Source organism: Boleophthalmus pectinirostris, unplaced genomic scaffold (assembly GCF_026225935.1).
Source record: "Boleophthalmus pectinirostris isolate CB_2022bp ecotype Guang Dong unplaced genomic scaffold, ASM2622593v1 HiC_scaffold_23, whole genome shotgun sequence".
Lineage (NCBI taxonomy): Eukaryota > Metazoa > Chordata > Actinopteri > Gobiiformes > Gobiidae > Boleophthalmus > Boleophthalmus pectinirostris.
In genome coordinates, this window is record NW_026571207.1 from 25534623 (window position 1) to 25678801 (window position 144179).

Here is a 144179-nt window from a genome sequence, read left to right on the forward strand (position 1 = left end):
GTCTTGCACAATGATGGCGTAGGTAAGATATTACCCTATTATCCCATTAAGGCTGGTACCTCCCAATCTGCAACGCTCATACCCAGACAGCTCGTCTCCTGCACCATTTTGCTGCTGTGGGCAGAGGCGTATGCGCGATGCCGCACTACCCTCTGCTGGGGGCGCCACAGGCAGGCTCTCCTCACTCCTCCTCTGTAATATACAGACATTTCTCTGTCTGTCACTGATGACATTGTACGACTGCTGTGTTTAAATTAGAGCTGCACTGATACAAGAATATAAATGAACCAAATCCCCACAGACTCAGAATCTTACCATTCACTGACAGAAATGTTGAAGCACTGTAGCTGTTACAAAAGCTCCATTGATATAAGCTAAAAGTGATAATGACCCGAGACAGTCCCACCACTAACCTGCATGTGGCGCTACAGTGAGAAGAGCACAACTTCACAGCTGCTTGACTCACACAGACACACAACACATTATGTAATGCAATTATGCAGCAGCATTAATAGCAGCCAATTGTACGGGCAACCAGCCAGCTGCAAAGGCTTTATATAACTTTATATAACTGCCAAAATCTGACAAATAAAAGACAAATGAGCACCTTTCCTGTAAGACGCACACACATGTACACACACACCAGCACATCTGCACTGGAGCCATAAGTCCTCATTGGGCCGGTGTGGTCATCAGATCGAGACACTTTAACAAATGGCCCAAACATAACAGTAATATTACTTCCAGTATGCGACATTGTTAATCTGTATAGCTTGGCTTACATTCAGCTTCTAGTTCAATCATTGGTGAAAGTGCTCTCACAAAGATTCATTGAATTAACTTGCATGCATAAAGAAGATGGAGACTAGCCGGGAGCACTGGCTATGTACAATTAGCATAATGCCTTTAATTTTAGTACATCCTTTATTATACCCAATGGAAACTTCGATCAGCAGACGAAAGACAAGCTCACACTACATATATAATGTATCGAGTAGATAAAAGAGCTCTAAAACAAATATGTTCACAATTGTTATATAGATTAGCATGTGTTAATCTCTTTGCTGGTGGATCCTCAGGAGATGGGAAAGGTCACTGCTCCAGTCCTTATGGCAAATACAGAGTAATGTGTTTGAGTATGTGACTAATACAGCGCCTATATATATATATATATATATATATATATATATATATATATATATATATATATATATATATATATATATATGCCACTAGGCTAGAAAAGAGCTAGGATTGTTAGTTTGTCTTATTATTTATTTATCTGGGACCATGTACAAATTCAATAACAACAATCTTACGAAAGAAAAGATTATTTGTACCAGGTTTTGCTACATGTCAATATTAAAGGCCCCGTATTACACCCATATTATTTTCTGATCTGTTATAATGTTGTTTCCTCATCAAAAACATACTTGGAGTTGTGTTTTGTTTCATTCACACAAACCCTGCATATTTTTTCTCTCAAATAGAAAACACCTTGTGATATCATGTGGTAATACAGAAAGTGCTCCACTGTGTTTTTATACTCCATACAACTTCACTAGAATAATTTGTATCATTTCATCCCTGGAACTGTCAATCTAAACAAAAGATAAAAAGTAGCTGTTAACTTGAAAGCTACCACTTCATCACAAGGTGGAACAACATCTTGATCTTTGTAGACTAATAATGTAGGATTACTCAAATATGTGTGGATGAAACAAAACACAACTCCAGCTAACAGCATTATAAGATGTTTTAAAGCTCACAATAATCCATTTAATATAATACAGGACCTTTAACTTAGCTCATTATTAACATTATCTCTGTGAAATGTGGGAGAATGGCCACTAATATTCTTAATAACATCTGCATTATACCACAGGAGCTCATTGCGATTCATGGCTCGTGACACTGAACTGTTTATCTAGATTCAACAACACAAGGAGCTAAGAATAGTCAAGGTGACGACAGCCAGCTGTGCCTGTAACACCACTCCGTCTACTGTAAGTGTCATTCCCGTGCAAATATTTCACTGTGGCATGCATTAAACCGTATCGATTCATGTGTGTGCGCTTCTTGATGTGCTCTGCGTTGCTGCTGAATAGCAATCGCAAGCCCTATAGAGGAGAAGAGCGGTCTGTGCTGCCCCCTGGAGGTCTAAAGCATAATTATATAAAATAAACAGTGATTCTCAACCCTGCGGCAGCTCACCCCTCCTCTTCTGTTTTCCCTCTTAGCCAAGAAGACTCAATAATTTTAATGCAGTAAATGTCCCTCAATGCTGTTGTGATTGTTTTCAAGACAGAAATTATGGGCCAAAAATAATACCTGAATATTAACTGGCAGACATTATTTCGACGCCACAAGGAAATGACTTGCAATCCAAACAGCAATAAATTTCACAGTAGCACAGGCACAGCCTATGTCAAGACTTTATAACTCAGATTGATTGAAATTACATAACTCAAGGCAAAGACTGACAGACTCTGCTCCAAGGACCTGTAAAGTAAACACATTGTGCTATATTTTGGATCATAGAGAGGCATAGATAGATAACGACTACAAAAGGTACAGCCAGACCAGAAATCTCACCTCTTTGGTAGAGCTTGGGAGCAGTATTTCGCATTTTTGTCCCCTGAGAATATAATGCATGGTGAATCATTTTTATTTTTGGCTCAGTAAACCTCCTCTTGGGCAGATCTGACTATGGATTTGACAACTGAACAACTACTACTTGAATCTTCCACTACCCATTGAACACATTTTGAGGTGCATTGTGTAACTTTTCTGGTAGAGAGTCCATCAAATGCTTTTCTCCATGGGAATGTTATTGCTTTTTTTGGAATGTTTCACAGTATGGCATTAAATTTTTTTATCTTCATGGAAACCAAACCATGCCTGTTTTTCTAGGTATTTTTGAGCTATAAATCAACCTGTAATTGAATAAATGTAAAGGTGTTTAATGTCCTACTGTGGAACATTCCAGGCAGAGCAATGATATCTCCATAGGAACAAGCAAGTGATGGAGCCTAACCTGAAAAGTTACACAATGCATCTTTAATTGAGGTCGAGCGGAAAGGATTATTCAATTTCCGTGATTTTGTTTTGTATAATATGCTGTCTAGGACTGTCTGAGCCCACGTGCGGCGCAGTAAATGTAGTGTACTGAACGGATCCTTGTTAAATGGATTGGAAAAGGGAGTCCATGGAGGCTGAACCCGGACCTTTATTAGCTGCAAACAGTGAGCAGCTTTAATTCAAATCAGGCAAACCTGCTGAGAGCCGCGTTTACAAAGTGCTGTTCATTAAAACACTGTTAAGTGGAATTAGCCTCATAGATTTTAACTTGCAAAAGCTGCATAAACTTTAGCAATTAAAAGTCACACATTAGAATTTTAATTTAATAAGGAGTAAAACATGAAAAATTTTATAATTATCTTCCTTGACAGCACTCTGCAAAGGTATTTATATCCTATTAATTCATAAAACATTTATTGGAGTTGTAACAAGGTACCTGAATACAAATAAATTGGGATCTCCATCAAAGGATACTATAATGTTATCCATACAAGTCAATTACAGTTTAACAGGCAGACTTGACACATTATGTCTCTCACACCAATGTAGAGCCATGAATATTCACTTGATAATATTCTAAAATGATTGAGAACAAGTTAGCAGTATTTCAGCTGTATTCAGCTTCTTTGTAAATCAAGTAGGTACATTTTATATAATTAGGTTTCTACTTTTTATATGACCTCCGGCCATGTGGTGGCTGTGCTGGTTAGATTCACTTCAGTCATTATCATAGACTGTAAATATGAGTGGACATAGCTAACGCACTAGCTGCCGCGTGCCAAATAGGAAGTGCACCACGAGGCTCTTCCAGCTCCTTCTGACTCTGACTCCAATTGACTTACATTAGGATCTTGTCGCCCCTCTCTCTGTAACTACTGCTGTGAGCCTCGTCATTTTTGTCTTAAAATGTTCATATTAATCCTCTCTACATGATCCAGAATTTTTTTCTTGCTATTTAGTCCATCAAAAAAATCCTAATCATAACATAGAGCCTCACTCCAGATTCGCTCCTGTAACCGTTAGCTTCGCGAGCCTCATTTGAGCGGCGCTGAACACTATGGGTGACATCACACTTCCTTAGTCCACTTCTTTTATACAGTCTATGGTCATTATTAGCTTGTTATGGGCATTAATGTTAGCATCAGCATCATTGCCATGTACCATGCACATGCATAAACATGTACAGCAAAAACATTTGTAGGAGAAAATTTGTCACTCTACCAGCATTAAAAGGAAATTATGAAATTTTTAGAATAAATAAAATTATAATTTAATTGTGTTTAATTATAATCACATATTATATATTTTTCAAAAAAATAAAAACAGCTTTATTTATTATTATTATTATCATTATTATTATTATTATTATTATTACATTAATTATTTGGAAATGTTTAATTTGTTGGCTTTCTGAGTCAGTTTCAATAATTGATTTATACTGACAAATTTACTGATCCCACTCAGTGCCAATTTTTACATGGGCACCAAACGCCTGGACTTTTCTTACTAAAAACAATGTTAAATTTTTTCTCCTCCAGATTTTGGTGTGACAATCTCATGTGGTTTTTACCATTCATTGGTGTCCCAGAAGGAACCTGCAAAGTTTGAAAGGCAATTTTCTTTTTTAGTTTTGTATTTTTTGTCAGGCAGAATTGAAAGGGTTGTGCTTGACTCTAATGTACTTATTTCTACAAAAGCTTAATGTAGACCTATTTTGCTACTGTTGTTACTTCCATACCATATATCTACCATATACTTATGATCTATAGTATTCAATGTGTCATTATTTTATATTATTTTACAATTGCAATATTGATTTAAAACAACATAGAAGTTATTCTGATGACCCCTTATCTGTATAGAAAGAGCAATGATCCTGTATGGGGGCAGGGAGAAACAATGCAATAGTATCTTGAGTGCAAGATTAGTCAAACATGTATTGCCCAACCATGCTTGAATCACTCTAATTACAACTTTGTTTAGGTTAAGTAAATGATAAGAGGAAACAAGTATAGCACAAGATAAGAGTATTGGTTACAAAATGAAATGTTATTTTATTGTTAATATTATTGAAATGTTTTAGTCAGCACTAAAGTTATGGGTTGAATCTGGTAGGCCTGGTACTCTGAATGCCACATATTTAATTAGAAGGTTCTTGTGTGTGAGTTTATTAAAATTTCACCTGTTTCTGTTTCAACCATTAAAGTGAAAATTAAATAATTGACTACATTTTTGCAGTTTCTATGTGTGAAATTTTACTTTTCCATCACCTTGGCAACAGATAAGAATCCTTGGCAGCAGAGAAGTGCGCACTCTTCACTTGGTGTGGGAGGAAGATCGTCCATTCGACAGGAGGACATTAGATCTCTTCATCTTTCTATCTTACTTTTAATTGCTGAAATATGTGTCCCTTACCTTCTTCCTGTCAATCGTTAATTAAGTCCTGTTGGCATGTCTGAGCTAATTAGCAGTGCACAGCCTGTACAGTGACAGCCTGGATGTGTCCATTGAGAAGCCTTTGATTTTATGGCTTCGTGCTTCCTGTGTGAATGCGGAGAATTAACAGGGCTGAAGACAGATCCATCTCCAGAGCGTTTTTCACTGACGCCGCACACTGATCAGACTAACGAGCACACATCTAGTTAGAGGTACTTAAAGTCACGATGCTGCCACTGTTTCAGCACAGGGAAGGATTCTGACAATGAGCTCTGTCCTCTATACTGCATCTGCCCTTTGTGTCCATTTGTGACTTAAATTAACTGTATGTAGCATGTGCTTTTACAGTTTTAGGAAAGGTACTACAATCCCAAACAGGTTGCTCATGCCTTAACCTTCATATAAATTTCTGAGTTTTTTTTTTTCATTTACTTCATATGGACATGATTGACTGCAGGCGCTGGAGTTTACAATCCTTTTAGCTTTAAACTCATGTGAGGCTCATTCTGCTTTTTGATTGGATCATGAGAACCAAAGCACAACATTGTAACATTAACAACTTTGCCCTGCCCAGTGTTAGAATCAATTGGCATTATAGTTATCAGTAAGAGCTATACTTGATTTACCATATCTGAGGACACAGTTAGGCCATGTTTATGAAATTTAAAATCAAACTCATACATACAGTCAGAGCACCAGGTCCCAAATATGTTCATGTACATATCACAGTTTTTGTTATTGTTTTTTGAATTTTGTTGTATCTGGCTCAAACAAACAAACAAATAAATAAATAAATAAATACAGTCCCTCTAACATTTGCTCATTAGCACATGCAAACGGCAACACTTTCTTCTTTTTGTTCTGTCTTGAGACTTGATAATCCTTCATATTAAGGAATTAAAGGAATTGATAATAAAGAAATTAAAATCTAAAACATTGTAATGAAAAAAAGGGCTTTGAGTTAATTTGAATAAGTTGCATTTTGTAATGATACACGTCCAATGTACCTGTGCAGTGGTCAGTACATATTATTGCATAATACATACTGAAGTACGTGTTTTACTCTATACTACACACTCCGAAAATCAAAGTTCAACACATTTGCAATATATTTATTTGGCCACCAGAGAGCAGTCGCCACTAGCAAGTAAAGCCATGAGTCATGGGTCTGATAAAGTACAAAAATGCATTTACAGTGTGGCTCAGACCAGAGGGCTTTAACAGACATCTGGATCTGGTTACGTAACATTTCTCTAATGCTCCCATTCAGAAAAAAAAAAAAAAAAAAAAAAAAAACTAAACAAAAAACTGCTCTTCTTTGTTGCATAAAATACGACAGTCGCTTCAGGACCGTGGACAGAGGACATGAGTATTTCAGGACCGTGGACAGCGACTCCCGCGTTGCACCGCGCAGCTTTTCCTTCACAATGGTCAATATTTTCATCTCTTCAACAACACACTATGAAGCAAAGCAACACAGTAATTTCCATTCATGAACCATGCTCAGGCAGCGTGAAGGCAAGATGAATATGAACACATGTGAATGTAGGGCTGTAGTGTGACTGGTTCGCTGTGTAGCCACCGGCTGTGCAGTCATGCTTACTAGGTCCAGAGAAGACACGACACAAATCAAGGAACCAGCTTTCTGGGATTTCCTCACACTGGGGCGGGGGAGCAGGGGGGGTGGCAGGGGGGAGAGGAGGATTTCGCCCTCGTTCACAGGGATGACGTCTGCCCACGCACGTCAGACGAAGGGGCATCAAAGAGCAGCACTTAACCCCTCTCTCCCTGGCTACAGAGCAGGGAAAAAATGGGAAGCGTGCGGGATGTGGAACCGGGGACATTAGCACGTGATCAGTTGGATATAGCTCTCTCAGAAAGGCTTCAATAGCTGAAAATGGTCGATACTGGGCCCGAGGGGAATCGTGATCGACGCTAGACAGTATTCTCCTCTCTGATTGGAGGAGAGTTCACGTACGTTGCAGCAGTAAAAAAAAAATGAATTTAATGTCTAAGCTCTGACTTAACGTCCAGACAAAGCAACAGTCACATGGAGTATAACCGGTTAACTGGATGACGGTGCACGGCCTTTAAATAAACCACGTCAAAGATAAACGAATTATGGATGCATTAGGGGCAAATAGCGACACAGCAAATCCCCCCCTTTAGCTTAGCACCCCACTAGCCCACTACGTCACAGCGGAAGTAGCGCTACGTTGGCACGGCTCGGCGCGGGTTGTGCCAGTGTTGGTTCACTTAACAGGATGAGCACATTAGGGGCATTTAACTAATTAGAGCAGGTAAAAATAGAGACACGGAGTCATGCAGAATTGTATTTACTTGTTTTGTTGCCTGTTTGCATTAAAAATTTTATATATATAGCCTTAATTTAAAAAAAAAAAAACATATTTTATTCTGTACCCAACACACAAACACGAAAGAAATGAAATGATATGTTGTTTGTATGTTGTTGTTTAGCTCGTTTGTGCAGCACGGTGGGGTGACAGAATAATAAGATTAGGCTGAGGACGTAAGCTACACTCCAAACCCAGTGATCAGCAGTTGTACTACTGTTTGTGTTTACATTACTGTAGGCCACTGTGCACAGTTAACTCTGGAGCAGGTCATTTGTGGTGTATCAGAAGAATCATTTAACAATATACAGCCCTACCCCCTACACCTTTTCTATATAATAATGATGACCAAAAAGGTTAAATCCTACTAGCACTATTATTTGTGTTATGTGGCTTTCTATAACCACAAAGTCCAGAGTTTGGTACAGTCTTTAAAGTGTCTTTTGTTTAGAGAGTGCTGTGAAAGTTGATTGTTCATCAAGTCGAGTAATGTAAATATGATGCACTAAACTGAAAATAAAACAATAAATGATTTTCTTTAGGATGGAATCTGATCATTTTCATTGATAATTTCTCAGTTGTACTGTAAATGTGCCAAATGATTTCAGCTTCCTGTATAGGTGACATTTTGAGCACTTTTCACACTTAAAAATATATATTCTGAAGAGATTATGATGACTTTTCACTGTTATACTTTCCACAATTCAAAATATAGCCTACGCCTATATTTAGTTTAAAACTGTCAAACTCGTGGAAACATTGTTCAGACGCATGATTGAACCTTTTTCAAAAGAGCCATTAACTTCAGACTCAGCGTCAGAGAGAACATTTATAAAATGTATGTACGCGCAGGATAGTTATGACCAGATATTTTATGGATGATATACAGTGTCTGGCATGTCAGTCTACTGTAGTACACTCTGTTAAGCGTTCTACTGTTAGTTAAGTTACAACACCAGCATACCAGCATTTTTATCTTAAAACAAAATGATGTAGTGGCTCTTTAAAGCTATATTTTGACCACGCTTGTCCCTGTTGACATCTGGGCTGATCAATAGCAGAGACAGCCGGTGAAGGAGAGCGGGAGGGCGGGGTGGATGGAGAGGAGAGAGGGAGGGACGTGATAGTCTGCACCGCACTGTGAAGGGGGCCGTCCCTGTTTGAGATCAGCCCGAACAAGGCCCGTGCACTTATTATCTCAAGATATCTTCAATTTTGACCAGAGTTTGAACCTTCCCGTGCACATCGACCATAGAGGGGCAAGTCGAAGGCTATTTGTAAATAGGTAAGTGTTTTCCTGTTGTATTATAATTATGCATTTTTGTATAAATTTCACGCAAATAGAGGTCACCACCATTTCAGGAACGTGCCTAAGCTTCGATGAAAAGCTGTGCACCTTGCTTCCACGTTGTGTCTACACCACAATGTGTAAAGTGATCGAAAAACAGCTCTAATGGACAATATTGCTTTCACATTATTCACACGAGAGGGTCAAAAACTACAGTGCCAACGGTTCTAGCGTGAGAAGGCGCGACGCGTAAAGTGTAGAGTGTATGTAGCGATTAAAGGCTTGACCTGCTGCTTTTACGATGGCACCGTAAAAGGGATTCGAACTGTCAATCTACAACTGTGTGGTATTTTTTCTCTTCTAGGGAGTCGCTTTGCGTGAGTCTTCCATCACCATCTCCCTATAGCCTCATATTAAAACCATGGCGCGCGTGCATATCAGATTGGATCGTGCTTATACCCACCCTTCCCCCAGCAGCAGCAGCAGCGTAATGTACTATATGTGCCCACACTGTCCCTGCTATCACAAAACGGGCCTTGCGCTTTTCACTGTCCCCTCGGTCCTCCCGTCATCCCTCCGCCGCGGCCTAGAGTAACGTTACATCGTCGCAATAATTAATGAGCTCGTTCACAATTAACCATTTCATTGAAATCTTTGCACCGCTGAATATTTCATGCTTTGACTGGGACGTGAAAAGGGGGCTGGTATGCTTGAGTGAACACAGGGTTTTACTACTGCCTTATTGGACTGCAGCTGTCAGGGATAGCCACAGGAGGCGGTGCTGTATTTTACGCACCACAATGTAATACAATAGACTCGAATCAATATGGATCTCAAATGTACTCTGCTGTGAAGATGACCACCTCAAGTTGTAATAAAAGAGGGACACGTTGTTGAATATGGTGAGTAGATAACTGCAATCATAACACGTGACAAGAGATTGGAATGGCAGTAGGTACCAACATACAGTATTACATCCATGAATGCCACTACGCCCAAAAACTTGATTTCTTTGCGAGAAAAAAAATCTGTTAATATTTTTACGTTTTCATTTTTTTTTTACTTCATGCAGGATCAATGAAAAAGCAGGACATTTACTGAAAAAGTGGGATGAAGGACAGGGGCTGTAATGGGTACAGGACAGCCAAAAGAGGGACAGGTGGTCACCTCTAGTTGCTATTGATTTACAAATGTTATTTCTGTAAGTGGATTTCAGATGACAAAGGACGCTGCGATGGAGAGTGACATATCCTGTGTTCATTTCAGTGATTCGGCCAAGATGGATGTGTTTATGAAGGGTATGTCTAAAGCTAAAGAGGGGCTCGCTGTGGCCGCTGAGAAAACCAAGGAAGGAGTCGCAGTGGCAGCCGAAAAGACTAAAGAGGGAGTCATGTTTGTAGGTAAGACCATTCTCAGCTGTTTTACATTATTTGACCTGCGCATAGAGGTGACCTATATTGACAAAAAAGATCATTTTTTTGTATGATCTCAATAGCAGTTGGTGGTTTTCAGATTCACACAAATGGCACAGGGCACAGTTTCCCCTATTAATTACACTGTACTTTGCAATAAAAGGTAAACAGTTAAAAGGTATAATGTCACTTTATAGTAGTGATTAAACCCACTGCCTTCCTGTATTGCTACAAAAACCACCATCATCAATTTTTAACAATGAATCTGGGGTCTTCTAAACAAACTTGTTGAGGTTAAAGTAGCGCACAATGCATGAATGGACAACAAAGTTAACCACGAAATGTCGCTTTTTTACTCTTTTTATGTAAAATTGCACTAGATATTTCTGGTAATTTTAGTTTTAATTATAGATGATACTCCATAGTCTAGTTCAGATTCAGAACAACAATTGCAATGTTATCTATTTTTCCCTGTATGGCCACACCTCTACATGCACAGCACACTCCATCGTGCCAGTGATTTATGCGGCACACAGCAAATGAGCCCACTGATGATTAAATGAACAGAAGGTCTGCATCTTCTCAAATAAATTACTTTCAATATTATCATTAGTGGCTTGTACCAAACCAACAGTTCTATAGAGATATGACCGCATTCGTACTGCAATATTAGATTGATCACAACATACATAGAATTCGCTTTTAGTGACGCACACGCCGTTTCTTTGAAAAGGAGAAAACTGTGATTCAATTGACCCCCAGCCAGGCATTGTCATATAATCAATACCTGTACTTTTACAAATGAGCTAAAAATAACAGCATTTTAAATTGATCTCATTCAACCCTCTTTAATTAAAATCTGTGGCATTATTATTTCTGCTTATAACATGGTGTTTAGTGTATTTCTCTTCAACCTCATGGACAGAAGATAGTGTACATGGCGAGAGGGAGCAGATTGTAAAACAGTCACCTCCTGCAGATCAAACCAAGCAAAAGACCTCAGAATATCGTCTGCAACACGCTGGTCTAGAGATTGGCACAGATTAACACAACATAGGCACAGGCGAAGGGTGGCATAGGTATTATGAAATCAATCCAAAATGTCCAAATCAAGGTGCTGTGATTTAACTGTATAAAGCACATGGCCAAATGGGAATCATAAAGTTGTGTCAGTACTGGTCATTTTTTACAAATTTTACAAGGTAGGAAATATACTATACTTTAATTTTATTCATTTGTAAAGATTGTCAGGTCAATTGTTATGAACCTCCTCAAAAACATGCCTGGAATTGTGTTTTGTTTCATTCACACGTTTGACTAATCTTTTATTGTTAATCTGTCTATATGTCCAAAGCTCAAAATGCTCCGTTCCAGCTTGTGATGTTATGAAGCAGTAGTTTGAAGATGTATGGAGTTTAAAAACACAGTGGAGCACTTCCTGTATTACCACATTACATCACAAGGTGGAACAGAATGATTTCTGTTTGAGGGAAGAACTCGACCTAAATATGCAGGATTTGTGTGTGAATGAAACATAAGACAACTCCAGGTATGTTTGTGGTGAGGAAACAACATTAAGACATAGATGTGATTGTGATTGCATTGACTTGAATGTTACACAGTATGGAATTAAATTTATCTAACTAATATTTTCTAATTACATGTATTTTTATTGGCTAAAATACCTTCTTTCTTAATGTGACTGACGGCATCACCTGCTTGCCCTTTGGAACACAACAATTGAGACAAGCTCTACCTGAAAAAGTTATTATTAAAAATATGAAATTTTGTTTTATGTCTAGATAATTTTTCTTTTTGTCAGAAATGAATATATGTCACGATAACAAATTTTTAAGCATATATTGGTACAGAGAAATATTGCAATAAAAGATCATATTGAAACTACTTTATGCTACTGTTTAGGATTAAAATATTATAAACCCTTTTTAAATAGACAGAATCATTAAAATCGTGAGCTGCAACAAATAAACAACAGAATGAACCAATACTTAGTTGTAAGAGTGACTTATTCAATCCTCTGCAGCTTAAATCTTATCTTATTACAATTAAAATAACAAAAATCTTCCAATTTTTTTTGTAAAAACGTACCCAGGATAAATTTTAAACCCCAAAATATTTTGTTTAAAGTGAATGATAAGTCAATATGGTGATTATTGTGACAGGCCTAAATGAATACTCAAATAAATCCTGCAAAAATGTATTGTTTCTAAATAAAGATAGCAGATGATTTGCTGGTTGTGATCTTAAATATTGAAAAAAAAAAAAAAAATCCATATATAGGAGTACCTTAAAATTCAAATCCTGTTAGTGTTTTCCATGTACTGTATTGTTAGAAGTTATTAAGAGCCAGTTGTCCTGGGTCTGAAGTGAAGTAGACTGACCCATCTCTATAGTTGTTGAAATACAGCTTATAGACACAGAACGTTGTGTAGTTTTACTGCTACACACGTTAAAGGATATTGATTAAATGCTATTACTCTTAAACTGTGTCTTAATGCTGTGGTTTAATATTTAATCAACTGTGGCCATTACCTGGTCCATTTGGGTATTGCACTTTGAGTATGTGGCATTGTGTGTGTTAAATTATATCTTGGTTTCCGTGCTGGTTCTGCTTGTTATTCTGCATTTGTTGGACTGACAGTGAGGGGAGGGCCAGCGGTGACTCAGGGGCCCCGAGCTGGACAGAGGTCTTGCGAGCTGTTGCATTTTACATGGGAATATATATATGTTTTAGATGTGGCCCTGGATCTGTAGCATATGACTGCTTTTCACTGGGTGTCAGTTGGGCCATACACCTAGGCTCGTCACGATAATTACTGTACCAGTTTATCATTCATTATGTGAAAGATGGAACAATATATATTTGGGGGCTAATTATTTATCATGTGTACAAGGTCTTTGCAACAATCGGGAGAGTTTTGCCATTTTTATGTAATATGATAAGATTTGAGCTGTAAAGGTTTGAGAAAATAACTTATATTAATAACTTCTATGAATAATTATTGTTTAATTCTGCAATTTCTTTGTCGGCTCAGGCTTTTTAAATTATACTGTCTATTTAAAAGTATTATGGGATTATCCTGCTTTGTGGCATAAAGTAGTTCCAATTATATTATATGTGCCAATATATCGTGCTTCAAAATTTGTTATTGTGACCTATCGTGCCTATATATGTCACATCTTCTTAACTATGTGTGCAAATGATCTTGAATGTATCCAGCAATGTCTTCATTATGATGGCAGACACACAAGCTACAGGGGGTGACAGGCCATTGTGATTTTGTCCCAAACCCAACCCAGTATATTGCAAAGACAGCATTTCAGTAAGGGAAATATGTTATTTTAAGTGTGATTTGTTTAGTGTATCTGTATTCATTTGTACACATTTGGTAACTTAAAGGTGCACTATGAAACCTTTTGGGTGGGGGGACCGTCACCTGCTTGTTTCTATGGATATGTCACTGCTCTGCCTGGAATGTTCGACAGTATGACAATAAACAGCTTTACCTTAACATATATTCAATCACAGGTGGGTTTACAGCTCAAATACCTAGAAATACAGGCATTCTGACTGTGAGCGGTTTGACCTCTCCACAGATCTGCCCTGTAACTTGGCCTGGTTTAATCTCCATGAAGAAGAGACAGATTTAATATCATACTGTGAAACATTCCAGGCAATAACATCTCCATGTAGAAAAGCTTTTGCCAGACCCTCCACCTGAAAATATACACAATGCACCTTTAACAAAAAACGTAATAAAGACTAAGTCCTGAACAAGCTAAAGAAATCAACAAGCACAGAATGAATTAGACACAAGTAGGGCTGTAGTCCTTTAGTTGATGAATTTGTCTAAGGAGTCTTCGTGAACCAATTTTTAAAATTTGTCCACTAATTATTTTATTATGATTAAAAAGATTTATGTGTGCAGCAACAGCGAATAGGAGAAAGCATGGAGTCATTTAGCTAGACTTTTGGGAGTGATCGGATAGTTAAACATGTCTTTTCACTTGTAGATATTATTTACTAGTACTTCTATATACCTCATTGTTTGTACACAAGATCCTAATGATTTTGAGAGCTTTTCCCAGCCCCCTTTTAACAGCTTAATCAATGCATGGTGAATGTCTGTAGTCCAAGAATTTCTTTAGTTGACTCCAGAAATAGACAGCGGCTTTGTCCACATGCCCACCAAAATCTGATTATAATCTGATTCTGGACCTTAAAGATAATTTAAATGACACACAAATGGTTATATTTGATGTAAATAATCAGAGGGACCGTGACATTTGAGTGTGCATGAAACCAAAGCCACTAATATTGTCAGCAGTCATTTCCAATAAACATTTTGTAGTGGCAATCAGTAGGGATGCTGATCCCTGATTTTTCAGTGCCAGTACTGAACGATATTCATACTATGTCTTTAAGTATTTGCCGATTTATCTGATATTATCGGATACCAGTGTAGGGACTGAAAATGGCATTTATTTCTCTCAAAATACAATTAACTGATTACAAAATGCATCTGATTGTGTTATGTAACTCTTATGTATCCTACAAGTAACTACTGAACGAATGAATGAATTAAACAAACATTATATGTCCTGGGCCTACATCAGTCAGTAAAGAGTCCAACCAGGATATCGACTGAACAGATTTCATGGAACCGATACCCGATACAGCTATATTTACTGGATCTTCGATAGTGTAAGTACTAATGCATCCCTAGTAATCAGTAGTCTGTGAGTAAGATAAACAGTGAAAATCCCATTTGGTTTTCTAGAAGGAAGTAGTCGGGTTTGTCAGCAGTGAAACAAGATCCAATTAGCCAGCACAACACTTGGCATTGTCTTTGTCACTCACAGCCTGTATTGGACATGCCAGGCTGCTGCCCTTCATATACCCCTGTGTGTGTGAAGGAGAGGAAGGCAGCAATACGTGGATACTGTTGTGGAGCATGGCCTAGAAACGCACTTGGAGGAGGGGCAGGAGTCATCCAATAGGTCTGCGGCCCACCTTTTGACATATGCCACTGCTCCACACTGCACGCCCACCCGCTCAATGAGAGAGACAAAAAACTCAGCCATTTTAGTCTCACGATTAATGGTTTCATTCAAAAGACGAAAAGAAAGGATCAGTCAAAACATTTACTCTGAAAATCAGTGCTGTGAATCACATAATTATAGCAGTGGCTTGAATAGTGTGTAATGTGTAGAATCTGTTATTATATGAAGCTAATGGACTGTCGAAATGTGTACTTGAGTAAAGAACATATTAATTGTAGAAATAAAAAAAAAAAATATATATATATATATATATATATATATATATATATATATATATATATATATATATATATATATTAAATTTATAAAAAATATATATTTTGTGTTATTATTTAATCTTTTATTTAAGATACAGTATAAAGTAATATTTTTTCACTGTGTAGTTAATGAGTTAATTGTAATTCATGTGCGTAATATTTTTATTTACTTGCACTTTTTAGTATATCTCTGACTCAGGGATTGAAATAATATGAAAAAAAATTATAAATAAAAAATCTGTAATCTGAATTTTGGCAATATTGCCTCCACTAAAAATAACATGTTTAATTATAAATGTCATTGTTTTTAACATAAGTTAACATTATTACAGATGTTGGCAATGCAGCTCTATTCAGCATACTATAAATAAACAAGATGATGAAGATATTCAATGATCAAATTAATTTGGGTTCATGTAACTGATGATCACCCACTCCTGTTTGACAGTAATGGCGAGGTGTTAAGAAAGAAGTTGTTTCCTGGATGTAGCTGAAATGAATGGTCTGCATCATCAGGCCTGTTTGTCTCTGTTAATTAAAGGATCAATAAAGCCCTGAGTGATAAATTAGAAGCTGATCTGTGCTGTGTTTAAAACTACTGCCAGATCGAGATGCAACCGACCACAACAAACCTGCGAAGCCTCAAACTGGAGATAAGGTGAAGAAGAGGAGGCTCAAAAGATTTCATTGTTTCAAAAAAGATACAGCGCATGCCATTTTTGTTGTTATGTTGATAGTTTAGTAGGAGCCAGGTACCACTTTATAATAACTACACTTAATAATGATTAAGAATGAATTATGCTTTGTAACTACTTCATTATAGAGGCTAGGATTAGGGTATTGTTTAAAGGTGCTCTGCATAACATTTCTAGTGCAGTGTTCGCCACCTGCTTATCACCATGTGATTCTTATTGCTTTGTGTAGAATGTTCCACAGTATAGATTAAACCTATCTATCATGAGGGTGGAGTGGAGAGTCGTCCCTATTCACAGAATTAATTATTGTATTTTTGAGCAACAGAAACACCCCTAATGAATAAATGCTAGATGGATGTGTTTAATGTCATACCGTGGGACATTCCAGGCAAAGCAATGACATCTCCATGGACCCTTCACCAAAAAAGTTGCACAGTTCACCTTTAATTCTGGTCTGATCTTGGAAGATAATTAGAATTAGGCCTGGGTAATACTGGATGGGAGACCACAGGGAATACCAGGTGCCTTTGTATGAGGTAGCAGTGTCAAGAGTGCATAATGTTGTTGTGTTCTTAAGCAAGACACTTCACCCACCTTATCTATGTGTGAAAGTGGTGTGGGAGTGAGTTATTGTTATTGTTGTGAGTTATTGGTACAGATAAGCAGCCTTTCTTAAAAGTGCATTGTGCAACTTTTCTGGTGGAGGGTATACCACATTTTTGTCTTCTATGAGATGTTATTGCTTTGCTTGTTGTTTTCCACAGTATGATATTAAAAGACTATTGTACTGTTCAGAAATATCTTTAAGAACATGCATTCTTGTGTGAGCAGGCCCGCCTCTCCACTGAACTGATCTGTACCTTGGCCTGCTCACCTCCATGGAGCTAGATTAAGTTTAATGTCGTACTGTGAAACATTCCAGGCTGAATAGTTAAGTACATTATATTGTAGAAAATGATATATAAGCAAATTAAAACATCATACACCGATTGCAAATCTATCTGGAAAACAAGTTGGGGATCATTGAAGGAACCGGCCAGTGGCAACTGACTCCTGGGCTTCACTGATGATGTGTGAAATGAAGTTTAAATGTGCTACATTACAGAAAATTGACTTTTGAGAGCTTTAAGCCATGTTCGAATGTTGTTACCTTCACCAAAAACATATTTAGAGTTGCGTTTTGTATCATTCACACATGTTTGAGTAATCCTATTTTTAGTCTGTCTTCATCTTCAAAGCTCAAAATGCTCTGTTGCTGCTTGTGATGTCATGAAGTGGTAGTTTTCAAGTTAACAGATACCTTTTACCTTTTGTGTAGTAAAGATTGGCAATTCCAGAGCTGAAATTATCCAATTGATTTTAGTGAAAAACACAGTGAAGCATTGTATTACCACATGACGTCACAAGGTGGAACAGTGAAGAGTGTTTTCTGTTTGAGAGAAGAACTAAATATGCAGGGTTTGTGTGTTAAATATGTGTGAATGAAACAAAACATAACTCCAGGTATGTTTGTGAAGAGAAAACATTATAACTGGTCCGGAAATAGCGTAATATATATGTACTGCTGCAGTCTCTCATTTGTATTGCTTCAAAGCTCTTTTCTTTCCCTTGTCTCTACAGGAAGCAAGGCCAAAGACAGCGTGGGCACAGGTGAGTCTAATTGAGCTGAACTGGCGACATTGAAACACCATATCTGTCCAGTCCAAATAGTTCATTAGTTCAACAGTTAGTGGGTGAAAACCATAAAGGCACTGCAGTGGAGGGGTGGGGCCTGGTGCTCGTTATATGTGATAATCAACTGGAAAACTGAAGAAAGCTAAAACCTGACACCACCTAGATGTGGTACTGTAAATCTGTCTTTTGAACCAGTACAGATATAGTTACATGTGGAGAGTACTAGGGATTAAATGGATTTATATGCACAAGTGTTAAAATTAAGGAGTATGGGGTAATCTGTTTTAAGATTTGGGAGTGAGTTTAAGCAGTCTTTTTTGTAAATATATAAATACACCATATCCTAGTATTTTTCTGTTTAAATATTTGTTTTTACCTGAAGTCCCCTGCAGTTTGGGTCAGATCCCCTTTTTAGGAGACAAGTCGACCATCTCTTTAGTCAACCAATAATTTTAGTCGACTACAGCCCGAGTGTATACTGTGTATGTGTATAGTGTGTACAGTGTGTGTGTATGTATAATGTGTGTGTATGTAAAATGTGTGTATATATATAATGTGTGCTTGTTTCCAGTGGCTGAGAAGACCACTGGGGCCATGGGGAACATCGTCGCTGCCACTGGACTGGGGAAGAAGGACGAGTTCCCAACTGACATGAACGTACGTACCACCAACGAGTGTCACATTTATATGATCACAACTTAGTAGGGGTGTCAGAAAATCAAAACACAAAAACTGCTTAAATGGCATGCCTTATCAGTCTCATAAAGATATAAAGTACATCCCCTTTAGATGCAAATGGAGGTTCCCTAAAGTAACAAAATAATAATGTCAGCCTTTTCTTTAAATGCTGAATACTAAATACAAATCTATGGATAACACAAGCATCTCCATATTTTCCTTACAGCTATGTTTCAGTAAGTCAAGAAATTGCACAAAAAGTATGGAGCATACATTGTATAAGAAAAACAGTTCTTAGTGACTAATGACATTAGCTGGTGCTACTAATCAGCTCCAGGTCTTTGTTTTGAAGAGACCTAGTTTTGACAGAGAAAGAGAAAGAGAAAGAGAAAGAGAGAGAGAGAGAGAGAGAGAGAGAGAGAGAGATCAGAGTAGGAGAGGGGAAAAAGGGAGAGAGAAAGAGCTAGCCAAACTCAGGTCTCACTTACAGTTGGCAGAAGGCTGAGGGCTCTGGTCATTAAAGTCTGGACCGGACACGGCTCTGGACAGCAGGGAGACATATGAGCTAATGAATCCTAACACGCACTGCTGTCGTCTCTTCTCTGTAGAAAGAAAGAAATGGTGGAAAGACAGAGACAATAAATGTGATTATGCACTTTTCAGTTGTGATTTAGGGTGTGTTTATATTTCTCCTGGTTGGTTCCTAATTTGATCCCAGTTTAGTCCTCATGGTAGACCTGGTTTGGTCCTGTTCTAGTCCTGGTTTAGTCCAGAATTAGTCCAGGATTAGTTTTACTCCCAATGCTGATGTGTCCTATCTGTGGATTTTATGTCTGGTCTTAAGTTGTCTTGCTTTACCCAATCCAGCTGTGGAGAAGTAGGAAACTCTCTTGTATTGGGTGTGTTTAGTTAGTGTGGGTGATACTGATAAAAGTTAATGATGCATTGCGCAACTTGGGTCCATCACCTGCTTGTCTCCATGTTATTGCTTTGCCTAGAATGTTCTACGGTACAGATTAAACCTAAAACTATAGGCTTCATTACAGATCAGATATGTGGAGAGGCAACCCTATTCACAGAGAGAATTTTTGTATTTTTGAACAATACAGTAGAAACTCTTATAATGAATAAATGCACCTTTAATATCTCTATTTTTGAGCATCCCGATAAGGATATTCAGATGAAATTAACATTTGCAAACAATTGAAGTTATGCCTTGTATTATTTTTGTGAACTGTGGATATCCAGTAGACAAACGTGCAGAATATTCCATGAGCAGTCACTATCAGTCACTACTTTCTAATACAGGACTGAGTTCTGTATCTGTGAACCTCTATAACAAATAGACCAAATTAGCATAACTAAAATTAAACAGACTTATACTTAATAAGTGCGTATGCCTATAGGTCACAGAGGATTGATTGCTGGTTGAGTTTCTGTCCATAGATCTGTCGTCACTCTTTAAGGAGGCCTCATTCACAGGGCGCTTTAATTGACCTCAACAATCTGGCCATGGGACTATCATCTTTCTCTGTCACATGACGTTTCCATTATAGCTCCTCTTTGCTAAACCTATTGACCTTAGAAAATGTCACCACTCTGAACCCCCTGCTCCTTTTCTGCTGTTACGAACTACTGTGATTGGAAATAGAAGAGATTTGTACTGTGCTGTATGTTTTTTAAATGAAAGAATCAAGAAAGAAAAATTAAAGTTACCACAGCAATGTTGAGTTCTCCCACTGTACTGGTCCACAGAAACATAACATTAGATAAGAGAACTAATCATTGTTCCATAAGGACCATTGCAAGAGCAGTATGTGAACAAAAATATGCATTATCAAAAATCATTAACTGTTAAAAGCAGATTTGACTCTAACATAACACAAGTAGAGCAAAAATATGAAGGCTACAACACTATTCGACACAATAATCAATTAATCAGACTTTATTTATAGAGCCCTTTACAGCACTCAAGGTGACCAAAGTGCTTTTCAATAAAATCAATACAATAAAATAAAAATAATAATATGTGGCTATGTTTATGTACAGGGCAGAATAAATAGCAGTAAAGTAGAGTGAAATGTTCCAGTGGTGAATCACATTATGTTACAGTATTGCTCTTGGAGGCGGAGCACACATGCAGGGGCTTGCAGTGTTCATTGTACGGGAAAGAAAAGGAAATACCCCTGGAATCTCTTCTTCACACAGCAAGCCCGGTTAATTTGAGCAGTTGAGTTTTGATCAATGCCAAAAAAGTGATCTCTTTTCCAGTTGGGGATGTTGCTCTCAGTCCAACAATTTCGTTCGATTTACAAAACACAAACAGACCATAGAGCAAAACAAAATCAGGAAGTGTCTCACACTGAGAGACACATGGAGGCTCAGAGTCAAAACAAACGCTGGTGTGGAGATCCATAATGAGAAAAATGGCATGCAATGATGTGAAAGTAGCAGGAGCAGGTCAAAGTCTGATTTAATTATAATCATGCAAAAATATATTATTGTTCCCAGGGGTCCTTGTTGCCAGCCCCAAGTGGTATCTGACATTGGCACCAATACTGAGAAATGTGATGTATCAGCCAATATCCTAGTTTGGCATATAAATTGATGTAATAAGACTATTTACTGGTCATAATTGGCCTAGAAAGTCTCATAATGTTTAAACTTTTTTTATGCAAAGTTGCTCTATAGTTACTTGAGATTAATAACCATTACATTACACATTTGGATTTATGTTATTTTATTTTTGTATAAAGGAAATAAATGCTGTTTTCAGTCGCTGCACTGGTATCAGTTGATATTGGGAACTGACATACTTAAAGCTATAAGTCAAAATCGGTATTGGAACTAAAAAAAGCTCTTGGATTGTGCACCCCTAGTCCTAATAATATGTAGAAAATAGCTATAGAATATTAGTATAATTTATAAACCTTGGTAATTCAACACACTCCAAACTCATACATAGTCCAATGAGATTCATTTGGTCTTCCAATATTCTATGTTATTAGGTTATTTTTTTCAGACCTAGAGTGTTATTTCATACCTGACAGTTTCGACTGCTCACTAGCGTCTTCGTCAGAGTGGTCACGTGATGTTGCTGTGATGTGTCCGGTCAGCTGATTTAAACAGGTTTTGGCGCTGTCTTCCTACCGGTGGAGGCAGGACGACAGCGCCATCTGCAGTCCGACTTCCTCAGGATAGCATCCCAGATGTGTGAGAGTAAAAAAGCCCCCTCATCCCGGTTTACAGTCCTGTGGGCACGTTTCCGTATTTCGATTGCTTCTTTAATCCAGCGGCGATGTTTTCCCAATGTTTGTATGCCCGATCCATACATCGGGGAAACAGGGAGGGCGTTCAGTACACGAAAAAAGGAACAGAGAACAGAATGCAAGAAGGAAACAGCGAAGGCGTGCACACGAGCAACAAAACACAAAGCAGAACAGGAACAACTCAAATCGGCCATTTCTGACCATTGTAAAAGAGAGAACCACGTTATGGATTGGGATGGAGCAGACATCATTGGGACAGAGGAAAACAAAACATCACTCTCACACACCTGGGATGCTGTCCTGAGGAAGTTGGACTGCAGATGGCGCTGTCGTCCTGCCTCCACCGGTAGGAAGACAGCGCCAAAACCTGTTTAAATCAGCTGACCAGACACGTCTCAGCAACATCACGTGACCACTCTGAGGAAGACTCTAGTGAGCAGTCTAAACTGTCAGGTATGAAATAACACTCTAGGTCTGAAAAAAAGAACCTAGTAACATACAAACTCATACATGCCCACTGTACACCCATAGAATGCATAGAATGGCTTATGTCTGACAGTTTGATTAAAATCTTCCTCTTGTTCGTGGCGCTGTGTCTTGATTGTCAACGCGTTGTCAGGAGGTTAACAAGGTCTTGCTGTCAGGGCTGTCAGGGTGTCAGGAGTGGTCTAGACTGGTGCTAAACCCACTGTACTCAGACTGGACCCTCTCCTCTGACTCCCTAATCTAGAATTTCTGAGAGCCTGCAATAATGAGCTTATTCTTTGAGCCATTGAGGTGAAAAAAGTACTCATTCTCATTTTAACATCTGACAACATGTTCTGACAGTTGTACATGACCTCTGACCCTCGCACTAATCAATATGCACTGAAATGCCATATTTATTATCTAAAACTCAAAACTGCAATTTAAATGGTCCCAATTTGCAAAGACCACAATTATACAATTAACAATTTGCTCTGTAAAAAAATAAATAATTAATAATAACCCTGGACTTAAATCTATACAAGCTGTTCTGAAAAGCATAGGGTTCTTGTTTAGTGGTTCAGAGTTCAGTTTTGTAACAAATGTTAAGTGTCCGCTTTGGTCGGGGCCTGTCACCTGCTTGTTTCTATGGATACGTGATTGCTCTGCCTGAAATGTTCCACAGGGAGAAACAGCTCTACCTTACATTTATTCAATTACAATTGGTTTTATTGCTCAAAAATACCTACCATACATTCTAACTGTGAGCGAAATTGCCTCTCCACAGATCTAATCTTTAAATTAGTCTGGTTTGGTCTCCATGAAGATAGAAAGGTTTAATACCATACAGTGAAACATTCCAAGCAGCAATAACGTTTCCCTGGAGAAAAGAATTTGACAGACCACAATGCACCTTTAAAGCAAAACCCCAAATTTAATCTCAACTGCGGTGTTTGTCAGAATTGCTTGTTTGTTTAATTGTTCTTAACATGTTCACATATTTCCCTTGTCTTAATATGTGATAGTTATGTTTTTTGAGAGAAGGCTCCTCTCAGTCTGCTTTGTGGACACTTGAGTGCCCTTCTATTGATGTTGGTGGGCTAACACTACAGAGCCTGTTTCACACATGGGATTATAGACAGTGTCCTGACCTAATTGACTTGATTAGAGCAGTACTTAAAAATAAATGATGACCCACTAGTTTGGTTTCCAGGGCTCACAGCGGCAGGTGCACTCACAAGGAGCTGCTTCTGTCTTTTACATCACACATCATAATGTTGAGACAAGAGTTGTTTTTTTTTTCAGTTTGTGATAACCAATATTAAAAGTGGAACATGTGAACCTCTATAGGCTCACAACACATATACATCAATGCAGGTCTGGCTTCATGCAAAATACAAAAAGTTAAGACTGTAAAGATAATTTCCTAGTTAGGAACCACATAAAAATAAGGGGAACAAAACAGCCCAAAGGCATCTATAGCCTTCAGAAATTGCATACTACCATCGCATGAGAGGAATGAATGATGACAGATTAGCAGCCTGTTAAGCTTGTAAATATGAAATTTAAATACAATCCATTAGTTATACATTATTCTTTATGTGAATATATACTGTAGGGTATATTAAAATGATATTAAAATAAACCATTGTTTTATTGACTTAGTAGTATATAGAGTTTCAGAAACAAATTATAAATAAAATTATAGGTCTTGTGATCATTAGTTATGACATCTGATAAGCCCCAATCCAGCTTTCAAATTTTAATATTATTTTTTCACTGTTGAGCTGTCCACCATTGATCGTCTCTTTCTGTTCCCTGTGTCTTTTTATGTGTTGTGTTTACTGTATGATTGCATTAAAACCCCCTGTATCTGTGTTGCAGCCTGAGGAGTATGGGCAGGAGGCCATGGAGGGCCAGGGGGAGGCCATGCTAGAGCCAGAAGGGGAGACATATGACGAGTCCCAGCAGGTAATCAGCTCTCACGACCAGCTCTGTGTGTACCACTTCTCTGCTACAGCCCCGCTCTTCTTACAGGCCTGTTTGCCCATTACTCTAACTGTAAATACGGTGGTGTACTTTCAAATATATTCCACTGTATTCCTGAAATGTCTGTCTTATACTGGATGTTACAAGGTACAAATATTGTTTAGGAATCACAACACAAAGGACATTTAAAGAGGGGATATATGGCTAAATTAATTTTTCAAGCTTTCCATCATGTTGTAACATTGTTTCCTTAACAAAAACATGCCTGAAGTGGTTTTAGATGCTGTTTGTGCATGTTTCAGTAATTTAGCGAGCTCTCCCGCCCTATTCGAACCCTCCTTTTTGATAGGTGTGAGATTCTGTCCAGTGCTCTGCCCACAAACCTTCCCATGCTCCCACACAACAATTCTCCAGAAATATACAAAAGCATGAAACAAAAGTGTACACATAAACTTGACAAACCTAATGCAATGTTCTGTAGATTAATTCGCGAGAAGCACTCTGAATAAAAGGTAACATGGTGATCTAAATATATTATTATGTGTTAGCACTTAATACCCCATCGAATAATATACACAGATTTGTACTGATTGCTAAAGTTGCTTGTGGTCCAAATATGCAACTAACTAAAGATACACTATGTAACTTTACTGGTGAGTGATCTGCCACCCTCCATGGAAAAAGTACCTTGAACAATATAGGGTCTTCTCTCCACAGATCCGACCTGTAACTTGACATAGTAGGTGTCACTGGCTTGTCATTAAATAAGTATGAGACTTAAGGAGACAAGCAGGTGACCGACCTTATAAAAGAAAAGTTACATAATGCCATTTTTATTTAGTTTTAGAAAAGAAAATATAGAATTAAAATCAACAATTGAAATAGATCAACATGAGGAAAAACAAAATACATTTTTGTTTAGTTTTTCTTATCATTCAGGGCTATATATGGGTACAGGAAACATAATAATTCGATTATATAACTTGATGTCATCCACCTCTACCTTACAGTCTCTTTAAATAGATTTCCAGAAGCCAATAAAGACCCATTCACACACAGTAGCTCCTCATTACTATTCAGTGTTTAATATCTGCATACATCTCAACAGTACTAAACCTCTGGCCTCTGCCTCATCCCACACACATTTACAGTGCTTTGTTCTCCCTGGGAAATAAGATGAGGTCTCCACCAGCCAATCGCCCCATACTGACTATAGTGATAGATGAATATAGCACCACCCACCCCTGCCTGTGCGAACCGGTGTGCGTTTAGTCTCACACAAAAAGTATTTTTAGATTTTGGCTGCAAAGGAAGAGACAGTAACAGTACAGGAAATAGTGGCTTGGAAAGACATCTTAAATAGAATACACTGGTATAAATAACACTTAAGGGTGTTGAAATGTATAGGGGAATGAGTAGTGTGTATTAATATCAATGGCCATATTATGTTGCTATTTGTTTCCATACAGTAGGTTGGGAGGTTAGTTTCAGATGATGTCATAAACTGCGAAGTTGCTCAGATTTTGAAAAAATTGGTGACTTTATGGTTTACCTGTGAAAATTTAACCTGGTTCTAGATCACTCAAAATTGATTCTTGTGAGCATTTAGTAATGCTATAATGCTGTTACCTCATCAAAAATGTAACTGGAGTTGTGTTTTGTTTCATTTACACATGTTTGATTAACTTTTATTATTAGCCTGTCTGCATTTCCAAAACTCAAAATGCTCTGTCCCATCTTGATGTCATGAAGAGGTAGTTTTCAAGTTAACAGCTCCATTTACTTTTAATTCAGTAGAAATGGTCAATTTCAGAAGTGAAATTATCGAAATGATTCTAGTGATGGTGTGTGGAGTTTAGAAGCACTTCCTGTATTACCACATGACATCACAAGGTGGAACAGAGTGTTTTCAGTTTGAGAGAATTACTTAGCCTAAATATTCAGGGTTTGTGTGTTAAACATGTGTGAATGAAACAAAACACAACTCCAGGTATGTTTGTGATGAGGAAAGAACATTATAACATAGATAGGGTAATATGAGCCCTTTTAAAACTCTGTAACTACTAAACCTATGTCCACTTATAACAAACCCTGAGAAGTGTTCAACATTACATCATCAGAGCTGTCTATACAAATGAACTAAGGAGTTTTTAATTTCACAATAGCTTTAAAAAGTGGTGGCATTAATCCATTGTTCAACATATGAACACATTTCAGGGTGCATTCACTCTTGTCTTGACTGGGTCTTGGTTTGAACCCAATTTGAGGCCTTACATAAACTGGGCTGGTTCTGTTCTAGTCCTGGTTTAGTCTTTGTAGAGCAAATGTGAATGTGCTTGCTCGCTCAGTCTGGAGAATTATTTCAAAAACAGTGGATGGCTCCATAAGGACGTATAGACCTCTTCACCTGAAATTATGTCACTGAATTCTAGAAAGCAACCTATTATGAATAGATTTGTATTTAGAGTGCTTGAATCTTATCTAACTAGTTGTATCTCAATACCTCCTGGGACTGGTCTGATCTGTTTCTCTGTAATAATTATAATGTTTCAATCAAAGGTTCTTTTTTGGGTGCACTATATGGTACAGTAGTAATTTAAAATACATTTAGTTTTAATTACAGATTTTTTGCATGCTTTAATATGCTTTATATTTATAAGATATAGGACCTGTTTTAGTCCCAAATTCATTGTAGTTCAATAAAGATGGCATTTGAAAAGTTTGATAGAGACGAAAGATTCATGTAGGATTTCCATATGGGTTGGTTACTAATACAAAAAAACGCGTATTTGTTGTATTTGAAATTACAATTTGACCCTAAAGTGTAATGTTGCCTATAGTAAAACCAGGAATTAGTTCAAAGTTGGTTAAATCTGTATAATATAATAATGTCTAGACAATTTTCAGTGGAGCTTGGTGTGGCTGGTGCCTTCATCCTGGGTCTGTGGATGAATCATTTAAGCAGTTAAGGGACGTAAATTAAAATTTCTTGTTGGCTGTGTGTCCTGCATCCTCCTCCGCAAACCCACTCCCCTCCCCCACTCCTCCTACCCCCTCCCACCATCACCACACCATCCGCGTCTGGATGGGTGTGGCGATGACGCACTGGGCCCAACTGCATCATGGGTAAATGTCAGAATATGGATCTCCAGTGCTGCGGTGAGGGAGAGGAGGCAAAGATGTGTTTTTAAAATGTTGTTTATGATTTAAGTGACTTCTCTTTCCTGGAGGCTCTGCTGGTTTGCATGTTTTCATAGTTCCATAGGTTACATGTTCCGAGGGTGATTGAGGAGGAGGATGCAGGAGCCTGGGAGGATGAGGGAATGTACTCACGACACGTCCTTGAAGCTGTAAAAAAGGGTGTGCTGCCATCTGCTGGACAAACACGATCTGGCACAAGAGATAGTGACATCACCATTATCCAGTGCAGTTAAAGTTGAAATTGTTGCCTAAATAGCTTTCTCACAAATAACAAAGATGCCAATCATTATGTCATCTATGCATCTTTTTTTTTTTTTATATTGTGCCTTTTTATATCCCAGGCAACTAAGCAAATGTTATTAGCCTATATTTTATCACACAGATAGAACCAGGCCAAAGCAACTATTACTGTGTTTTAATATCGTACCATATGCGCTTTTATGGCGCATTGCATAAAATATAATACAATCTTATGGGACTTAATGGGTCGACCCTGCTGTCAATTTTCAATAAAGGCACTTCTGTTATCATCTATAATGTATAATATATGTACTAACAAATTCCATAAGAGGGTAAAGTGGTGGAGAAGCGTGATATTCTTGTTAAATGCATTATAGGTTAAAGGTGCACTACATAACTTCTCTGTTGGATTGTGCGCCACATACTTGGCTCCAGGAAAATGCTATTGCTTTCCGTGTAATGTTCCACTCTCCATGGAGACAAGCAAGAGATGCTAGCAAACCAAATTTCAGGTCACATCTGTGGCGAGGTGACCAATCCATAGTAAGAACGTAATGAAATTCATGCAAGAACATCCCCATCGAGACAAACAGATGGCAGTTGCATAGCACACCTGTTAAATGTTACACCACAATAATCTAACTGATTTAAGTTTGGCAATTGCAAATAAATTTGTGATTTTTCTCTTCAAATACAGATTCTGTTTGGAGTGCACATTTTAAATACTTAACATCTGAGAAAATACTGTTTTATATATATACACTGTTACAATTCAAAACACAATAGAAAAACTATATCATATTCTGAACAATTTTGTCAAGGTTTATTTTCACTTCCAGCTAAAATCCCAAACTAACCATATATATATATTTGTTTTGTTTCCAGGAGAGCCAGGACTACGAACCAGAGGCGTAAAAGCATGACTCCAAGCCACCATCCAACCAGCAGCACAATAATATTTCTAATAATAACAAGGACAAATACTGATACAATTCCAATTACACCCCTGTTGCAAAAAAAGAAAATCTAAAAAGACAAGCATTCCCACTGAAAATGTTCTTCCTTCGAGACAAATCTTTTATTATTATATATTGTAAATGTCATGTTATCAATGTACTGTGTTTGGGTGTAGGTATTTATTGAACTATAGAATGTCCCGCCAGTCTCAGTTCCTTGTTTCCCTCCCAATGAATTGAGACCAGTGCTGGGGCTTGTGACTTTGTATTTGTGTGTATCTGTATTTAGAAGTGTGCAATAGATGTTCATCAGCTTCCAATGGAAAACGTTGGGAGTGTAAAAAATAATTATGTTCGGTTGCAAGCAGTTATGAATACAATAATATCCTCTTATAAGTGTCGACAATGCCTGTTCGTGGATAATTTTGATTTCTTTTGCTTTTCTTTGGAGACCGTTTTTGGAGTAAGATTTTTTTTACATTGTATCTTTCTAGTTGCTTGTGATCATTCCAGTAAATCTGTTAGAAATGGACAAAGTATACATGTTTGTGTGCGTGTGTTGGTGTGAAGGTTTTAAAGTCGATATATTATGTCTTGATCATAATGGTTGTCATATCACTATGTGCTTTAAATTGCAGGACTTGTCCATATAAAGGTTTATGTGTAAAGCCAGACATATGATTCCTCTGTAAATAAAAACTAAAAAGAAAACCACTTTTTGGCTTTTGTTGATATCAACTGACATTCAATTTGAACCATAAATGGTGTATTCTTAAACATCTTAATGTGTGATGGTTAACATTATACAGCTCTGCCACCAAGGAAGTTTTTTTTTTTTTTCCCTGGGCCTGCATTCTTTCTTCTGAGTTGTCTTCTGCTGTGATTGTAGAATTGTAGAATATTTATCAAGCACTTTTATTCTCAAGAGTGGTTTATGTTGTTTGTTTTTTTTATTCACTTAATTGGTAGGATAGTATTGTAGCCACAGCTGCCTTAGGGTAGACTGAAGAAAGGGAGATAGCAAATCTGCAGCATTGGCCCCTACAACCACCATTAATCACATACACTCTAGATTTTTATAAGGCAAGGTGGGTGAAGTGTCTTGTTTAAAGACAAAACTGCAGTATGCACTATGCATTCCCACTTGTCTCCCATCCCATTACTATCCAGGGTCTGGTTAGTACTATCAGCCTATGCTCTGACAGATTGAATACTACCTAAATTATAATATTTCGTTTGCTACAACTCCTAATATTTAACAAACTATGCACTCCTGGTGAAGAGTCCCACACTTTCTGTTCTAAATGTTTTTGGTTGGTCAGTGTTATTTTCCCTTTTCTTTTTGCAGCTCTGTCCTGGTTTGGCTCGCAGAATCTGCTGAGCACGCACTGGGCCCATAGTTGAGATGCCAGTCTGAGGGAGCTGGTTTGTTTGGGTTAATCCTCTGCTCTGTCCCATCCCAAACAGAGAGTATAAAGCTCCACTGTGCTCCATTGGAACAAAACAGACATGGCCTCATTCAAGAAGTCCTTTGAGGGCCTCAAGAGCACCAGCCACTCTGCAGCTAAAGAAGTTACAGACAACACAGGTAATGCAAACAAAAAACTGTGAAATATGCTTTTAAAAATGTGTAGCGGGCTATATAAAGTGCAAAATAATGGTTTTCATCTTTTTCTAATCAGGCTATTAAAAAGTAGTTGTGTGTTCTAATAAGGAATATCTCTACCTGCGTCATTAACAATAAAAATTCCATCTAAAATGCAAGGACAGTTTAAGTCTAATGCAGTAATTGTGCAGTTTAGACAAGCTTTGGTCCATTAATGTTATGGTTAGGGAACAGTATGGCATTACTTCTATGTATGTTATATTAACTGCCCATGTCAAACCAGGAAGTAAAATGATAAACTTTACCACAATTAAAGGGACGATATTACACTATTTTCTGATCTGTTCTGATCTGATAATGTTGTTTCCTCAAAAACATAACATAACAAAGTTCAATGGAGCATTTTGAGCTTTGAAGATCTAGACAGATTAATAATAAAGGGTTACTAAAATTTTTAAAATATAATTATGTTAAGTATCTTTTAGTGAAACCACTGGTCTAACCTGTTACTTGAATGTGTTAAAGTACAAGCTGCTCAAGAGGCAGTGCAGCAGATGGCAGACTCCTCCAAAGAAACAGTGAATGCAGGTACGTCTTTACACTATTATTGGGCTTTCCTTTTATAGATATGCTTGTGATTATTTCTCCCAACTACACATCGCCCAGCTGGGTATTTTTGACTCACTTCACACTGCACTATCTCTGGCCTGATTCATGTAACACAGATTTTGATAAAGCAGCTGTTTTGAATTTGTATTTCATGAGGTGTCACAAATGTACTTCAGATGACATCATAACATTTATACCATCTAAAAATATAGTTAAAAAGCACATTTTATTGTAACATTGTAAGTTCTTAGGTCTGGTCACTATAATAGTAATGATCAGGTTAAGTCACTTAATTAAACCTGAATCATTTTTAAAGTTGCACTGTGTAACTTTTCTGGTGGAGAGTCTGCCACCTGCTGGCCTCCATGGAGATGTTTCTGTTTTGCTTAGATTATTCCATAGTATTGAAATAAACTTGGTAATCACATTGGAGACAGGTTAAAGATCAGATCTATGGAGAAGCAAGCAAGAACATGGTAAGAATGAATGTTTTTAAAGGTATTTTTGAGCTATAAAACACCTGTAACTGAACAAATGCAAGGGAGATATGTGTAATGCCCTACTGTGAAACATTCCATGCAAAGAACTAACATCTTCATGGAGACAAGCAAGTAGAGGACCCTCCACATTAGAAATTACATAATATACCTTTAATGAAGGATTTGTTAATTATGACTATAGTCTTTGTCCATGCTTTATTAGGGCTAATTAACATGTAGGTATCAAATAACATTGATATGATGGCTCATAAAAACACCATGTCACTGAGACATCATGTCACTGAGACATCATGTCATACTTCATCGCCTTTACACTATATATGACTCAGATCAGTTTAATTGAGTTTCACAAAATATTGTTTAGCATTTTGACACATAGCTATAATTGCTTGTTTTAAAACTGAGCTTTAGATTGAATTCCATTAAATCCAGTTGTATTTATCTTATCTTCACTGCAGCTGCCCAGGAGCTGAGCAGGCAGACCCAAGTCTCCATCGGCAAAGCTGCGGATAAGGCCTCTGATAGCATCAAGGACTTTGGCCAGAGTCTGCACACAAAATGATCTGTAACTTAAGAAGAACTAAAAAAAAGAAATGGGTCAGAAATGCATATGGCATCCATGAAAAGTCACTAAACATATTTTAGTACATTCCAGATCCTTAACCTTGTATTTTATTTTTTTAAATAATGTTTTATGTGAATATTTTGTGAAATAAAAGTCTATGGTAGGCTAATACAATGCATTTGATGTGTTTATTTAATTATTTAGGCTAATTAATGTATTTTATTTATCTATGGTGGAGCATATTTGCATATGCTTGCATATTTTAATAGTGAAAACAAAATACAGCTAACATATTTTGAAATGATTTAGGCTCGTGCAAACTGTGCTAGTTTAGAATAAAACTTGAGTCATAACAGCGACATTCCCAGGCTAACGCACGTGACGCAGCGCAGGAGGAGGAGGCCTGAAGGTGCGCTCGTGGGTCCTACCATAGCCCTGAGAAGCACGCGCACACCTCCCACCCTACAGCAAACGGGTTACTATGACAACGCAGCAGCGCGTGCAGATTGGTGGAGAATTTTGAAACGGCACCGAGAAATCCTTGTGCATGAGTGAGTACAATCTGTCCTCTCATCTCCAGTGTCACACATACTGTAAAAACAAGAAAAAGGTTGAGCTGGGGGAAATAAAACAGAAGACACAGTAATTAGCCGAGGGAAAATGGCCGCAGTTTCTCCGGAGTGTAGCTGAGGAGCACGGAGTTGGAAAGAGTGTTGAGCGAGTGTGGGCGGCACAGCGCGGCTTCCTCAGGGTTCCTTCTTCAACTCGACTTTTATGTTCTTAACAGAAGAAAAAACAACATGACGCTCCTATTATACATTGTTTCAAAGAGCACACTATAGATAATAGGTTGTATTATACAAGAAAAAAAAATGCTAACACTGAAATCATAGCAAACCTATGGTGTGGCACATTTGGACTACGTTTTTTTTTTTTTTAGAGGTGTCCTGTTCACTTGCATCTCTATTAAACTTATTTAGGCTATTTAAGCTCCATTAAACCTATTTAGTCTATGGCTATGCTGCATCTGCAATTAGAGTTGCAACTAGAACCCCGGCCTCCTCATGCCACAAATGATCCTACGTCTGTTCCCACTCACTTGCTGAACAGAACTGCTGTAACATAGTGAATGGAATATTTATCAAAGAAGAGCACCAAATATTCTCCAGTCAGTGATATGAGTATTTTACTTTTTATCTGCACCACATTCATTATGAGCCATAGACTTGTATGACTAACTGTAGTCATAGCATCATGATCCTCCACAACACAAACAAAACCATTGTTGATTGAATGACTAAAGCTTCTCTGCACCTGGTCACACTAATATAATAAGACAATGTCATATTTTGATCTTTTTATCATTTGACTCTATAGACAGCGCAGCGATTTACAGGTTTAGTTCTGTGCGTTCAGTCATAGCTGTGTTGCTGTGACTTAATTACTATGATTTAGTGTTGATTAGAGCAGAGAGGAGAGATTTTGTCATTACATTACCACTCACAGCCAGAGCCTGAATGTGGTTTCCCTGGAAACTGGAAATGTGAAGCTTTTCAACAGAGAGAGCCAGAGCTTTGCCTGATATAGATTCTTCTAGAGACAAACCTGTAGCCTCTGCGATCACTTTGTGTCAACACGCTGCTCTGGTGGACACTTGTGGACCATCAATCACTCCGAGTTTTCCCAGTTTTTTCACCTGGATTTGAGCAGGAGCGATGGAGAGACTTCAGACTGACTCGGACTGCTGAGGTACGTCACATCATCAACATATCAACACATCACATTCTAACAAGCTGCTTGGATAATGCTGTCGTACTGTGTTATTATCAAATTCACAAAATGCAGATTCATTTGTGCTTTTGTTCTGTAATGAGCTCAGTCAAAAGTTGATTATAAACAAATGTAGCTATTTTTAGAAGCCACAGTAAAAAATTTCCATCTTTGTAGCAGCTAAGCATAGAATATAGGAACCAACATGATGCATTTGTTGTAAAGGAGTATAAATAAATCATAGACATAAAACCATAATGAGCGTTGCACACTTTCACAGTATTTCAGTAAAAAAAAACAAAAAACTAAAAAAAAAAAAACCTTAAAGATGCACTACGTAACTTTTCTGTTGGAGGATTCACCATCTGCTTATGTCCATGGAGATCTTGTTGTTTTTCTTGAAATGTTCACTAGGAAAAGCATTAAACTATCTTGCATTTATCCAATTACTGGTGTTTTAATGCTTAAAGCAAATGCTCAAAAACATTAATTATTACAGTGACCATGGTTTGCATCCCCACAGATATGACCTAAAACTTGATGGCTTTTCCTTCTTGTTTCCATAGAGATAGGTAAGTTTAATGTTATACTGCGGAACATTCAGGACAAAGCAATAATATTTCACACAGTTACACAGTGTACCTTTAACTTAACTATCATGTCTGAAAATAATGCCAGGATTGTAACTTACTGAAGGTGTAATGTTTTGTTTAAAGGTCCACTATGTCGCTTTTTTGTTTGGGGTCCCTGTTTGTTTCTATGGATATGTCATTGCTTTGCCTGGAATTTTCCACAGTATGACATTATTACATTTAATAAATTACAGGTGGTTTTATAGCTCAAAAATACCTAGAAAAACAGGAATTCTGACTGTGAAAGGGGTTGCCTCTCTACAGATCTGACTTGTAACCTCATCCGATTTGGTCTCCATGATGATAGAAAGGTTTAATGCCTCACTGTGAAATCTTCCAGACAAAGAAATAACATGGACCCTCCAAGAGAAGTTACACAACGTACCTTTTTATAAACTTGAGGTGTAATGTCTTGTTTAAAGTCAGTGTCACACACTTGGTTCAGTTTTTGTGTTTCACCCTATAGGTACTTATCATCCAGTTTAAAGGGGTAGAATGGGCACTCTAAAGGATGACATGAGAGGTGTGAGTGAGGACCAGCTGCTCGGTGAAAAGGCAGAAGATGGAGAGTGTCCAGTAAGCTCAGATGGCACCACTCTGACCGATGCTTCGCAGAACAACACTGGTGTGGAGTCAACAAGACCAGCAAATGAGCCAAAGATGGACTGCAACAATGGTGATTCTTGCATAAAAGCAGATGCAACAGTGACTGCGGAGAAGCAAAGTATCTCTGTGGCTGTGCCGTCTACGCCTGATCCCACAGACCCACGATCACCTGCTCCGTTTGGACAACACCACATGCGCACTCAGGTCTGTCTGTTAAATTATCTGTAAATATCTGTGAAAAAAAAGAAGTATAAGGCATTAAATTGCCTGCTGAAATGTGAACTGCGTAACATTTCTAGTGGAGGGTCTGTCACCCGTCCTTCTCCTTTGAAATGTTATTGCTTTGTCTAGAATGTTCCACAGTATAGATTAAACCTATAATCTATCACAAGGGGGACAAGCACTACGCTTCATTACAGTTCAGATCTTTGTAGAGTCGCCCCTATTCACAGACAGGATGAGTGTATTTTTGAGCAACAGAAACACATGTAATGAATAAATGATAGCTGTAAATGAAAGCTGATAATGTCACACTATGGAATATTCCAGGCAAAGCAATAAAATCTCCATGGAGACAAGTAGGTAGCAGACCCACCACCAGAAAAGTTGTGCAATGCATCTTTGAAATCTTATTTGAAAGACGGAGATACTGATGCTATATGGAACCTTTCTGAGGAGAGATACGCCACCTGTTTGTTTCCAAGGAGATGTTCACTAGCTAGGACCACGCCAACGACAACATAGTGCGAAGTAGTTTATTGATAATGTACAAAGCGAGGCAAAGATGGCTGGGTTGAGACTATGGGTGGGGGCTCCGTCTCAATCTACAATTGGCCCAGCCGGAACGGGACCCCCCTTGTAGGGGTCTTATGACTGAAAGACAAAATAGGGGATGGGAGGGTGGGGTCGAGTTCGCCGAGACAAACTGGGATGATGGGAAAGGCTGCTACATATAGGCTTCTGGGAAATTAGAGGCGTGGTCGAGGTGAGTTGTGGTTCGCCGGTGAGAGGAGAGGGCGGCTGAGGCGTGGTCATGCTCCTGAATCTCAGTTAATCGTATTAACTACATTTATTGCTTTGTCTAGAAAAATGTTTGGCTATCTATCACAAACTGGGCCCATATTATAAAAATTTTTTATCTGTTATAATATTTCCTCATCACAAACATACTTGGAGTTATGTTTTGTTTCATTCACACATGCTTAGCACACAAACCAGGCATATTTAAGCTGAATTCTTCTCTCTAAAACTAAAAACACTCTGTTCCACCTTGTGATGTCATATGGTAATACAGGAAGTTATCCACTGTGTTTTTAAACTCCGTGCAAGTTCACTAGAATCATTTGGATAATTACAGCACTGGAATTGTAGGTCTCTACTGAACAAAAGGTAATCTGAAAACTAGAGCTTCATGGCATCACAAGGTGGAACTGAGCATTTCGAGCTTTGGAGATGTAGACAGTATAATAATGCAGGGTTACTCAGACATGTGAATGAAACAAAACACAACTCTGGTATGTTTTTGATGAGGTAACAACATTATAACATGGTTAAAATCTCACAATAATAAATTTTGCATAATAAAGAACCTTTAAGATATTCAGATATTTTGTTGATCTAGAAGGAACATTTAAAGTAAAGGAGCATTCCATAGTTAGGTCTAATAGTCTAGTAAAATATTCTCTAAGCAGATCTCTCATTTGCAGCATGTCTAAACTTGCTCTGTGTTTGATGGTCCGTAGGTGAGCCTGGAGGTGGTCCAGTGCCATTCCGCTGCCACCAGTCCCATGACTCCTCCAGAGGGTGGTCATAACAGCTCCTTCTTCTTCCCAAGCTCCTTTGGGAGAAATGAAGCTGTGGGAACTGACACTAAAGACGCAGAGCTCCAAGTGGGCCAACAAGTCCAATATAGCTCCGTCGCCACATCTCCTATGACCCCCAAGACACCATTTTTTAGCACATTCCCACCACTTCAGAGCCGGGAATCAGCACAAAAGGAAAGTAAAGATTTGCAGGGTTTCCAGGTTGGTACAGTAAACCCATCTGAGCCAGAGATAAGTGGTGCTTTGAAATCAAGCTCATCTAAAGAGTTAGAGAGTGAAGATTTGGGCTGTGGTGGCGCCCCGATGAGCTCTGCCAGCTGTCCCACTGGCACGGTAATGCATTCAGAGGGTAAGCAGCAGAGAATGGGGAGCATGGATCAAGACATTACAATCCTGGTGACCCAACATGGGAACACAGAAGAGGACGAGAACAAAACCCACTCAAGTGTCCAAGGTCCAGTTGAGACAGAAATGGTGAAATTAGTGGAGGAAGATGAGAACCAGAGTCGAGATGAAGAAGTTGATCAAGAAATGTCAAAAAGCACAATGAAAACACAAGAGGACCCTGTAAAGACTGAACTCAAGTCAAGTCACTCACTGGAAGCACAAGATTCTAAAGACGTGGTTCCAGAGTCCCCTGCACCTTTTGGCTGCCACAATATGAGGACTCAGGTGAGAAGCAGATATTACCATTTTATTTACTGGTTTTGAAAAAATTTATTGGAAATTTGGTGTTCATTGTGCCAAACATTATACCCAAAAGATTAAAAAAAATTAATAATTTGACAAAGAAACTCTAATAATTTGGCGTTCTTTATATTTGGATGTCCAAAACTGGTTCAGTCCAGGCATGGTTGGTCTTATTCTGTCCAAAAGAATGACTTAATTTCCAATAAATTAATAAAAAAGATAGACGTCATTATAAGATGATGCCGTATTCTTTGGTTTCTGCATTTTTTGCTTACTTCTCCTCTTCAAAATAAGCCCTTTCGTCAGTACTGTGGATGTTTTATGGGTGTATGCTCCTCTGTTGTGATTGGTTAATTGTAGAGTCTGAATCACTGGCTAAAACAGCCTCTTTTCTAACGCCATCTGTCTGGCAGGAGTCCTATCTCAGTGACATCATCCCCAAAAGTCTGAGAAGACATTTTTGAAAGCTTAATACATTACCGACATTTGGTTAAAATAAGGCTTTTTTAGCATAAACACATTAACCAAATAAATACACTGTGTAAATTTTGTGATGGAGGGTCCACCACCTACTTGTCTCCATGGAGATTTTATTGCTTTGCCTGAACAAAGCACGTGATGCCACCATAAATTACAGGTCAGATCTGTGAAGAGTGAACCCAGCTCACAGTAAGAATACATGCTTTTTCAAGGTTTTTAGCACCTGCAAAGGATTAAATGCATGAAATTGTTTAGTTTAATACTGTAGAAAACTCTATATGCAAAGCTAGAACAGAAGCAAAGCTACAAATTAGAAATTAGTTTCATTTAAAATATTTAGCTACAAACATCTAATCTTATTTCATGCAATATACATTGACATTTTACGGTACTGTGTGCTCATCATACACCTTCATTTCATGCATACGTCATATTTAAATCTCAAATATGCCCAGCAGAATCTATCTATCTTTCTTCCTTCTATAGCTCATTAGATTTTGTTCTTTGGTTACACCTCTTAATGGCAGTTTGTTTAATTTTGCTCTGTGTTTGGCGGTCTGTAGGTGAGCCTAGAGGTGGTCCAGTGTCACTCTGCTGCCACCAGCCCCATGACTCCTCCAGAGGGGGACCAGGCCTTCTGCTTCCCCTCTGTGTCCGTGTCCACCCACTGTGGAGGAATGAGCACAGACACCAGAGACGCAGAGCTGCAGGTGGGCCAACAAGTGGAGTATCGATCAGTGGCCACAGCCCCCATGACCCCCCGCACTCCTACGGCTACCACCTTTCCTGAGATCATAAAGTGCCCCAGCATCGATGAGAAAATTGTGGAGGAAGAAGAGGAGGAGGACACACCAAAAGAGAAAGATGGAGATGATAAAGAGGAGAAAGAAAGTGAGGAAAGCGAGGGAAGTGAGGGAGGGGACCAAGGAGAGGGAAGTGCTGGAAGTGCTGGAAGTGCTGGAAGTGGGGGAAGTGAGGGAAGTGATGAAAGCGATGGAAGTGATGGAAGTGAGGGTGGGGGAGAGAACCAAACAGAGGAAAGCAAAGAGCAAGTGAACAACAAAGAGGAGAAGTGCGAGGAGCCAGTGCAGGAGGTGAGCTGGGATGAGAAGGGAATGACATGGGAGGTGTACGGGGCTGTGGTGGAGGTGTCTGTCCTGGGATCAGCCATCCAGAAGCACCTGGAGAAACAGGTGAAAAAGCAGAAGAGGCAAACCCTGCCCCCTCCGCCTCCCCTCAACCCCTCTGCCACACCCCTCACCCCCTCTGAGGTGTCGCCCCGGGCAACAGGCTCTGGGAAAGGCCGAGGAAAGAGAGCTGAGAAGACCAATCGTCGTCGTAGGAACCCCTTCAGACAGATGATGGAGAATATCCAACAGCCACACTGCTGCTCCAGAACCCACACCACAGAGTGAAGCACAGTTTCTTACAAACAACAAGTAAAAAAGATAAATTAAATGCAATATGACAATCAAAGTGAAATCTCCACAGGGGAATTAAATGGACCAAAACACAAATATCCAATCCTGCCTCCAAGAAGTTGTATTATTTTTACTTTACAAACACTTTCATGCAATTTGTGTTTTTGAAATCAGGATTATAGTGTACCTGTTGACCAGTGGCAACTCAATACCCTCCCATTATAGGATCCAGTGCTCTTTTTTACTTTTTTTGGAGCTAACAAATGTGTTGAAGGACACTTAATGGCATTGGAACTTCCCAAGTCAGACCTTGTATTTCTTTCGTGGGTGCATTCAGTTTTTTGATATGTTAAATGCTGTTAGTGTGTTCTGTTGCTGTGTCAGTCAATGCTGTGACTTATGGCTATTATTAAGTGAGTGGATGCATAGGTTTCTGTGGGTGATGAGGCAACTCCACAAGCTCTACTACTATGTTTCTGGACCCGCTTATAATAAGTCCATGTCCTTTGCACTATATTGACCATATTTACAAAGAAAGGACTCATCATGTAGTCAATAATGTAGAGACAATTCCACATTTTCTCTATAAAAGTGGAACTATTGAACTGTTTTGAAAAAGCAGCGCACACAGCAGCACATATTCCTGAGAGAGCTTGTGGACGTGAGGTAGAAGTGAGATAAACAAGAACGTAAACCCACTGTGAAGCTGGTTCTGTTTCTATCTGATGATTTTTCACACATGGACAGATGAATGGGTTTGTGGTAGATGAGTACAATTCACCAGTGTTATCGTCTGCTCTTTTCCCTTTTTGCTTTTTTCACTCAAACCATTCAAACGTCCTCGGTCACTTCAGCTGTTTTATTTTTTCTATTGCGCAACAGACAATGTGAAGCCATGGCAACCAGCTTCCTTCTTTTTCCTTGAAGAGCATAACCTGAGGGAAATGCAGCTGAGATACAAAAAAATTTCTCCTTTTGTTTATTCATATGGATTAATGGGTTGTTTATCAGTAGACTTTTCACCTCTGCATTCTGTGTTGTGGATTTTGTGAAAAATAAGCACAATGAAGATGCTTGATGCCACTTATGCTTATTGTAATTTTAAACTCCTCTTGATTGATTTAATAATGTGTGTTAAAACAATAGATTGCCTTTACTTTCTTGTTTGTGTGAGCAGATATGTTACCGTTATAGTTCTGAGGTAGTTTTAAGTGTTTGTATTGTGGCATTACAAACATCCTAAAGTCAAATCATTTGCACAAATGAGTTGTATTCATAGATCTCAGTTGCTGCACTACTTGTTTGTACATCAGTTTATTATTGTGCAGAATGTACACAATTGATTTTTATAGAAATCACATATGCATGAACTTGTACACATAAATTAAAGCAACTGTATTGACACAGATTAGGCCGAAACAGTCAGCTGTTAGATATTTATACATACATGCTCTGTTTTCTATTTTTTTCATTTTTCAAAGTAGCAACACGTTTCAGACATCATTATGTTTCACAAATAAAATAGTTTGTGCAACAATATTTTCTGTTTGCAAGTAAAAATAAATATGTTTTTAGGGAAGGACTACTTCCACTTTGATTGATTTGGAGATTCTGTACAAGTACATTTTACAGAGATTACAGGTTGACATTATGAGATTATGAGATTATGACAAACTATTTCTGGGATGATTTTGGCCAAAATGTACTTTAAAGCAACTCATTCACCTTTTAAAGGCTCTCAGTTTCAACAGTTCAGATGCTGGATGTCAGTTTTTCACTTCAGCATTCCCTATCACAGATCTGTGGTGTCAAATATGGGATTGTCGTCACCAAGAAGAGGGTTGTTGGATCTTATCTTCTGGTCCCGTTGGGCTAAAGCTGCACCCAAGGGCTCAATGTACTTAGGTTCATCATCTTTGTCCTCCTTCTGGGTCTTCTTCTTAAAAAAAAACAGGAGCATTGTTAGACTGTAAAATGTTCACAAAGAAAAGATTTACATTGATTTTATAAAAGTTAATTTACCATAATGGGATTTGTGTCTTTCTCAAACACAGTCGCTACCTCGCTGTTGTCCAGAGAACTCAGACTGAAAAAAGAGAAGTTATAACGTGAAATAGAATAGTTATTATTGGATTAGGGTTACATTTTCAGCATTTAATTTTAATGCTTAAATTGTTTTCATTCAATACATTTTAAATACTACATATTGTCATTAAAAACATAAGAATCAAGATGAGCCATTCGTGCAATATTTGACTCGTAGCTGTGTGTAATGTTATTTATGGAGTGAAGGCCCAGACTTTTGAATAGTAGACATTTAAAAAATTTTCTTCTGCTTACAAGAGGTCACAGGCACTGAAGACTACATACACAACAACTAACTCGTCTACTGGTGATAAGTAGCAGCTAATTTAACAAAACCTCTAAACAATGTAATATATTATGTAATGTTATATGTGGTGCGTGGTGGAGGACATGTCAGACTTTCGGTGACAGATCCTGGAAGCCAAGTGAGCCTGCCTCTGTGAAACGATGACAGATCACCTGATCTAAAACCATCCAGTCAGATTTTACCTGACTTTGTCCACATCACTGTCTTCACCCATGTCCAGTGCAGCGTCAATGTTCAAGTTGAGCACAGGGTTAGCTCTGCAACCAAAAAAAGTGTAAATAATGTCACAAGGAAACAAAATTAACCAGTGTTTTTTACATTGTACGTCTCTCATTCAGCACAATGTATCAATCTGTAACAAACTGTATTGCACTCTAAGCTTAGGTACAATGTTATAGCAATGTAATATCATGTTATACCTAGGCCTGTCACAATAATTTCTATATTGACTTATCATTCAATATATGACAGCTGGAACTATATATTTTGGGCTCAGCATTTATCGCATTGTACATTTTCTTTGCAATAGTGGGCACATTTTTGGCATTTTTATGTAATACGATAAGATTTGAGCTAGAGAGAAGAATAAATAATAACTATTAAATGGCTAATTATTGATTCATTCTGTATTCATATGTTGTAGTGCATACCATTTAATGATACAGTATATTTAAAAATAGGTTCACTGGGGTTATCTTGCTTGTGTCTGTGGCAAAGGATAGTTTCAGTATTAGCATTTATCGCAGTATTTTGCGGTACAAATATATCATGCTTCACAATTTGTTATCGTGACAGGTTTAGTTATAAATGGTTGTTACACAGGGCATTACATTGCACTCAGTGACACATAAGTGTCATTGCAGTCAATTGCAGTCTTGTAAAAATACTTAAACCTGTAATAGCTATTGTTGAGACTTCAGTTATGTAGGACAACTGATTATAATTTCAGATACAGTTGAATCAGGCCATACAGGCTGGTCTTCACCCCTCATGGTTCTCACAATATCATTAATGAAGGTCTGCAGACTAAAATTCTGAACTCTATGACTTGTCAGACATTGAAATCCTGATACTGATGCTAATGTACTAATGTAGAATGAAGCCCTCACCCCTCCATGGTGTACAGGTTGGTGCCTGGAACCACTGGACCTCCTTTTTGGTCAAACATTGCTGAGACAGACTTGGCAGCATTGGCTGCTTTGAGCTTCCTCCCGTAGCTGTTATGAAAAAATACATTATAATCAGATAGGACAAAAAGTAAGCTGTGATTAAAGGTCCTATATTATTCAGAATTTACTCTTGTGAGCTTTAAGCCATGTTATAATGCTGTTACCTCATCAAAAAGATACCTAGAGTTGTGTTTTGTTTCATTCACACATGTCTGAGTAACCCTTTATTATTAGTCTGTCTTACATCTTCAAAGGTGAAAATGTTTTGTTCTAACTTGTGACATCATAAAGCGGTAGTTTTCAAGTTAACAACTACCTTTTATCTTTTGTTCAGGAGACAGGATATTCCAGGGCTGAAATTATCCATGATCTATGACTCTAGTGAAGTTATATGGAGTTTGAAAACACAGTGGTGCGCTGCCTGTATTAGCATACGACATCACAAGTTGAAACTGTGTTTTCTGTTTGAGAGAAGAACTCAAGAACATTCCAGGTATGTTTTTGGTAAGGAAACATCATTAGTGTATTGAAAATATGAAGCCAAAACACAACAATTTTTGTCAAGTTAGTCTTACTTTCTGCGTGTGCACACCAAAGACGTGGTGAGGATAGCAGTCACAACAATGAGACCTGCAACCATCCCATAGAGGACATATAGCCAGGGGTTGACTGTAGTCTTGACTGGGTCCACAGTGCCCTACAAGTGTTTCAGTGGTTTAGACTTTTGCATCAGATCAATAATAAAAGCAGGGGAGTAATACGACTAACAACTTTTCTATTCATTCAATTGCAATAGAAACTAACATACACCATATACACTACTAGTGTTTTTTCTTATTATTTTTACTACTTTCTACATTTTGCTTACATACGAAAGACATCAAATGTATGAAGTAAGCTGTATCGAATTATACAGCAAAGAAAAAAAGTTAAATAGCTCTATGATTTTTTTATTCAAAAAAGGAAAAAAACAAAACAAAAACGAAAGATATTTCTTTGCTACATGATTCTTGCTGATGTTGATGTCTTCCCTACATTTTGTACATATTTTTTTCTACTTTCTACATTTTGTACAGAAGACATTAAATAAATATATGAAGCAAGATATATATAAAAATAGGTGTATATATATATATATATATATATATATATATATATATATATATATATATATATATATATATATATATATATATATATATATATATATATATATATATATATATATATATACACACACACACACACACACACATATATATATATATATATATATATATATATATATATATATATATATATATATATATATATATATATATATATATATACCTATATATGTAATAAAAAACTTTGAATGAGTGTGTCCAAAAAGTATAGTCTTTCTTATGTCTTAAATGCATGTGTTAAATGCTTGTTTTTAATATGGGTCGAGGGTAGCTGAGAAACGCCACTCTGCTTGGGTGATCCTCGTTCTTACATTTAATTAAATAGTGTTAAATAGTATTAAATATTTCAAAGAGATACAAGACCAATTTGTATTATCTGCAGTATCATTATGGGTAACTATAGCAAACATATTCACAGGCCATCATTCATTGGAAAGTACAATTATGTCTTTAGTGCAGCTTGTATAGTTTGTACTCACAACATAGATGAGTCTATACTTTGACAGAATCTGAAAATTCTCAGGCAGAGACAGCGTTTTCTCCACTGTTTTAGGTGGGAGACCTGTCCCATTTGCGTTGATGAAATAGACCTCCATGACAGTGACAGCTGAAGCCCTAAAGGGGAACAGGCCTTGGTTAAGTTACAGCTGCAATATTTTATTTGTTACATAATTTTACAAAAGTTACAAACGAGAACCCTGGCGCCACCATGTGGACTTATCATATAAAGCTAATGTTGGCTGCTCTAATAAATATGCTGTGCAGTTTACAAAAGAGCTCAAAATGTGTTCACAATACCCAGATGTGTTGTGAAAGAAAACGAGGATATCATATTCAATAAGAAATAGTTGCTTAGCTCGAATGATTTTGGAAGTCTCTCTAGCCAGATAAAAGCTAAATGACATGAGGGTCCTGAGCAGTAACACTGTGCCCTCTAGTGGTTAAAAACAAAAGTGAAAAATGGAGGAAACATGTTTGATTTAAAAAGGCACAGTAAGGGAACCCTTTTATGTTTTTTCAGTGCAACTTTGACTATATAACTTTAGGTTATTACATTCTTACTACATATTTTGGTAACAAACAACATGGTAAACAATATGACTTACCTAGCAGTTCTAGAGGTCTCTTCTTTTACTGAAACCACTCGAACAGCAGCTTGAGTAACAGCCATAAGATCTCTGCACATGAGGAAGTACATTTTTACATTATGGAATTGTTGTAAAACCTTCACTGTCTATATAATGCTGCATTGTAGTACCTTTCGATTTCATTTTGTTGTGCCTTAATTTCTGCTTCAGTAGCATTAAAGCGAAGTTTATTCTTGTAGGAATCATCAACAACAAAGATCTGCAAAGTATTACAACAAAATTAGGTTCAATTGCCTCTTTACAAAGACAGATGGCTACCTGAATGACAATGATTAAAGGTACACTATATATCCTTATGAGTCTGCCACGTGCTTGTCTCCATGAAGATGTTATTGCGTTCCATAGAATGTTTTACACTGTAGCATTAAATTGATCTATCTCCATGGAGACAAGCAGGTAGCACCACCAGGTCACGTCAGATCTGTGGAGAGGCAAACCTGCCTGTAGTAATAATGAATGTTTTAAATGTTTTTATTGATTTATTTATATTTAGTTTAAAAGTTAAACTGGAAAGTGTAATGCCATACTGTGGAATATTATGTAACATTGTCTTGTAGACAAGCAGATGAAAGCCTCAGCTATAAAAGTTGCATTGTGCACTTTTAAATCTTTAGAAACAAGTGACTAGAAACTGCTCCCAAAAAGAAAGGATAAAAAGGATAAAGAATTAAAAAAGTGCCTAACCCCAGTACATGTCTTGTTTGAATGATGAATGATACAAATAACACATATATCTCTAGTACTTTTTCCTGTATTAAATATTTATTTAAACATGTACTCACGCCAAGAACACTGGTATTGGTGAGGTCCCCAGTGTCTTTTGCCACAACTGTCACCAAATATTTGCCTTGTAATTGTGTATTCAGCTTCTCAGTTGATCTGTGGAGGGGTAAATTGTTATAGTACATTGAAAAAAAAAAGTAAATGAGTATATAGCCAACTTATTAAAGTCATTCTCACTGAATAATTCCAACATAAAGGTTTTTCTGTTGTGTTGTAATAGCCTCAAACAGCATACTCATGTCCGTAGTTTTATTGTCCAAGTGTACGAACTGGACTTTTGAAACCTGGAACTCAATCTGTCCATTTGCTCCACTATCCCTGTCTGTAGCCTGTAACAAATATAGATAAAAGTAATTAAGACTTTTATAATTACCCGCTCCCATCAATTGGTAAAATTTTTTAAGTGCATATGACAGGTTATAATACCAATTTCAGTAAAACATAGTTAATATCTAAGATTTTTCTAATGTTGGTGAAGTTTATAATTTGATATGGAGCTATATGGCATACATACAGGTAATTCCATAACTATTACCTAGCAACCATAACATTAACATACCTAGCAATAATGTGTAGGGTCAAAACTAAATGGCACAATTCAACTAATCAAAACGAATGACAGCACATATATTTTGTTTAATCAGTGTTAAATGTGTTCCTTGTGTGTAAAATATCCCTTCATTTTTTATGGAGTTTTTAGTGTAGATGGCATAGGTAGAGGTATTCCGCTTTAGAATTCACCACTACTACCTTTATTTATTTATTTATTTTTCCAACTTTTTCCCACAAACTGATGTAAAACTAAAATAAATATTTACCACAGGTACTATGACAATCAACCAAGTAATAATTAAATAAACATGAAAATCTGTCATTTGCACTTTAAATACTGTCAAATTAAATGAATCAGTTCTCAAAGCACAGATTACAAATGAATAATGTACATACGCTGACTTCAGCAACTGATGTCCCCTGGCTTGCAGTTTCAGACAACAAAACTAAAGCACAAAGAAAAATCAGTCATTAATAAAACAAAACAAATTAAAACAAAACAATATATTAACAAATATAATAAATACAAAACAAAATAAAAAATTAATAAAAAACAACACATAGCGCATAACAAGGCAAAACAAAGACTCACCAAATACTGAATTGGAGGACACAAACTCTGGTGTATTGTCATTCATGTCCAAAATATTTATCACCATCTCTCCTAAAAGACATTATATTTGAGCAACACAAAGCTTGGTTGAAACAATAGTACAGAGCTGTGCATTCTCACCTGGCACCAGACTATTGGCCTCTCCCTTCTCTGTATATTCATCCACCACATCAGCCTCCACTATGGCCTGGTCGCACGACTCATAGTCAATTTGAGCATCTGGGTTGATGGTAACAGAACCATTCATCTCCACAACAAACCAGTCACATGGCGTGTATTCCCCACTACACCTGCATTTCACGGATAGTTGTTTATAAATTAAGGAGTGGTTTCCGTCTTTATCCACTGCAGTAAATGTCCCAATAGGCCCTGTTTCCTTGCTGTTTTCCTCGACAGTAACTGGAGGTATCGGTTCAAACGTGGGTCTCTCATCATTCACATCAAGAACAATGACTTCCACCTCAACTGTGGCTTTCTCTTGGCCAAAATCTACTGCCTCGACTACAAGATTGTATGTTTTTTGGCCCTCATAGTCCAGCATGGTGTCCTGGTCCACGTTGATTCTACCGATGTACCCCGGTGCATCTGGGGCAGTGCGGATGGTGAAACTGGCCAGTGCACCTTCGATAATGTTGAAGGAGATGCGATTGAAGTCAGATGTTTGATCATGGTCTTCAGCGTTAACAGAGCCAACAAAAACACCTGTGTGGTAAAAATAAAAAAATCTTGATTATTGATTAATCATGATTGTGTGGTTTAAATGACAATGATGATTTGGTTTTGGAAAATTTAAGACAGACCTTTTTCACTTTCTTTTACACTGAACCTATAGGAGGGCTCCTTAAAAACTGGCTTGTTATCATTGACATCCTGAAGATTATAACACAACACACACACTTGAGCTGAAATACTTAAAAACTGTCAGTCCCTTCTGTTGGTTATAGTACTGGGTGGCCCACCTGCACATTGATGGAGACGTTGACTACAGCGAACAGTGGAGGCTGGCCCTTGTCTGATATCTTTACTTTGAGTTGGATCTCCCCATTCAGACTTGGGTCAATGCTCTCCCGGTCCAGAGGCACTTTGCTGGACAGGACTCCAGTGTCTGCGTTAATGGTAAAGTTCTCACTGAAGGGGCCAGGCTCAATGGTAAAAACAAGCATACTGTTTGGTGTGCCTTGTTCATCTCCATCTGTAGCCTGTGCAAAAGGGGTGTAACAGGAAGCAACGAGTTCTAATGTCATGGTACAAAATGTACTGTGATATTAACAAGATTGTAGAAACGCTACTTTTTCCTAATAAAATGCATTCAAAGGACTTTGTGTTACTAGAGATAGACTGATATGTCAGTCAGCCAATAAATCAAAATGTGAAATTAAAATACAATTAGCTTGTGAATTACCTCAATTTTAACATTTTCCAGTTGTGTTCCATCATACACAGACTCCCGGTAAGGGTTTCTGTTGGGCACGGGTGTCTCATCATTGATATCCGTAACAGTGATTTCGAGGACAGTGTTTCCTGGTTTGCCCTCTGAGTCTAGGGCCTGCAGTGTCACTGAATACAACGCTCTGGATTCACGGTCCAAGAGAGCGCCATTTTTCACAAAGACCCTCCCTGTCTTTGGCTCCACATCGAAGTACTGCTGCCTAAATCACATAGGAGATACATATTAGGAGTATAATTTCAAATGTACTGTAGCTCTAAAGATCTCGTTTCAGTGTCCAATTTCACTTGCCAATAATTGCCAATAATTGTAGAAAATTAATCTAATACAAATTTACAACATTGTGTTAAAGTTTAAACTGGGTTTATTAGATTGGGTCTTGCACCTATGGTACTGCACTTCACATGAAAATTATGCAGTGTTTGATGCTCTAAACATAATTTTGTTGCTTCTCTATGATAATGATATAAAATCTTGAATCTTTATCTATATCATTTCTATTTACTTGTGTCTTGTGTCTTGCTCAACACTGCCCAATTTGTAAAACGTGCTGCTGTGATTCAATAGATAGTATTTTATTATTAAACTTGACTTGAGACCGACTGCTGTTAAATGAGTGAAGGGTGCTTTTAAATTGAGATTAAAATGCATTTAATTTGCATTATTAGTTATTAAAATAGCCTTAAAATGCAATGTAGACATACATGTTTGTTGGTAGAAGTTTATAGGTGATCTTGTCCACGTCCATTAAATCAAGGTCTGTTGCCTGTGGACAGAAAGAAAAAAAATCAATTGAAATCATTTTATCGAAGTACTTATTTATCCTTTAATGAAGTAATTTGGTCTTTTTTCATTAGACCCCTGAGCAGTGAGCACAGGAGATGTTGACAAGTGCTCATAGCTTTTTCTGTTTAAATTCATAGTGAGAGTGAATGTGGTCTCTGTCTGGGCAGGCCATGATTGACTGTGTAATGCTGATAACTCAAAGTAACAGGCAAAAAGGCTCAATTTACAGTTGACAGTCAGAAATATGTGGAAGGAGATGGGGAAAATCAAATACTGCCCACTGTATTTTATTAGAATTTTAAACTAGTAAATAACAAGTAATGAGCTATTGCATTATGTAACATTTTATAACATTTTACAGCTACAATATCCAAAATAAAAATCCATAAACAATTAACATTATAATTTTTTCATTTAAATCCTTTAAACTGACAACTTTGAAGATGAATAATGGCACCACTTTCTGAAGCTATTGTGAAAGCATGAGTTCACTTTTGTTAATTTATGCTGAAGTAATTACAAAGATGTTAACCATGAACCAGGTCCACAAATCTGCAATCTGTTATCAGCAAATTCCACCAAAGCAATTTGACCCAAGCTATATTATGCACAATTGACTCTTTTAAGCTTTAAATCATGTTAGTTATTAGTTATTACCTCATTAAAAACATACCCAGAGTTGTGTTTTGTTTCATTCAGACATGTTTGAATAATCCTGGATTATTAGGCTGTCTACATCCCCAAAGATTAAAATTCTCTGTTCCACCTTGTGGTGTCATGAAGCAGTAGTTTTACCTTTAGTTTAGCAGAGATTGGCAATTACAAGTCTGAAATTATCCAAATGATTCTAGTGAATGTGTATGGAGTTTAAAAACACAGTGGAGTTCTTCCTGTTTTACCACATGACATCACATGGTGAAACTGAGTGTTTTCTGTTTAAAAGAAGCACTCATCTTAAATATAGAGGGTTTGTGTGTTAAACATGTGTGAATGAAGCAAAACACAACTCCAGGTATGTTTCTGATGAAGAAACAACATTACAAGATAGATCAGAAAACAGCAAAAATAATATAATAAAACTATAGGGCTACTAGAATGTTGTGATGCCATGTTAACCTTATATTAAACCATCAACTCACAGTGATGGTGGCTATTGTTGTCCCATCCTCGGCTTGCTCGGGCACTTTGGCGTAGTACGTGTCATTGGCAAATTCGGGGATGTTGTCGTTGATGTCCAGGATGTTGATGGTGACGTCCGCAGTGGCACGATAGGTGGAGTTTCCTTGGTCCACAGCTATAACCTGAAAATGAGGAGAAGACATTTGGTTTGGTAACACTCCATATGAAGAGTTCAGTTGGTAGTTTTCAGATTCTAGTCATGCTTGCAGATGGGGGGCAAGAGACAGTTTTTCTTATTTTTATTTTATTATATTATATTTTCCTATGTTGTACTTTGAAATAACAAAAAGATAAAAGCACAAATGTTGAACCGGATCATTTTTATTACTGACTAGGCCCATGAACTCACTATATTAAAACAAAATATTGCATTTTAACAATATCAATTTTAGCTGTCCCCCATCTGTATCAAATATCACTGGCCTGTAGAATGTTGTGATCTCATCTGAAAATGAGCAGTAGCAAAAACAGCTATCTCCATTTAGAAAAACTGCCCAAAAGTGTTTGTTTGTTTTTTTCTTTTCAGTACCATCTTCTAGATATATTATTAATGACAATAATGTGTAGTAGATTTTATCATGAAGGTGAAATAATATTTTGATAGCAGTAAAATACATTTGGCTTTTGAAAATACTACTATATTAAATTCTACTATATTAAGAGTAAACTACAAGCCTCCAATGACTTTTTTAATTGGCGCTTATCTGTTTTTGCCAATGAACTCTTCATATGGTAAAGGTTAAGATACACTTTAGTGTCCCCATAAGGAAGTGTGTCCTCTGCATTTGACCCACCCTTCATGTCAGTGGTAAAGGCAACCATGATCTTGAGCTAGACTTTGTTAATACTACTGTAATAATAGCTCACTTTAAAAAGACTGATTTATGCTTAGTAACTACTTAATTAATACTCTAACCCCTAAAGTTTTCATTAAGTTGCCTGAATCATTATTATTAAACAAATTGTTCATTATGAAGTTTTTGCTCACTCTTTACTAAGCCTAATATAAAGTGGTACCTTTTGTTTTTATCCTCCAAGAAAGAGCAATATACACAGTTTTGTTTGGGCAGGTTATACAATAAACTAAATACATTTCCAAATAAAACAGAGCAGTGCAAGCAATACTCGTAGAGGTTGGGGGTAAAGAGACTCTTAGGAAGTCAGAGAGACAAACTTTTAAAAAGGTTTTGTATTCTTAAATTTACTGATTTGTCTATGAGCAATTTGGACACAATAACCATATTGCACAGACTCAAAACAAACCTACTAGCCCTTGACTAGAACAGGACAGAACAGGGTCTACTTCAATAAGCTGGGCTCAAACCAGGATCAAACCAGAACATGATTGGACACAGTACTACCAGAATGTTTAGTATAGCATAACTTTGGTACCTTTAAAGATATTTGCTGCATTTTTTCATAGTCCAAGACTTCGGACCTTTTGACAATCAGCTGCACAGTGCTGCTGGAAAATGCCACAGCAGGCTCCACGGAAAACGTGTCTTTATACTCTCCATCCAGGGACAGTTCAGTTTGAGAATTCTGCAAAAGATCAACAATTAATAATAATTATTATCACTTATTATATAGGTAAATTGTGTCCATGTTAACGATAGAATTATCTATATAAGATTCACTGTTTTTGGAACAAATATTCAAACTTATAATCCTCAAAATTTGAACCCTATTCTTATTTGTAACATAGACATTATGGCATAATGACACTTTCCACCTACAGCAATTACACCGTCAGTGTTGAATATGACACCATGTTCTGAAGCTAATACGTAATTTCACTTTTGTTTATTTATGCTAGCTGGGAAGAACATTATTGGTTATTAACAGCACTATCTCAGATATATTGTTTATAAAGATTACACACATGTACATACACAAATGAAAAAAAGATTATATTGGAAGCTGCATTTAGATGAACTTAGTTGGAAACAGAGGGCAAAGTAAATCATATTCTCTCACCTTATCTGCGTCCTTTACAGTCATGTTGATGAAAACAATCCCTAGTGAATTCTCCTTCACCTCTCCGGAGAAGCTGCTTGCAGCAACACACTCGTCTGCACACTTGAAAAATCCCGGACTGTTGTCGTTCACATCAGTGATAGTGATTCGCACTTGGGCGGTGGCAGAGGCTTGGACTCCATGGATGTTTAGGTTACGCTCAGTTGCCTACAGCAGTCATGTGAAAATATAGTGATAATAGCAAGTATGATATTTATGTTACTTTAATATTTAGGGCAGTATTTTTCTGGGGTAGGGTATGCCATCTGCTTGGAGATGTTATTGGTGATGGATAATAAATAAAAAATAATAATAATAATTAAAAAAAATAAAAATATGCTTTACCTTAACAGTCAGTTCCACTATGTCACCAATTACTTCTCGATCTATCTCACTCTTTACAGTAATGAACCCTTTCTGGTCTATAATGAACAATGCGCTTTCTGCAAAGAACAAATAGAAGAAAGTGGGTTATTAATAGACATAAACTATGCAAACTTTTCAGACGGCATAAATCAACTCACCCTCAATGCTGTAAATTATATCATCATTAATCCCTGTGTCCTGGTCAATAGCCGTGACAGCTAACACACTCTGACCCTAATGGATAAACAAACACACATTTTAGTGGGAAACTGAAAATCCTGAAACCATAATAATTTCAACTCACTATAGCTGTATTTTCTGCCACTGATGTCATGTAGGGAGTGCCAATAAACTGAGGATCGAGGTCTGGGACATCCACAACTGTGATTTCGGCAAAGACTGAGGTGTTCTGGTAAATTATCTCATCCCCAAAACATTTCCCTCCACCATCCTGCAAAAGGAAGGCAATGGGTGATTTGATAATTAACTCTGTATTATTGTGAAAATGACAGGGGACAGTCACTGGGTGTATGTATGTTTTTAGTATTAAAATGTAACATGTGATGAGTCTTTCCATCTTACCTTTGCAGTGATTATTAACCGATAGAAAGTGCTGAGGGAGGTGTAATTCAGGTTTTCCTTGAGTATGACATTGCCCAGGTTGTCCACCGTGAACACAGTATCTCCAGAACTAGGAAAAGACTACAAACACACAAAAAAATGTATAATAAATTATAATATTTTTTGTTTTATTTCTAGAAATGAAAGTTACCGCGTTAATGCTGTAACTAACGGTTCCAGCTGGCCCAGTGTCAATGTCCTCGGCCTGTACCTTGAACAGAGTGGTACCAACTGGGGTGTTCTAGAGATTTACGAGAGACAACAACGGCATTAAGGTCAGCAAATGCAATGAGACAAATACATAAATAACTTTTCTTCTCAAAATGCATACTATCAACAATCAGTGCTACATCACAGGAGACAGTGTAAAGTAATGAGAATAGAATGTCCTTAATGTTAGTGGCTCCCTGAGCTACCATCATCCTGAAATCTTACCTCTGAAACTGTCTGTTCATATGAAACCGCCTTAAAGATAGGTTTATTGTCATTTGCATCATTTACTATAATGAATATGCCTTTAGTCCTCTGAAAAAGCACACAAGACACAAGCATTTATTTACAAAGATAAAGCATATATTTGTGAGAAGGTGCTGTGGTGTTCAAGTTCACTCACACTTTGCGAACCGTCTGAAACGCTGGCATCCAGTGACATTACAGATGCTATCTAAAATAATAAAAGATAAAACAGGTCTTTCACACAATTCTATTTAAATGTGTGGTAGGTTTTCAGCTCAAAATATATTTAACAATGCTAACAGATAGATAGATAGTATAGATATTTATGCACTTCTGGTTAATGCCTCTGTAAAAACTGTAAAATTGTCAAAAAGCTTTTCAAATATTGATAATTCTCTTTTTTTTAATCTATATTATCCAACCTCTCTGTCCAGTTTCAGCTTCAAATATACATTCCCAGTGGATGACTCCACATTGAAGTAACTGGCATAAGTCCCACTTATTGAATAAGTCAGTGGATCATTTTCTGGATCACTTGCATTAATTTTAAATGCAAATCCACCTGAAAATAGAAATGTTTTTGGTGTCAAATGAAAGAGGTAATGATTTTTGAGATGCTTTAAAGCTGCACTATGTAATTTTTCAGGTGAGGGGTGAACCAACTGCTTGTATAGCAAAACATAAAGATATTTTTGCTTTACCTGTTCCACAGTATTCACCCACATTCATCTTATCTTTTCTAACTTTTCAAAATGTATTCAATTAGGTGTTTTTTTTGCTTAAAATGCTTAAAGAACATGGATTCTTATGGTGTATAATTCCAGGAAAAGCAATAATAGCTCCATGGCAACAAGGAGGTGGCAGTTCCTTCACCATAAAAGTTATACCTTTAAAGGCATATGTCCATGATACGTACCTTCTGGGACATCCTCACAAACATAGTAACTGTCCGCGTTAATTGTAGGAGCTCCATTTGCTGTGAATGTAAATGTGTTTGTTTATTCTGTTGCTGATTAGTCAGATTAAACAAAAGTTTTTGTTTTTACTCACCATTTGTTAAACTAGACCAGCATAACAACAACAGGCAGACAGAAATCAACGCCATTTCTGCAAAAACAAAAAACAAGTCTATTATAGTTTTCACCATCAGATTATTTTAAGGCCACACCTTATTTTAAGGATTCTGGTCATAGCGTAATTATGTGCTCTACATTGTACTTTCTTACAGAAATTAAATATTGTCTGTGTTTACTAACCAAAGCATAACAGTCTAATAATGTGGCAATTCTGGCATAAAGATACTTTTTAATTAATTAGAATATTATGATACAACAAGTAGGATAGCTTTGAATGTTGTGTGAACGACTTAAACTTGTACTGACTAGACTTTGTATAGACCCAGAGTTGTGTGAATTATAACGTTATTTACTCTTGATTGATTAAAGATACTCTACAGATGCAGGCTAAGATGTTCATCATAATTCATAACTTTCTTTTATTGAAAAGATAGTGTAATGTAAATTTTGACTTTCATTTATTTCTATAATCTCTAAATGTTTGAAAAATGAAAAAGCAGTAGTCAGACTTACCAGAGGACATTCACATTGGAGCTCCTCTCTTCCTGATAGTTGTTTGAGACCTTTGGCTCTTGTTCCTCCAAATGGCAGTTGCAGCTATAGTTGTAAACATCAATCATTAACACATACACGTAAAGCACAAGCAATAAAATCATCATCTAACCCATTCCAATTTGGATTTCAGGTTTATTGCGTGACAAATCAAGTTAACCACATAGATACTCAAATTATTATGAATATTTTCGTTTATCAAAATCTCACCAAAGCAAATACGCTGTCCATACCTCTTCTGACACCTCAGAATGGAACAGCTATTGGCAGAAGCAAACCCAATCGGGTTCAAAATGGTCCTCTCAGGCAGTGAATGAAAGCTTATTTCAGAAACAACTGATTCATGTGTTTCGTTAATGAGCTTGCTCCACTTCCCATGATCCTCTGCTGCTCTCTTCATCTTTATGAAACAAAAAAGCACAGAACAATGGATTTGTCTTTCATTCATGTGAAAAACTCAAGGCCAGTATGGAGTTTAGCATAGCCCAAAATATGAAAAAAAAAATGCAAAAGATGTACTTGCATATAATGACTCCAAGATATTATCCCTACAGGAAAATAACACTAGCCTTAATACAGTGATCACAGTGATGAAGAGTTTTCTGAAAATACATAAGTGCTGAAATTACTTGGGATACTGGAACACTGGGTTGTCTTCAAATGTAGCATCTAGTTTCAATGTGTGTATAAAATAGCTAAATAAGTTAAATTAATTAAAATGATTAATGAAATGCTGAAATGTTCTTTTTATTTCTGGACTACTAGAACATTGAATTGCAGTGACTTATAGAACAGTCATGTGTTGATGCTTTTATGATGCTTGCTTTACATGATAAATTACTTTAGTATAATGAATAATGGAACACTTTGCTTTCGTTGTGACAGCCAGCATTTTTTCATCCTGTGTTATTAAAAAAAAAATAATAATAACTGGGTCAAATAAGATTTTGAAATGACCAAAATGATTATGTTGCTGGCTCAGATTCATTAAGGAGCAGACCTGTGAGCTAATGGCGGAAACAATGTAGTGCCATGAGATAGTTTAAACACTAATCTCTATAAACTTTGGTTTATTACTTACAGCTCTGTCTAAGCAACAGTGTAACAAACACAACACAGGGTGAAGCAATAATCACTGCCAAAGAGATTCCAGTCAAATCAAACCAGGAAATATAAGAAGGAAAAATCAAATGAGGTCAATTGAGGTGTTGTCATTTACCATTATATTGATTAACCAAGGGGGGGCTAGAGCCTTCACCATTGCTGCCCCCACCTTCTCGAATTCTCTCTCCTTTCACATCAGAAACTTTGACTCACCACATTCTTATCAGAAAAAAACAAACAACAAAAAAAAAAAAAAACAACCTAAAACCCTACCTGTTCCACATTTTATACAATGTCCAATAATGCCTATACATGTGCTATATCTGTCACTGTAAAACTTTTCAACCAAAGAAAAGATCTGGCTTTCCACGTACTACCCGAAAGAAACCAGGTCTATAGCAAGACTTTTCCAGGTCTAATCTAGGGCTAAACCAGGTTTAAAAGTAGACCACATCATTTCCACAGTGGAATGATTCATAATATTTGTATCCCATTGAAGAGGTAATGTGTGATCATGTTTGTAAATTACCATATGCCTCAGCACAGAACTTTTTGTCTTTTTATGTGAAATGTATAAAACCATTTTGCCTGAATTATAGTTGGCCTCCTTTGGCTACAACTGTCTCGATAACTGTTCATAGATTTTATTTTCCAAGAGGGAGATGACAAGTCTTTTTACCTGAGGCTGAAGACTATAGGGCGAGGCTTTTTTTTGTTTTGTTATTGAAGTAAGATATTGTTTATGTGTTTGGTCATTCTTGTATTGGTCATGCTCTTCCAGTTTTATGTTGATGAAAACTGTCTAGCCTACATCGGTAGTGGCTGCTAACAAACAAAGCAATGTGATTGACTTTTAGGCAACTCGAGACACATGGTTATATAAGTGGGAGGTCATATAGGGTCCATTCTTTTGAGAGAGCGAAGCTTCATTTGAAATGTGAATACAGTTGCGCATGTTCGGTCCATTACGGTAAAAATGGCAGCTCAGGAAACAGGCGTTCAAGTTAAGATAAAATTACTGAAACGATTAGGATAATAACAAAGATAAATAGGATAATAGTACGATAGTAGCATTATTCAAGCAACAATTTTAGTCTAAGAACACCTAACCCAAATTTACGAAGCGTAATAAGAAAATGGGAACACAAAAATTAATAGCCTAAATAGACTTAATATCCTAATAACTAACAAAAATGTAGCTATTTGTTGGGGCAAACTGGTGATTTTGAGTGTTAAGAGTCAAAGTGAAGTGAGGCATAATGTAATAACGGGGATTTATTACGGTAAAAGTGAAAATTGGACTGTGCGGTCTGGTCTGGAAATACGCAAAAATGGGGGTGTGACGACGAGCCGCAGAAACCCAAAACAAGAGCGCAGCTGGCTTGCTTTGTAGCTAGACCAACATGATCAGGATCGAAGGAGGAATATCTGGGTTTTGTGAACCGTAGAGAGACACGGGACAGCGGCTGGATGTGCGCAGAGCCAGAGGACGCAATATTTAGCACCTTTTTCAGCAGTGGTGAAACCCACGGAATGTACCACTCGCGAACAGCTGACCACAGGATGCCGCACTTAGCCCAACGACATGTGAACATTACAAGAAAAACATTGGGATTTAATGACTGCTTATTAACAATCAGGTAACCGCGCTGCTCCTCTCCTTCTCGCGTTTCTTCTGGTGTTTTGGAGACGCAGAGTTTACGCTTTTGAGGCTAATTTGTAGGTGCTTGTTGTGAGCTGCCATCATCTCAGCCTCCAGCCCCTCCTTGTTTTGCTGCTACCGAGTGATGTTGTAATGTTTACATTGGCTCTTGGTTGCACATCACTGTACTCTCCTTGGGCTCAGTTTGGTGAGGTTTGGATAAATGCAGAAGTCCTCGGCATGAACCACACGCACGCGCAGTATTCATTAGTTTTGTTGCACTAATTGGTTCTGATATGAGGCCTAAAACACTTTTAATATATAGGCCTAATTATTGTAGTGCTATTGCCTTTGTCAGTGAATATAGCTTACACTTTGGCTGAGTAAACGGGGCAGATGGAGCCTTTACTGGTGAAAAAGATGGAGAGGGATGACATGATCATGCGAGGCCAACATTACATAACCGGCTGGTGTCTAGCAGGACACTGTGGCCTCCAATGAGACTTCGAGTACCGTGGACCAATAGCTGGGCTACAGTTAAAGCAGCGGGATGCGCAATAAATGAATGAAGATTGTTTAACCATCCTGAGTTTTGCTGTTACTAGGTTTATGTAGTCTGCTCCCATGCTTCCATTTAGGCCTAGCTACAGTGCCAAAACACACTATAATACAGTACCAAATCACATTATAACTGATGTGAAGATGATGGACTACCTGTTAAAGAAGAGTGTGCGTTTTCTCACTCCAACCACACCACAAATCCTATGGGCCATTCGCTTTAAGACCGTCTAGCCTATAGGCCTAGGCTCTGCAAGGTTAATGAAACCTGTGAAACTTCTTTAAGCAAGGCCATGCTTATGCATTGTCCCAAACTACAGTGAACTCCATTGGGCTGAACTAATTTCTATTCTATCACAAATACACATTTCTTGGTCCGCTAATAAGATAAATGTGTCAATGTAAGTAGGCTATCATTATAAATTATTGTGTTATTTATAATTTGTAGTCAGCAGGATATCCATCTATTTGGAGCTATTGTGGAAATTCGTCTCCGGAGGGAAACTGTACAGTAAATTACATAGTTTTAATTAAATAATCGCCACCTGTAACAGATATGGATAATCTGGATAATCTGCCCGGTTGTATACCTTGTTATTGCTGCAGTTGTGACAGAGTGTCTATCTATCGCCGTTTTATGCATAAGATGGTGTTGGGGAGGAGAGGACGGCGCTTGTTGTTTTGATCCACGGTGTCTGCGCTTGTCTGGCAGTCTGTGGCCGCCTGTGGGCCGTCTGCTGTCTGTGTTTTCTGCGCGGGGATTGGTGCGCTTGGAGCAGGGGGCGAGGCCTTTCCAAAACAATGCGATTCAAGGAACATGCTCGCGCCAATGGATGTTGTTGTCGCTGCCTAATTACTGTCACATTTTACCCCGTTTAACGGCAATTTTAGCTCCTAACCACTCCGCGTAAAACTCATCCAAAATCTCAGCCCATCTCTGGACTAAACCGGTCCCGTATGCAGAAACTCCAGGTATTTGTTAGCAAGTTAGCATTAGCGGGCTGCTAGCACCACCCTCGTCGGGGACATTGTCAAAAACCTCTCGCTGGCAGCAGCATTCGGCTATTGTCAGGTAAGATTGAAAACAGATGATCATGCAAAGTGTTTCTACTCCGCAGTGGAACTGTTTTGGATAAGAAAAAGCACATTCCTGCAAACTAGTGCTATGCCTGCTACTCTTATGCTAGCCATGTTTACCAGAGTCCTGTAGTATATAGGTGTATTTATTGGAAACCACTTGTCTGCTTTATGTATAACTGCTCGTTTGTATGAAAATGAAGGACAGACGTATAAAATGGATTCAACATTGGCTGATAGCAAAGAATTAATGTATCATAGATCACCATAACGTATTTAATCTTTATCTATCTGTGATTTAAACTCTTGTTATTCCAGTTTATTCCAGATATAACAGTGAAATACATGCGTGTATTTTCTTTCCAGACCCGAAGTTTTCCTAATGTGCCGTTTGCAGCTATTGTGAACAAAGCTGTAGCCGTTGGAGCCAGGCTAAAGTTAGCAGCTCTCCTTCAGCCGAGAGGTCGTACATGAAAAGAAGCTAAACGCTGAACCTAATGCTGTGTGAAAAAGACAGTGCTCTGTTCGGTTGTGTTCTGAACACAGAATATGCGGAGAAGCACCTGCAGTCTTGTGTTAGCCACAGTCCCGTTTCTTTGCTGTGTCTTTGTTGTTGCTTTGTCTCTGAGCACATGGCTCTCCATGTTTTTGTTCAGGCGCGCCACAGCGACCTCTATTTGTGCAATGCTTGTCACATGAACGCACTTAATTTGGAAATATATTACATGTTTGCTACCGAAACTTTGTATTTTCATATATAATATCATTATTTTATTGAATTTCTAATATGACAAATTATAGTACTGACACGCTTTGCTAAAAGTCATGAGAATGTTTATACACATGTAAAATGTAAACATTTTTGGAATAAATAATGTAATTACAGTCACTTACATCCTTCCTGGTTATAATACTGAATTCTCCGTTGGTTAAAATACTGAAAATGCAACTTGTGGATTATCTAATCATAAACTCATGTTGACACCGTCACAGCGGTGTGGATAGAATTAAAGTGAATTCTGTTGTGTGAGTTATGTTTTATGTTTGTTTTTACAGGGTGTAGACAATCAGAGGCCACATCCAAGTGCCTCCACTGGACGCTTTCCATTCCCAGAGTGTGACTCGTCTGCACGACGTCACCAATGCGACCATGGGAAGTAGCAGTGAATAGGCTGCCACCAACAGCCCCCTTAAACCCTCGGAGGTTCCTCGCAGAGCCCTGCAACACCCCTGCGCATCTCAGGAGAAGGCAAGTCTGTGTGCATCCTTTACACATGCAAGGTCAACATCAGGGCTGTACAATGATATTAATTTAAGCGTGATTACAATTACCACTTCAGTAAATTAAATGGTATAAAATTGTTAAAATCTGTAATAATATGAGCATTTGTTTTACAAAACCTGGTGTAAAGCCAGCCGTTTAATCTCCTGTGACTTTTAAAACATAAAAAAAACCTTAGTAATAAATGACTGTACTGATTAACTTCACAGTGAATATGTAATTGTTTCAAGAAATTATCATTTCAGTTATGAACCTCAATAAGTTTAAATTTTTTTTCATTCATTATTTTGAGATGCCTTAAATTGAACATAACTCGAACTATGAATGTATGTCAAAAATCATGCCAAAATTTTAAAAATTATTTCTGTATTTTTCTGCAGCCCACCAGTGAGACGCCAGTGGGGCCGTCGAGACAGACCTGTACTGCACACTTCCCTGGTTCAAGATGAGAACTTGCACCATTTGTTTTTCTCTCAGCATCACCACCAACAGGTTTCTTTAGATGAGTCCAGACAATACAGCCATACCAGCACACCGCCACGCATGCTTCACCCTGCGGCCCACCTGCCCCAGCAGAGCCCCATCATGGTGGATCTACACGAACAGGTAATGTGCACAGCGCTTCATGCTACAGATTAAGGCTACCAAGTACCCAAGTTTTTTTTTCCTCATAATTACTACATTCTTTTTATCCCCCAGAAAGACAAAAGCAGACTTCTCACTGCCTTCATCTATTTATTAAACATTTTATCTTTTGGAAGCTAAGAGCCATGTAAATCACTATGATGCTTTGAGATAAGGGCTGGTTGGCTGTGTTGGTGATCCACCCTGCCTCACTTTTGTTTTTATAAAAACTGTGCTAATGGCCAAAATACCCATGTGAATACTAGCGCTGTGTCAAAGGTTTAGATAATTTCGCCTATATACTGGTAAATAGAAGTGTGGTACAATCAGATACAGCAGACTAGTTCTTCTTGTGTAGAAATTATTTGAATATACTCAATTTGTCATTAGTAAACCTAATTGTTACCTTCCTAATTGCAGATGCACCAGGGGTCCGTTCCAATATCATACACTGTTACCACGGTGACGACTCACGGCTTCCCCATCCACGCCGGGCAGCCCCTTCCCGGGTGCAGCACTCAGCAGCTGCCAGCATGCTCGGTAATGTTCAGCGGACAGCTCTCTCTGCTCTGCTGCCTTCCTCCTCCTGTGAGTTTGAAAAGGAAGAGCCCAAATGTCAGTGGCATCCATGTAGCGCACCATCCCGCCATGCAATCTGTCACTGTTCAAAGTAGTGAGCTGCTTTTATTGTGCAAGATGGCGACAGTTAAATCAAACCCAATCAATCATTGTATATGAATAAATGTGGTTATTGCTGCACTTCACTATAATATTTGGTGGTGCTGAAAAATCTTTTTTAAACAGGCTTGTGTTGTGGCATTGTTGTTCGTGTTGTGATTTATGTAACACATTGCTCTTCACCAGAAATGAATCATCAAGTGCCATGCTGTAATCAGAAACGCTATGTGTATTTTAACCTTGTTTTCACCAAGCGGTCGAGTAATGAAGAAACAGTCTTTGCCAGACCTTTTTCTCGCTTCTTATTGGCTTTTAAATGTCTTTTAGGTTAGTATAAGTTTAACTAAATAGAAAAATAGAAGAAAAGTCCTAATCATGGTGATATATAACTAACTTGACTTGTCTGATACGTGTAGCCCCAGACCACTTGGTGCCTAAACAAAAACTTTTTGTGTAGCCTATGATAGTTATGATAATACAGTGAATTTGATGTGTTTCTTCATGCGTCTTTCTCTCTTTCTCTTTCAGCTCATTCAGGCATGCACCATGCAGCACATGCCAGTGTCTTATCAAGCCTTTCCGCCCCTGATCTCCAGCGAACATTTTGTATTGCACCCGACGCCCTCTGTCCCACCCACCCAGCCACCGCACCTTACTCCTCTGAGCCAGTTTGTCCCTTTACAGCCTCAGCACCCACGCATGGTGAGTGCATTCTGCTCGTTTCAAGTAGGTTCTTCTCATGTTCGGGAATGTTTAAAAGGTGTCAAAGGAATGTGCAAAGGTTCATTTCACTTTTGTCCAAGAAAAAATAGCAGACTTTACCAACCCTTTCTCATCTGAAGTACAGCATGTACATTATCTACTTGTCTGCACCGAAATGCTATTGCTGTCCCTGGAATGTTCCACATTCTGGCATTAGTCCGGTTCCTTATATACTTTTGTGGGAATTTTTTGGGGATTTGCTAACCTATATATTTTTGGAAAGGTTATAGTATATGGAGTCAGAAAATCAGTGTTTACATTTGCCCACATGTCTTTATGGCGGCCATATTGGATTTTTTAAAAAATGGCCGCCAAAAAACCCTTTTTGGAATATCTCAGCCTCTGAATAAGTCGAAATGTTGATTTTAACTGCTAAACCCACATTTTCAGGGTCAGGGAATCAAATGGTGCTAGTTACAAACCTGTAAGACCTACCCACATTAACCCTGAGATGAATAAGTGGGTCAAAAATGACCCGGTTTGGTTGTTTTCTTGCAATTTCACTGTAATATTCACATGTAATACTCCATGTTCCTCCAAAAACATGTTTTTTTTGTTTTGTTTTTAAATGATCCTGCTGAAATACATCAACAATATGGGTAAAACTAATTATAAACATCACATGCAGCTGGTCAGATAACTCAAAGAGTTTAAAATTAGCTAACATAAAAATTTGGATATTGGATGTAAACACACACATTTATACACAATATGATTACACAACTTTTTTATGAGACATTTTCTATACATCATCATTATCATCATCACTTTCATACAACCATAGACTGTATATATGAGTGGACAGATCTAACACTGTAGCCGCCATGTGCCAAATAGGAAGTTCTCCAGGAGGCTCTTCTGGCTCCAATGGACTTACATTAGGATCTTGTGGCTCCTCTCTCTGTACCTGCTGCAGTGAGCCTCAAACATTTTGGTCTTAAAATGTTTGTGTTAACCCACGACACATGATCCTATTCATAATATAGAGTGTGGCTCCAGATTGGCTCCTGTAACCGTGAACATCACAAGCCTCATTTGAGTGGCTCTGTGGGTCACACTCACTTAGTCCACTTCTTTTATACAGTCTATGCAACAACATGGCTTCAGAATCATCATCATTCTGGCACTGGCTGCTGCACTGACACATGTCGGTACAGGATAAACCTTTAGTTTCTGGTGTGCAGTTCTGCAGTCGCCTTTGTACTTGGCAGTGGTGAACCGTGGACCTGGACCCTGAGCCTTCATTAGGACCAACTGCTGCTATCGGCCAAATACCTGCAAAGAGTGAGGCAAGTCCTAAGAAGCCAGCTCAATAGCAAGAATAAGGCACAGGCAATCAACAGCTCTGCCCTGCCAGTGATCATATACCCTGCAGGAATCATAAGCTGACCAAAGGAGGAGATACAGACCACAGATGTTAAGACACGAAAGCTCCTGACCATGCATGGAGGGTTCCATCCCAATGGCTTGAGAGGGTCTGAAGGACACACAGAGGCTCATTCTGGAGGTCAGGAGCAGGCCGTGGGCACTTGAGTAATAGAGGCCCAGATCTACCACACCAAACAAGAGCCACGGTGTAGACTGTGCAAAGAGGCTCCTGAGACAGTCCAGCACATAACTGCAGGGTGTAAGATGCTGCAGGGAAAGCATACATGGAGCGACATAACCAAGTGGCGGGCATAGTGTACAGAAACATCTGTGCAGAGTACGGGCTGGAGACCCCAGGATCAAGGTGGGAAACACCTCCAAAGGTTGTGGAGAACGACTGAGCCAAGATCCTGTGGGACTTCCAGATACAGACTGACAGGATGGTGATTGACCAACCAGACATAGTGGTGGTGGATAAGAAACAGAGCAGAGCCGTGGTGGTGGACATCACAATACCAAGTGAAAAGGAAAAAGGAACCGCCTGTCAATCTCACGTTCCGTCCTCCCCTCACTCATGAACAAGACCCCGAGATACTTGAACTCCTCCACTTGAGGCAGGGACTCTCCACCCACTCGGAGAGGGCAAGACGCCTTTTTCTGGTCGAGAACCATGGCCTCGGATTTGGAGGAGATGATCTTCATACCAGCTGCTTCACACACGGGTCAAACTGCCCCAGTGCTACAGGTCCTGGTTTGATGAAGACAACAGGACAACATCATCTGTGAACAGCAGAGATGATCCTGTGGTCCCCAAACCAGACTGTTCGGCCCCTGACTGCACCGAGAAATTCTGTCCATAAATACAATGAACAGAACCGGTGACAGTTGCGGCCCTGGTGGAGTCCAACATACACCGGGAATAGGTCTGACTTACTGCCGGCAATGAACACAGCTCCTGCTCCGGTCGTACAGGAACCAGACAGCCCTTAGCAAAGGGCCCCGGACCCCATACTCCCAGAGCACCCCCCACAGGACACCACAAGGGACACGGTCGAATGCCTTCTCCAGATCCACAAAGCACATGTGGACTGGTTGGGCAAACTCCCATGAACCCTCGAGCACCCGATGGAGAGTGTAGAGCTGGTCCAGTGTTCCACGACTGGGATGAAAACCACGGTTGGATTCTCCTCTCCAGTCCCTGGCACAGACCGGGGAGGCTGAGAAGTGTGATTCCCCTGTAGTTGGAACACACCCTCCAGTCCCCCTTCTTATACAGAGGGACCAACACCCCGGGCTGCCAGTCCAGAGGTACTGTCCCCGACCGCCACACGATGTTGAAGAGGCGTGTCAGTCAAGACCCACAACATCCAGAGACTTAAGGTACTCAGGATGGATCTCATCCACCCACAGGCTTTATATTATGAATAGGATTTTTTTGATGGACAAAATAGCAAAAAAAATAAATAAAAAATCAGGATCATGTAGAGCGGGTTCATACAAACATTTTAAGACCAAAATGTCAAGGCTCACTGCAGCAGGTACAGAGAGAGGAGCCACAAGATCCTAATGTAAGTCCATTGGAGCCAGAGTCAGAAGGAGCCAGAAGAGCCTCCTGGAGAACTTCCTATTTGGCACACGGCAGCTCCAGTGTTAGATCTGTCCTCGTATATACCGTCTATGGTTGTATGAAAGTGATGATGATAATGATGATGTATAGAAAATGTCTCATAAAAAAGTTGTGTAATCATATTGTGTCTAAATGTGTGTGTTTACATCCAATATCCAAATTTTATGTTAGCCACTTTTAAACTCTTTGAGTTATCTGACCAGCTGCATGTGATGTTTATAATTAGTTTTACCCATATTGTTGATGTATTTCAGCAGGATAATAAAAAAAAAAAAAAAAAAAAAAAACATGTTTTTTGGAGGAACATGGAGTATTACATGTGAATATTACAGTGAAAATGCAAGAAAACAACCAAACGGGGTCATTTTTGACCCACTTATTCATCTAAGGGTTAATGTGGGTAGGTCTTACAGGTTTGTAACTAGCACCATTTGATTCCCTGACCCTGAAAATGTGGGTTTAGCAGTTAAAATCAACATTTCAACTTATTCAGAGGCTGAGATATTCCAAAAAGGGCTTTTTGGCGGGCTTTTTGGCGGCCATTTTTAAAAAAATCCAATATGGCCGCCATAAAGACATGTGGGCAAATGCAAACATTGATTTTCTGACTCCATATACTATAACCTTTCCAAAAATATATAGGTTAGCAAATCCCCAAAAACTTCCTACTAAGGTCAAAAAATGGCAATAAGGAACCGGACTACATTAAACTTGTCTATAAATGCCCTTACGGTCAACCTCGCCTCAGATCTGACCTGTAACATGTCCTGATGCTGTCACCTGCTTGTCTCCATGGGCATAGTTTGATTCTATACTGGAAATTCAAGACAAAAAAAACTCTCTCTAATATCTCTATGGAGACAAAGAGACAGAAATATGACATGGTGTCCTTTTTTAAAGTACTGGAGAATATTGTGATGTGACCATAAAAACAACAATTTAAGAGGCCAGTAGTATCCATACGTTCATGGTCCTGTCCTGCTTTAGCCTCTGCAAAGGGTGGACAACGAAGTGGACCTAAGAGGGGACCAGCACCCACTAGGGACCTTCTCGTACCCTCCGTCTCACCACCCACCAGCGCTGCCTCCGTCTCTGCCCCTACAGTATCTTCCTCAAGAGCCTCTGCATCAGGAGCTTCCCTTTGGAGTGGTAAGAGAATGTATTTCAGTACAACCTATATAGTCTGGCACTGACACACTTCTGGGCTCAGCATAGATGCACCTGGGCCTTACACAAAATATTATTCTCAGATTTTAGTATTAAACTTTCCTGCTGGAGGGCCCATTACTTGCTTGTGTCCATGGAGATGTTATTTCTTTGCCTGCAGTATTATGCCATATAAGCATGGCATTAAACATATCAATCTCCACTCACAATATGAATGCATGTTATTAAAGATATTTTTGAGCAATAAAAACACGCATAATTTAATCATTGCCTGTTTTGTTGCAGCCATACCCCCACATGTTGCCGCGGCGACAGCGATACCGGCCACAGCAGCCGTTGCCCCCTCCGCCTCCTCCTCCATCCTACTACCCAGGCTTCCTTCCCTACTTCCTGTGAGTAAAGCACAGTTAAACAAAGCTAAAAGGGACCATGTTTCTCAACAGTGCCCCTTTCTCTGCCCTCTGTCTCAGGTCAATGCTTCCTGTGCCTCCGACGGCAGTGGGCCCAGCCATAAGCCTAGACCTGGATGTGGATGATGTGGAAATGGAGAACTATGAGGTAACACACATCTCGATTACATGCACTGCAGTTAACATTCAATAATTGGTTATCATTGGTATTTTTAATATACTTTGGTATGATTTTTCAGTATAGATATTTGAGACAGAATGCAGGGTGTCTCTGGGCTCTTGGTGATCTTTCCTTTTTGTCAGGCACTGTTGAATCTGGCAGAGAGGCTGGGAGAGGCCAAACCTCGCGGCCTGACTAAAGCAGATATAGAGCAGCTTCCATCATACAGATTCAGCTCAGAGAATCATCTTTCTGAACAAACGCTGTAAGACCCTTTCATAAGCTCTTCTTTTATGGTTACAGCTTTTTATGAATCTGGAACTGACATTTTCCTTTTCTATTAGGTGTGTTGTGTGCTTTAGTGACTTTGAGTGTAGGCAGCTACTTCGGGTATTACCTTGTAACCACGAGTTCCACGCTAAGTGTGTGGATAAATGGTTAAAGGTAGGTTGCAGCTTTTCCATCTGTCTTATTCAGAAGCTGTTTTTACTAAAGAGTAGAACTTGAAATGGAAAATTTGTTTGTATTGCCTGATGTCCTGTGTCCTGTGCTCACTTGCAGACCAATCGCACTTGTCCCATTTGCCGAGCAGATGCCTCGGATGTGCACCGGGAGGCGGAGTGAGTGCCCTCTGCTGGACTGTGCTTCTATCTGTCCTGAGGCTGGGACTCTGCGCCTGAACTTGCGCCTCCAGTGTTTAGCTTACCGACCCACTCCTGTCCTTTCTCTATGAAAAGCAATCCAGGATATCTGGAGCCTGTTGTACCTCTGCTGTGCGTCATTCTCAGAGTCTCATGAAACCCACTGCCTATTGCAGCCTATAGCCACAGTTGTGGATTGCCAGCCACTTCTGTTTCTGCCCCCTTTGTCACAGATTCCAAAGATTTCCCTACAATGCATTCTTCGCTGCTTTTGTTTACAGGGTTTCAGTTTGATGTGGATCTGATTGTGGTCACAAGAACAGTGTTGGACTGGTCGGGAGAGCCTGGGGTGAGACGGCTGGACACTTTGTGCAATGAGCAGAAATGGAATAGGCATTCTTCACAGCATGGGTATCTGTGTTTGGGGGCACCGCCTGACCATCATATCATAGATGCATGTTTGCGTAAGTGTTGGGCTAAGTGACTTGTTAATAATGTATGTTCTGCAATAATGTATTGATCATTTCAACAGTTTTACCCCTTCTGTTAGATCTGCCAATGCTATTGTGAATGTGTGACTTGCTGTGGTTTAAAGCAGATGCAAGCGCCAGGTCGGACTGCAAAGGGACGGCCGTGTAATTGTGGGGTACTGTTGTGCCCAGATAATCTGCTCTGAAAAAAAAAAGGATTACGAGACTGCGTCTTTTTGAGGTTATTGGACAAAACTGCACAAGTGCTACATCCATCCTTCACATCGGCCATTTTCCTCTGGCACCATGCGCGTGTGCATACTGTTTGTCCTGCTCACAGAGCCAATGCATTGTGTAACCACTGGATACAGGGCAGCATGCTAGAGTTTGCATGAACTGTTGATTCAGATTAGCAATATTTTAATCAAGCATTGCCACCAAAATCCTAATCTTAAATGTAAGAAAAAAGAAGTAACAAAGAAGCATATTAAAAAGAACTGCTTGCTTGTTGAGAAGGTGCTGTGAGGGAAGCTAACATGTGGTTCACTGTGACTGTGTTTAAAGGACAGTGGACGTCAGACGCCGCACTTGTGCCGCTCTTAAACAAAGGCCTGTGCAGAAAGCAATATGTGCCGCCAGGGAGAGTTTTACAAACATTCTTCTTCCGCTTTAGGAACACTGGGCTTTTCAGTTCTGTTTGTGAGCCAAATCCATTCTACAGATATAGCCTGCTGTTCAACATTACAGATCTGCCTTCAAATGACCTTGACAAGCACAAACCTATTGTTAACCCTGAAAAATGTTGATTTCTCTTGCGTTGGGAGTATGCAGTTAAAAAAAAAAAAAAAAAAAAGTTTATTTATTGATTTTATCTTGTAGAGAAAATCCATTGAAGGAAACAGATGGAGCACTAACTATGTTTGTGTCTGGTATGTTATATTCTGGTGACTTGGTCAGGTCATTGTCTTAGGCCATGGTAATGCTTTTGTAAACGAGCAATTGTATGTAGTGTCAGCGTGAATGCTTTAGATAAACGTTTGAAGACACAAGAATGTCACGTGAATAGATCTGATTCTCTTGGTTTGTTGGCTCGCCTGGTTTTACTGCTATCATCATCACTGTCAATGCTGGACAACAACAATAACAATATTATTCTATATATATATACACATATACCTACACATACATCACTTCCACTTTTTGGATATAATATTTAAATAAGGTTCCCATAATTTCACAAAGTCTTTTCGTTTTCCCTTTGCTATAAATGTCAATCTTTCAAGGCCGACACATTCTGAAATTTCCTTAACCCACTGTTTTGTTGAGGGGGCTTCAATGTTTTTCCAGTTTAAGGCGATGGTTCTTCTTGCTTGCATGTAGTAGTCCAAAGTCCAATAATTTTGCTTGCTTTTTCGTCTGTAATAAACCTTCCGGATATATTCCCAATACACAAAGTTTTGCACACATAGGAATCTTTACACTGAATATTTCTGTCAAACATTTTAAAACTTCTTTCCAGAATATTTGAATTGCCGAGCATTCCCAAAGACAGTGTATAAGAGTTCCTTTATTATATTATTACTGCATTTGGTACAAGTGTCAGGAATATTGCTGGAGATTGTGCAGTGTTTTAGTTTGTGAAGTATGGAAAAATGTTACTATTGTGTGTGCAAGTTCAGTTTTATTCAGTTGGGGGTATACTGACATGGTTTTATATTATGGTTATTTATGCAGTTATTCTTCAGTTTAAACAGAAAGTCACTTCAAAAGAATATTGTGGTTTACACTGCACAAAACATAAATACAAAACGCCTCCCTAAAAGCGTAAATCTTCTTTAAATGAGATAGATGTAGTTGTCCTAAGCTCTAGTTTAAAGAGTATTACAATGCTGTCCTTCCATTATCAGCCCTGTGGGAGTTCAGACCTGTAAACACACTGTAAACATTGCTATAATACTCTGCTATTATCGCCATTTGAAATAAGAGCATTAGCATCACAGACCTGCCATCTTGCACAAGCATAAGTAAGTAATGCAGTTGTCAAAAGGTTTCTTCCCAAACATTGTGTGAGATCAAACAAGGAGTGTTTATTCAGTAAAATAAATCTCAGTTCATTTTAATAGTACAGCTTTATAAAAATGGCACATTGGATTGTAAAATATCCAGTGGACTAGACCTCAGTATGTAACAGTATATAAGACTGGATGAGTGGTATTGCCAAAAAATGTTATGTAGATGTAAAAATTGTAATTTCATTTTAATTATTCGTCAAGTAAAATTTATATCATGTGACAAAATGAGGACAAACTTTATTGATTCGGTAGAGAAATTACTTGCAAGTATAGCATAAAATGTTTTTCAGTAAGACCAGGTAGAGAAACAAAATAAGTCAAATGCTGTAGTAGTATATGGTAAAATGTAGGGCCCGACCGATATGGATTTTGTTGCGGCCAATATGAAACCGATAAATTGGGAGTTGGAGGTGTCAATAGCCGATATAATCGCCGATATATTTAGTGATGTAAAAATTCACTGTAAATCTGGTTTTGGTTTGGCTCTAGTGGATTTTAAATTGGATTTATTTAGGCAACATTTATTGTTATTCTGACTTTTTGTGTCATATTTACAGACAGTAGGCCGGCCTAGTGGCGTTCTAGCTACTAGTGATGGGTATTTCAGTTCTTTTTAGAGAACCGGCTCTTTTGGCTCGGCTCACTAAAAGCAGCCGGCTCTCCAAGCGACTCTTCAGATTGTTTTGTTGCAAGCAGGACTAAACCAGAACTGAACCAGGTCTAAAGCAGGACTGAAAAAGGACTAAACCAGGACTAAAACAGATCTAAACCATGTGTAAAACAGGACTAAACCAAAACTGAACCAGGACTGAGTGTCAGGACTCGGTCTCTCCCTCTCTCAAGTACAAGATTAGTCCTGGTTTATTTATTTTATGCTGAACTGCAGCCAAACATGCACTTTTTTTTATCCTATGCACACCCAGATTTCTGAAAGCTTCGTTTCGAGCCGCTGCCGCTGTCAAACTACCACATGTCTGCACGTGACGTGAAGAGAAAAACAGTGAGAGAAAGAGAAAACACGGCTCCCAATAAGGAGCAGGCTCCCGTTGCTTCGTTCGCAACCGACCCATCACTACTAGCTAGTAAAGAAACTATCGCTATTAGCCTTTAGCAGTAATACATAATTCACACCTCTATTCACAGCTCATTTACATATCAATGCTGGTCCAGTAACATGTATACGGCCAATACGGTCACTTTACAGTAGGCCAATAGAAGAGAAAACAGACTGTTTATGTGTGGGAGCTACAGCAGCTAATTGCTAACCAATAACCAAAACTAGCTTCAAAGTTGACATATTTCCAAATGTAAGTAAATATGATATATGATAACAAATGGTGAGGCAAGAGTGCAAGATGTGAATAATGTCTGTTTTAAAGTAAAGTATTTCTCACAGTTTTTTTACCTGAATTGTTTTGTAAATCGCACTGTTCTGTATAACTCTTATTATTGTGTTTTTAGAGTGAACATGTTTACCATCTGTCCAGGGATTGCAGATGAAAAACAACTTTCCAGCTAATTCTTGTACATTTACAGAAATGTTGATTCATGTACATAGGTCCTGCTAAATAAACCATAGTCCACTAATCGAAGACCGTCCACTGTGAGGAAATTGTTTTCAGATTGCGTTGTCTTAAGCCCTATTTATGCAGGATTAGTTTTACCTGGGGACCTCGGATAAATTGTAATAGTCCATGTCTGTAAAAGTGTCTTACCTCCTGTAATTCAGCAAACTCAGGGGTCCTCAGGTGATTCTAGACCCATGTGAATAGTCATATCTGTAAATTGGCCTTTTTCCATTTATTGCCCGTGCACTGAAGCTAATAGTGATTAAATTTTAGGTCCATATACAAACTAAATTAACAATACTAATTTGCCACAGATCATAGTAAAAAACAGGAAACAAACTGGCTCATAAGTACAGCTCTGTTGTCATGGCAACTGACGACCAAGCTGCATGGAGGTTGTTTATAAAAGTTTGGGTGCTTTTATTTGTGAAGTTTAGATGGATGACTGCTGTATCAGTGTGAACAGATTAGCATTAAATGAGTGTACAGTAAATGTGCTTTGGCCTCTTCTAGCACTAATGTATATAGCACTTCCAGACAGTCAAAGTTGCGTTTCAATTTCATGTATTATTCATTCACTTTATGCCGTAATTTTTGGACTATAAGTCGCTCCGGGGTATAATTCGCACCAGCCAAAAATGCATAATAAAGAAGAAAAAACCTGTATAAGTCGCACCGGACTATAACTCGCACTTTTGGGGGGAAATTTCTTATATAAAATCAGAGACCAGAAACTGACATTTCATCTTGAAAGGCAAGTTGTAGTAATAACAACAACAGACTGTTAATGTCACATATGAACAGTTCTTCAGATAACCATAACATAAACAACAGAACAAGTTTACTAAACTCTCCATCTCACTCCAAATCACTAAATCCATTGAATTCTTCATACTCCGTGTCACTTCTGAGCAACTCAGCAACCTCGGAAGGTAAATGGAGCGCCGCTTCCTCTTCTGCGTAGCTGTCGTCAGACTCTTCATCAGTTCCCGTTAGAATTATTCTGGCCTTTCTGAATCCCAACAGGATGGTTTCGGTTGTCACTGAAGTCGAAGCTTTGTCGATTCATCCAATGACTTGCAGGAAAGTTGCATGGCGCACCCGCCTGGTTGTCACAAGTTTCTGTCTCATTTCAAACTTTCTTCTGCAGCTGCTGCTTGATTACTGTTTTCGGCTGCATGTTTCTGTACTTGCAGTTTGTAATCTGCAAAATATGATTTTCTTTTTGGGGGCATTTGTGTTCAGTTTTCTCAGTTGTCTTAATAAGTTTGTTTAAATTTAAAAAATGTCTGTGGTACAGAAGTAATGGTGCGATCGACTGACATGATCCCAGACAGGACAGCGGCTCTTTCTGCAGGAGACATGTGCAGAGCGCAGTGACAGTGGTACAGGAGTGACACACAAGACTAGAGCGCCCTCTCAAGGCTGTCATTGTGACAATTTTAATATATAAGTCGCACCGGAGTATAAGTCGCAGGACCACCCAAACCATGAAAAAAGTGTGACTTATAGTCCAAAAAATATGGTACATGGTAGTGATATTGGTAAGCTGCTATCACTACCACAGCTGCCCTGGGGTAGGCTGCCAGTCTGTACCATCAGTCTATGTGACCACCAATCACCCACTCACACATCATATTCTATACAAACATCACTTGAAATGGACAAACCCAATGATACAAGAAGAACATGCCAACTTCAGAAACTTACAAATCAAACCAAGGACCTTCTGCCTGTGACGAGAGAGCTGTACCACACTGNCTTTCCAAAACAATGCGATTCAAGGAACATGCTCGCGCCAATGGATGTTGTTGTCGCTGCCTAATTACTGTCACATTTTACCCCGTTTAACGGCAATTTTAGCTCCTAACCACTCCGCGTAAAACTCATCCAAAATCTCAGCCCATCTCTGGACTAAACCGGTCCCGTATGCAGAAACTCCAGGTATTTGTTAGCAAGTTAGCATTAGCGGGCTGCTAGCACCACCCTCGTCGGGGACATTGTCAAAAACCTCTCGCTGGCAGCAGCATTCGGCTATTGTCAGGTAAGATTGAAAACAGATGATCATGCAAAGTGTTTCTACTCCGCAGTGGAACTGTTTTGGATAAGAAAAAGCACATTCCTGCAAACTAGTGCTATGCCTGCTACTCTTATGCTAGCCATGTTTACCAGAGTCCTGTAGTATATAGGTGTATTTATTGGAAACCACTTGTCTGCTTTATGTATAACTGCTCGTTTGTATGAAAATGAAGGACAGACGTATAAAATGGATTCAACATTGGCTGATAGCAAAGAATTAATGTATCATAGATCACCATAACGTATTTAATCTTTATCTATCTGTGATTTAAACTCTTGTTATTCCAGTTTATTCCAGATATAACAGTGAAATACATGCGTGTATTTTCTTTCCAGACCCGAAGTTTTCCTAATGTGCCGTTTGCAGCTATTGTGAACAAAGCTGTAGCCGTTGGAGCCAGGCTAAAGTTAGCAGCTCTCCTTCAGCCGAGAGGTCGTACATGAAAAGAAGCTAAACGCTGAACCTAATGCTGTGTGAAAAAGACAGTGCTCTGTTCGGTTGTGTTCTGAACACAGAATATGCGGAGAAGCACCTGCAGTCTTGTGTTAGCCACAGTCCCGTTTCTTTGCTGTGTCTTTGTTGTTGCTTTGTCTCTGAGCACATGGCTCTCCATGTTTTTGTTCAGGCGCGCCACAGCGACCTCTATTTGTGCAATGCTTGTCACATGAACGCACTTAATTTGGAAATATATTACATGTTTGCTACCGAAACTTTGTATTTTCATATATAATATCATTATTTTATTGAATTTCTAATATGACAAATTATAGTACTGACACGCTTTGCTAAAAGTCATGAGAATGTTTATACACATGTAAAATGTAAACATTTTTGGAATAAATAATGTAATTACAGTCACTTACATCCTTCCTGGTTATAATACTGAATTCTCCGTTGGTTAAAATACTGAAAATGCAACTTGTGGATTATCTAATCATAAACTCATGTTGACACCGTCACAGCGGTGTGGATAGAATTAAAGTGAATTCTGTTGTGTGAGTTATGTTTTATGTTTGTTTTTACAGGGTGTAGACAATCAGAGGCCACATCCAAGTGCCTCCACTGGACGCTTTCCATTCCCAGAGTGTGACTCGTCTGCACGACGTCACCAATGCGACCATGGGAAGTAGCAGTGAATAGGCTGCCACCAACAGCCCCCTTAAACCCTCGGAGGTTCCTCGCAGAGCCCTGCAACACCCCTGCGCATCTCAGGAGAAGGCAAGTCTGTGTGCATCCTTTACACATGCAAGGTCAACATCAGGGCTGTACAATGATATTAATTTAAGCGTGATTACAATTACCACTTCAGTAAATTAAATGGTATATAAAATTGTTAAAATCTGTAATAATATGAGCATTTGTTTTACAAAACCTGGTGTAAAGCCAGCCGTTTAATCTCCTGTGACTTTTAAAACATAAAAAAAACCTTAGTAATAAATGACTGTACTGATTAACTTCACAGTGAATATGTAATTGTTTCAAGAAATTATCATTTCAGTTATGAACCTCAATAAGTTTAAATTTTTTTTCATTCATTATTTTGAGATGCCTTAAATTGAACATAACTCGAACTATGAATGTATGTCAAAAATCATGCCAAAATTTTAAAAATTATTTCTGTATTTTTCTGCAGCCCACCAGTGAGACGCCAGTGGGGCCGTCGAGACAGACCTGTACTGCACACTTCCCTGGTTCAAGATGAGAACTTGCACCATTTGTTTTTCTCTCAGCATCACCACCAACAGGTTTCTTTAGATGAGTCCAGACAATACAGCCATACCAGCACACCGCCACGCATGCTTCACCCTGCGGCCCACCTGCCCCAGCAGAGCCCCATCATGGTGGATCTACACGAACAGGTAATGTGCACAGCGCTTCATGCTACAGATTAAGGCTACCAAGTACCCAAGTTTTTTTTTCCTCATAATTACTACATTCTTTTTATCCCCCAGAAAGACAAAAGCAGACTTCTCACTGCCTTCATCTATTTATTAAACATTTTATCTTTTGGAAGCTAAGAGCCATGTAAATCACTATGATGCTTTGAGATAAGGGCTGGTTGGCTGTGTTGGTGATCCACCCTGCCTCACTTTTGTTTTTTATAAAAACTGTGCTAATGGCCAAAATACCCATGTGAATACTAGCGCTGTGTCAAAGGTTTAGATAATTTCGCCTATATACTGGTAAATAGAAGTGTGGTACAATCAGATACAGCAGACTAGTTCTTCTTGTGTAGAAATTATTTGAATATACTCAATTTGTCATTAGTAAACCTAATTGTTACCTTCCTAATTGCAGATGCACCAGGGGTCCGTTCCAATATCATACACTGTTACCACGGTGACGACTCACGGCTTCCCCATCCACGCCGGGCAGCCCCTTCCCGGGTGCAGCACTCAGCAGCTGCCAGCATGCTCGGTAATGTTCAGCGGACAGCTCTCTCTGCTCTGCTGCCTTCCTCCTCCTGTGAGTTTGAAAAGGAAGAGCCCAAATGTCAGTGGCATCCATGTAGCGCACCATCCCGCCATGCAATCTGTCACTGTTCAAAGTAGTGAGCTGCTTTTATTGTGCAAGATGGCGACAGTTAAATCAAACCCAATCAATCATTGTATATGAATAAATGTGGTTATTGCTGCACTTCACTATAATATTTGGTGGTGCTGAAAAATCTTTTTTAAACAGGCTTGTGTTGTGGCATTGTTGTTCGTGTTGTGATTTATGTAACACATTGCTCTTCACCAGAAATGAATCATCAAGTGCCATGCTGTAATCAGAAACGCTATGTGTATTTTTAACCTTGTTTTCACCAAGCGGTCGAGTAATGAAGAAACAGTCTTTGCCAGACCTTTTTCTCGCTTCTTATTGGCTTTTAAATGTCTTTTAGGTTAGTATAAGTTTAACTAAATAGAAAAATAGAAGAAAAGTCCTAATCATGGTGATATATATAACTAACTTGACTTGTCTGATACGTGTAGCCCCAGACCACTTGGTGCCTAAACAAAAACTTTTTGTGTAGCCTATGATAGTTATGATAATACAGTGAATTTGATGTGTTTCTTCATGCGTCTTTCTCTCTTTCTCTTTCAGCTCATTCAGGCATGCACCATGCAGCACATGCCAGTGTCTTATCAAGCCTTTCCGCCCCTGATCTCCAGCGAACATTTTGTATTGCACCCGACGCCCTCTGTCCCACCCCACCAGCCACCGCACCTTACTCCTCTGAGCCAGTTTGTCCCTTTACAGCCTCAGCACCCACGCATGGTGAGTGCATTCTGCTCGTTTCAAGTAGGTTCTTCTCATGTTCGGGAATGTTTAAAGGTGTCAAAGGAATGTGCAAAGGTTCATTTCACTTTTGTCCAAGAAAAAATAGCAGACTTTACCAACCCTTTCTCATCTGAAGTACAGCATGTACATTATCTACTTGTCTGCACCGAAATGCTATTGCTGTCCCTGGAATGTTCCACATTCTGGCATTAGTCCGGTTCCTTATATACTTTTGTGGGAATTTTTTGGGGATTTGCTAACCTATATATTTTTGGAAAGGTTATAGTATATGGAGTCAGAAAATCAGTGTTTACATTTGCCCACATGTCTTTATGGCGGCCATATTGGATTTTTTAAAAAATGGCCGCCAAAAAACCCTTTTTGGAATATCTCAGCCTCTGAATAAGTCGAAATGTTGATTTTAACTGCTAAACCCACATTTTCAGGGTCAGGGAATCAAATGGTGCTAGTTACAAACCTGTAAGACCTACCCACATTAACCCTGAGATGAATAAGTGGGTCAAAAATGACCCGGTTTGGTTGTTTTCTTGCAATTTCACTGTAATATTCACATGTAATACTCCATGTTCCTCCAAAAACATGTTTTTTTGTTTTGTTTTTAAATGATCCTGCTGAAATACATCAACAATATGGGTAAAACTAATTATAAACATCACATGCAGCTGGTCAGATAACTCAAAGAGTTTAAAATTAGCTAACATAAAATTTGGATATTGGATGTAAACACACACATTTATACACAATATGATTACACAACTTTTTTATGAGACATTTTCTATACATCATCATTATCATCATCACTTTCATACAACCATAGACTGTATATATGAGTGGACAGATCTAACACTGTAGCCGCCATGTGCCAAATAGGAAGTTCTCCAGGAGGCTCTTCTGGCTCCAATGGACTTACATTAGGATCTTGTGGCTCCTCTCTCTGTACCTGCTGCAGTGAGCCTCAAACATTTTGGTCTTAAAATGTTTGTGTTAACCCACGACACATGATCCTATTCATAATATAGAGTGTGGCTCCAGATTGGCTCCTGTAACCGTGAACATCACAAGCCTCATTTGAGTGGCTCTGTGGGTCACACTCACTTAGTCCACTTCTTTTATACAGTCTATGCAACAACATGGCTTCAGAATCATCATCATTCTGGCACTGGCTGCTGCACTGACACATGTCGGTACAGGATAAACCTTTAGTTTCTGGTGTGCAGTTCTGCAGTCGCCTTTGTACTTGGCAGTGGTGAACCGTGGACCTGGACCCTGAGCCTTCATTAGGACCAACTGCTGCTATCGGCCAAATACCTGCAAAGAGTGAGGCAAGTCCTAAGAAGCCAGCTCAATAGCAAGAATAAGGCACAGGCAATCAACAGCTCTGCCCTGCCAGTGATCATATACCCTGCAGGAATCATAAGCTGACCAAAGGAGGAGATACAGACCACAGATGTTAAGACACGAAAGCTCCTGACCATGCATGGAGGGTTCCATCCCAATGGCTTGAGAGGGTCTGAAGGACACACAGAGGCTCATTCTGGAGGTCAGGAGCAGGCCGTGGGCACTTGAGTAATAGAGGCCCAGATCTACCACACCAAACAAGAGCCACGGTGTAGACTGTGCAAAGAGGCTCCTGAGACAGTCCAGCACATAACTGCAGGGTGTAAGATGCTGCAGGGAAAGCATACATGGAGCGACATAACCAAGTGGCGGGCATAGTGTACAGAAACATCTGTGCAGAGTACGGGCTGGAGACCCCAGGATCAAGGTGGGAAACACCTCCAAAGGTTGTGGAGAACGACTGAGCCAAGATCCTGTGGGACTTCCAGATACAGACTGACAGGATGGTGATTGACCAACCAGACATAGTGGTGGTGGATAAGAAACAGAGCAGAGCCGTGGTGGTGGACATCACAATACCAAGTGAAAAGGAAAAAGGAACCGCCTGTCAATCTCACGTTCCGTCCTCCCCTCACTCATGAACAAGACCCCGAGATACTTGAACTCCTCCACTTGAGGCAGGGACTCTCCACCCACTCGGAGAGGGCAAGACGCCTTTTTCTGGTCGAGAACCATGGCCTCGGATTTGGAGGAGATGATCTTCATACCAGCTGCTTCACACACGGGTCAAACTGCCCCAGTGCTACAGGTCCTGGTTTGATGAAGACAACAGGACAACATCATCTGTGAACAGCAGAGATGATCCTGTGGTCCCCAAACCAGACTGTTCGGCCCCTGACTGCACCGAGAAATTCTGTCCATAAATACAATGAACAGAACCGGTGACAGTTGCGGCCCTGGTGGAGTCCAACATACACCGGGAATAGGTCTGACTTACTGCCGGCAATGAACACAGCTCCTGCTCCGGTCGTACAGGAACCAGACAGCCCTTAGCAAAGGGCCCCGGACCCCATACTCCCAGAGCACCCCCCACAGGACACCACAAGGGACACGGTCGAATGCCTTCTCCAGATCCACAAAGCACATGTGGACTGGTTGGGCAAACTCCCATGAACCCTCGAGCACCCGATGGAGAGTGTAGAGCTGGTCCAGTGTTCCACGACTGGGATGAAAACCACGGTTGGATTCTCCTCTCCAGTCCCTGGCACAGACCGGGGAGGCTGAGAAGTGTGATTCCCCTGTAGTTGGAACACACCCTCCAGTCCCCCTTCTTATACAGAGGGACCAACACCCCGGGCTGCCAGTCCAGAGGTACTGTCCCCGACCGCCACACGATGTTGAAGAGGCGTGTCAGTCAAGACCCACAACATCCAGAGACTTAAGGTACTCAGGATGGATCTCATCCACCCACAGGCTTTTATATTATGAATAGGATTTTTTTGATGGACAAAATAGCAAAAAAAAAATTCAGGATCATGTAGAGCGGGTTCATACAAACATTTTAAGACCAAAATGTCAAGGCTCACTGCAGCAGGTACAGAGAGAGGAGCCACAAGATCCTAATGTAAGTCCATTGGAGCCAGAGTCAGAAGGAGCCAGAAGAGCCTCCTGGAGAACTTCCTATTTGGCACACGGCAGCTCCAGTGTTAGATCTGTCCTCGTATATACCGTCTATGGTTGTATGAAAGTGATGATGATAATGATGATGTATAGAAAATGTCTCATAAAAAAGTTGTGTAATCATATTGTGTCTAAATGTGTGTGTTTACATCCAATATCCAAATTTTATGTTAGCCACTTTTAAACTCTTTGAGTTATCTGACCAGCTGCATGTGATGTTTTATAATTAGTTTTACCCATATTGTTGATGTATTTCAGCAGGATAATAAAAAAAAAAAAAAAAAAAAAAACATGTTTTTGGAGGAACATGGAGTATTACATGTGAATATTACAGTGAAAATGCAAGAAAACAACCAAACGGGGTCATTTTTGACCCACTTATTCATCTAAGGGTTAATGTGGGTAGGTCTTACAGGTTTGTAACTAGCACCATTTGATTCCCTGACCCTGAAAATGTGGGTTTAGCAGTTAAAATCAACATTTCAACTTATTCAGAGGCTGAGATATTCCAAAAAGGGCTTTTTGGCGGGCTTTTTGGCGGCCATTTTAAAAAAAATCCAATATGGCCGCCATAAAGACATGTGGGCAAATGCAAACATTGATTTTCTGACTCCATATACTATAACCTTTCCAAAAATATATAGGTTAGCAAATCCCCAAAAACTTCCTACTAAGGTCAAAAAATGGCAATAAGGAACCGGACTACATTAAACTTGTCTATAAATGCCCTTACGGTCAACCTCGCCTCAGATCTGACCTGTAACATGTCCTGATGCTGTCACCTGCTTGTCTCCATGGGCATAGTTTGATTCTATACTGGAAATTCAAGACAAAAAAACTCTCTAATATCTCTATGGAGACAAAGAGACAGAAATATGACATGGTGTCCTTTTTAAAGTACTGGAGAATATTGTGATGTGACCATAAAAACAACAATTTAAGAGGCCAGTAGTATCCATACGTTCATGGTCCTGTCCTGCTTTAGCCTCTGCAAAGGGTGGACAACGAAGTGGACCTAAGAGGGGACCAGCACCCACTAGGGACCTTCTCGTACCCTCCGTCTCACCACCCACCAGCGCTGCCTCCGTCTCTGCCCCTACAGTATCTTCCTCAAGAGCCTCTGCATCAGGAGCTTCCCTTTGGAGTGGTAAGAGAATGTATTTCAGTACAACCTATATAGTCTGGCACTGACACACTTCTGGGCTCAGCATAGATGCACCTGGGCCTTACACAAAATATTATTCTCAGATTTTTAGTATTAAACTTTCCTGCTGGAGGGCCCATTACTTGCTTGTGTCCATGGAGATGTTATTTCTTTGCCTGCAGTATTATGCCATATAAGCATGGCATTAAACATATCAATCTCCACTCACAATATGAATGCATGTTATTAAAGATATTTTTGAGCAATAAAAACACGCATAATTTAATCATTGCCTGTTTTGTTGCAGCCATACCCCCACATGTTGCCGCGGCGACAGCGATACCGGCCACAGCAGCCGTTGCCCCCTCCGCCTCCTCCTCCATCCTACTACCCAGGCTTCCTTCCCTACTTCCTGTGAGTAAAGCACAGTTAAACAAAGCTAAAAGGGACCATGTTTCTCAACAGTGCCCCTTTCTCTGCCCTCTGTCTCAGGTCAATGCTTCCTGTGCCTCCGACGGCAGTGGGCCCAGCCATAAGCCTAGACCTGGATGTGGATGATGTGGAAATGGAGAACTATGAGGTAACACACATCTCGATTACATGCACTGCAGTTAACATTCAATAATTGGTTATCATTGGTATTTTTAATATACTTTGGTATGATTTTCAGTATAGATATTTGAGACAGAATGCAGGGTGTCTCTGGGCTCTTGGTGATCTTTCCTTTTTGTCAGGCACTGTTGAATCTGGCAGAGAGGCTGGGAGAGGCCAAACCTCGCGGCCTGACTAAAGCAGATATAGAGCAGCTTCCATCATACAGATTCAGCTCAGAGAATCATCTTTCTGAACAAACGCTGTAAGACCCTTTCATAAGCTCTTCTTTTATGGTTACAGCTTTTTATGAATCTGGAACTGACATTTTCCTTTTCTATTAGGTGTGTTGTGTGCTTTAGTGACTTTGAGTGTAGGCAGCTACTTCGGGTATTACCTTGTAACCACGAGTTCCACGCTAAGTGTGTGGATAAATGGTTAAAGGTAGGTTGCAGCTTTTCCATCTGTCTTATTCAGAAGCTGTTTTTACTAAAGAGTAGAACTTGAAATGGAAAATTTGTTTGTATTGCCTGATGTCCTGTGTCCTGTGCTCACTTGCAGACCAATCGCACTTGTCCCATTTGCCGAGCAGATGCCTCGGATGTGCACCGGGAGGCGGAGTGAGTGCCCTCTGCTGGACTGTGCTTCTATCTGTCCTGAGGCTGGGACTCTGCGCCTGAACTTGCGCCTCCAGTGTTTAGCTTACCGACCCACTCCTGTCCTTTCTCTATGAAAAGCAATCCAGGATATCTGGAGCCTGTTGTACCTCTGCTGTGCGTCATTCTCAGAGTCTCATGAAACCCACTGCCTATTGCAGCCTATAGCCACAGTTGTGGATTGCCAGCCACTTCTGTTTCTGCCCCCTTTGTCACAGATTCCAAAGATTTCCCTACAATGCATTCTTCGCTGCTTTTGTTTACAGGGTTTCAGTTTGATGTGGATCTGATTGTGGTCACAAGAACAGTGTTGGACTGGTCGGGAGCCTGGGGTGAGACGGCTGGACACTTTGTGCAATGAGCAGAAATGGAATAGGCATTCTTCACAGCATGGGTATCTGTGTTTGGGGGCACCGCCTGACCATCATAGATGCATGTTTGCGTAAGTGTTGGGCTAAGTGACTTGTTAATAATGTATGTTCTGCAATAATGTATTGATCATTTCAACAGTTTTACCCCTTCTGTTAGATCTGCCAATGCTATTGTGAATGTGTGACTTGCTGTGGTTTAAAGCAGATGCAAGCGCCAGGTCGGACTGCAAAGGGACGGCCGTGTAATTGTGTGGGTACTGTTGTGCCCAGATAATCTGCTCTGAAAAAAAAAAGGATTACGAGACTGCGTCTTTTTGAGGTTATTGGACAAAACTGCACAAGTGCTACATCCATCCTTCACATCGGCCATTTTCCTCTGGCACCATGCGCGTGTGCATACTGTTTGTCCTGCTCACAGAGCCAATGCATTGTGTAACCACTGGATACAGGGCAGCATGCTAGAGTTTGCATGAACTGTTGATTCAGATTAGCAATATTTTAATCAAGCATTGCCACCAAAATCCTAATCTTAAATGTAAGAAAAAGAAGTAACAAAGAAGCATATTAAAAAGAACTGCTTGCTTGTTGAGAAGGTGCTGTGAGGGAAGCTAACATGTGGTTCACTGTGACTGTGTTTAAAGGACAGTGGACGTCAGACGCCGCACTTGTGCCGCTCTTAAACAAAGGCCTGTGCAGAAAGCAATATGTGCCGCCAGGGAGAGTTTTACAAACATTCTTCCGCTTTAGGAACACTGGGCTTTTCAGTTCTGTTTGTGAGCCAAATCCATTCTACAGATATAGCCTGCTGTTCAACATTACAGATCTGCCTTCAAATGACCTTGACAAGCACAAACCTATTGTTAACCCTGAAAAATGTTGATTTCTCTTGCGTTGGGAGTATGCAGTTTAAAAAAAAAAAAAAAAAAAAGTTTATTTATTGATTTTATCTTGTAGAGAAAATCCATTGAAGGAAACAGATGGAGCACTAACTATGTTTGTGTCTGGTATGTTATATTCTGGTGACTTGGTCAGGTCATTGTCTTAGGCCATGGTAATGCTTTTGTAAACGAGCAATTGTATGTAGTGTCAGCGTGAATGCTTTAGATAAACGTTTGAAGACACAAGAATGTCCGTGTAGAAGTCACTGGTGTTGCTCGCTGTCCCTGTGATCTGGTGGGGTCAAAGGTCAGCGGAGTGTCCAGTAGTGAAGGAACACTGTTAGACTTCTAGATCACAAAAAAACAGGAAGTGGGGAGGGAAGAGCCACAGATGAATTTATTGCTTTGTATTAACTCTTGTCTCTTAACTGCCCCGTAAGCACTAACAGGCCTCGGACCCTCACTGTTGTGAGGAGTCTTGCCTTTTTCTTGACTTTTTTTCTTAAGTGAATGTGAGTCTTGTGTGTGTGCCACCTTCAAGAGAAAAAAGAAGCCATTTAATAAGTTTAACCCACAGCTTTGAGAATAACCTATGTGTACATATCTATTCGCTGGCATATATTGTAAGTTTAAAAAAATACTCAGGGCCTCTCGGTATATAAAACAAAGGATAAGAGTCCATTTCCAATGGATTGGATGCCATGAAAAGGGTATATCTGAGTTTAGTTTTGGTCGTTTTCTTCAGACCATAAATCTTTTAATGTAATCAATTATAATATTCTGTTTTGTCTGAAATAGTAAAGAAGACATTGTTTAAGACAGGCATGCAAGAAAAAATACAGAAAATATATTAATATTCACTGAAAAGAGGCACTGCTATTCATAACAAGTGTATTATTCAATATTTTGGACTTTTGTTCTTGTACTCGAACCATATGTTGAAGCATAGCAGTTGTGATCCCGTTTCTAAACGTGCCACAGTGCGTACTATCTACCTATTTTACTCCCAGATCTACTCCGAGGTGTTTGCATGATTTAAAAAAGATTACAAGTGTGTTATGGTGGAGGACTTCTCAATCTCTGGTGGGGACCTATTTAATGGTGCACAATATGCATGCGTGTCAACCAGATCCCAACTGATTTTAGCTCTAGTTGGCTTTGGGTTCTGGGGTTTGGATCTTAACGCTCAGCTGATAACTGCCATGCATTGTACTGCACACATTTTTAATAGAACTGAATGACTACAAGATTTTATTGCGCTAACTTCATTTTATAAGAAAAAAAAAATGCTGGTCTTGAATCCAGATCTTCTTACATTGTGTTCCTGTTAATGCCCTGATGACTGAAAACACGCTCTGAAACTACTGTAGTTTATCAAAAGCCATAGTGACAAGGTGCTAGGTGTTCTGCTTTTAGGTATGAAATCTCACTTTGCGTGAATGCAATAGTTTGTCATGGATCCCATGTATTCTTGAAGCATGTTATACTAATATCCCGAAACACTGTCAGTGCAGATCAGTAGAGTTAAGGATTAAAAAATGAACCTAAGTGTTGTCATACTTTTTCAGTGTAGTACTGTACCTGCCTCTACCAGGCTCTTGCTCTCAGTGTATCAATATTTAAAATGTATTGTTCACATATAGATAACCTTAATTCATGTTAATGTTAGCACTGTTATGTTTAAAGTATTTAATTGACAATATCCAACAACCTGGCTAAATGAAAGCATAACCCGTTTAAACTTAGGTGACAACTGAGAATAGAGTCTTGTAGTCTTTCTGTTAAGGGTTACTGAATAATCTCACAGCTTGTGTGGTGCAAAAATGTGTTCCAATAAGCAGCTAAAATTTATTTAGGATTTGTGATTGATTGCTCTGTAGATGCCATTTATTGTTTACCAATGAGTTTTGCTGTGGTGGGATAGTGGTTTACTGTTCTTACTCTCCCTGGCCTCTCGGGGGCCTCGCCTGACCACCAGACTACCCACCGCCAACAGAGCCAGGGCATGTGTTGTGTGTAGGCAGATGTTTTGCTTTGGTACTTGCACATTTACAGTTACCTCATTTTTTCCATGTTTGTATTGGGCGGATAGAGGGAGAAAACGACTAATATATATTATATATAGGAAATGGTTCTTATTAATGTTTTAATTTTTCATTCCATTGGAAGCATATTGTTTGTAGCATTTAACATAACTAGTTAGTGTAATATATACATCTGTATACTGTTTGAAATTTTTAAGATTTGTACTTTTTTTAAATGAAAGTTGCTAGTTATGCTTTACCAAGTAGTGCAATCATATTTTTTTTAATTGTTGTGGCTGATTTGAGAGGGTTGTTCACTAATAAATGTATGATGTATACCAAGTACTCATTTATCATTTACATCACCATTAAAACAATTTCTAAGGAAAATTACAATGTATGCACAGAATCTAGCCTGATATTTTAAAGTCCTCTTTGGGATCAAATCAACTTATGAGTCATGCCAGATTCGCAAAGATACTTAACTGAGTATGTAGCCTGATGTTGGTAAAGGTCAATAAAATAAACAATGTGAAATTTTGACAATCCGCATTTTAAAATGTTTTAATTTATAGTTGGAAAATTACATCTTTACAGGAGCCTATTCAGATGGTACAGGCAAACAGGCATCTATGAGTAACCACAGGCGCACTATGCACAGACTTGTACTATGCTTGATCAAACCACATGTAAGATCTGTGGTGTTAAATATCCAATTATAGTTTATGTCATTCGAGACAGTCTGCATCATAGTAATCAACCTGCATTTGGTCATTTCATCATGACAAATAAGTAGAAAAAAAAAAGTATGGTAGATGTGGGGTCCTTAAATACCTAACGTATGTACATGTCATGGCTCATTTGAAACAGGGTTCCCATTTGTCATTAGTCCAAAGCACTCTCCTGCACCTTGAAGCTGTACAGCTGTCCTTCACACATCAGTAGCACACAAAGTAGGGCAGGCCCACTGCCTGTTCTTTCAGTGGAGGAGACATGTGAACTTAAGGCTTAAGCAATGAATGGGGACAAATGGGTGAAACACTGAATGTAATGTCCCATAACAAACAAGGCAAAAACCATCAAGAAATCTTAATGATAGTTTGGTATCATTACACAGCCTGCTCTCAGCTGCCAGCACCCGTGGACGTTATGCTGTTTTCATGAAGCTATGCAATTACTACATGGAAGCTAATACAACCCTCAAACAGATCTTCTCTGTCCCAGCAAATACAAATGCATTCAAGGAAGGACTTCATGACAATTATTTGATAAAATTCAAGACTTTCCAGGCTACTGGGAACCCTGTAAACAACCAAACAAGGACTGAATGCAGAGTGTGTTTCTATCAATGATCCCTTGTGCATATGGCCTTGAACAAAAAGGAAAAATGGGGTGGCGTTGGAGAGAAATGCGTTGGTTGGAGGTATGTTTTAATCGTCCGTGAGGTCTTGCACAAAGAGGACCTCGCAGCGGCTTAGTCCCGCCTCCTTCAGCGTGGGGGGGTTGGGCTGTTCCTCGCTTGGGAGGCAGGGCAGGACTCGACGAGGGAAGTTTGTAACTATCTGAAACTTCTCTGGAGTCTCTTTCAAAGAGAAGAGGAAGTCGTGTATTACCTGTAAAAAAAAAAAAAAAAAGCAGATATGTTAAATATAAATCCACACAACCATAGTGATCTTAAAAGTTAGGTTATTGGAGTTTACCGTCAGCGACTGCCCAAACAGGAATCGCCTCTCTACCCGTGTGTCATTGGGGAGTTTAAAAACTATTTTGACACTTTCGGGATCATCTGCTTGTGGCTCCGGGGGAAGACACTCAGACTTCCTCTCCTTCTCCTCTTCAAGTTTCTGTAGATATGAAACAGTGGCCCATTTACATGACCAGTACAAAAATCTGACAATCCAATAATAAGATAATTTTTGATGTGTGTTTGTATTGACTAAAGAAATCTGATCATCAAAAACATCTGGTGATATGTGTCAGTCAATACACTTTTAAATAACTTATTTAGAAGCCAAAGTACAATGAATTGCAATAAACTTGTGTATTATTATTCAATAGTTTGTATCTCGCATTCACCAATATGAACAATCAGAAAGAATTCATTTCAATCAATCAATTATATATTCAATAATCTGATAAATCCAAAAAACATGATTTTGTTTCCCAGGTGTTGTCCCAGGTTAGTTCCTACTCACCCGTCTCCTTCGCTCCTCCATGAGCACACTCTGTCTGGCCTTCTCCTCCTCCTGCCTCTTCTGCTCCTGCTCCTCTCTTTTCTTTCTCTCCTTCTCCTGATCAGCACGAAGCGACGCCTCAAACTCCTCATCCTGCCGTTTACGGATCTCCTGGGTCTGATTCCTCTGCTCCCTGTTTTATTAGAATAAAAATACATGCAAGTAAGTCATTTAGTAATCATCTTCTTTAATTTAATTTTAATATCGTTAATATTTTTCTATTTTGCTCCACAGAAAATTATAACATAATGTAACATAACATTCAGAGCATTGTAATTATTCACTGTGATGGGCACTTTACAACTCTCAAAAGAGCAGTGGAAAGTTTTGCAGTTACAGTAATGCTAATATGCACTTCCTGATTATCAGACAATAGCATGCTTTCTAATTAGATGCAGACTTGGAGCTGCTTACACAATATATCTGGGGCAAGATGAATTTTGATACAGGTGCTTTAAGAACTTATATATACATACATACACACATACATATGTTATAACTGCGGCCCCTCAGTGTTACCCTAGTCAAAGTCATAATTTGACACAAAGTGAACAGTGTACCTCTCCATGCGCTCGGACATCAGATATGTTTGGTTGGCCTCCATGATGAAGGTTAGTTGGTTGATGAGGTCCTCGGGCTGGATCAGACCCTCCAGGCGTCCCACCATCGTCATCTTCCCATCCTTCAGCACAATCATTGCCAGAAAAGGATAGGTGTTCTCCCGCAGGGCCTGAGACGCTGAAACCAAACAGGCTTTTTTACACTTAGGCAAACTTTATTGAGCTACAAGGGAAATTACTTGGACACAGTAGCTCACACATCACAATATAATAAGAAAGAGAAAAAATATAAATGGTAATAATAAATTCTAAATAAGTAGCAGAAATAGCAAGAGACTGGTGTCAAATAAGTCCAGTAATATAAAATAAAATATAGAAATAAAGTAATAAAAATATCTCAGCTATATACAAGAAGTCATACAGGAAAGGATGTAAAAGGATGATATGATTGCTAGGACATAGGGTTATCTGTAACGTAAGTGTGAGTTGTTGTATAGAGTATGGTATATATTGTATATGTTGGTATATTTTAACACATTTCACTAGTTTTACTACGTTATTTATGATCAAAAAGCAGTGGTAGTATTACAGTAAAGGAACAGTTATGTGGTTAAAAATGTACTCAGTTGAAAGTACTGCTGCAGTGTGCTTTAGACCAGTCAGTCATACAACATTAGATAATTCAATCTTTTAAAGCTGAATTAAATTATTTGAACTACTACCTGCTTATTCTCTGAGTTTTGGTCTATCAGTGAAGGGATAATCCTGCTTTAGCTTTAAATTTGTTTATCGTCATATTAACATTTATCATCTATATTTTCTTCAGTAATATATCACACAAATTGTTCACACAGAATTGTAATTAACAATTATTTCCCACTCCTGATTAAATGGTACTTTCTTTAGTATTGTCTTTTCTCCAGATACAGCTGATGTACTATTGAAACTGTACAAGGATTACCTCTGTAGCCCTCGGGTTTACTGGTCGAACATGCCCAGAAGAGCATTTGTGTGTTAATGAAGGTTATGACCTCTTCTGTACATAATGTGGAGCTGCAGAATGAAACACAAAATAATCAAATTGTGAATTAACACAAAGGATTCAACTTCAAGTCATTATAAAATTTCACACAAGAAATACAACTAAAAACTATATGAAGTACCGGCAAAACTCGTCCGTGTCTTGGTGATCTTCTCCATGAAGGTAGACTAACAGGTACCGAAGCTCCCGCTTGGCATCATTTAACGCCTAGATCCAAAAAATACAAAAAAAATTGAGCAATTGGAAATTGTCTTCAGGTAGTAGAGACTTTGCAATGTAAATGTTTCACAAACGGGGAATTTGCTATTTACACAACAAGAATCACAGGCTTCACTATATATTACTTTATATGTTGGCTGGGAAGATAAAACCAGAAAATACACAGAATGGCAAAAAGGTTTCAAGGATATATGGCATGGATTGGGTAAACAATGGCACAACACCACAGTAACAAAATGCATACAAGGCAATGGAACATAAAATACAAAATAGCAATAGAATGTGGCATCATAAATGTAAATCTGTCACATTGTGTAATAGATTATTCCAACTGCAATCTGTGTCAGACCTGAAGAGAGTCCAGTCGAAGTTATGCATTAGGCCTAACTGCATAAGGCATTCTTTTTAGTGATAAAACACTGGTAATTGAATACATTTTTTATCAAATATTTCACAACTCATCCAAGCTGCTTCTTCAGTTCTCGTCCGATTGCTGGTGGACAGAACTGAATTTCTCCTTTGCTATGGACTCCTAAATACTCCTAAAGTCTCGATTGATATTGTTAGAACTGATTCTGATTCTAGTCAGTTTATACCAATATTGTTAATATTTGTCTGTCACGAAGCCTAGTGCTTCAGTTTCTGGCCTCACCTGGCTGTATGTTCCCTGGTAAAACACAGGATGTGACCGGCCGTATTTCTCCTCAAAACTGTGAATAAAAGATACAACGTCTCCAACGGGGTCCGTGACACGGCCACGAGGGTCTGGCCTAATGAACCTCAGTGCAAACCTGCAGCAGAGCAACAAAATCATTCTTGAATTACTGTGAAATTGAGTGGATTTTTATGTCTGATCAATGGTCTAGATTACCTGAATATGTCCAGAAGTGTGTAGTATGTAAATCTGAAGGGTAGCATTATCAAATAGTAACTCCATCCTAGCAACCCCTTGAAAAGACAAGCACATATGAACATTAAGAAACTCAATAAAAACTAAAAGAATGTTGAACTTCATTTGTTCATTTGGGAGGGTGTGTTCTGGATACATCACTGGTTAACAAGCAATAATAAAAGATACATATTATGTATATTATGAGCCTACCCTGGGTTGTGGCCTTGATACGATGTAACTATATATTCTATGGTCTGCTGTATTGACCTGTAATGGTCTGTGAGGTGGAGGGTTAAACACACTGGGCACGCCTTCTTGCTCGTTAAGTCTGTCTTGTACTGCAGCCTGCAAAATGAGAGAGATATTCAATTATTTGATGGACAAGGCGGTCACGAACTTGGTCACAAACTTGGGTCGGTTTGGTCTTTGACTGTACCTCTATATTCCAATTATGTTGCTCTAATGTGCGGCGACATTGGTCTATAGACTCCAAACCAGTTAGGTCCTGTTAAATAGAAAGATGAATGAACATGCTATCATAAGCTCAAGTAAAAAGCTTTATAAACTCAAGCGCACATATATAAATAAAAGGCCATAACATTCACAATAACTAATTAAAACTTTGCCATCCGTCAATATATAACTGATGGAATATCTGTTTTTGTTGGAAAAAGTCAGTCAGTTTATGAGCTCTAGTATGGTTGTAGCCTAAATACAATTACCAGTTTTGACAACTGAGTTTAGTTCAGTATGATGACGGTTTAGCTTGTGTAAATGTGTCAAATGTCTGAATTATGAGACACTGACAAACATGATAGTGCCTATTTGTTTGTATTTCTTTAGAAATGAATCAACACTTTACGGTGCAATATACTGTGATTAGAGAGTGCAGTGACAGCTCGATCAAGAATGCTTTGCTAATGTTAACTCAGCATCGTCAGCCCAACAAACGCAAACCAAGTTGAAACAACTCCACTGACTCATCAAAACTGAACTTCAGTGAGGTTTATTGATAACGCTCGTTTCAGGGCAAAGATAAAACGGCGATTCAATTTATGTTACAAGGGTTGTACCCGCATTTGGCCCTGAAAGTTATCACTTGTTAGCAGTCAGAGCTAGCTGCGCTAACATTAGCCAGGCTTGACTCAAGTTGCCTGTATCGTTTGGGGGCTGGGGATCGTCACCGAAGTTGACAGCGCAAAAGGCGTCTAAACACACGCACTGTTTATCCACTTGCTGAGATTTTATGTGGACGATGATGCATTAAGACACCACAACAGACGTAAGCTCGTGTTAATGCATATATTGGTACATTTACCTGAAACTGGAGGAGTTTTTCTGTCTGCGCCTGAGATAATTCTGGCTCCTCTGGCGCCGCCATCTTACCTTCGCCAATCACCATCGGGGCGTAACGCTGACGTAACAACGTAACGGACGTAACACGTCAACGGACTTTTCCTGGAGCAGAGTACAGGTTTTGTGCTGCCCTCTAGCGACTGGGTCGTGTGATCTCGGCAGCAAACTCAACTAGTTCGTTCAAAGGTTTAAATGGCAACTTGATTAAAAAAAAAAAAAAACATTAAAAAAATAAGTAAGTTGTATATATGTTTTAAGCAACACTCCTCTTCTATTTCTCCTATGAGAATAACTATCTTTATCATTTTACTAAGAGGGTATTCCATCAAAGTTGCTAAACAAGTCTAGGCATATCCTAAAATCCTGAGTTGAAGCTCCATCTTCATTTTATTAAGCCTCAAGTCGTTCCATGAAAGAAATAAGCCTGGGGACGGGGGAGAGAACTCATCCTCCCAATCAGCATTAGTGTCTGCGCACAAAAGCTGCACTGCTCTTCACAACAACCACACAGGACTCCTGGTTTCGACAATAGATCCATGGTCTCAACCAGGTTTGTGACCAGTACAGTATTGTACTGTAACTAAACTAAAGCATATAAACTCATTATCATTCAAATTTAACATAAAAATGTGGCAGGGCTACATTTGATCATCCATAGAACTGTCATACATTAGTGTAGTTGATTTCTTTACATTTGCTAATAGTATTCCAAATTGTACAAATGTGTGCTCCAGCAGGTGTTTCAAGAAACTTTAGTTTTTCATGAAGAACACTCACCAACACTACTCACGACACCACACTACCAGAGACGTATTTACAGTTGTAGTGATTCTGTTTTATATGACAGAAAAATATTTTGTTGAGTAATTTTAGGTGGTATTACACATTTTATTTGATTAAGCAACGTACAAAAGCAGACATTTCAGTAAATATAAAGTTACTTTTTCCCTTCCACCATAATGATATGATAACCAAATTTTGTTTTGACAGGTGGATCTGTGTAGACAGGTTTGTCCATGGAGCTGACAGGTAAAGCAAAAGCAGCTTCCTGAAAAGGTCCTACCATCGATCCCCTGGTCATCCAGCCCAAATCGCCCTGTAGGAAAGGAAACATCTATGAAATCTTACAAATCTCAAAAGGTAAAAAAGTTTAACAACTCTTTATCTACTTTGACAACCTGAATGTCACTGAAGGCAGGATCTTTACCTTTTGTAAAGGAAGATATTACAAAGATCTCAGCCATTTTTAATTATTGATAACTGTAGCTTTCATTTTGATGACTGATAATGTGCAATATGTGACAGACATGTGTTGTTCAGTTTGTGTTTTTAGCAGCAGGATGCAATGTGATAGTGTCTCAAACTGGGATGAATTGGTTTAGAATTTGTATTGTATTGAATCTTGTCAGTTCTTTTCTTACTGCAACTGCTACTACTGGATTGATTGATTGTACCTTTTGGTGTTGTGAATGTTTGGTGATTGTACTGCCAACTGCTGATATGATAATTTGTGCTTTTTTAGTCCTAACGTTCAATGCTTCATCTCAATATAGAACAGAACTGTGTTTGTAATTTTAAATAATAATTAGGGTTATAATGTTTAGATTTTTCAAAAATTTACTTTTCCAACAGTACTACTTTTAACTAAGACTATTGCTGGAAAGTTTGAACAACTGGATCTCGATATGATTAACTGCACAGCCTTACTTCTAACAAGGTACACCACATGAAAATTGGCACTGACTGAACTAAACCTGGACTACACCAAGACAAAATTAGGATTAAAACAGGACAATGTAGTCTATATCAGGACTACACTGGGGCCAAACCAGGACTTTCAGATATACTAACTGATCAATGAGGGAAATTAGTTACTAAAATCATGTTACAGTACATAATGACCAGTGTATGTAATCTTACTCCTTGTCTGGCTTTGTCTTCGCTGTATTGAGTCGCTACTTCACTGAAACGAACTCCTGCTTTAAGCTTCTCCATTGCCTCCATGCACTTGCCATGTTTTTCACAAAGTATGTGCCGAACCTGATGGAAAATACAGATCATACAAAAAGCCATGTCAGATTCTTTAATCTATGTTCACACTAGAGGTCAAATCTGTTTCAAACATGACTAGGATCTATTTTTTTATGTCAGTGGGTACATTTAGATGACAGTAACAATCAGATAACTAGAATAATCAGCTAACCCAATAATTAGATCTAATTTTGATGTGTGTTTACATGCACAGAAGAAATGTGATAATCAAAAACACCTGGTGACATGTGTCAGTTAATAAATGGATTTTTATTCAGAGGACAAAGTACAATGGATTTCAAAATAAATCTTTCAATTTCTTAACATTTTCTCTTTCATGTTTGTCTTTGCCACATTATCTTGACCTTTTTTGTGAAATTGCTCTAGTTTAAACCTACAAAGGTGTGAACAATCAGAAAGAAATCATATTACTCACATTACATGTAACTGTTTTCATGGCATTTCCAAAATCCAACTCCAGAAATTAGATAATGATCATTTTGGATACATAATGATTGTTGGTATGCATGTAAACATAAAAGCCTGAATCACATTTTTTGGGGCCCACTTTCCAATGTGGAAAGAAATCATACTCCCATCAAATCTAATTGTAGTCTGAACATGTCAGCAACATTAAAGGAGCCCTATGTAACTTTTCTGCTACCTGTTTGTCAACATGGAGATGTTATTGCTTTGCCAGGAATGTTCTACAGTATACCATTAAACACATTTAAATGTGTTTTTATTGCTCAGAAATACCTTAAACAACATACATTCATTCATGCAGTGGTGTCACCTCTCCACAGATCTGCCCTGTAATTAGGGTGGTCCATCGAGACAGATGAGTTTTATAACTGGTGATCATTCCAGGCAAAGCAATAATATCACCATGGAGACCCTCCACCAGAAAAGTTACACAGTGCACCTTTAATCTTAAAATCTACAACACTGAAATGCAAGTAGTGCCACATTTTTTGCTGAAAAAGTTAAATAAAACACCATTAAACACCGACAAACAGAAAGTAGTGAAGCTAAAAACAAAGCGATGTTTTAAAGTTCATTGATATTTTGGGAAAGAATGTGAGTCAAGCATAAAATATCCATTTTAGACTATTTAGGTAAAGATGACTAATTTCCTGTAATTATATATGGACAAATTCTCTCTTAACTTAACTATGTTTATCTATATCATAATGTGACATCTACAAAACTATGATAAAAAGTGCAGGTATGTGCACATCACTGGTGCTAGGCTACAACAGTGAACACAGAAAGCCTGCACACTTAAACCCAAAAAAAGATCTTCGTCCCCCACCTCCAGAGCTGCAGTAAGAATGTAGCCTTAGTCACTACTTTAATCAAACATGACTCAAACTAGTCCTCATAACCAATGTCCACGGATATTCATATTGGCAGTGTTTTGACTGCATGATGATGTCATACTCACAGATGGGGGGGCAAGAGTCAGTTTTTCCAATTAATTACATTCTACTTTCCTATGAAATATCCAAAAGGTAATTTCACAAATATGGTACTTAATGTTTTATATCAATAACTAGACCCTAGAACTTGCTATATAACAATATTTTTTTCTTATTTGAGCAATTTTATATTCAGCTGCCTCCTGTCTTTATTAAATAATATTGGCCAAAGGCTGTTGTGATGTTCTGAACCCCAACTATAGACTGTATGCGCTTTTCATGTGTCATATTTTGATTGTTATGATGCAGATAGGACATTACCTTGACAGCGGTGCCTCCTTTGGGTGTTTTATCTTTCTTGTCAGCCTCTGCACCTCCGGATGCAGCCCCTTAAACACAACATTAACACTTTCTTAGTACAATGTAATAGCCAATTGTAAGCCATTAGCTTGAGGCGCTAAATATAATGGAATATGGACTATCACATGGAAGAGAAACACTAACCTTTTCCTCCTTTGCTACCTTTGCCTTTCGGGGGCATATTGGATTAAAACAGGGAGAAAGAAAGTTAATTTATAGAGAAAAGCGAGCACTCATGCCAAAGTCTGCTACATGCGCAGAACGACTGCGCAGACGACACAAACAGCGCTACTTCGCTTCCTACTATCTGGTAGAATGTGTTTAACAGCGACATATAGCGTTTGTTTTAAAGTCTAAACAAGGATCAAGTTAATCACATGTTAGGACATTAATTATTCTAGGATATTAAATATTTTCTATGACAATTGTTTTACCAGTTTTTTAGTGTTTAGTGTTTTGGTTGAATTAAACTACTAGTAAGGTTGACTCAGGCCAATCTGAATGACATGGTATATGCAGCATTAAAATAAATGATTTATTTCCCAGACGGCTAAGCCAAAACTGGTCTGGTCTGCTGTCTTCCCATTATATATTATATAGCCCTTTCTTTTTAAATCATTAGTAAAACATTAAACTGAGGCTAGGTGTACAGCAGTAGGCCATTGGTCTATCTATCTAAAACATTTGGACCAAAACATTCATAATTTATTTTAATATAACATAAGTCATAATTATCATTACAGCTTCATTAATAACTAATAAACTCCCACATATGTCATACCCCAGGTATGACGTTTGGCTATTGCTTTTGTGACAGGAAATTATTATATATTAAAAAGAATTATTACATTTGTGGGTCTAAGATTTAATTTTACTTGTTCTATTTATTCATTTTAAAGGTCTTATATAAATATCGTTGTTGTGGATTATGTCAAAGGTGAGCTACATAAAACATTTCCTGCACATTAAAATGTAGTTGTTTTTTTTCCACCCATATATTTTTTTTATCTGAACACAATCTTAACAGTATTTTCAAATTCAGCAGTCTCAACCACACAGTAGCACTCAGACGACTCTTGATTTCCATAAACTGCTGACATTTCCTCACGTCAATCGATCTTTTTGATAAAGATTGTGTTGAATGGGACAGAAACTTCTAACCTCAACTTCTCCATATGAGATGGTGTGACCCTCTCTAAATGACTCACCCCACACAAGGTTAGGGACAGACCTTTTACAAAAACTCCTGGTCTTAGCTGGTATATCACCTACACTAAAAAGTCAGAATTAGGATAAATTGTTGAATGATGAATATAGTGGTTTTGTCAAATATTAGTGCACATTTTTTGTTTGTTTGTTTGCACAAGAAAAGCCCTCTAGCAGTGATTTTGGTGTTCCCGCAATAAAAGCACTCAGAATTATTTTTTGTTTTGTTTTTTCACAATAAAAGCACTGGATTTGTATTTGTGTTTTTCAAAGTAAAACATTCTAAAATAGGTCCTTAAGGTAAACAAACAATGGCCATGCTAGAAGACTGATAAAGTCCATTAACCTTAACCATTACTAATTTGTGCTTATCTGACAGGCCTACGGCAACACATTTACAGACAATGCTATATGCCTATATGGTATGCCTATTCCCTTGTTTATGTAATTTTGTTTGGCTTTTGTTGACAGGTAAATATCCTCCCTTTTTTTTCCTTTGTTACAACATGTTTTAAACTGCTTTAACTTATACAAGCAGAGTAGAGCAATACAAAGCTAGTTAGTTTCAAACTAAAATTAAACCTACTGGTGATTAAATGTGAAACTATGTAAATAAGGCAACAATTGATTGAACAATTGATTTTAATAAGTTATTTATAATGAAAAATTATGAGGGACATGTGGGTGCACCATGGTGGAGGTCTGCGGGATAGGGTCCTCTGCCATAGCTGCCCTGGAGATGAACAGAAGCGAGGATGCCAGTCTGAGCCTCCAGTCAATGATTCTCTCACTACATTTATAGACAAGGTGGAAGTAGTGTCTTGGTAAACATGCAACATATAAGCTCAGTGGCATATTGAAAATAAACCAAAACTCTAATGTGCAATGGGAAAAAAAAAGACTCAAATCAGAAACATCTCACCTTGACCAACACCTTAAGGTTGATCAACCACGTAATAGTGCAACAATGGAATATCAATGCATCAGTCATATTTCCTGTCTTCATCACTGAAACTGTCTTTAAAAGTTGTAACAAAACTGTCATGCCATTAATCTTGGTTCATTTGAAGTGTTATGCAGTAGGAGTTATATACACCGTCACTGTCTTTTTTGTGATGCTCCATGGATAAAAATATTATGAACTCATATAAGTTAACAAATTAGAACCCTGTGTCAAAAGTGTACTAGCGTTATTATTATAATAATAAAAGATTATTTTTTTCAGACCTTTTCAATGGTTAGATTGTATTTGTACCTGACAGTTTTGACTGCGACGCCTTCCTCAGAGTGGTCATGTGATGTGATGAAGTGTGTAGTCAGCTGATTTACACAGGTTTTGGTACTATCTTCCAACCAAATTGAGGGGTGCATTTTAACCTTTACAAACTGTCAAATTTGACCCGGACCAAGAATTCCCTTATAGTAAATGTCTATACCAAATTTTGAACTAGAGATCTAAATAGACTGTCCCACATTAATAACACATAAAAATCTAAAAGCCATTATAATTTATTTATATTATATTGCATTTGGAAATTACATGAATATTCTGGAACCATTATGATTATTTCAAACTAGTCAATGCATTCAAAGCAGTGGTAGGAAACTTTTGCGTGTGTGGGACTTGCATAATATGTTTCCCACATTTGCAGCAGGTTGTATCTGTTCTGCAGTCCTTCTTTGCAGAGCAGAAGTTGCATCTCCTTCTCTTCTGTACCCTTGTGTTGGTTTCTGGTGTGACTTCTTGATCAGGGCCAGGCTCAGATCACTGCACTGGCCTCACCAATGCTGCTGAAGCTGCTGTGTGGGGAAGCTGTTGTCACCTTTGCATACAGGGAGTCACAAGGGCCTTTCCAAACTCCTTCAAAAAGAACCTCCTCCAGTTCCTCCTGCTTGCCCTCCAGGTCAGGATCAGCTCACTCCAAAGTATAATATTTTAAAATATTTAAATTTTTGTGTATTTTTTCAAAATTTTGGAAAAGTCATCAAATTTTAGGATAAAAGAATGATGCTTAGGGTATTTTTATTGCTGTTGAATGTCAAAACGGGTCAATTTCACCTTATTAGTATGTAAGGGTTAGTTTCATAAACATGGGATACTGTTTTCAGGTCAGACTGCAGATGATACTGTCACTGTTTAAAGGGCCCATAATTATGCTATTTCCTGATCTATGTTATTATAAAGTTGTTTCCTCATCAGAAACAGACCTGGAGTTGTGTTTTGTTTCATTCATACATGTTTAACGCACAGACACAGCATATTTAGATTACATGCTTCGCTCAATCGGAAAATGCATTGTTTCACCTTGTGATGTCATGTAGTCCTTTAGTGCTTCACTGTGTTTTTAAACTCCATACACCAGAATCATGTGGATGATTTCAGCTCTGAAATAACCTATCTCTAATGAACAAAATGTAAAAGGTAGCTGTAACTTAAAACTAGGAGCATTTTAAGGAGGAACAGAGCATTTTAAGCTTTGGAGATGTAGACACACTAACATATGTGAATGAAACAAAACTCAACTGCAGGTATATTTTTGATAAGGTACCTCTTCTAAACTGACAGCACCTGTAGACTGAACTGCACAGTCACCTCAAGGAGAGGCTCTTCTTCAATCACTTGTTCCAGATGTGAATTTAATTAACTCATTCAGAGGTCTCGGATAAAGTCCATGTTAACTTCTATAAGCTATTTTGCTATTTTACTTTTATACAAGCTATTTTGAAATAAACTTAAATACTTAAATAGTTATATTTTTGAAGTACCTGGCAATGGTGAAAAGAGTAAGGTTTCTTATCTAATATTTTTAAAGATTCGCTGGCTCAAGTTTTTCCTTTATTACATATTTACACAACATTTTAGTTTGTCATTTCTTTGGGTGAAACTCATGCCAATGTCGATGCAGGGGTAATCCCACCCCTCACCTACGACTGTTGTACTGAGGTCATGTTGATTGAGTCTGCAGATATTAATAGTCTGTGGAAACACCAAGATTGATCATTGCAAGGACAGACATAGCAGAAGTGAGACATCAGCTTCCTCTTTAGGATTTCTTTCTATTTTTTTTTTATTTTATTTTTTTTGCCAAGAATTAGTTAAACTGATACTAGAAAGCAAAGTGAAACTACTGTAGATTTTATCTACAACTGAAGCACTAATGGCTGCACAGTGACAAAGCAGTCAGCGCTCTTGCCTCACAGCATGAAGATTCTCGTTTTCTGTGTGGAGTTTGTATGTTCTCCCTGAGCATAAATAAATAAATATAAATATAATATATATAAATATATATATATATATAATATAAATATATCGGTCTCATGCTGGTATTTAGCCTTAGATGGAATATATATATATATATATATATATATATATATATATATATATATATATATATATATATATATATATATATATATATATATATATATATATATATATATATATATATATATATATATATATATGATATATATATATATATATGTATATATATATATATATATATATATATATATATATATATATATATATATATATATATATATATATATATATATATATATATATATATATATATATATATATATATATATATATATATATTCCATCTAAGGCTAAATACCAGCATGAGACCGACTAAAAAGAACTTTGACAGACAGAGTTCAAGAGGGTATGAAACTGTTAAGAGATAAACGAATGCGGTCCGCGAAGTCTGTAGTAGTTATGTTACTGTAATGCATTACACCCCAACACCAAAATCACCCCAAATATAGACCAAATCATATAGACCAAACAGTAAATAAATTACAGAAGAAATTTCAAATTAATATTGTTAATATTTCGAAGACTTGCATGTTTAATTAGCTTACTACATTATCTGTAACTGGGTTTTACATTTATCTGTGTGCATTCATAAATATATATATGTATCAGCATGAGATGAATAAATCAGGATTAGGACTTAGATTTAGCAGTGGTATATAATTCAAATAAAAATATATTACACTTAAAATATACTACACTTCAAAAAAAAAAAAAAAAAAGTTGCAATACCACTCAAAATTCTCCCAGTAGCCTACAAAATACTTGCTAATGATATTCAAATGTGTGGGTGTCATGACATCTCAAGTACAGTATATAAGGTGTGAAGATACACATTGACCTACACTTCAAGGCTTGAAAGAAAAGAGAGAGAGAGTTACCAGAGCAGCATGAGGTTTTTTATGTGTAAACTTCTGACTCTAACCCTGGTTTATCAGCTCCTGGTGCAATGCACTAGCTCCACTGTTACCTTCGAAATCCTTGAAAGACTCTCGAATCTCGCTGGACATGTGGCGATTAACAACAGTTTGGTGAGTACAAGAAATCTAACTGTTTGAGGTTTATAGACTTACTTGTAATATTAACTCATATGTTATTTTTATATTTTGCAGTCTTTCTATGAACTCGAGGAGCCGTCACCCAAAATGCACAAAAATGTTGTAAGTGTTATTCTTATATTTTGCAATGCTGGGTTTCAAACCTTATGGAACAAAAACAGATGTAATATATTTCTTACAGAATACTTGTATTTGGTAATAATTTGGTCATTATTTTACATTCTGCTAATTGTGAACTAAGATATTGATCTGAAAAAGGCTTTATATAGATCTCTGGGGAAAAAAAACAAAAAAAAAACATTGACTTCCTGCTCAAATGACAGATTTACAGCTCTCTTTAGTAGCATTTCACTGTAACATGTGTAAAGGTTTTCATTGTCTCAAAATGGTGACTCAGTATTTTAAACGCATATGACCTGTCTACTTTTTGTGAATAATTGCAAACTGAAATATCCCAAATGCAGGACAATACAGGATTACTGAAATCAATTTATACCAAGTACTTTTTTAATTTGTTATTTAAAATATTTCTAATATTTCTAATATATGTAAATTAGAATTGTACTATTTTCCCCCAAACATTCCCAATTCTTCAAATTGTTTTGTGTCATATTTTTGTTTGTAATTTTGTTGTCTATTTTACTTTTGTGCATTTAACTTTGAGACTAATTCTATTGCTCTCTGTTGTATTTATCTGTGTTCAGGAAATCTGTGTGCCTAAGTTTAAGAGTCTTCTCAATGCCACACTTCACTCTGTGACTGTGTCTGAAGAGTATCAGCATCTCATTACAGAGATCACAAACCTCCTGGATCAGCTCCACGCAAATGCAAAAGAAAATACAAATGCAAATGCAACACAGGTCAGTCAAAACACAAGAAAAATCTGATTTGTCCCCTTGGACTTATAAGGCCCTGCATGTTTTTTTAATATTTTTTCTTGTTCTTGTATACCTTCTAGTGATGTCATGATACAAAAATTTTAAACTCGAGTTTGATACTAAGGGATAAACCCAATACTCAGTTTCTTTCTATAGACAATACACTGTGATTTTCAACATTAAATTAGTTATTATTATCAGTTGTCCAGGCATGGGTGTATACTATTCTGTGTGGTCTTGTTCTGATAAAGTTCAAGATAATTCTCAAGCTATTCAGGAAAGGTTCATTAGTGTCCCATGACTTTTTTAGTATTGATACCAAATACTAGTTTTGATTCTAGTTTACTATTTTCAGTACTTTTGACAGCCCTAATACCTTCTATGCACCTCTATCAAAATTTTCTTATGTTAAATTTTGTAGTCTTTTTGTGTATGAAAAAGCATTTCTTGAATAATAAGTGCAGTAATTTATGTTTATGTAATTTAACACTTTTGTCTTATGTTCATGTTTCAGGCCTTGTGCACGTCAAAAAAGATGACCCAGAAGCTAAAGTTTGAACCGTTTCAACAGTACAAGATGTATCTGCAGAAGCTGAACAGGAGAAAGGAGCAGAGGAGAAAGAGAACTGCATAAATGTTACATAATAGTGTTTTAAAGGAACAGTTTGTTGTCTGCACTCTAATGTTTGAAAATGGAACTTCATAACTGAACCTGTAATGCCCAAGTATGCACAAGATTTTCTCATTTTCAGTATATGAAAGCTCAGAATCTCCAGAACTCACTCACTGAACCACAGAGGCTGCATTCATTATTGACTGCAAGCAAATTATAAATACTATGTCCAATATTTCGGACATGATGCTTGGCTTGGATTTGAGGACACAGGTCATATTTATGAAATTTAAAACCTAAATCTTACATACTGTTTCTTTAAAGGCAGCTGCTAACACACTTTTAATATATATATTTTTTATAATACAGGATTTATTTATTTGACAGTATTTATTAAATATTATGTATTTATTTATTTTTTGCTGTGAAGGTATTTATTATACACCCAAAATATGTATTTTGTTTTACTACTGTTGATCAATAAATAATTTAACTTCTCCACAATGTGCCGTTACTACTTTGACTTGCAAATAATACCTAATAGCCCATGAACTGCCACTCTCTATAAAAGTCACTGTATTTAATGGCTTCAGGAGACCAAACAAAGTGGCTAAAGATATTTTGAATGCAACTGGATAGACCAAGACCTATAATTACTAATCTGAAGGATTCATTTTAGCATAGACTTTCAGAGGGGAAATACAAAATAGATACAAAGTAAGCTTGTATATAAATGACCAGAATACACAGTTCAGCTACCCCTATATCATCTCACAATATGAACCCTGTCTATTCAGATTACACAGCAGCAATGTGCATGAACCCACATGTTACACCATGCAAAGCAATGCAAAATAAAGATGTTTTTTTTTTTTCAAGATAAAGAGCTGTTTATACTTTTAATATCTGATACTAATGGAAAGATATGTTTTGAGCAAGGTTTCAGGTGAACCAAGTTGAAGTAAGAATATGACACAACATAGTATAACACAGGGGCAGAGCATTTCCACAATGCAGAAGGAAAAGTGTTATAGGTCCTTGATTACACAAAATTGATTTTTGTGAGCTTTATGTCATGTTACAATGTTGTTATCTCTATGAAAAACATACCTGGAGTTGTGTTTAGTTTCACTCACACATGTTTGAGTAACCCTTTATTATTAGTCTGTCTACATCTCCAAAGCTCAAAATGCTCTGTTCCACCTTGCGAGGTAACAAAGCTGTAGTATTACAGTTAATGTTTATCTGTTTTTTTACCAGTTGTTCAGTAAAGGTCAACAATTCAAGGGCTGAAATTATAAAAATTATTCTAGTGATGGTGTATGTAATTTAAAAACACAGTGGAGCACATGACGCCACATGGCGGAACAGAGTGTTTTGCATTTGAGCCTAAATATGTAAGGTTTGTGTGATAAATTTTGATGTGATTTGAATGAGACAAAATACAACTCCATGATTTTGATGAGGAAATAACATTATAAATAGATCAGAAAATAGCAACTGAGCTGGAGGACAAGTCAGAATTCTGTGGTTGAATTAACTGTCAGATTGTTGATCTAGTTAATGGTTAATATATCTGCACTGGGTATGTCCACATGAAACAAAAACTGGCACAAAGTTAAATTTTGGGGGTTGACATGAAAGCTTTATACTTACATACATGCATACAATAATAAACAATAGTGTAGCATGAAATGGGGGCGAGAGATTGGAAGAAGTAGATAAGCAAACTGTCAGATCTGGGAATCTCACAACGCTCAGGTAAACCACACAGGCCCTGGTATTTGTGCTGTTTAGACAATTTAGCTACCATGCAGCAAGACTTTAAGCCTATAGACTGACTGTGCAAGTTTGTGGAGCCATTTTTTAAATAAATAAAGTAGTTCAACGTTAGACCCCTGCCCATCACATCACATTTTAGAACATGAACACAACATGGTGTTAACATCATATGATGTTATGAAATTCTGAAGCCAAAAAGGGTGATGTAATGTTTGTCTACTTTTAGATTTTGAATTGTTATGTGCAGGAAAAAATAAAACAGGAGTTGAAAACTTCAGGCAAATGAGTCCTTACTGCTGTAAAGGATTTTGTAAGAACTTTTTCCCATTCAAGATAATATTTTAATTTTAACTGTATTATTGCTAAAACAAAGGAGGACAGAGCTATGCCAGTTCCTAACCTAAAACATAAATAAAGGAATAATTTTGACGAGAAAAAATCACACTCACAAAATGTCACTCTCACATTATGTAACTTTTCTGATGGAGGGTCCGTCAAATGCTTTTCTTCATGGAAATGTTATTGCTTTGTCCAGGATGTTTCACAGTATGGTATTAAACCTTTCTATCTTCATGGAGACCAAACCAGATGAAGTTACAGGTCAGATCTGTGGAGAGGCAACCCTGCTCGCAGTCAGAACACCTGTTTTTCTATTTATTTTTGAGCAATAAAACCACCTGTAATTAAACAAATGTAAGGCAGAGCTGCTTAATGCTATATTATGGAACATTCTAAGCAGAGCAATGGCATATCCATAGAAACAAGCAGGTGACAGGCCCCCAAAAAAGTAACACAGTGCACCTTTAATGTTAAGACATTTTGGAAGTTAAAGTCCTGTGTTACAGTTTTGACCCAAAGCGACTGACGTCATGCACAAGGTGACATAGCCCTATTATTCCATCTCTGTGGTTAACTGTGTGTAACTTGGTTAATATATGACCTAAAATTAAACCTCGGACTTTTCATGAAAGTGTATCTGTGTGTAAGGCACAGTGATGGTGAGTCATTGATCTTAATAAAGGACTTCCTGTTTGAGCGAGATGAGTAAAAAGTACTTTTACACTTCGATAGAAAACCACTACAGTTAGATAAAAATGTTCAGCAAACTGTAAATGTAAATATTCCCAAAAACTCACAAAAAAAATTAACAGTGTGATTTTAAGTGTGCTACATGCATTAAAATAGATACATAGATAAACAGATACAATATATTCAATATATATATTTTTTTAATTACAAGAATTTGGTTGAATATAGTATAACACGATTATAGTATACACAGTTGGTCGAACAGATAGCCCCTAAAGCTACACCACAGATACAAAGCACTTTCATGTTCATGTTCGTGACAACTCACTTATCATTATCTGGAACCCAATTTTTACCTTTCTGAAAACAAAACATTTAAGAACGAACGGCAGTAGTGCATTATTTTAATCTTTAAAAAAAACAAAAAAACAAAAAAAAACAACTGTTAAAATAATAATGAACAATTACACTTAGAAATCCTGCTTTTTAAAATTTTTTTATTTTATAAATGATGATTTTGTCTTCTATTCATTTCCATGACCGTGATGGTGACAATCCTCAGACCAATTTTACGCTTTTTCCAACATGTATGAATTCAAACTAACAACTTCCTTTAATAGAGACAACCATACATCACACAGTAGCATCACTGGCTTCCTGTTTGCAAAAACACCTAAATATACTGTTGAGTGTGAAGTCAGAGTTTAGTAAACACAGAAGAGCACGGAATTTCCTGTGACAGTAAAATTGTATATATATTGGCTAAAAATGAGTTAACTTCTTTAATCGGAAGAGAACAGACGTCTGCTCCTTTGAACAGTCTGACCTTAGAGCAGGTGAGAGGCAGGTGAGAGGCAGGTGAGAGGCAGGTGAAGAAGAGACGCTGTGAAGTATGATGCACCCCAGGGTTTGACCTACAACCTACCACCTCTTGACCTCTCTCCAGCTTTGATGTCAGTCCAAGGGAAAAGACACACTGTCCCCCTCTAAAATGTGAACAGAGAAAGATTAAACATTATTCAGAAATTAAATCTAGTTTGTTGGCAATATCTGATGTCAGGTGGATAGTTGTAGGCGAGGGGGCATGTACACTTTAGTCATTTTATATTTGCTGTTTGCTAATCCAGCCACAAGGGGTCACAAGCCAATATTGTGAAAGATCCAAAGCTCTTCTGTACACTCTCACTCTGTACAAGATCAAATAAAAAAGGACCATTTTATGTTTGTATTTTGTAATGTGTCACAGATTATACAATGATTTGTGAGATTGACCAGCTTGTCACAGGACATTGCTTTCTGTAGCTTACAAGGGAACTACAAACAAAACTGCAGTTTGTTTATTTATTTGTATGGATGGTCCATTAGCTCAAAGTTTGGTGCACTGTGTAACTTTTCTGGTAGAGGGTCCACCACTTGCTTTACTCCGTGTGGTATTTCCTGAAAAGGTATACAGTACAGAATGGCATTTAATTTAACTATCTCCATGGAGACAAGCAGTCCACATCACCAGGCCAATTTACAGGTCAGATTTAAGGAGAACTCAACCTGCTTGTAGTAATAACACATGTTTTTGAGGTAGTTTTGAGAAATAAGAACACATGTAAAGTAATAAAAACTGTGGCACATCCAAAACAAAGCAATAACATCACAATGGAGACAAGCAGATGGCGGACCCTCAACCGGAAAAGTTACACAGTGCACCTTAAAGTCTTTGAGAGTTCATCACATTCACAGCAAATAACACAGATCACTGAATTACAAACACAAGAATCTGATGATGTAATAATAATGATATGTAGATGCATTTTCCAAGATGATGCATGTTGTCTTATATGGATCTTATTCATACTGCTCTTCACACACAGACCATCCACCATTATACATTCACTCCACATATGCAGAATTTGTCACAAGTTTAATCATTTCCTGTTTTGAGCAACACAACCACAATTACACATCACACTCTGACCCACAATTTTTGCATTTGTATTTTAGTCTTTCAGTTCACACTCACTTGTTATAAAGAAATACTGTTGTTTCCTTACCTCTTAAAGGGCCCATATTACAATATTTTCTGATCTACATTATAATGTTGTTTCCTCATCGCAAACATACCTGGAGATCAGTTCTTCTCTCAAGCCGAAAACACTCTACGTTCCACCTTGTGATGTCATGCGGTGATACAGGGACTGCTCCATTGTGTTTTTAAACTCCATACATCTTCATTAGAATTATTTGAATGATTTCAGCCCTGGAATTCCCCATCTCTACTGAAATGAAGGCAAAGGATGGCTGCTCACTTGAAACTACACGACATCACAAAGTGGAATAGAGCATTTGGAGCTTTAGAGATGTAGACAGACTAATAATAAAGGGGTGCTCAAGCATGTGTGACTGAAACAACTCCAGGTATGCTTTTTATGAGGTAACAAGGTTATAACATGGCATAAAGCTCACAAGAATCAATTTAGCATAATGTAGCATGTCCTTAACATTGCAGATTTCTGTTTGTACCTGGCTGTAAGGTTGCTATTTTTGCCCCAAATATCCTTAAGTCTATATGTCTGACAGATGGCATGTCAGCATTGTTCTAAGTCCCATCATTGCAAAAGCAGCTTGAGATGAAAAAGAGACTGCATGGGGGTAGTATATGCTGCGATATTATTACAGATTTTATTTTTACAAGCTGTGCACGATTCATTCGTAAGTCAGGACTCAGGAGAGGCACGAGCTGCAGTTCAAGGTGACTTTGGTCTCCACATGAAACAGAGCACAGTAAGTGATTTGTCATAGATCTGTCACTATTGCTTATTGTTTTGTTGATTTGAAGATTCCCATGATAGGCACCAAGGAAATGTGCACCTTGCATTCTATTTGTTTTACTTTTTTTGTGGCCTCATAAATATTTATTATATTGTTTACTGAAGTGGGATTTTCCATATTAAAGGTGTACTATGTAACTTTTGCCAAGATGTCTGTTGTTTACTTGTTTCTATGAATATGTCATTCCTCTGCCCGGAACGTTCCACATTAAACAGCTCTACCTTACATTTATTCAATTACAGGTGGTTTTATTGTGCAAAAATACCTAGAAAAACAGGCATTCTGACTGTGACTGGGTTGCTTCTCCACAGATCTGACATGTAACTTGGTCTTATTTGGTCTTATTTAGTCATTTGGGCTCCATGATGATTAGAAAGGTTTAATGCCAAACTGTGGAACATTTCAAACAAAGCAATAAAATTAACATCTCCATGAAGAAAATAATTTGAAGGACCCTCCATTAGAAAAGTTATACAATGCACCTTTAAATCATCATCTGGCTCATAATGACAGTGCCTCCTTTAAAATAGGTGATGTGCTTGTTTTATATTAATTGAATTATTTGGGAGCAAGGTAACAAATGTACGCCTCAAATATTACGGGAATGGAAAATGTCCTGACAGGCATGTTTACGCAGGTCTTCATCACTAATGCAATACTCATCCTCATCCGTTAGGTGGCCCCAGTGACACGTAACTGTGCGTTTGACTGACCCTGATTCAGTTGTAACCTTCTGCTCTGCTTAATTAAACAAGTTGAGCTCAAATAGCAGAAAGACGAAAATGGGATTTCCTTAATTTTGTCATTTATATCTCAATGTAAAGAAGCGAGTGTTAGATGTGTATTTTAAATCATGTGAAGTGTTCCTTTTCAGCTATAGGAGGACAATTAGTCGCCGACGGGTTGCGATCACATGCTTTGAGAGAGCTACCTCATTTTTCGTGAATGGGTCAACGTGAGCCGCGCGCAGTCTCCTGGCTTAGGTCACAGACGCGCTCTGGCTCTGCGCGGAGCAGGGCGAGCGGCGCTGCCACATGTGAGTGACATTTGAACCAACCACGTTTATTTTTTTCATTTCTGATATTGAGATGCTCGTTGCAGTCCCACTGTTGTGTTATTGACGGGACGGTGGATGCACTTTGCCTGGACTTTACGCAATGGAGTTCAAATGGATACGATGACTGGATTTGTTGTCATTTACTCAAGCTACACCATAAGCCTAGATATGGTGAGTAAAACGAAGATTTAACTGTGTAGCTTTGCGTGCTGGGATGATTGTAGTAATGCTTTTTATTAGTTAATACCGCCGTGCACAGGTGGAGAAACTGCATGTCCTATTTTGACATTATTTTAAACAAACACAGATATAGTCATCGTTATGTAATTTATTTCTTTGCTCCTTAGGGCCAGCAGTGACTTCGAAGAGGATCCCTGAAATCACGCACTCCGACTACTATAAAGTTCATGTCCAGCCACAACACGGAGGACTGCCAGCGTCCTGGAAATGAAGAGAGGTGTGGATTGTCTTCAACACTATGCTCACATTTTAAGAGACGATGATGGAGTGTGAACAGGCAGAGACAACAGGAGCGCGTGTCCTCCTGGTGCTGTCTCTTTGATGTGATGTGGCCCCTGTAAACTTCGCCTCCAAAGCCACTTATAATGGATGTCCAGAACTACAGCACAGTCATTGACAGCGGCTTTCTGGATGAGGCACCTCCAAGCAGAGTTTTAACAGGATGTTTTTTGTCTCTCCTCATCCTCACCACGCTGTTGGGAAATACCTTAGTCTGTGCTGCTGTTACGAAGTTTCGCCACCTTCGCACTAAAGTGACTAACTTCTTTGTGATCTCTCTGGCCGTGTCTGACCTGCTAGTGGCGATTTTGGTGATGCCCTGGAAAGCTGTGGCAGAAATTGCTGGGTTTTGGCCATTTGGCTCGTTTTGTGATACTTGGGTGGCTTTTGACATTATGTGCTCCACGGCATCCATTTTGAACTTGTGCGTGATTAGTCTTGACCGCTACTGGGCCATTTCTAGCCCTTTCCGGTACGAGAGGAAGATGACACCAAAAGTGGCCTATGTAATGATCAGCGTTGCCTGGACACTGTCTGTTCTAATTTCCTTCATCCCGGTACAACTGAACTGGCACAAGGCCCAAACTCAATCTTACACCTCGGTTTCTGGGTCCACTCTGGGATCAAATGGTACTTCTTCTTTCCAAGCCCCAGAAAACTGTGACTCGAGCTTAAACAGGACCTACGCCATCTCCACCTCACTCATTAGTTTTTACATTCCTGTCATAATCATGATTATCACATACACTCAAATCTACCGCATTGCACACAGGCAGATTCGAAGGATTTCTGCACTGGAGAGAGCCGCCGAAAGTGCCAAAAACAGGCACGACAGCATGGGCCGAGGTTCAAGTATCACAGAGTCTGAGAGCTCCTTTAAAGTGACTTTTAAGAAAGAGACCAAGGTGCTGAAGACACTGTCTGTTATCATGGGAGTGTTTGTGTGCTGTTGGCTGCCATTCTTCATCCTCAACTGCATGGTTCCATTCTGTGAGAAGTCCAGTGAAGGAGCAGAGGCGTTCCCCTGCATCAGCCCCACCACCTTTGATGTGTTTGTGTGGTTTGGCTGGGCAAACTCCTCCCTCAATCCCATCATTTATGCCTTTAATGCTGACTTCCGCAAGGCCTTTGCCATACTGCTGGGCTGCCACAAACTCCATCCAGGAGCAAACAACATGGAGTCAGTCAGCCTGAACAAGAAGTGACTCAGACATTCCTGACTCATCCCTGAGAAGAGTCCAAGCTCCTGCGGCTGCTCTGGCTCTCCCTAAACAGGGCCAGTCCTTTCCTTTCCCCACATTGTATCAGGGGAGGCAGCCTGCATGCACTGTGAGGAAGCTATCCCCACACAAGTCCCCACAAGCTGAGGACTCCCCTCTGAGTGAAACGAGGGTCTGGAGACGTAGTTATATTTTTTCCCCTGAAATCAGGAGGAGCACAGCCTGGGAGGGACAGTCCTCTGAATGGGCAGCCTGATGCTACCAGACGCTGCTCTCTTTAGTAGCATCACACACATACACACAGCACACACAAACACACACACTCTGTCAAAACAAGATCCTCCAGTCGCAGCAGCTTCAGTGCAACAACACACCTGCAAATAGTAACATTACTCATTGTTTCACTTCTTGAGGTCTTCAAGACAAGCTCTAGCATCAGCAGACATCATGTTTGTACAGAGCTAACATGCTTTGGGGGCTGTAGTCTTGTCCTGTCAGAGAAGTCAAATACATGTCAGACGATCATAACTTCAGGTCCAGTCAACAGACACCTGCTGAATAATTCCTATGCTGCAGCCTCAGAGTGGTTTTACGGATGTGTCTCTCCTTACTGTTGTATTTTTCATAAACAGCCACTGATGATCTCTTTTAACAGACTCAAAGGTTTGACTTGTGTTGTCTTGCTTGGACTGTTGTGCTTCTAAAACAAAGCTTTAATTTATTAACTTATGTTAGACCATCTGTTTACTAATTAAAGTAAATAATGAAAACATTTCACTTTGCGGGTCTTTTGTTTTCCTTCTCACCAACAATGTTTATGTTTAAAACTATATGACTAACTGGACATTTTTCATGGTCTACTGCATCTACAGCCCTGTTTTATATATGAATACTATACCATTGGATCTTTGTGGTGCATCATGTTCATTTCATTATATAAGTAATTCAAAACCATATAACCTGATATTACAGTAATCATCTTTTGTGCCTAAACACTGTATATGTCAGTGTATGTTACTAAGACTTTTTTCTGACTAATCTGTCCATAATTGCTGCTTTAATGAATGAATGAATTAATTAATTTATTTATTTATTCACTTTTTAACCACAAATGAAAATTAGACAGACTCCTGTCAACATTTTTATGGTTTCTTTTGATTTATGAGTCGTGAACTATCTGAAGAGCTAACAATTAATGACAGTGAATTGTTGTTACAAAGTCTGTCCTTTATAATTGGCTAGTTTTGATTCTGTACCACGCATAAGGCTCATGGTTGTGTGGATCAGCTCTTTAATTCATTAAAGCTCCTATATTATGCAAAATTTACTCTTGAGCTTTAAGCCATTTTATAATGTTGTTGCTTCATCAAAAACATATGCAGAGTTGAGTTTTGTGTGTGTTTTCAAACAAGTTTGAGTTACAATGCATTATTAGTCTGTCAACATCTCCAAAGCTCAGAATGCTGTGTACTGCTTTGTGATGTCATGTGATGGAAGTTAACAGCTACCTTTTACCTTTTGTTAAGAACAAATGGGCAAATCCAGAGATGAAATGATCCAAATGATTCTAGTGAATGTGTATCAAGTTTAAAAACACAGTGGAGCACTTCTGTATTACTACATCACAAGATGGAACAGAATGTTTTCAGTTTGAGAGAAGCATAACTATGCAGGGTCTGTGTTTTAAACGTGTGAATGAAACAAAACACAACTCCAGGTATGTTTTTGATGAGGAAACAATTTTATAACACAAAACAACGTAATACGTGCCCTTTAAGTGATTTTGAAGCTAATCAGTATACTAAATAATTCAAATATTCCACTTTCTTGGTGGTTCGTGGCTTGTTTCTGCTCTCGCCAACATTACTGCGGTTACCCTGTGGGCTTAGCTGTGGTTTGCAGCAAATGTACCCCAAAAACGCTTGCTAAAACATTCACAGTGACTCTAATGTCCTTAACTCCAGCTCTGAGTGCAAATGTTACTGTACAGAGCGTTACATTTCACAAACTCAGCAAGTCTCCTTACACTTTACCTGTGTTTTTTCAGGTCAAATCACAAAAGCGGCCTCGTATTACAGCTCCGGATGGGGTTTGGTGTCAGTGGTGTCCATTCAGGATGGCACAGTATGTTTGTTACATTCCAAATTAGCAAAGTACAGAGAGGGGGAGAGAGAGGGAGACAGAGAGGATGGAGAGAAAGCAAGAGAGGGAAAATGGCGACTGTACTATGGCTGCAACGATTTATCGACTAATCGTTACAGGTCAACAATAAAAAAAAATCTTTGTAAGTGTATTTAGGTAATTGTCATTGTTATCTGGACTGTACAGACTCTAAAATGCATATGCAAAGAGGTTTTTATAAGACATATTAAACAGATGCATTATAAAAATCTAAATAACAAAAAAACAGAAATAGAAATAATTGTTTGACTAGTCAACTAATTTAATAATAATAATAAAAAAATGGCCCAGTGTTAATTAAGTTAGTTTAGTTTATTTGACATTTGTAGTTAAAAATGACATTGGAAAAACATGTCCAAAAAGCTCAAAGTGCACCAAAAGACATTAAAGGGCCCATATTACTACATTTTCTGATCTATGTTGTAATGTTGTTTCCTCATTACAAGCAGACCTGAACTTGTGTTTTGTTTCATTCACAAATGTTTAACACAGAAATCCTGCATATTTAGGCTGAGTTCTTCTCTCAAACGGTAAACGCTCTGTTCCACTTTGCGATGTCATCTTTTAATACAGGAAGTAAAGTAAAAAGTAGCTGTTAGCTTGGAAACTATTACTACATAATATCACAAGGTGGAACAGAGCACTTGGAGCTTTGGAAATTAAACTAATAAACCAGGATTACAAACGAGAAACAAAACACACTCCACGTATGTCTGTGATGAGGAAACAGTATTATAACATGACTTAAAGCTCACAAGAGTAAATTTTTGCGTAAAGTAAGATATATATATTAAGGTGATATGCTAGTTGACTTTGCTGTACTACATAATGAGGTCAGGTTGAGGTCAATGACAGCCAGTGTGTTTTGAGGGGAATCCACACACAAACTGGGCAGGGCCATGCTGTGAAATGGAAATTAAGATAACAGATAAGGACACAGAGAGAGGGGGTTAGGTCAGAGTTGAGTGCTTGGATGAACTGTGAAGAATGTTTACAACTGTCTGTGTGAGCAATAAATATTTATGCTGCCTTGATTTTCCATTGTGCTCTAAGTTTACCTTGTCTTCTGAAACTTTACTCAAGAAGCACCGTTGTCCTGCTGCACAAACTTCTTTTCAGAAACACTAATGACGCTGACAGCTCTATAAATAGGGGTCAAAATGACAAAATGACTGTTATTTGTTTGTAATTTTTAAGGGGGCTGAACAGTTTTGTCTTTAATTAAATCTCCTATATTGTGCAAATTTGACTCTTGTGCGCCATAAAGCCCTGTTATAATGTTACCTCATTACAAACATACCTGGAGTTGTTTTTGTTATTCACACAAGTTTGAGTGTCCTTCACTATTAGTCTCTTCTCTATTAGTCTCTATCTCCAAAGGTCAAAATGCTCTGCTCCACCTTGTGATGTTATGAAGTTTTCAAATTAACAACTCTCTTTTACCTTTAGTTCAGTAGAGATTGGCAATTCCAGGGCTGAAATTAACCACATGATTTCAATGAAGGCATATGAAGTTTAAAAGTACAATCGAGCACTTCCTGTACTACCACATGACATCACAATTGGAACTGATTTTTTTTTCTTTTTGAGGGAAGAACTCAGCCTAAATATGCAGGGATTGTATGTTAAACATGTACGAATGAAAACTCCAGGTATGTTTGTGATGAGGAAACATTATAACATAGATCAGTAAATAGTGTAAGATGGGCCCTTTAATATACATACATTTATCTATTGTAATGATATGTAAAATATTATTTAATATCAGTTTTTTATTTTGTTTGATAATATTAAGTAATGTCTATACTGTCAGATTCAATCACAGTTAGCATTCAGTAAAATGTGTTACAATAAAACAGATGTGAGAGAGAATGTTTGCCTAAGCCTATGGATTGTTCATGAGCATTATTTGAGTCTACATGAAACAGAAATTCTCTTTTAAGAACAGTTTTTACACTTTAAACTGTTTGTCTGTTTTTGGTTTTAATGGGTGACAGTAGCTCAATTGGTAGAACATTTGTCCACTAATGTGAAGGTTGGTGGTTTGAATCTGGCTCTTGACATAAACACTGTTGGTTGAGTGATCAGATCCATTGACCCACAGGTTGGCTGGTCTGATTCCAACTCCCACAGATGAATGCTGTTGGTGTGTGAATGTGTGTGTGAATGGGTGAGTGGCGCCCCGATGTAAAGTGCTTTGAGTGCCTACCTTGAATGTGGAAAAGTGTTATATAAAAATTTGATTGACTACATACTATATATATATATATATATATATATATATATATATATATATATATATATATATATATATATATATATATATATATATATATATATATATAAGCTCCAAATGCATCTGAACATCTGAAGAGAGAAAATCTAATAATATTATATTATTATTCAACTTCATTAGATGATCTCGAATTATACCTACAGGGCCCAATTACTGTGTATCATCAGATTTCACAGTGGCCTTGTTCAGCTCTCAACCTTTATTGTTCAATGTGAATAAACCTAAAGACCTCTGACTCTGCGATGCTTTCACATGATCAAATTTTACCCCTGCAGCACTCCTCTGTGTCCCACAAAAACATGCCAGTCAGAAAAGTAGCTTTCAATTGTTAGATTTACTTCTTTACTTAAAACTAAATTATTACTAAAAGAAAATGAGATTCATTATATCAATTCAAAGCAAATATACTGTATATTTTCATATTATACTGTGTTTTTTAGTTTTTCATTTATTTCAGCAATAAAAAATAACATTTTCCATAATACATTTCACCCTATATGTACTATATCTAATGCACACAATTACATTTTATAGTTTAATTATTGTTATATTGTATTTATTTATTATTTTATTTGCAGGTATGCTGAACCTTAATTCATTTTCTACAATAAGCAAATGTAATGGTTAAGTTAATTTAAGTGTTCCTCTCTGCGATGAATATATAGAGCTATGTTCATATCCTCTTATCTGTTATGTTAAAACCGGATATCTAAAAATTGCTATGACAATTCTGCTGTGACAAAAAAAGAGAAATTTTGGTTCTGGTTTAGTGGTTGAACCTTGTGCATTGTTGAAAAGGATTCATACTTTTAATCTTATCATGGTTGTCAGTGACTGGTTTTATGCCATTGACCTCTGGATCTCAAACTCCCTGAGTGCCTTTCACACTGCACTACCCCACATAAATCGAATGGGTCTCATAGCCAAAACTTAACTCTTAATGTTAACATCCACATGTCTATCCAGCTTTGTGATGTATTGCTGTAATTAAGGAAGTAAAACCCCGAAACTGGAGCAGTGAATAGGCCTGAATATTAAAGATGTGAACTGTCTTGGACTCGTCTGTCTTTCCCCATCTTGCCTTTCAAATCAAGTATCTTTTCATCCTGATTGAAGTCTTGCTCCTGGGGTTGAAACTTTGACATTGCATAATCTGATCAGATGTTTGGGAGGGGCTGTGGATAAAGTCACAGAGACGGTAGATTTGTGTGACTCTTACAAAACATACTGAGTGATGAATGGGCAATGACACTTAATGGTACTATATAAGATTACACTTGTTTGTGTCACAAATAATTTACAGAAGATTTGTGCTTGACACCCGTGGATGTGTTATTTATATTTTTTATATGTTATATTTTGCACATTTTAAATCACAATATTAATCTAAAATATGGACAGCTGCAGATCATGCTAACGAGCAGCAGCTATTTTTTTTCCATTTGTACCAAAATGACAACGCAACACTGCCAAGAGAAAATAAATATCGAGCAGTGGGCATATACTGGCGGTAAAAATGGGGATTGATCATCAATATGGTGTCTTGAAAATGACTGATTAAAGATTGCTCAAACATCCAAATACAACAAAGCTCTAAAAAGTCAATTTTACATAATTGGTCTGCTTTAAGATGTTCTTAAATGTTACCTACATAATACAGAGATATGAGAGCACAGGTACATTTGTGACAGCTCAACTCTATGATGAATCACAGGGGAAACAAACAGCAAAAAAAAGAAAAAAAAAAAAAAAAAAAGAAAAGAAACTAAAACAAGCCCAAAATGTCCCTCCCGAATGAAATCAGAACAAAAATGGCTAAACAGATTATGATCCATCAGATCCATCAGTGTAACAGTGATTTTTGTGACCATTAACAATTTTATGCACAATGTTTTCAGTCACTCACATATGACATTCACATGCAGGCAATGTGACGTGTTTTGCCAAAGGACACCACAACTAAACAACTAAGGTCACAGGTCCGAGCGTGGATCAAGTCATCACCATTTCAGTTAGTGTTTCTATGAAGACAGGACCTCTTCACAGTGACATGCAGCAGATTTTCATTTGTGTTGTAACTGTTTAAAAGCGGCTAAAGCATTTCAGAGTTAGATTTAGTTTTTTAATAATTGCAAATACAGAGCAGTGGGCGGAGATGGGAGGAGGTGAAAGCAGACATTTTCTAACTTGTGCCGGACAATACATAATTACCTACACATGCATGAATCTACTCTGAGATTATGATTATGGCTAGGGAACAACAATATAACATCGTCAAAAGCTCATAAAAGTCACTTCTATGTAACTTCTAAGGTGCAGGGCCGGTGATTTGCTTATCTCCAAAGAGATGTTATTTCTTTGCCTGGAAGGTTCCACAGTAGGGCATTGAACATAGTAACTACATTGCATTTTTTTTTTTAAATTACAGCTGTTTCATTGCTCAAAAGCCAACCCTCTCCCCTAACCCCAAAACAGGAATTCTTGCTTCATCATAGATCAGACCTTTAATCTGTTTCCACTGTGATTACCAAGTGTATTCCTCCAATAGAAAAGTTACACAGTAGACCTTTAACAAAATAACTAGTTCCTTAACCTTAATACAGTGCTTGCCTGTTACATTTTTTCAATAGAGATGTAAAATGGATTGAACTGACAGAGTTGTGGTGTTTCATTGTAAACAAAGACAGTCGCCCTTTAAAGCTCGCTGTCTGTGGGTCTCGGGCCTCGTCCTTGCTACTGTGAAACCTCCTCAAGCGTGCCACGGGATGGGAACAGCAATTAATTTGACTGACATCATTCACTGTGATGGCTGAGGTGGCGACTAGGCAGTGTCTGTGTGTGTGTGTGTGTGTGTGTGTGAGGGGGGGGGACCTGCTTCCTTTATGATCTATTATAGAATGGACAACATAATTTTAAGTTCAGACATGGGTTAAAATAGGTTAAGGTTGAGGTTAGGGTTTAAGTTAAGACTGAGGTTAAGTTTAGGCAAGTATGTGACTATGGTTAAGGTGAGGGTTGTTTTCCAGGAAATGAATATAAGTCAATGTAATGTTCTCAAGAAGGTTGAAACCCCAACTTGTGTCTGTGTGTGTGCATGTGTGCATTTGTGTGCATGTGTGTGAGTGTGTATTTAAAACAATGTGAAAACTTAAATCTGCCTTCACACTTAATTCATGTGTCCTACTTATTTTATGGGGGCATCAGGTCCCCATGACATAAATCTTTTATTATTACATCAGCAGCATATTCTAAAGTTTAAATTGGTTAAAATAGATTAAGGTGAGGGTTAAGGTTAGGGTTACACAAGTAGTGCCTATGGTTAAGGTTAAGATCTGTCTCCAGCAAATGAATAGAAGTCAATGTGATGTCCCCAAAAAGCACCCAGTGTGTGTGTGTGTGTGTGTGGCTGGTACTATCACCTGCTCCACTGCCCAAATCACGGTCCCAGCAATGTCATCCACAGTTGGTAAACACAGCCCACCCATCACACGTCCTTTTTTTCTCTTATTTTTGGCAGCAGAAATCCTCAAAGTGGAACTGTCTTCTCACATTGGCACATGGGACGGATGCGCGATGTGGGGACTGGGGATGATTCTAATGACAGTGCCCGAGGGAGTGATTTACTGAGACACAGAGACAGTCTTATGTAAGGATCCAGCCGTGTAAAAATAAAGGGAGCTCTGTAAATATCACAGGACCTTCTCCAAAGTCAAACGAGTGTTTTCAGGGAAGGAGACTCTCCCTTTGACCCCTTTTGTCTATGGAGACATGTGGTTTGCCTTTGTAAAGCTATTAGGACTGGGCGCTATGTAAAAAATAATAATATCACGGTTTTCTTAGAGCCAGTCACAGATTCAGTTTCATCAAGATTCACGCACACTATCTTTATTCCGTCTGTAATTAAAGGTGCATTGTGTAACATTTCTAATGGACAGTCTGTCAAATGCTTTTCTTCATGCAAATGTATTGCTTTGTCTGGAAGGTTTCACAGTGTGGTATTAAACCTTTCTATCTTCACGGAGACCAAATCAGACCAAGTTACAGGCCAGATCTGTGGAGAGACAAACCCACTCACAGTGAGAATACCAGTTTTTCTAGGCATTTCTGAGCAATAAAACCACCTGTAATCTAATAAATGTAAGGTAAAGCTGTTTAAGGTCATGTGGAACATTCCAGGCAGAGCAATGACATATCCATACAAACAAGAAAGTGACGGACCCCCAACCAAAAAAATTGCATAGTGCATCTTTAAAGCCATCTGCTGTCTCTAGATGATACTTCACTGTGATTGGTTAAATCCACTTGTCACTCAGTCAGGGCCTTACAGAGCTGACCAATAGGGGGAGTGGGTGATCGAGCATAGAACTGTAATAAATGGAATAAGTAACCCTCAGTAACTTGCACGGTTATTTTTTATCGCCATATCACTTAACTCTTAAATCAAGCTACAATAATCTTAAATCAAGCTACAATAATTCCTCTTTTTATTCATTATATGGTTTCATATGCAAAATGAAATGAATTAATATGTAAAATGTGATGGAGAAAAAATATTAGATAATGAAGGTTTTTAGTGTATGTTTCAATGTTTGTTATTAGGCACATGGGGCAAATGGTGTAAATGAACCTTCAAGGCAATCAAAGTGCTTTACATCAAGGAACCACTCACCCATTTACACAGCAGTGTACGCAGACACTGGGGGCAAGGTGGGTTAAGTGTCTCGACAGCATTCATGAGAGCTGGAATCACACCGCTAACCTGTGGGTCAGTGAATCTGACCGTTCACCTGGTGATGTTTATGTTGAGAGTAGGATTCGAACCGCCAACCTTCTGATCAGTGTCAAAAATAATTTTATTCCATATAATTTTTGTTTTAACCATTTGAGATTAAATACATTCATTTACTTTATATCTACATGAGTTTGTATTGTAATACCTCACAACCTCACAAATATAAATAATTTTTCCTTTCCACTGGCAAAAAAAATACTGTTATAGCATTATTAATACTGTGCGGGAAGGTAAGTTTCATAAGTATCAATCTGAAGGTATTGGACTGAGAAGCTTCAAAAACTTGTCCAGATTACTACTTTATATCGATACTTGTATCATTAACATTGGGGGTGTAATGCTAACTGTAGGCACTGCTCTGTCTGAGACTTTATTAGACTTTAGAGTTTTATTTCAACACTGTCTGAACGCAAAGAGCTGATTCAGTTGGAAGTGGAACAGGTGAGATGATTTGTGCTATTAACCAAGACTCTCTCAAGTAACATTACAGTAGGGTGACCATATTTCTGTTTGTCAAAACCAGGACACCGTACGGGGGGGGGGGGGGGGGGGGGGGGGGGGGCCTTGTCAGTGTTGGGAAGGTTACTTTTAAAATGTATTCCCCTACAGATTACATACACCAAAATGTAGTTTGTAACATAATCCATTAAATTATTTAAAGTGAGTAACGTAATCTGAATACTTTGGATTACTTGGTTTGCTGTAGAGAAACAAAGACGAGGATATCCTAACATAAGACTGTTGTCTGCTAAAAGAAAATGAAAAGCCCAGACTTTACTGAACCAAATTAAAAATATTATTGATAGAAGAAGAGGAAACACATCCACGCAGCATGATTTAGTCCTGTTAAATCCTGGTTTTAGTCCTGGTTTATATCTAGTTTAGATCTGGTTTTAGTCCTGGTTTAAACCTGTTTTAGACCTGTTTTAAACCTGTTTTAGACCTGTTTTAGTCCTGTTTTAGACCTGGTTTAATCCTGGTTTAGATCTAGTTTAGATCTGGTTTTAGTCCTGGTTTTAGTCCTGGCTTTAGTCCTGGTTTAGTCCTGGTTTAGACCTGGTTTAGATCTAGTTTAGACCTGGTTTTAGTCCTGGTTTAGATCTAGTTTAGGTCTGGTTTTAGTCCTGGTTTAATCCTGGTTTAGATCTAGTTTAGATCTGGTTTTAGTCCTGGTTTTCGTCCTGGTTTAGTCCTGGTTTAGTCCTGGTTTAGACCTGTTTTAGACCTGTTTTAGTTCTGGTTTAGTCCTGGTTTAGTGCAGGTTTAGACCTGGTTTTAGTCCTGGTTTAGATCTAGTTTAGATCTGGTTTTAGTCCTGGTTTAGTTTTGGTTTAGACCTGGTTTAGATCTAGTTTAGACCTGGTTTAGATCTAGTTTAGACCTGGTTTTAGTCCTGGTTTAGTCCTGGTTTAGATCTAATTTAGATCTGGTTTTAGTCCTGGTTTAGTCCTGGTTTTAGTCCTGGTTTAGTCCTGGTTTAGATCTAGTTTAGATCTGGTTTTAGTCCTGGTTTTAGTCCTGGTTTAGTCCTGGTTTTAGTCCTGGTTTTAGTCCTGGTTTAGTCCTGCTTTTAGTCCTGGTTTTAGTCCTGGTTTAGTCCTGGTTTTAGTCCTGGTTTAGTCCTTGTTTAGACCTGGTTTAGATCTAGTTTAGACCTGGTTTTAGTCTTGGTTTAGTGTCCGGCAATGAGTGGAATTACCAAAAAAAAAAAAAAAAAAAAAGGGATATAGCCCAAATGTGAAAACAGGAAAATACCGCCATGTAATCCATTTATTTCAGCAGTGTAACTGTAATCCAATTACCACTCATGGAAACAGTAACTGTAACTGAATACAGTTACTCATAATTTGTACTCTGATTACATAACTCCGGTACATGTAATCTGTTACTCCCCAACACTGGGCCACTATCGACATTGAGCTACTCTCACCTGGCAAAGCTTTTTAATGTTTTTTGGTGTCCTGTTGAGCTTTGAGGTCCCTGGCACCCCCACTGGACACTGAAACATATGTGCCTGCTTTGTACACTGTGCACATGGCCTCCCACTTGTCTTGACCGGGACTAAAAGCGGGGAATTTCTTGTACAAGTCATCGATAAATGTGCATTTGCGCTTCGGCATGTTGCAGGCTGACCGACTGTGTCTGCTCGCTCCTTCTGAGTGTACAGAGAGCTAAGAGAGCCACTCAATTTAATGGCCCAATAAAAGCTAATGAAGTGAATAAATCTAATAAATAAATAAATACATTTTATTTTTTTTTAAAAATCAGACGGCCACGACAGGATGTGAAAAATGGACATGTCCAGGGAAAAACAGATGCTTGGTCACCCTACATTACAGTCACATGCTAGCTAGCATTAGCTAATGTTTTTCAGTTAACCAAGCCCCGGGGTTTCAAAATGGCTCAATGGCACATAATTCCAAATTAGCCTAGCCCAGCTAGGTACTTCCGGTGGCTGTGGGACGACCGAGCATGCACCTGTAATGCTCTTTTCTCCCGCACACACACGTGAATGCTTGTGAGCACACGCACAGAGCGTAGGCTCGTGTATCATGTGATCGCTTTGACCAATCAGAGCGAGAGGAAGTAGAGCGGAAGTAGCCGGAGCTAACGATTATAAAGCGTTTTTTTTTAAGACTTCTGAAGGGTTTTGAGCTGAGAAAAAGTTATGATCCAAAAAAAGGTTAAAAAAAAGCCAACAAAGTGGCCACTATGTCAACTGGAGGCAGCTACAAGCAGCAATACCCTATCCAGTTATTTTAATAGATGCATGAGCTAACCTGGTCACTGTCACTTTTTTGTTGAAAATCAAACAACTAAACAGGACCATTAATACTCGTATTGATCACAGGCTCCTGAAAATGTGTTGTTCAATTCCATATTTTATTATGAGTTTTCAGACTATTTTAAAACTTGGTTGGCTGTGTTTGCATGTGTGCAATCTGTCACCAAGGTAACTACAGAAACACTTCACTATTTAAGCAGAGGCGGAACACCCCCAGCGTGATGTCGCTGCAAAGGATCAATACTTTTGAAACCGTTTTGACCACAGACCACACCTGGATGAATAAGGGATTACACTGATTTCCTCTCAGAGTATTGCATATGCCTTAATATTGTACTTTTAGTAAAACACATAATTACAACTAACAGTTTTAATCTGGACCATACAAATCTAAACATTTCAACAGGATGCATTTTAAATGAAAAGGATTAACCACTAATCCTGCAGCCATGTTTGTGTGGACAGACGTGTGCAAAGTGGATTCAGAGGATTGCTTTGCTTGGAAATATATTCTGGTATGGGAATTAGAGTAGGAGAATTAGGGGATTGATATAATCAAAACACAATTAAATAGTTTGAAATAATCAGTATCCATGGTCATTAAATATGTATTATTCACAGTTAATATTGCTATCATAATTGGTGCAGAGTCTAATGCATTTTTAATACCCAAAGATAAGAATAGTTTAGGGCTAAGCTTGTTTGGAGCTGACAGACGTGAGTGCAATTGCTCACAACACTTTCCCTCTCTTTGTTCCCCTCTGCTCCACTCACAGAGGAAACATAAGCACAGATTTAGGATGAAACCCTGACTTTACGAAGCACCCAGGACACAGGCAGTGGCTGCACTTTCACATGTGGACACTATCATCATTATACGTACAGTCTGGAGTGGTCCATCACGCTGCTGACGGTGTGGGGGGCTGCTGCTGCTGTGTTACATTCATCACTCCCAGAGGCTCCACAGGGGACAAGCCTGTGACCCCCATGCAGGGACAGGGCAGAGGAGACAGAGGACACACAAGTGGGGCACACACACACACACACACACACACACACACACACACACACACTGCAAAAACGAAAATCTAGTTAATATAGATTTAATATAGATATGAGTAAATTTCAAGTAAAATTATCTACAAGTGGAACAAGACATTTTGTACTTAAAATACAAAAATACATCTTACGTCTTGTTACACTTACAAACAAAACAACTACTTTTTGCTCTCCATTCACAGTTTACACTTTATGTTAGGGAGTTTTGCCTCTAGATAACTTTGACTCAGGGTTGATCTCGTGCCACATTGACTGTTCACTCACAGTATAGAACTACAGCCTATGTCTTTTATATATTTTTTTCTTTCTAACATTCAAAATTCAACTTAAAAAGTCTTTATTTTGTCACAAAGTAACAAAATATCTCAGCTCAACCTCTGACATGTCTTATTATGGTCTAGAGTTTGTATTACAGTGGCCCAGCCCATAAAGAGTGAATGAGTTTAAAATAGATATAATGATTTCCAAACAGTAGCCATCTGAGCCTCTTCCTGTACATTGTTAGCCAATGCTAATTAGATTTGTACACTCAGTCTCTCAGTCTGTAGCACTAATTTTGTCAACTTTTTTAAACTGATAACGAGATGCCAAACACTCAAATTATAATATGTTTTTATGACATATTCCATGTGAAACTGTTGACCCCATATAAACTGATACAAAACTTCAAAATCACTTAATGTACTTGAAATGTATATTTTCAAGAAACGATATTTAGGTGGAAAACTAAAATGTCACAAAATTGTTTGAAGTCAGTAAGTTGCCAGTATTGCCTACATTAAATTCATGTGAAAAGAACTCTGACCAAAATGTCTTATGGCAAAGATAGTAGTCATATAAAAACATATTTAGTTAATTAAAAATGCTGTACCTGTACCTGACTTTTAAAAAATTTGACAAACAGAACTCGATAATTTTAATCGGTTTGCTCTGGTTCAAAGTTACCCAGGGCCTAGAGTGAGGAGAGGCCCCCAACAAAGTCTGCTAATATCCATTTTTCATTAGACAACATGTAGTGTGGGCCCAATAACATGATTTGTACATAGGACCCCAAATTTGGTACTACACTCATGTTCAGAAACCAGATCTTAGTTTTTCTATAACAGTAAAGCTAACAACAGCTAGCATGCTAATCACGCTCTTCCTGATCTGACAGTGAAATTAGATGCAGACAGTGCACAGTCTTATTTTGTCCTCAAGAGTGGGGCAAGACAAGTTTTGCTCAAATATATGGAAAAAATCAGGTCCAGAACCTTTAAGCCTTTATTAAAAATGCACTCATCTGACGTCCCTCTTAAAGCTGCATGAAGTATGAGTGACTGACAATGACTTGGCCTGATGAGCCAGTCTGTTTTGTTACTATATTTTAATCTCCTCAGGGAAATCTTTTTTTTTTTTTTTTTTTATTTGTCTCTGTCTGAGGCCAGTTTATTTTTATCTAGGTCAGAGAATAATCCTACATAAACTGCTGTTCCATGCACATTTTACAGTCCCATCACAGAGGTGACCTCGACCGGATAGAGGCCAAAGCCATATCGTTTTATCTTTTCCCCAAAATGGTTCAGATCACTTTACATTCCTGTCTCAAGTGTCAAGATCTCACATGGAGAAGAGGATCATGTCCACAAATGCTGATCAGATTGTTCTGTACAATGATCAGAGATAGGCAGTACTGAGTAATCAAACAGAGTTTTATCTCTGTTTGATTTGATAATTTGGGCTGTCAATTCTGATGATATGCAAAATTACTTCTGTAGGCCTACTGATGTCTAAAACTTTAAGTGAAAAGATTTGTGATAATTTACAGTTTTGTACACAGATTATATTAGGATATTTCTTTTTTTAAAGGTCCAATATTATGCAAAATCGACTCCTCAAAAACATGCCTGGAGTTGTGTTTTATTTCATTCACGCACAACTGAGTAATCCTTTATTAGTCTGTCTGACATCTCCAAAACTCAAAATGCTCTGTTCCACCTTGTGATGTCATGTCGTGGCAGTTTTCAAATTAACAGCTCCCTTTTATCTTTTGTCCAGTAGAGCTAAGAAATTCCAAAATCATTCAACTGATTCTAGGTGTACGGAGTTTAAAAACACAGTGGATCACCTGTATTCCCACGTGACATCACAAGGTGGAACAGAGTGTTTTCAGCAGAGAGAAGAACTCAGACTAAATGTGCAGGATTTGTGTGGTGTAAATGAAACAAAACACAACTCATAAAAACATTAGAATATAGATCACAAAATAGTGTAATATGGGCTCTTTAATTAAATCAAATCTTTTGAATTATTTCCTATAATATTTATTTGTATATCAAATGCTAAATCTAACTTACTATTACTTACTATTTTACATTAACTATAAACCTGAAGATGGGTGAATTAAGTCAACTGGACAAATGTATTATGAATTAATACGTTCACACACACAAAAAAAATAAATAAAAAATAAACTAAAGTTATAATGTTTATGGTATAAACTTGTTTCCTCATTACAAACATACCTGGTATTTTAGTTTGTTTCACTTCCAGATCTTGTAAATAGAGGCTGAGTTCTTCTCTCAAAAAGAAAACACTCTGATCCACCTTTTGATGTCATGTGGTAATACAGGAAATGCTCCACATCACTAGACTCATTTGGATAATTTCAACCCTGGAATTGCCAATCTACTGAACAAAAGGTAAAAGGTAGCTATTAATCACATCACAAGGGGGAACAGAGGATTTTGAGCTTTGGAGATGTAGATGCACTAATTATAAAGGGTCACTCAAACGTGTGAATGAAACACAACACAACGTCAAGTATATTTTTGAAGAGGTGGCAGCATTATGACATGGCTTAAAACTCAGACAAGTCATTCTTGCGTAATGTGGGACCTTTAAGGACATTTTTGGCCACTGGACTCACCCCAAACAGTGATGAATATTAGACTCTGGTAGATGAGGCTGACCGCTGTATGGCCTGGTGAGCAGAGGTGAAGTTCACGCTGTCTGGCAAAGACAAGAGGAGACGATGATTTTATTAATGATTAAGTGTTACTGTTTGAGGCTCTTTGGTGGCCACTATGTTAAGGTTAAAGGACCCTTCAATGTACCTGTGGGGAAATGTGTCCTCTGTATATGACTGAATACCACTGGGTAACCTGCCAGGAGCAGTGGTCAGGGGCTTACTTCCAGATCAGGGCTTGGTTAGGACCACCAAGGATTTTTGGGTTGTTTTAGGGCAGTCGTACCTGGAGAGTGCCAATCATGAAAGCCATTCAGCTAATAAAAACAGATATACTGGATAAGTGGAGATAGGGATGGGACAAGAGCTCGTGTTACAAAATCTCTTAAGACAAAATTGCCACAAGAAGTGTTTACATTTGGGTCGGACAAAAAAGAGTTACATATTGGTGAGTTACATCTCTTACAGTTACAAAAAGCAGTACTAGAATGGACACAAAAATATTAAAACGAATATTTTTAAAAAGGTAAGGCCAAATTTAGAAACTCGGAAAATGTATACATTAGAAATGATGTTAAAATTTCATCTTGTCTCATTCTCGCGAACCCAATCTCGTATCTTGTCTCGTCTTGTGGAAATTGTGTCTTGTTCCATCCCTAACTGGAGATAATAACAAATCAATAATTGGTTAAAATCAAAAACGGATCATTTTAGATACAAAGTTAGAAATAAAAATAGCTGCAGTAAATATGGGCATTTCAAAAACGTAGACATTGTCAGACTTACTGTATATTGGGAGTAATTTTAAAGGCCCTTCACTCAGTAAAATTTGTCTTGCCCAGTACAGATGTATTGTATAAGCAGCTCTTGAGATCAAAATATGTTTGCTGTGTGCTGTCTACACTGAGTTATAAATAGTTTAATTGTCTGATAATCAGGAAGTTTGTATAAGTAAGTATGTCTTATACAAGTCAATAAGTCTGCTTTGGTGCATAAAAGTTGTGAAAAGTCCTTATAAACTCATCGCTGTGAATAATTAGTATGCTCAGAATGTAAAAATCAGGTACAGTGCCTTTAAGTTAGACCCTGGCGATATTAGAAACTTAACATCATATAATCTATTCAAAATACATGTTAAGAAGTGGCTAATAACTCTGTGATCATTAGTGTGCTGCCCTCCCGACCTGAGTGTGTGTCTTCTGTCTGTGTGCTCTGGTGTGTGTTTTATTTCTCATTGTGTACATTGTGGTTATGGTTGTTAGTGTCTGTTTGCATTTTCATTTTCACTGCCTTTTAATTGAACTGTTATGTATAATTGCACTTTTTTGTAAAATTTTTATTGCTGTGTTTTTAGGGTGACCATGTTTACATCTGTCCAGAGACTAGAAAAATTAATGTACACTGTCCCTGCTAAATAAACCAAATATAAATCTAAAATCCAAAATAAATCTACTCCTTCGACCCAGAATTACACAACAGTGGATTTTCCCCTGTATAATTATAACAGGAATTGGAGCATGTTGAGCATGTTTTGCGCTTTCTCCTTACCCTCCTCTTGACTATAGCCCAGATACATTTTCTATTAATATATTTCTGTATTTATTTTTACTTTTACACATACAGTTGTATAATTATGCCTTATCTGACACCACTCTTGGTATTTTTACTACTTATTTTCAACTTATTATTACCATTTATAGTGTTGCTCTTTGTTATTATATTATGTGTGAGCTACTGTGTCCAAATAACTTCCCTTGTGGATCAATAAAGTTTGTTGACGTCTAAGTGTAAAATAACCTGGTACAAGGCATATTTCATTCTTTGGTCTATGTAACATATAGTCACAATGTCCCTATACAAATAAAATCATACTTAATGAATTGGCTAAAATAAAGAAATACAGTATTTAAATCTGTTCAGCGTGCATTACAGTGACTGACTAGTGTTTCTGGATATAAATCTGCTAGGTTGAAATTAGTGTGCCACAATAACTAGGAACAAAATGGCTGCTTTCCACAAATAATAATAATCCATTGGCGCATGGTCCACTTACATAACATCCAAGACACTTTGGCTCCTCTCCACTACAGCTGCATGTTTGCTCAGCCTGTAGCCTTAAACAAAGATTAAACTATGGTAACAAAGTGAAAATAAAAATAGTAAGCTATAAACAAACCTACAGCAAAGCTGCTCTGAATAAAATGTGGCTTCAAAAGTAAAATGACCTACTGAAGAAGATTCTTTATCACTGAGGTTAACAATTCAAACTAAAACATGTCCTTAAATCCTGGTTCAAAATCAGATACATATAACATTGGTACTGTATTTGATCATAATTTGCTTTGTCCCAGTTGATATATTTTATAAGCAGCTTTGAGGTCAAAATAAGTCCACTGCATGTTGCCTGCATCTAATTAGAACAAACTGCAGTGTGTGATAATCAGAAAATGAACATTAGCTTGCTAGTTGTTGTTAGCTTTACCATCATGGCAAAAAAATCTGCTTTGGTTTCTGAGATTTTGTTTTGTTTTTCAAAGAATGTAAAAATCTGCCACCATACCTATAATAAAGTATTTACAATGATACTACGGGAAATGTACAATGGTTGAGTAGTAGTTAGTAGTAGTTATACAAGTTCCCAATAAAAAAGGAAGTCCTGAAGGTGAATGTCCAAAGGTGCTTTTTAACGGAGGTTCTGCCACTTGCTTGTCGTCATGGAAATGTTATTGCTAGAAGATCCCACAGTGTGGCATTAAGCATATCAATTTCCATGGAGACCAGCCCACAATACCTCTAGGCCAATAATTTTTGTAGTATATTTGAGCAGTAAAACACTTGTAATAGAATAAATGCAACATAGCTGAATTTATTGCCATACTGTGAAACTTTTCAGACAAAGCGATAATATCTTCATGGAAACAAGTTTGTGGTGGGCCCCCAACCAAAAAGTTACATAATGCACCTTTAAATTATCAAATCAGAACCAGCCTGATATAATAGCATTAGTGGTTACAGCCAAATGGGCACATGTGTTTTTGGCTGTGGGCCTGTCCGTCTGAAGGAGGGGGGATTAACGGAGAAAAGGACAGTACAGTCGCGCTCGGACGACCTGAATAAATGATGTCACTGAAACAAGCTGAACAAACAAGTCCAGCAGAGGGGCAGAGGAGCAGGAAGTGGACCGCGAGACAGTTCTGTGTCTGGATGGGAATTTTTGCAAAGGAAACTACAGTACACGAATGACAAAGAGTTGAGTGAAATTCAAAGGGACCATATTACGCAGTTTTCTGATCTTTGTTATAATGTTGTTTCCCCATCGCAAACATTTCAGAAGTTTTTTTTTTTTTTTACATGCATGTTTAACATACAAATGCTACATATTTAGTTCTCTCAAATGGAAAACTCTTGTGATGTCATGTTGTAATACATAAAGTGTACTACTGTGTTTTCTAACTCCATACACGTTCATTAAAATCATTTGGATAATTTTATCCCTGGTATTGCCTATTTCTATTGAAATAAAGGCAAAGGGTAGTTGTTACCTTGAAAACTGCCACTATATGACATCAGAAGGTGGAAAAGAGCATTATTTAGCTTTGGAGATGTAGACAGACTAATAATGCAGGAGTTCTCAAACATGTATGAATGAAACAAAACACAACTCTGGATATGTTTTTGAATAGGTAACAACATTCTAACATGGCTTAAAGCTCACAAGGGTTAATATTGTGTAATGTAGGACCTTTGAAGCTCACACAAAGCCTGGCATATGTTTTGTAGCCTAGATAAATTTTCCAGTAGAACCAAATATATCTGTCCTTGTTGTAGAAGTGCCAGCCTTTCAGTAGTTCTGCTTTCCAGAGATGCGCTGTTTATTTAGACCCACTGACAGAGGAATACATCACATAGAAAAATACAGGAACAGTCTAAAGACCCTGGGGCCTGGAACATATCCACTGTAATGCAGACTACTTTGGTTTAGTCTCTGTAGTCTTAATAAGTGTACTCTTAATATACCGTGTGATTTACAGTTAATGAAAGATGAAAAGATCAAGTCTCATAGCTGCACAATGGCCTAATGAAGGGGTCCCCAACCTCTTTCCTCCAATGAACTACCTTTACAAAACAAAATTGTGATAGAGAGAGACACATTTTTGCATCGCAAGAAATGTTGTTTGGGCCATGGTAAGCCTTAGATGAGGTATAGTTAAAAACAAACCATTATCCGTTTATTGGTGCACAAAATTAGACATCAAAATGAAATGGTAATTCAGAATATATATAATTCAGACATCCTTTGGTGAGGTACTTTGAAGGGGGTGGAGAGCTAGGTTGGAAATCCCTGGCCTAGGGGTTAGTTAGCAGCCTACATTCAGTACAACAGATATGGCCTATTCCAATTCCAAAAATTTGATGAATGTCTCCCTATACTTCACCCCTGTTTTACCCTTTACTAAAAATCCATCTTTTCTTTGATGTTGTTTCCTCATCACAAACATAGCTGTTGTTGTGTTCTGTTTCAGTCACACATCTTTAAAAGACAAACTGCATATTTAGGCTGACTTCTTCTCTTAAACTTAAAACACTGTTGAACTTTGTGATGTCATGTGGTAATACAGGAAGTGCTACACTGTTTTTAAACTCCATACAACTTCACATGAATGTTTTTGAGGCAGTAACAATATCATAACGTGGCTTAAAGCTCACAAGAGTCAATTTAGAGTAAGATAGGACCTTAAAACAATGTACTCTGGATATGATCACTAGCATCTTGTCTTATTCAAGCCAAGAACTAAGCTACTGCGATTCTAAACTCTGCAGAAGTCAGTGTGTTAGGAGATGTAGGGCAATCTGGCAGCAAAATAAGAGGCCGCATTACGTCAAATCTTGGCAAAGGGAGTGTTGTCATACTCAACCCCATTTTAATCTGCAGGAAACCCGTAATGACTTTTTAATGCGACTTACTGGACCAAATTCAAACTAGTATTTACATGCATTTGTCTCAGCAGTGGTCCCAAAATAGTAGCTAAGGCCTAAAATAAAAAGTGTATTAATTTTTGTGCCATTATTTTACTAGGCTGATCATACATTTATAATCATGCCATACTCTATAACCGTACAAAAACTCACCATTATGTAACAGATAATCCAATGCCCTGTCAATCATCATATCATCTTTGCATTATTCTCCTCACAACCTCTTGTATATTACTGAGATATTTTCATTTTATTACTTATTTTTATTTTATTTTTACTTGTACATATACAGTTACATAATTACCCCTTATTTGGCACCAGTCTCCTGATATTTTTGCTTGTTATTTTGAATTTATGTTGAAAACAGATCCTGCTTTTCATAGCAAAGGATTTTCATTTCTGTGTTTATAATGTGGAAAAATTAGTGACCTTTCTGAGCCCTAAGTTTGATTATTTATTTAAGTGAGCACACTTATGGGTGGGCAGAGATGGCCAATAATTGTACTCACCTACTCACAAAAGTAACGTTGCTTCAAACTAATGTTACTCAAGTAAAAGTAAAAAAAATATTTGTGGAAAGCATTACATGAGTACCTGTGCATTATGCAGTTTTAACACACAACGGCGTTAATTTACCTAATAAAATATCAATAAAGTATATCTCTCTCTAGTAACTGTTGGCTACAGAGATTCTTGGTCGCCCAAAGACATGCCCACACTGCACTGATTAGTCAACTAAAAGGGGATGTGCCCTGGCACGGACAAAAGCTCTAAAAATGATTGTGATTTTATGCAAAAACAAGTCAACAGTGTCTTCTTAGGTCAAAAGGTCTCCATTAATTTATGCTTCAGTCATAGGCTAAATCCTTTATAACCACAGTGAAGGAATTAATACACACAAAAACATATTGATAGTCGTCTAACCCAATAATTGATGATAGGCCAAAATAAAACATGTTTAAAGATAAATACACTATACCTGCCAGTATCAAAAGCAAACCAAATCCGCAACACTACACGGGGCACTTGGGAGGGCATCTGGTGTAAACCCATGCAGTATCTGAATAGAAGCAAATGATTTCTGCAAAAACTCATAAAAGTAAAACTGAAAAAAAAAAAAAAAAAAGTGGCTTATCCTGACAACTCTAACAGATGCCATTTCAGAGATGTTTACGTATTTAAATGCAGAAATAATTGATACAGAAATTCGAAATCAATAATTTATAGTGCGATAAAAATGTGTTGCTTTGACCAGAGAGGCGGGTCGGAGAAACTCACAAGAGACTATCCTGGAATAGAACCAGCTCAAACATTCATTATGAGACTAGCAGCAGCAGCAGAGGGTGGCGGAGGAGAGAATGGAGCTATGCAGGCCACTCTCAATCCTATAGGAGCAGACAGAAGACACAAGACTATTTTAGGAGGGGGCTTGTCAAACACAGACACAGGAAGAACGTTTAGTTGACTATGGGGCGTTCGCATGGGACCAGTGAGCACAGATGGACCACTAATTTGCACGCAGGCTAACATAGGTTTTCACTTCAGGGGCGAAGAGATAGTTGTTGGAATTTTACAGTGACACAATTAACCCTGTGTGAAAGAACTTGTTAATACTTGATGTAAAGCAGATAGAACATCCTGTGCAGTGGTTTATGGTAAGTACTTAGACATGAACTCAGACTGGAGATCACTGAGGGGTACTGTAGATGTAGTTTGTTTTTTTTTTCCTTTAAAAGTGGGATTAGGTGATTGCTAAAGGTTCTATATTATGCACAATTGACTCACATGGTCTTTAAGTCATGTTAGAATGTTGTTAACTCCTCAAAAACATACCTGGAGTTGTGTTTTGGTTCATTCACAGATGTCTGAGTAACCCTTTATTATTAGTCTGCCTACATCTCTAAAGCTCAAAATGCTCTGTTCCACCTTGTGATGTCATAAAGTTAACAGTTCCTTTTATCTTTTTTCAGCAGAGAGTGGCAATTCCAGGGCAAATGATCTAAATGATTCTACAGAAGGTTTAAAAAAAATCTCTACATAACAAAAGGTAAAAGGAGCTGTTAACTTGAAAACTACCACCTAAAGACATCACAAGCCTAATATTGCACTGTTAGTCTGATGTATGTGTGAATGAAACACAAATGAAAACACAATTACGGATATGTCTTTGATGAGGTAACAACATTATAATATGACTACAAGTTCACATGAGTCAGTTTTGCATAATATAGGACCTTTAAAAAAATATTGAACCATTAAAAACTGACTCCTGTTTTTAGGATATATGTTGCGTGTATTCATTCTCATACTATTTTCTGCAATCTACTTTCACTTTATCAGTGGCACAAAGTACACCTGCACCCCTTTGAGATGCAATAAACACAACAAAAATACAGATCTCTAACTCTCCATCAGCCTACATCCCTGCTGCTCTAACCCAAATAACTCTATAGCTCAGGGCACGCTCTGCACGTAACAATGCCATACGACTCCCAAAGGAACTGTCTGCTGCTTGTCCAGAGAGGTCAAAGTTCAAAGGGCCAGCTACTGAACAGCCTCCCTGGGGTTTGGAAGAGTCCCGTGGTTTATTAGGTTTAGACCCTCCTGGGCACCTTCCGGCCAATGGAGCTCAACAGTGATCGCCCACCACCGGATTTTGGAAATTTCTCATTTATGTTTCCCACAGACTTTCTGGAAAAAATTTAAATAAAAAATAAATAATAATAATAATAATAATAATAATAGTCTGAAAGCTTGCTCTGGCATAATCACATGTGGTGACTAATGAGTACAAGAATCTGTGCTGTGCAAAATGTTTCTTAAACTTTATAAACTGCAAAGTCATTTTGGATTTTTAGTACTTTTTTTGTTTACTTTTACATAAACATTTATATAATTATGCTTTATTTGACACCAGACTCTTGCTATTTTTTGCTACTTATTTAGAATTTATTATTACCGTTTTCATTTGTAAGCCTAAAACAACTGCGTTACGGATATTAATTGCCATGTAGCTGGTTAGTCTCCGTGATGTCTTTGAACACTTAATAATTTAATGGAAAATTAATTTCTGGAACTGGAGGAGGAGTCACTGCTGAGCTCCACATTAGAGCCCGACCGATATATCGGCTGGCCGATATTATCGGCCAATACGGGCACATGGAGACATATCGGCTATCGGCCGATATGCTTGCTGATATGGGCCGATATTTCACGTGGGCATGTTATACCTCATTATAAAGCTTAGACTCTCTACATTATGTTCATTTAATCCAATTTATAGACAGATAAATGTCCTAATATGTGGCTCCGCATCAGTATTTATTTGCGGTGTAATTTGTCTGTGTCTGTACTGTCCCTGAACACACCCCCCAGAGTCACGTCACTTCACTCACGTGCTATTGTTTACACCCGCAGCCGTGCGCAACACTGAGATTATATTCTTTTTATGGACAATCGGTTTGAGTCTGGATTAAAAGGACATTTATTAGTGCAGATGTGGCAAGACCGGCTTTGAGGGTCTAGGCTGCGGGTGCTCTTCCCTGGCATTCCGTGGCGCTGCGCTGGTGGACTATTTAAGCACTCCGTTCTCAGTCGTTCCCCCTTTTGGCTCACAAGCTCTTCTGGGCCTCTCCTTGTGGCCGCTCTGTCCTCCAGCTCAGGTAACTTCCACTTCGTAAACTCCATGCCCGTTACATCCAAATTTCCTATCACGTTTCCTTTTAGTGTCGCTGCTTGGCCACTGCTTGGCCACTGCTTGGCCGGTGCTCTCACCACATCTGTCCCTCGCTCCTCTGAATCACGGAGCACCTAGGGCGCGCTTTCATCCCCTGAAAAGGTAATGCACGCCCGATACTCCTCCACTCATTCATCCGTGCCCATACTTTTACCGGTGTCTCTCTTTAGCTCCATGGGTGAGCCGAGTGAGTTCTTTCCCATTGCGCTTGGCTGTGCGCCGCCGTGTCCCTTAAACCACGGCGGCAGGTAACCAAAACCATATTATCACGTGCTACCTGTGCCAAACCACTCTAAATTGTATGTTTGTAGCGTTTTGGGCTCTGCAACGCCCCCAGCACCTTCCAAAGGTTGATGCAACGTGTCTTTGGGGACCAGCAATGCCAGTCGCTCCTTCTTTACCTGGACGATATTATTATATTTTCGTCCACGGTACCGCAACATCTGGAGAGGCTGGGCGTGGTGCTGGGGAGGTTGCAGAAAGAAGGGCTCAAGGCTAAACTGAGCAAGTGCCGTTTCTTCCAGCGGGAGGTGCACTACCTGGGTCATGTGATCTCCGATCAAGGAGTTGCCACGGACCCCAGCAAAATTGAAGTAGTTAACTGGCCTACACCATCCACGGCTACGGAACTCCGTTCCTTCCTTGGATTCGCCAGCTACTACCGACGTTTTGTCGAGGGTTTCGCCAAACTGGCTGCTCCCCTACATCGCAGAGTTGCTGAACTGACTGGTAAGAAGTCCAGGAAAAGGCCCGTCCTGAGTGATGCTGGACCCTGGACCCCAGAATGTCAGCAGAGCTTTGAGGCTCTAAAAGCCAAGCTCACCATGGCTCCGGTACTTGCCTACGCTGACTTCTCCCTCCCATTCATTTTGGAGGTTGATGCAAGTCATGCTGGATTGGGGGCAGTGCTCTCCCAGGAGCAGGAAGGGAAGGTGCGGCCTATTGCTTACGCCAGTCGAGGGCTGAGTCCGACTGAGAGTAATATGTCCAACTACAGCTCTATGAAGCTTGAGTTGCTGGGCCTTAAGTGGAATATGACTGATTCAGGGAGTATCTCCTAGGCCATAGATGCATGGTCTATACTGACAACAACTCCCTGAGCCATCTTGCGTCTGCCAAACTGGGAGCTGTTGAGCAGCGTTGGGCCGCCCAGTTAGCTTCGTTTGATTTTGAGTTGAAGTACCGATCAGGTAAGTGTAACAAAAACGCTGACGCTTTGTCTCGTCAGCCTGGTACCACTTCACAGGTATCGGCATCCAGGGCCTTGGGCACGTGCTTGCCTGAGCAGTTGCAGCAAGCTTTGCAAGGAGTAGCTACACGGGCAACACAGTCTGTGGTGACTGTCCTCCCTTATGTTGCCCCTGCTGACCTCCGGGAGCTTCAGCAGTCTGACCTCACCCTTCAGGAGATCCTGACCTTCTGGCAACAGAATCGACAGCCCACTCGTATAGAGCGACGAGCCCTTTCTTCCGCTGCCCTTTTAGTGCTGGCCCAGTGGGACCGCTTGGTTGAGTTAGAGGGGCTGCTGTATCGGCAGGTGTTTCGTCCTGATGGTGGTGGGGCTGTGTATCAACTTCTTCTGCCCAGAGCCCTTGTTCAGGATGCCCTCACCCAAGTTCATCAGGAGCATGGACACCAACGTATAGAAAGGACTTTAGCCCTGTTGTGTTCCAGGTGCTTTTGGCCTGGTATGTCCCGTGAGGTAGCCCAATGGTGCCAGGCTTGCGAGAGATGTCAGCATGCAAAGGACAATCAACCTGTTGCGCACGCGTTCATGAGCCACTTACTGGCTTCGCAGCCGAATGAGATTGTTGCAGTCGACTTTACACTACTGGAGCCAACCCCTGATGGTCTGGAGAATGTGCTGATAATGACCGATGTTTTTAGCAAATACACCTTGGCCGTCCCAACCCGCAACCAGCTCGCCTCTACAGTGGCGCAGGTCCTGGTCACGGAGTGGTTTGCGAAGTTTGGCGTGCCGGCTCGCATCCACTCCGACCAGGGCCGGAATTTTGAAAGTAAACTCATTCAGCAGTTGTGCAGCTTGTACGGGATCATCAAGTCTCGCACTACCCCATACCACCCAGCAGGTAATGGGCAGTGCGAACGCTTCAACCGCACGCTGCACAACATGTTGCGTGCGCTGCCTACATCCCGTAAGAGAGACTGGAGTTCTTGCCTGCCTCAGGTGCTGTACGCCTACAACACCACTCCTCATCAGTCTACAGGCGAGTCGCCCTTCTTTTTGATGTTTGGGCAGGAGCCGCGACTGCCGATCGACTTCCTACTCAGTCGGGTGCCAGAACCTGTGGGGGGAACTGTGCATGAGTGGGTGCAGGAGCACCAGGCACGCCTTCAGGTGGCCTTTGATGGTGCCAGGGAGAGACTATGCTTAGCTGCTGCACGCAGAAAGGCAAATCATGACCAGAACGTAAGAGAGGTGGTACTTAAGGAAGGCCAACTGGTGCTACTTCGCGACCACAGTGCCAAGGGTCATCGAAAGACACAAGATCTGTGGGGCCCAGTCACCCATGTAGTGCTTCAAGCCCCAAGAGAAGGTGGTGTTGTATACACTGTGGCCCCAGTGGATCAGCAGACCAAAGTGAAAAGAATACACCGGTCCTTGCTGAATCCCTTGCATAATAGTGACTCTCCAGCTCCCCTACCGGTCGTGAGTCCTCCTGTTGCACCTTCAGCTCCAGTGCCGGACGACGAACTGTCCTTTGAGGCTGACTTATTTGTGCAGGTGTCTGCCTCACCGCCAGCAGCCTTGCTCCCTGCAGTAGTGGTGCCGCCCCCACCCTCTCAGGCCTCTTTATCGCAAGTTTCTAGGGCTCCAGAACCATCAGCGGCTCTTCTTGCTCCTTTGGCTGGCCAGGCGCCGTCTGCACCTGAGCCAGCAACTCGTTGTTATCCTGATCAGGTCACTGTGCGCAGGTCTACTCGGTCAACAGCTGGCCACCATCAAAATCCCCATCATCTTCCAAGGTCCATAGCTGGACAGCCATCTAGGGGAGTTGATGTGGCCGAATCGTCATCTAGGGCCACCTATGTAGTGTTTAGACCGTGGTGCTAAGATGCATCTCTTCATCGTCGGGTCGACGATGCAAACCGGGGGGGTAGAATGTGGCAAGACCGGCTTTGAGGGTCTAGGCTGCGGGTGCTCTTACCTGGCATTCCGTGGCTCTGCGCTGGTGGACTATTTAAGCGCTCCCTTCTCAGTCGTTCCCCCTTTTGGCTCACACGCTCTTCCGGGCCTCTCCTTGTGGCCGCTCTGTCCTCCAGCTCAGGTAACTTCCACTTCGTAAACTCCATGCCCGTTACATCCAAATTTCCTATCACGTTTCCTTTTAGTGTCGCTGCTTGGCCACTGCTTGGCCACTGCTTGGCCGGTGCTCTCACCACATCTGTCCCTCGCTCCTCTGAATCACGGAGCACCTAGGGCGCGCTTTCATCCCCTGAAAAGGTAATGCACGCCCGATACTCCTCCACTCATTCATCCGTGCCCATACTTTTACCGGTGTCTCTCTTTAGCTCCATGGGTGAGCCGAGTGAGTTCTTTCCCATTGCGCTTGGCTGTGCGCCGCCGTGTCCCTTAAACCGCGGCGGCAGGTAACCAAAACCATATTATCACGTGCTACCTGTGCCAAACCACTCTAAATTGTATGTTTGTAGCGTGTGCCGGTCCACGTTGTTTGGACCACGTCTGGACGCAGTTATTCTGTGTAGTTGCCTTCGATTCAGCCTGGGGATTACGCACTGTCACTTTCAACCACGGTATGTTTAGCCCAGATCCTTGCACTGCAGGCTCCGATTTTAATCCCAAAACTTAATTTTCTAGGTGTCAGCGGGGGCCTGCAGCGGCGTGAGGACACCACCTCTGCTGTTTTGTTTGCTGTGTTTTGTTTGCTGTGTTTTGTTTGCTGTGTTTTGTTTGCTGTGTTTTGTTTGCTGTGTTTTGTTTGCTGTGTTTTGTTTGCTGTGTTCTGTTTTGCTGTGTTCTGTTTTGTTGTACCTCTGCTTCACATTTGCTTTGTTTAGTTTTACATCTGCTTCACATTTGCTTTGTTTTATCTTTGTTTTATGTCTGTTTTGCTGTTTTGTTTTGCTTCAGTTTTGCTTCGGGTTTTGAGGTTTCGTTTTGCATTTTCAATATTGTGTACTCGTTCTCCCACTGTAGTGTCTTTTAAAATAGAAAGAAATAAAGATTTGTGCAAATGATGGAACCTGGCTCTCTCCCTTAATGATATGCTTACCTGTGTGCCTTACATTTAGATTTCATTTCCCCAAACTAGATTTGGGGTGGCGTTGTTGCAGCAACTCATCATAAAACTTAACATTTCCCGGAGTGTTGAACCCCTCGGTTGCCACACAGACTTGTGATGTGAGGAGGAGCCTGTGTGAGCGGTGAGTGTTGGAAATACCTCGACTTTGAAGCTAGTTTAGGTTATATGTTAGCGATTAGCTGCTGTAGCTCCCACACATAAACAGGCTGTTTTCTATTGGCCTATTGTAAAGTGACTATATTGTCCGTACATTTGTTACTGGACCAGCATTGATATGTAAATGAGCTGTAAATAGACGAGTGAATGATCCACATTTATGCATATAATTAATACCGCGGTGCGCACGTTTTTACGGCTAAAGGCTAATAGCGGTAGTTTATTTACTAGCTAGGAGTTATGGGTCGGTCGCGATCGAAGCGGCTCTTAGAGCCGGCTCTTTGAAGCGAACGACGGGAGCATGCTTCTTATTAGGAGCCGTGTTTTCTCTTTTTCTCTTCAAGCCGCATGTAGACCCGTAGTTTGACAGCAGCAGCGGCTGAAAACGAAACTTTCAGAAATATGCGTGTGCATAGGATTAAAAAAAAAAAGTGCATATTTGGCTGCAGTTCAGCATAAAATGAATAAAGCAGGACTAATCTTGGGCTCGAGAGAGAGATAGAGACCGAGTCCCGACACTCAGTCCTGGTTCAGTTCTGGTTTAGTCCTGTTTTACACATGGTTTAAATCTGTTTTAGTCCTGGTTTAGTCCTTTTTCAGTCCTGGTCCAGTTTTGGTTTAGTCCTGCTTGCAACAAAACAATCTCAAGAGTCGCTTGGGAGCCGAAAGAGCCAGCTGCTTTAGTGAGCCGAGCCAAAAAGAGCCGGTTCTCAAAAAAAACAAAAAAAAACTGGAATACCCATCACTAGTAGCTAGAAAAAGATGCAAAAATGCCATTAGGCCAATCTACTGTATGTAAATATGATGTAAAGAGTCAGAATAACAATAAATGTTGCCTAAATAAACCCAATTTAGAATCCACTAGAGCCAAAGCTAAGTTTTTTAAACAATTCAAGATTTACAGTGAATTTTTACATCACTAAATATATCGGCGATTATATCGGCTATCGGCAGCTCCAACTCTCATTATATCAGTTTCATATCGGCCACAACAAAATCCATATCGGTCGGGCTCTACCCCACATAGGTCCTGACATTAGCCCTAAAAGTCAAAGTAGAGAAGAGGTCAATGGACATGTTTTGCTAGAGGCCACGCTAACGAGACACAAGCTACAGCATGTAATGGTGCTCCAACTAAGCAAACAGAGAAATTATTATTTTGAAAAATAAAGGATAAAAAGGTAGAAAATATTAATGCAAAGATATTACATGTAGGTGAATGTATATACTGTGGTATCAGTATTTATGGCAAAAACGTATTAGCTACATTTATTTCGGTAGCAAAGAGCAGTATCATTTTGTTGGGCAATACTTCTGAAATTATGTGAGAAATGTACAGTAAATATTACCATTCTCACCACACCCTGGTATTTAACATAGTTATTGCATTATCTGAATCCCTATGAAGTGAAATCCAGTGTTTTATAACAGAGGAAATCCTTTCATATCCTGTGCACTTTTAGGTGGAGGTTTGAGCAGCTAGACTAATGCTAGTAAAGAGAAACTTAAATTTCAATTTCAGCTGTTTTCAACTGTTGCACAATTCACATGATCAGCATTATGAGAAGAAGTCAAGTTTAAAAATCATTTTTTTCTGTACTAAGAATACAAATTTTTGGTGGTTTTCATTTTCACTTTCTCTGGGTTGAAGGTAAATTGGTTGTGATGGTATTTAAAGCAGCTGTGATGCACCATTTCTTAGAGTTGTGTTTTGTTTCATTCACACATGTTTAACACACAAAGTTGAGTTGAGTTCTTCTCTCAAACAGAAAACACCCCGAACCTTGTACCTTATGATGTCATGTACAGGAGGTGCTTCATTGTGTTTTTAAACTCCATACACCTTCACTAGAATCATCTGGATGATTTCACCTCTGGAACTGTTAAAACTCTACTGAACTAAAAGGTAAAAGGTTAACTTGAAAACTACAGCCTCATGACATCACAAGGTGGAACAGAGCATTGTAGCTATGGTGAT

General features: G+C 38.6%; 8 protein-coding genes across 13 annotated transcripts; 5 read left to right on the top strand and 3 right to left on the bottom strand.

The window, feature by feature from the left end:
- The first annotated feature begins 10438 nt into the window (after positions 1 to 10438).
- On the top strand, positions 10439 to 29106 carry sncb (synuclein, beta). The gene is made up of 5 exons (XM_020927336.2): positions 10439 to 10559; positions 18229 to 18258; positions 18854 to 18939; positions 24579 to 24665; positions 29010 to 29106. Exons 1-5 carry the CDS (start codon positions 10439 to 10441, stop codon positions 29037 to 29039), a joined length of 354 nt encoding a protein of 117 aa, XP_020782995.1. The 3' UTR covers positions 29040 to 29106.
- A 6151-nt stretch (positions 29107 to 35257) lies between these two features.
- LOC110162250 (G protein-regulated inducer of neurite outgrowth 1) lies at positions 35258 to 39776 on the top strand. Its single transcript, XM_020927119.1, has 4 exons — positions 35258 to 35572; positions 37111 to 37863; positions 38925 to 39185; positions 39246 to 39776. Exons 1-4 carry the CDS (start codon positions 35258 to 35260, stop codon positions 39774 to 39776), a joined length of 1860 nt encoding a protein of 619 aa, XP_020782778.1.
- Positions 39777 to 41260: 1484 nt separating this feature from the next.
- cdhr2 (cadherin related family member 2) lies at positions 41261 to 62925 on the bottom strand. The gene is made up of 33 exons (XM_055159070.1): positions 62801 to 62925; positions 56318 to 56507; positions 56069 to 56152; positions 55530 to 55586; positions 55396 to 55455; positions 54902 to 55041; positions 54595 to 54687; positions 54459 to 54548; positions 54175 to 54264; positions 53985 to 54104; positions 53707 to 53853; positions 53561 to 53636; positions 53382 to 53479; positions 52998 to 53204; positions 52413 to 52562; positions 50981 to 51142; positions 49760 to 49821; positions 49011 to 49257; positions 48568 to 48807; positions 48409 to 48478; positions 47729 to 48310; positions 47588 to 47659; positions 47392 to 47441; positions 46621 to 46772; positions 46443 to 46539; positions 45771 to 45859; positions 45619 to 45690; positions 44992 to 45127; positions 43919 to 44040; positions 43284 to 43391; positions 42357 to 42431; positions 41805 to 41868; positions 41261 to 41721 (listed from the first exon to the last, which is right to left on the bottom strand). The coding sequence occupies exons 3-33, from the start codon at positions 56076 to 56078 to the stop codon at positions 41575 to 41577; spliced, it is 3885 nt and encodes a 1294-aa protein (XP_055015045.1). The 5' UTR covers positions 56079 to 56152; positions 56318 to 56507; positions 62801 to 62925; the 3' UTR covers positions 41261 to 41574.
- Positions 58583 to 70727, top strand: LOC129407181 (RING finger protein 44-like). 2 transcript variants are annotated; one of them, XR_008632996.1, is made up of 12 exons: positions 58583 to 58851; positions 61545 to 61737; positions 62151 to 62376; positions 62815 to 62934; positions 63601 to 63774; positions 67817 to 67978; positions 68282 to 68388; positions 68467 to 68554; positions 68710 to 68831; positions 68911 to 69010; positions 69128 to 69671; positions 69758 to 70727. XR_008632996.1 is itself a non-coding variant. In XM_055159536.1 (11 exons), exons 2-11 carry the CDS (start codon positions 61631 to 61633, stop codon positions 69188 to 69190), a joined length of 1269 nt encoding a protein of 422 aa, XP_055015511.1. In that variant the 5' UTR covers positions 60199 to 60483; positions 61545 to 61630; the 3' UTR covers positions 69191 to 69604. The 2 variants fall into 2 exon arrangements, 1 of the variants encoding a protein (XP_055015511.1); XM_055159536.1 differs by lacking the exons at positions 58583 to 58851; positions 69758 to 70727 and adding an exon at positions 60199 to 60483 and having other exon boundaries at positions 69128 to 69604.
- Positions 70728 to 75091: 4364 nt separating this feature from the next.
- Positions 75092 to 87702, top strand: LOC110162393 (RING finger protein 44). 5 transcript variants are annotated; one of them, XR_008632935.1, is made up of 13 exons: positions 75092 to 75361; positions 76423 to 76615; positions 77031 to 77256; positions 77696 to 77863; positions 78485 to 78658; positions 82686 to 82847; positions 83152 to 83258; positions 83337 to 83424; positions 83579 to 83700; positions 83780 to 83879; positions 83997 to 84055; positions 84358 to 84533; positions 84602 to 87702. XR_008632935.1 is itself a non-coding variant. In XM_055159118.1 (12 exons), exons 2-12 carry the CDS (start codon positions 76509 to 76511, stop codon positions 84368 to 84370), a joined length of 1326 nt encoding a protein of 441 aa, XP_055015093.1. In that variant the 5' UTR covers positions 75092 to 75361; positions 76423 to 76508; the 3' UTR covers positions 84371 to 87702. The 5 variants fall into 5 exon arrangements, 3 of the variants coding, with proteins under 3 accessions (XP_055015093.1, XP_055015094.1, XP_020782941.1); XR_008632936.1 differs by having other exon boundaries at positions 84620 to 87702; XM_055159118.1 differs by having other exon boundaries at positions 84358 to 87702.
- A 210-nt stretch (positions 87703 to 87912) lies between these two features.
- faf2 (Fas associated factor family member 2) lies at positions 87913 to 93755 on the bottom strand. Its single transcript, XM_020927192.2, has 11 exons — positions 93630 to 93755; positions 92748 to 92816; positions 92522 to 92656; positions 92291 to 92367; positions 92072 to 92210; positions 91322 to 91407; positions 91120 to 91211; positions 90159 to 90336; positions 89560 to 89731; positions 89065 to 89208; positions 87913 to 88977 (listed from the first exon to the last, which is right to left on the bottom strand). The coding sequence occupies exons 1-11, from the start codon at positions 93711 to 93713 to the stop codon at positions 88795 to 88797; spliced, it is 1359 nt and encodes a 452-aa protein (XP_020782851.2). The 5' UTR covers positions 93714 to 93755; the 3' UTR covers positions 87913 to 88794.
- Positions 93756 to 94534: 779 nt separating this feature from the next.
- On the bottom strand, positions 94535 to 97784 carry pin4 (protein (peptidylprolyl cis/trans isomerase) NIMA-interacting, 4 (parvulin)). Its single transcript, XM_020927316.2, has 4 exons — positions 97624 to 97784; positions 97441 to 97508; positions 95588 to 95707; positions 94535 to 94763 (listed from the first exon to the last, which is right to left on the bottom strand). The coding sequence occupies exons 1-4, from the start codon at positions 97658 to 97660 to the stop codon at positions 94605 to 94607; spliced, it is 384 nt and encodes a 127-aa protein (XP_020782975.1). The 5' UTR covers positions 97661 to 97784; the 3' UTR covers positions 94535 to 94604.
- Positions 97785 to 110963: 13179 nt separating this feature from the next.
- Positions 110964 to 113614, top strand: LOC110162404 (D(1) dopamine receptor-like). The gene is made up of 2 exons (XM_020927296.2): positions 110964 to 111418; positions 111595 to 113614. The coding sequence occupies exon 2, from the start codon at positions 111853 to 111855 to the stop codon at positions 112969 to 112971; it is 1119 nt and encodes a 372-aa protein (XP_020782955.1). The 5' UTR covers positions 110964 to 111418; positions 111595 to 111852; the 3' UTR covers positions 112972 to 113614.
- The last annotated feature ends 30565 nt before the right edge of the window (positions 113615 to 144179 follow it).

What these genes read in the sequence shown, in the direction of transcription:
- sncb (XM_020927336.2), top strand. Translation starts at nt 10,439, where the DNA reads ATGGATGTGTTTATGAAGGGTATGTCTAAAGCTAAAGAGGGGCTCGCT. An exon ending in CAAAGACAGCGTGGGCACAG is followed by an intron (nt 18,259 to 18,853) that starts GTGAGTCTAATT and finishes GCTTGTTTCCAG; the next exon opens with TGGCTGAGAAGACCACTGGG. An exon ending in AGTTCCCAACTGACATGAAC is followed by an intron (nt 18,940 to 24,578) that starts GTACGTACCACC and finishes TCTGTGTTGCAG; the next exon opens with CCTGAGGAGTATGGGCAGGA.
- LOC110162250 (XM_020927119.1), top strand. Translation starts at nt 35,258, where the DNA reads ATGGGCACTCTAAAGGATGACATGAGAGGTGTGAGTGAGGACCAGCTG. An exon ending in GCCACAATATGAGGACTCAG is followed by an intron (nt 37,864 to 38,924) that starts GTGAGAAGCAGA and finishes GGCGGTCTGTAG; the next exon opens with GTGAGCCTAGAGGTGGTCCA. An exon ending in CCAGCATCGATGAGAAAATT is followed by an intron (nt 39,186 to 39,245) that starts GTGGAGGAAGAA and finishes GATAAAGAGGAG; the next exon opens with AAAGAAAGTGAGGAAAGCGA.
- cdhr2 (XM_055159070.1), bottom strand. An exon ending in ATGAACAGACAGTTTCAGAG is followed by an intron (nt 54,265 to 54,458) that starts GTAAGATTTCAG and finishes GTAAATCTCTAG; the next exon opens with AACACCCCAGTTGGTACCAC. An exon ending in AAACTTCTACCAACAAACAT is followed by an intron (nt 49,258 to 49,759) that starts GTATGTCTACAT and finishes TATGTGATTTAG; the next exon opens with GCAGCAGTACTTCGATGTGG.
- LOC129407181 (XM_055159536.1), top strand. Translation starts at nt 61,631, where the DNA reads ATGCGACCATGGGAAGTAGCAGTGAATAGGCTGCCACCAACAGCCCCC. An exon ending in CCTGCGCATCTCAGGAGAAG is followed by an intron (nt 61,738 to 62,150) that starts GCAAGTCTGTGT and finishes ATTTTTCTGCAG; the next exon opens with CCCACCAGTGAGACGCCAGT. An exon ending in CATCTTTCTGAACAAACGCT is followed by an intron (nt 68,832 to 68,910) that starts GTAAGACCCTTT and finishes CTTTTCTATTAG; the next exon opens with GTGTGTTGTGTGCTTTAGTG.
- LOC110162393 (XM_055159118.1), top strand. Translation starts at nt 76,509, where the DNA reads ATGCGACCATGGGAAGTAGCAGTGAATAGGCTGCCACCAACAGCCCCC. An exon ending in AGCCTCAGCACCCACGCATG is followed by an intron (nt 78,659 to 82,685) that starts GTGAGTGCATTC and finishes GTCCTGCTTTAG; the next exon opens with CCTCTGCAAAGGGTGGACAA. An exon ending in TGGAAATGGAGAACTATGAG is followed by an intron (nt 83,425 to 83,578) that starts GTAACACACATC and finishes CCTTTTTGTCAG; the next exon opens with GCACTGTTGAATCTGGCAGA.
- faf2 (XM_020927192.2), bottom strand. Translation starts at nt 93,713, where the DNA reads ATGGTGATTGGCGAAGGTAAGATGGCGGCGCCAGAGGAGCCAGAATTA. An exon ending in AAAAACTCCTCCAGTTTCAG is followed by an intron (nt 92,817 to 93,629) that starts GTAAATGTACCA and finishes TCTATTTAACAG; the next exon opens with GACCTAACTGGTTTGGAGTC. An exon ending in TATCAAGGCCACAACCCAGG is followed by an intron (nt 92,368 to 92,521) that starts GTAGGCTCATAA and finishes TGTCTTTTCAAG; the next exon opens with GGGTTGCTAGGATGGAGTTA.
- pin4 (XM_020927316.2), bottom strand. Translation starts at nt 97,660, where the DNA reads ATGCCCCCGAAAGGCAAAGGTAGCAAAGGAGGAAAAG. An exon ending in AAGGAGGCACCGCTGTCAAG is followed by an intron (nt 95,708 to 97,440) that starts GTAATGTCCTAT and finishes ATTTTCCATCAG; the next exon opens with GTTCGGCACATACTTTGTGA. An exon ending in AAGACAAAGCCAGACAAGGA is followed by an intron (nt 94,764 to 95,587) that starts GTAAGATTACAT and finishes CCTTTCCTACAG; the next exon opens with GGCGATTTGGGCTGGATGAC.
- LOC110162404 (XM_020927296.2), top strand. Translation starts at nt 111,853, where the DNA reads ATGGATGTCCAGAACTACAGCACAGTCATTGACAGCGGCTTTCTGGAT.